Source organism: Prunus mume, linkage group LG3 (assembly GCF_029339155.1).
Source record: "Prunus mume cultivar Tortuosa linkage group LG3, ASM2933915v1, whole genome shotgun sequence".
NCBI lineage: Eukaryota > Viridiplantae > Streptophyta > Magnoliopsida > Rosales > Rosaceae > Prunus > Prunus mume.
Window position 1 is genome coordinate 11,325,517 of NC_142700.1, and position 110,786 is coordinate 11,436,302.

The 110,786-nt window shown below is 36.0% G+C and overlaps 13 protein-coding genes and 4 pseudogenes across 26 annotated transcripts; 9 read left to right on the forward strand and 8 right to left on the reverse strand.

Moving 5' to 3' along the window:
* Window positions 1–338: 338 nt before the first annotated feature.
* Window positions 339–1,427, reverse strand: LOC103325901 (F-box protein CPR1-like; annotated as a pseudogene).
* Window positions 1,428–4,354: 2,927 nt separating this feature from the next.
* On the reverse strand, window positions 4,355–5,641 carry LOC103325900 (F-box/kelch-repeat protein At3g23880-like; annotated as a pseudogene).
* A 6,715-nt stretch (window positions 5,642–12,356) lies between these two features.
* LOC103325898 (Tetratricopeptide repeat (TPR)-like superfamily protein) lies at window positions 12,357–15,154 on the reverse strand. Its single transcript, XM_008228087.2, has one exon. The coding sequence runs from the start codon at window positions 14,998–15,000 to the stop codon at window positions 12,856–12,858; it is 2,145 nt and encodes a 714-aa protein (XP_008226309.2). The 5' UTR covers window positions 15,001–15,154; the 3' UTR covers window positions 12,357–12,855.
* Window positions 15,155–26,606: 11,452 nt separating this feature from the next.
* LOC103325896 (F-box/FBD/LRR-repeat protein At4g00160-like) lies at window positions 26,607–28,455 on the reverse strand. The gene is given in 6 exon segments (XM_089048688.1): window positions 26,607–26,777; window positions 26,779–26,892; window positions 26,973–27,104; window positions 27,519–27,749; window positions 27,803–27,951; window positions 28,074–28,455. Coding segments are annotated over 6 exon segments (1,167 nt in total). The 5' UTR covers window positions 28,444–28,455.
* A 2,679-nt stretch (window positions 28,456–31,134) lies between these two features.
* Window positions 31,135–32,277, reverse strand: LOC107880112 (thiol protease SEN102-like). Its single transcript, XM_089047779.1, has 2 exons — window positions 31,848–32,277; window positions 31,135–31,742 (listed from the first exon to the last, which is right to left on the reverse strand). Exons 1-2 carry the CDS (start codon window positions 32,209–32,211, stop codon window positions 31,135–31,137), a joined length of 972 nt encoding a protein of 323 aa, XP_088903905.1. The 5' UTR covers window positions 32,212–32,277.
* Window positions 32,278–33,679: 1,402 nt separating this feature from the next.
* Window positions 33,680–34,649, forward strand: LOC103325895 (NAC domain-containing protein JA2-like). The gene has a single exon (XM_089049198.1). The coding sequence runs from the start codon at window positions 33,722–33,724 to the stop codon at window positions 34,607–34,609; it is 888 nt and encodes a 295-aa protein (XP_088905324.1). The 5' UTR covers window positions 33,680–33,721; the 3' UTR covers window positions 34,610–34,649.
* Window positions 34,650–35,164: 515 nt separating this feature from the next.
* LOC103325894 (thiol protease SEN102-like) lies at window positions 35,165–36,264 on the reverse strand (annotated as a pseudogene).
* A 2,325-nt stretch (window positions 36,265–38,589) lies between these two features.
* Window positions 38,590–39,427, forward strand: LOC103325892 (NAC domain-containing protein 66-like; annotated as a pseudogene).
* Window positions 39,428–42,758: 3,331 nt separating this feature from the next.
* GSL04 (glucan synthase-like 4) lies at window positions 42,759–58,790 on the forward strand. Of its 3 annotated transcripts, none has more exons than XM_008228002.2 (41): window positions 42,759–43,127; window positions 43,925–44,025; window positions 44,658–44,779; window positions 44,921–45,008; window positions 45,164–45,277; window positions 45,426–45,545; window positions 45,706–45,798; window positions 45,889–45,980; window positions 46,269–46,395; window positions 46,573–46,710; window positions 46,788–46,864; window positions 47,013–47,181; window positions 48,292–48,417; window positions 48,509–48,626; window positions 48,951–49,279; window positions 49,740–49,792; window positions 49,884–49,944; window positions 50,100–50,181; window positions 50,267–50,316; window positions 50,612–50,698; window positions 50,768–50,899; window positions 50,972–51,066; window positions 51,142–51,226; window positions 51,311–51,471; window positions 51,661–51,784; window positions 51,890–51,984; window positions 52,064–52,211; window positions 52,521–52,672; window positions 53,170–53,276; window positions 53,361–53,483; window positions 53,574–53,642; window positions 53,827–53,995; window positions 54,094–54,205; window positions 54,762–54,881; window positions 54,955–55,070; window positions 55,574–55,657; window positions 56,000–56,112; window positions 56,192–56,421; window positions 56,801–57,649; window positions 58,048–58,233; window positions 58,320–58,790. In XM_008228002.2, exons 1-41 carry the CDS (start codon window positions 42,905–42,907, stop codon window positions 58,551–58,553), a joined length of 5,874 nt encoding a protein of 1,957 aa, XP_008226224.3. In that variant the 5' UTR covers window positions 42,759–42,904; the 3' UTR covers window positions 58,554–58,790. The 3 variants fall into 3 exon arrangements, with proteins under 3 accessions (XP_008226224.3, XP_088904223.1, XP_088904222.1); XM_089048097.1 differs by having other exon boundaries at window positions 49,161–49,279; XM_089048096.1 differs by having other exon boundaries at window positions 47,013–47,175.
* Window positions 58,791–60,926, forward strand: LOC103325891 (Pentatricopeptide repeat (PPR) superfamily protein). Its single transcript, XM_008228082.3, has one exon. It carries the CDS (start codon window positions 59,169–59,171, stop codon window positions 60,351–60,353), a length of 1,185 nt encoding a protein of 394 aa, XP_008226304.1. The 5' UTR covers window positions 58,791–59,168; the 3' UTR covers window positions 60,354–60,926.
* A 12-nt stretch (window positions 60,927–60,938) lies between these two features.
* Window positions 60,939–66,990, reverse strand: NTMC2T6.2 (Calcium-dependent lipid-binding (CaLB domain) family protein). The gene is made up of 12 exons (XM_008228001.3): window positions 66,530–66,990; window positions 66,168–66,242; window positions 65,718–65,861; window positions 64,927–65,022; window positions 64,686–64,817; window positions 64,162–64,314; window positions 64,019–64,060; window positions 63,836–63,884; window positions 63,210–63,302; window positions 62,943–63,126; window positions 62,465–62,588; window positions 60,939–62,317 (listed from the first exon to the last, which is right to left on the reverse strand). Exons 1-12 carry the CDS (start codon window positions 66,653–66,655, stop codon window positions 61,571–61,573), a joined length of 1,965 nt encoding a protein of 654 aa, XP_008226223.2. The 5' UTR covers window positions 66,656–66,990; the 3' UTR covers window positions 60,939–61,570.
* Window positions 66,991–70,336: 3,346 nt separating this feature from the next.
* Window positions 70,337–76,567, reverse strand: LOC103325816 (C2 domain-containing protein At1g53590). The gene is given in 13 exon segments (XM_008228000.3): window positions 70,337–70,972; window positions 70,975–71,527; window positions 71,692–71,818; window positions 72,065–72,248; window positions 72,340–72,432; window positions 72,585–72,633; window positions 73,022–73,063; window positions 73,176–73,328; window positions 73,915–74,046; window positions 74,157–74,252; window positions 74,895–75,038; window positions 75,432–75,506; window positions 75,836–76,567. Coding segments are annotated over 13 exon segments (2,271 nt in total). The 5' UTR covers window positions 75,962–76,567; the 3' UTR covers window positions 70,337–70,475.
* Window positions 76,568–81,282: 4,715 nt separating this feature from the next.
* Window positions 81,283–83,502, forward strand: LOC103325813 (large ribosomal subunit protein eL20z). The gene is made up of 4 exons (XM_008227999.3): window positions 81,283–81,645; window positions 82,234–82,309; window positions 82,995–83,109; window positions 83,265–83,502. Exons 1-4 carry the CDS (start codon window positions 81,411–81,413, stop codon window positions 83,322–83,324), a joined length of 486 nt encoding a protein of 161 aa, XP_008226221.1. The 5' UTR covers window positions 81,283–81,410; the 3' UTR covers window positions 83,325–83,502.
* Window positions 83,503–85,564: 2,062 nt separating this feature from the next.
* EMF2 (VEFS-Box of polycomb protein) lies at window positions 85,565–96,283 on the forward strand. Of its 12 annotated transcripts, XR_016125369.1 has the most exons (23): window positions 85,565–86,209; window positions 86,345–86,492; window positions 86,640–86,695; window positions 86,787–86,901; window positions 87,070–87,229; window positions 87,317–87,385; window positions 88,071–88,210; window positions 88,430–88,492; window positions 88,663–88,784; window positions 89,443–89,507; window positions 89,808–89,860; window positions 90,235–90,288; window positions 90,372–90,431; window positions 90,905–90,951; window positions 91,072–91,193; window positions 91,620–91,750; window positions 92,151–92,189; window positions 92,263–92,401; window positions 93,172–93,220; window positions 93,949–94,032; window positions 94,196–94,275; window positions 95,053–95,142; window positions 95,935–96,283. XR_016125369.1 is itself a non-coding variant. In XM_089048881.1 (22 exons), exons 2-22 carry the CDS (start codon window positions 86,367–86,369, stop codon window positions 96,053–96,055), a joined length of 1,854 nt encoding a protein of 617 aa, XP_088905007.1. In that variant the 5' UTR covers window positions 85,584–86,209; window positions 86,286–86,366; the 3' UTR covers window positions 96,056–96,283. The 12 variants fall into 12 exon arrangements, 6 of the variants coding, with proteins under 6 accessions (XP_088905008.1, XP_088905007.1, XP_008226218.1 ...); XR_001677538.2 differs by lacking the exon at window positions 91,620–91,750 and having other exon boundaries at window positions 85,572–86,209; window positions 93,977–94,032; XM_089048881.1 differs by lacking the exon at window positions 91,620–91,750 and having other exon boundaries at window positions 85,584–86,209; window positions 86,286–86,492.
* Window positions 96,284–97,342: 1,059 nt separating this feature from the next.
* On the forward strand, window positions 97,343–99,650 carry LOC148918738 (cytochrome P450 CYP72A219-like). The gene is made up of 5 exons (XM_089048884.1): window positions 97,343–97,803; window positions 97,942–98,159; window positions 98,266–98,510; window positions 98,623–99,010; window positions 99,104–99,650. Exons 1-5 carry the CDS (start codon window positions 97,524–97,526, stop codon window positions 99,527–99,529), a joined length of 1,557 nt encoding a protein of 518 aa, XP_088905010.1. The 5' UTR covers window positions 97,343–97,523; the 3' UTR covers window positions 99,530–99,650.
* A 3,156-nt stretch (window positions 99,651–102,806) lies between these two features.
* Window positions 102,807–104,658, forward strand: LOC103325811 (cytochrome P450 CYP72A219-like). Its single transcript, XM_008227994.2, has 4 exons — window positions 102,807–102,980; window positions 103,100–103,344; window positions 103,484–103,871; window positions 104,041–104,658. The coding sequence occupies exons 2-4, from the start codon at window positions 103,103–103,105 to the stop codon at window positions 104,464–104,466; spliced, it is 1,056 nt and encodes a 351-aa protein (XP_008226216.2). The 5' UTR covers window positions 102,807–102,980; window positions 103,100–103,102; the 3' UTR covers window positions 104,467–104,658.
* A 960-nt stretch (window positions 104,659–105,618) lies between these two features.
* LOC103325810 (cytochrome P450 CYP72A219-like) lies at window positions 105,619–108,152 on the forward strand. Its single transcript, XM_008227991.2, has 5 exons — window positions 105,619–106,015; window positions 106,358–106,575; window positions 106,730–106,974; window positions 107,074–107,461; window positions 107,561–108,152. The coding sequence occupies exons 1-5, from the start codon at window positions 105,727–105,729 to the stop codon at window positions 107,984–107,986; spliced, it is 1,566 nt and encodes a 521-aa protein (XP_008226213.2). The 5' UTR covers window positions 105,619–105,726; the 3' UTR covers window positions 107,987–108,152.
* Window positions 108,153–110,786: the final 2,634 nt, after the last annotated feature.

The window sequence follows — 110,786 nt, forward strand, 5'->3', positions numbered from 1 at the left end:
TCTCTGGTTGATCTGGTGGTTTACGAATTGGAAAAGCTTTCCCGGGAACAATTTATGCGGAAATTTCTTTTTATCGCCATAATGAAGTCTTATTTCTATTTTGACCCCTCTTTCTTCTGTAGCTTGTATATTTTGCCGAACTTTTCATTTATACTTTTCACAAATTTTGCCTAATAAAACACGTAGAAATTTCATTCGTACTTTTTCATGCATTGCCCTCTTGTAGCTTCTGTTTGGCGCTGTGTTGAGAATTATTGGCCAAGGAGGTTCTTTTTAGGATTGCTTAATGAATTGTTTAACTAACTACAATGCTCATATCACAGTTTCTGTATCAACTACTATTCGAGGAGATCTCGTGGCCAAGCTACTCCAATTAGATGGCTTCCGCCCAAGCCCTCATTTCTCAAGATGAACTTTGATGGCTCTGTTAAAGCTTCTTCTTCGTCTGCTGCAGTTTTTGTTATTAGAGATGCAGGAGAAACACAACCAAGATTGCTCCATGTGCCTGTGGCTAGGGAATAAACCTCAGCTAGAGTTGTAGTTGGCTGCTCATCTTCCTCCAATAAAGTCACAACTCGCACAACCTTATAGTCATTGGTCATAGCATCAAAACCAAACCCAAGAGAAGCATTGTTCATACCATGCGACCGAAAGGTAATACTAGGCCTGGGAAGGGTCACCAACTTTCTAATGGTTGGGTTCCATATAAAGAAGTTGTAAGCATAAGAGGGGATATCATCTGCAAGGAAAATTAGCCCATCACAAGTGCCAACCACGCAAAGATGTGAATTCCCAAAGTTTTTCTTTGCGGCAATTGGAAATTCGATCTTGGCATACACATCACACGCCTGGTTATCATGATGCACAGAGTAAACCTCGTCTTTTACCTTGTGAATGACCTTGTTTTGGTAGTAGGTGAGGCTACAGCTACCAGAAATTATGTGGAGTAGGAGGAGGTGAATGCCATTCTGGTTAGCAAAGTCCACTGTTGGGCTGAGGTGGGCTTGAATAAAGCTTCGGTTTATGATCATGGACTCCATGTCCTGCAGACTGAAGTACATTTGATCAGAGATTTAATGGGTAGCCTAATTAGGATCTCTTGTATGGTTTCCTGAGGAAAAGAGCATGCGATCGCTTCGATTTTCAATTTGATCCCTTGTCTGACATTTTTTATGTTATCAATGTCTTGCACATTCAAATAGTACCAACTGAGAAAAGCAATGGAGACAAAACTCTGCTATAATTGAGAAAACAAAATATCAAGGGAGTTGTTCTTATAGCAGAGTAACGTTCATATACAATTTTTAGTCGAAAAATTAAAAGTACTAAAATCCAATCCAAATCCATCAGAAAGGAGAAAAAAAAGTTACAAATTGCCTCTCAATGTACCAAATAGCTAGCTTATTCTTCCTCCAGTATATCATCATGCTGGTAAAACTGTTAAGAGAAATGAAACTAGATTATATGCTTGGACGTTGTTCATATATAGTGAAACGACCTGACCCAAATTTCACTTTGGAATCCGGGCCGAACCTTATTTAAAAATGACACTTGGTGGGTGTGGATCACAAATGACCAAAATGCCTTGAAAAACAATAACACAAACTCTAAGGCCTTAACTTGTGGCTGCACCTGCTAATTGTAGGCTGCCTACGTACCCTTATTGAGGGATCAAGCCACACATAGTTTCTTCCTCTGTTCATGATATGCAACTGGTTTGTTTACTATAAATCTCGCTCTAGGGCTGAAATTCCTGGAGTATTCGGGACTCCATTTTACGATCTATAAAATATTATACAATCCTGAAATTACTTAGATCAACATACTTGAACATGATTATGATCCAACGGCTCAAACCTGCTAAACCTGGAAATCACACACTAGGCAAGATCGTTCGAGGTTCAGACGTTATTCGAATTAAGATCAGAGAAATCCTATGCGCTCGTGAGGACTAAGGGGTTATTCTAGAAATTATTGTGGTCCCCACCCTACTGCCCACGCGCCACCACACGCGCCGGCAGAGCGTGGTGCCTAAAGCGATAATGCTTCACCAGAAAAACTCCAAATCACGGCTCAAGACTCCTACCCTAGGTGTAACACCCTATTTGGAACCACTTTTGTTCTTGAACCTACCCCAAAAACTGGCTGAAAGTGGCCGGAATCTCAACCCAAAATCTAGCTGAACTTTGGATCCAAGATCGAGTTATCTACACTAGAAATTTCTGAAATCCTACCCAACCAGCAACTAGGGCTAGAGAAAAAGATGAGTTTTCATACCGGATCACTGGAAATAGTGGTCGGATGACGGAAACGAGCGTAAAGTTTACGAAAAGCCCAACACCGCTTTGTTTCTTGGTGTTTTTACGGCGGTGGATCGGGCCATAAAGAGTGGAAGAGGGAAATCGTGGTTTTAACGGATGGTTTTGCTCGAATTGGGGTCGGAGTTGAGAGAAAACATCTCAAGTCGGCTGCTCGAGCCCCCAAAATGCAGAAATTCTGGGTTTAAAACTAACTGAACTTCGAAATATTTACGGTTATGCCACTGAACTTCTTTTGATCACCGTTTCTTCTTTACAACTCCGATTTGAGTCCACTACATGTCTACAGACTCGTCTCGCTACGCTCTATGCAGGTATAACTGAAATCCCCAACTTCCTTCCCGAATAAAAAGTTAACTTTTAAACCATTAAAATATTCTAGGAGTATAGTGGTCTTTTACTGGAATAAATTAATATTAACTATTAATTTAGGATCGGGTTGTTACATATAGTGTGCATCTAGTAGTGTCACTAGTGGTGGTGGTTGTTGAGGTGGTTGCGGAGGTGGATGTGGAGGTTAATAGGGATTTTTGTACTTAATCGGCTTGTTGTATTGTAGTTATGGGTCTAATTCCTCCGTCATACAATTAGTACTTAGTTTTGAAGTTCGAATAAACCTTTGATATAGGTTAGCATTTGGTATATTATTACATGCTTGATGTTGCCTTGTTTTGACTATAGTTTCAAGCATATGGTATCCAGTTGATTTCCACTCCTAATTAAATCCCTATAGGAAAATCATTCAATAAAAAACTGTAAAAGAGATTTCAACTCCTAATTAAAATGTTCTTACAGCAGACTAGTTCTTAATTCAAATGCTGAAACAGCTCTAGCCTCTGAAACAAGGTGCTTTGTCCGAGCTTCTGGGAATTTTAATGAAATTTAAAAATCCTTATTATTGAGTCGAATGTTGAATGGGGGTTGAGTTTAGTGTTGCAAAAATGGTCTTCAAACGAATGCAATTGCAAAAATAGACAACCATCATATGTTGCAGGCATGCAGTTGACTAGAGCAGGGTACAATTTCAAATCACATTCATTACTTAATTAAAAGTGAATTCTGCTGTAAAGTGTTCAGCTCAGGGAAAACTATGCAATAAAAATGGAAAAGAAAATTGCGAAAGCATTTCACGGGAACTGGTGCAGAGAACTGCAAAGGCAAATGAAATTTGTAACTAGACACTTCCATTAAAGCTTCCCAAAAGCTGAAGAATAAATAGGGCAAGAACTACTAGATAACAAGTTCCATGCCAAGTAAATACACAGAAACATCAGGCACCTCAGGCATAGGACGCTACTGGCCTACAAATCGGCAAAAAAATGAACAAGAAAACAAAAATAAATCAGCAAGATAGATAGCAAGAAACGGACGTTGACGCACATCAGGTATCAGGCACGTCAGGCACCTTCGGCAAACAATGTTACTGCACTACAAATCTGCAACAAAAGAAAACAAGAAAAGTGCTGCGTTAATCAATTGTTATGCATTAGAGTTGACATCACTTGTCATGAAAACTTTTCCCAGTACTTCTTCAGGAGTGCAAATCAAACTTCCTCTTCATGCTTACACAAATGAAAGCTAAATTGGAAAAGAAACTAATGTAAAAATGAAAACATTGGAAAAGGGATTAAAGCAGCAAACAAAACCATGCAAACTAAATACACAGACTTCACTACAGAAGCAGCAATCAGTCCAATGTCTAAAGTCATACCAAGTTGACTAAGACTAATAGTACATAAAAGACCAGTCTAATCGTGTTTATATGAGATCTTAGTCGATGTTATTAAAAATTATAATTATACTGTTTTTAACTTTTTGATATCCAAATTGAGTCTTTATGAGAGCTGTGTTGACTTTAGTCACAAGTTGTGTTCTACCAACAGAAGCGAGAAAGACAATCAGCTAAAAGAAAGAACCCACAAGAAGTCTGACATAAGAAATATCCCACAGCAATTTTGTCATCAATCATGCTTTTAATGAAAATAACTAAAGAATTGAAATGTTCTGCTCTTAGCACAATAATCACATTACCTGTTCTTTCTCTTAGTATGACTCTGCATCGCTCTTGTCGAGTAAGAGGAGGCTCTCTTTATAAAAATGACAAGTACAATATTTATATCCAGAAATCCCAATAAGTTTAAGCTATTTCCTCACAAGGTCTAGTGATACCAGTTCCTGCCTCTCTTTTTCTTTGAGCAGTAACAGTAATTCCCCACTCTTCCTAAAACATAAGGCGCTGAGGAAAATTGTTTCTGGACCATGTGGATTGAGAGTAATCAATTTGGTCTATGATTCCTCTCTCTCATACTCTTTCATCACCCATATATCAAGAACAGAATCTTTACGCCCATAATCCCTATAGAAATCTTCACGATTGTTGGGCCTCATGAACAAAGCAATAGATTTTTTGTTATCTGAAACAGACAATTGCAATCCTGAATTGAAATCCCATTGAATAATCTTCGGCATGGGTATCTGACTAAACACCTCCTTGCCCAGATCAAATGTCAATATAATATAGTAAGAATCAACATCTGTTTGACAGACTACAAGCCAATGAAGAACCCCATTAACAAAAGCATTGGATGCAGCCATTTCTATTCGACATGTAGGAGAAACACAAGCAGGACTGCTCCATGTGCCCGTGGCCAGGGAATAAACCTCAGCTAGAGTTGGCGTCTCATCATCTTCATCCAATAAAGTCACAACTCGCACAACCTTATAGTCATTGGTTGTAGCATCAAAACCGAACCCAATAGAAGCATCGTACCCACCATGCGTCTGAAAGGTAATACCAGGCATGGGAAGGGTCACTGACTTTTTAATGGTTGGGTTCCATATAATGAAGTTGTAAGCATAAGAGGGGACATCATCCGCAAGGCAAATTAGCCCATCACAAGTGCCAACCACACGAAGATGTGAATTGCCGTAGTTTTTCTTTGCGGCAATTGGAAATTCGATCTTGGAGTACACATCAAACGCCTGGTTATCATGATGCACAAAGTGAACCTCGTCTTTCACCTTGTGAACGACCGTGTTTTGGTGGTAGTTGAGGCTATTGCTACCAGAAATTCTGTGGAGCAGGAGGAGGTCAATGTCATTCTGGTTAGCAAAGTCCACTGTTGGGTTGAGGTGGGCATGAATAAAGCTTTGGTTTATGATCATGGACCTCCATGCCTTGCAGACTGAAGTGCATTTGATCAGAGATTTAACGGATACCTAATTAGGATCTCTTGTATGATTTCCTCAGGAAAAGAATGTGCCATCGCTTCAAATTTCAATTCGTGTATCCCTTGTGTGATATCTTGTATGTTATCCATGTCTTGCAACTGAGAAAAGCAATAGAGACAAAACTCAGCACTAATTGAGAAAAAAAAAACAGGGGAGCTGTTCTTAAAGCAGAGTACTAAAAAGAACAGAGCAAAAAGAACCCTAAACGTCATATTATTCATACCAAACCCAAAAAAACAAATCAAAACCCATCAGGGAAAAAAAAAATACTAAAGCCAAACCCATAATTTTTAGCTGACAAAAAAGCTCTAAAAAAATTCCCAGAAGAAGGAAAGAGAAAGTTTAGGAACTTACAAATTTTGGTCCTGATGGGCAGAGCCGAAGTAATGTAGCTGAAGAAGAAAAGCTTCTAGGAATTTCCTTTCCGTACCCTACTGATTGGAAAAGGTTCTCTATTTATATGCTCTGTTACTGCAAAAGCTTTCCTGTTTTTTTTTCTGGGTCAAACTTCAAAAGCTTTCCTATTTGTTTTTGAAGAAATCAAACGTCACAAGTTTCTTAGAATAAGTTGTTTGGAATATATATCTGTAAAATGAAGTGTAAATAAAAATAAAGTATTTCACATTAAACCATTGCAAGAGCAAAAACAACATTCCCAATTTTTTAAAAGGAAGAATCAACTCTTTGGTATCTGAATGTGTAGTTTAAGGCTTTTTGGTGCATTAAGGTTCAAGGTCCTGAGATTTTGAGGGCCTTATGTAAAATTTAAACTAGAGCCCTTATATAATATAATATGAAAATACTAAATAAATTTAAAAAATTATGACTTAATGTTAATAAACCAATTTTTTTAATTAAAATTCATCATCAATTAGCGTATAATAACAATCACAAATCAAATTCATAAATTTTTTAATGTTTTCATTTGATAAAGTTAAATATTAGTATGTTCGGTTAAAAAAAGGAGTTTAAGAGAAAGAAGAAGACATGAATATTTTCTTTTTTGGTTTTGTTTTGAGTGGAAGAAAGCTTTTAGACTCAAACCTAAGCCTTGTACCAAGGGATATGCACTAAAAACCAGCTTCATTAAATACACTTTTGTGTCAATGTGCTGCACGCTGTAGTATATATACAGTTTTTATAATATTATATATAATATAAAGTAAAAAAAATTTGGGAGCCCTGTGCGGTGGCGCCACTTGTACCATGCCAAGGCCACCCCTGGTTACAAATTCCTTTTCAATGCACCAAAAAGCCAACTTACTCTTATAGAAGAAATTTCACGCATTCTTCCTCAAGTTTAATAATAATTAATTTATCATCACGCTGGTAAATTTTGAAGAGAAATGAAAGTAGAATATGCTTGGAAGTTGTTCAAAGTGTGCGGCTTTATAATTGCTAGAGTCACGTATGTGTGCAGCCTTTGTGACAAACACAAGAGAAAGAATAAAAAGCAAAGCAAACGAGCGATTAAGGACGGTGGGATGGTTATTATGGCAGGAGCTGGTGTTGTTTTGGCCATGGCAGCCACGGCAGGCACAACAGCTAGTGGTGATGTTCCTCATGGGGTAGTCTAACTCCTTATAAGCCCTTACAAGGTATTCTAACTTTCCAATGCGAGACATTTTTACTTTCACATTCTCATAAGTGGGACGGATATTTTGATAGGAGCCGGTGTTGTTTGGGGTACTCCAGCTGTTGTAGTCACCATAACTAGTGATTTTGGCGGTGGCAGGGGTTGGGTGGAGGCGGTGGGGGTGGGTAGAGGAGGATGTTGATGTTGCATTTTTTTTTTTTTTTATACAAATGATTTGGGTAGGCCTAGGGTAATCAAACATTAAATATCTCCGTACTAACAATGGATTTGAGACATTAAAATGGATTAAGAGTTTATTCATTTGTATAAAATTTTTCTTGGCCCTCACACTATCAATTATTGTAAAACTTACACTAAACCTGGTCCTCGTCTCCAACCTTGTTAACTGCTCCTCTCAACAAACCCTTATCCACAACTGTTTTAATGGAGTCAAAGACTTTTTGTAGGGACCTTTTGGTACTTCTAGGCGCAAGCCTGCTTGCTTCCCATTATACAATCCAAATGAAGGGATAAAACTGTAATATACTGAAGTTTTTTTCTATATGGTCCAATATAAAATCATCAGCGTGGGGCTTATTATAGCTCCAATATTAATTTGTTTTTTCAAATCTTCAATAGTGTTCAGCATCCATTGTCGGAGACTCTAATCTTGACATTCCTTCCCTGAACAAAAACAAAAACAAGTGTTAGTAAAGAATGCCAACTTGTAAGCTTCCGCACAAAAACGCTGAAGCATGGTTTCCAACTTCCAACCCCAAGCTTACAAAATATGTAGATATAAAGAGTGTGCTATAAACTCCCTTCTTCCATATGTAAAAAATAAATCATGAAGCCATATGCTATAACCCTCATAGCCTTCGGGGCTGCCGTTGCCGCTGCTGCCGTTATATGTCTGTGTTTTGTTTGCATCGGAGGCAACAAGAAGAAGCAAATGACTAGAAGGTCATCCACCGTCATGCAAAGCATAACGCCGCCTCCGGCTCAACGAGGTCACGGCGATGTTGAAGGAGGTGAAGCTGTTCATCGCCAAAGCAGGACTAATGGAACAAAAGATGGTGGCATGGTGATTTTGGTAGGGGCCGGTGCCGCTTTTGCTACTGCCGCTGTTACAGCCGCCGTAACTAGTGAGGCTAACGGAGGTAGTTGTGGTGGCTGTGACGGTGAGGGCGGTGCTTGCGGGGGCTGTGGCGGAGGTTGTGGAGCTGATTAGATGTTGTACACTAATTTTCTATTTTTTTTTAAAATTTTATTGTTATTTGGGGAATAAAATCAACGAGCGATTTCAGAAACTTGGCTTGTTTTCTTATGGTTTGTTTGTCACACAACTTGCATATCAGTTGATCCATCACAGATCAAGCATGTGCTTTTTTGATTTTGAAGTTTAAATAAACGTATTATAGTACAACGTTTTGTATCATTAAATGTTTTGCTGTCTCCTAATTGCCATTTAAATATTACACACTTGATATTTTCTGATTCTATTATGATAATCACAACTCGATCTCCTCCAATTTGTGAAATTTACATAAAGGGAAGGTTATTGATATGTTACAATTAGAAAGTTTAAGGGAAAATCTGGGATGAAAAAGAAACCCTTCGATTTCTAAGAAACTATTAAAAGGTGCTCTCAGCTCCTCCTAGCAACCCCAGAACTGGGAGAAATGCCTGATCTCTTCTCTTGACAAGCCCCCACATCTATTTACGAGATGCCAAAGATATCACAATCCTTGAGGCACTAAAACTAAGTACTAATTGAATTGGATTCCGACAACCCCATAATAACTGTGAACCAAACTCTAGTTGGATTACAACGTTATTACAACATGCAACATCCTGTGTATAGGACAAAAAAAAAGGAGCATTTTTTATCATCACTTTAACCACCCTTCTTATAACTTGACACATTTCCATACTTATCTATATATATATATAAAGCAGAAAGCATAGAATAGTGAAACATTCAAAATACCAGAAAATGCCTTTAGTTAATCCAAACATTAAGAATTAAAATTATTAATTAAATGAGGATAAAATGGTAAATTCACACTTTTTCATATTTAAAAAAATTAAATTAAAAGAATAATCAGATAATGAATCCTATATTTATAGAATGCAACTATCTATTATATTTTTTAATTCTAAAATAAATTTAGAATTTATTTTAAAAAAAGGCTCTAGGGGCAGAAGCGCGTGTGGAGAAGCTAGTAACCATAACTAACTCTTTAATTTTAAATTTGTTAAGTATTTAAAATTAAAAATTAAAGTAAAATAATACTTAAATAACATTAAAATAAAAATAAAAAACTTTCTCTCATTCTCTCTCTCCCCTCCCCTTTCTTCTCCAAGTGGCTATACTATTTATTGAAAAACTATTCTTTTTTTTTTTAATTAAAAAAACCCCGGTGGAGCCGAGCAGCTATACTCTTCTTTTATTAAAAAAAATCCAGAGTAGCCGTGCGGCTATACTATTTATATATATATTTTTTTAAAGCTAGCACCTAGCGCCCACTTGTAAAAACAGTATATATAATATAAAAAATTAGTAGTATAGCCGCGCGGCTATACTATTTACTAAAAACAATTTTTTTAAAAAAGGATCCTTCTAGTTGCATTAGTTTATACTTTATAGGTATTAATTTGCTAGTTTCGATATATATACTTTATAGATTTAAATTTGTTAAAATATATTATTTTTATTCAATATTATGAGAAAATTATGTGTGTATTATTGAAAGTTTTGTAAAAAAACCAAGTGTATTATACATGAAATATACATATGTATGTGTACAATACAAGTAGTAAATGTGAAAATGTTAAATTCTTTATTTGGATAATAACTCTGGAAAAGTAAAAACTAAAAATGGGACAATAGAGACTCGGGTAATGGCCTAATAGTAATGGATAATGTTCTAAATTATCGATAAACAAAAATCGGAGAAAAAAATTTTTTTTTTATAAAAAAGGATAGTATCTATGTAAAAAGGATAGCCGAGCAATTATACTACTTATAAAATAAAATAAAAAAATTTAAAAAGACGACATAATTTCCCAAATATGGGTTCATGAACCACTCAGATTTACGATTTCAAATAAGAAAATTGAGTGCAAAAGTGAAGAGGAGCAAGAAACTGAGCTTGGTGGTGGGAGCCTTGAAGTTCAATCGTCGCCATGGGAGGAAAAAAAAAACACTTTCAAAGATTTTGGGGTTAGAACGTGTTTTACTGTGGGACTCTTTTGTTTAACTTTTTTTTTTTGTGTTCAAGTTAAATTAATATGTCATTAGTAAAAGTAAAAGAAAATTTAAACTAGCATTTTATGAACCCTTAGATTAGTTCTAAGGGTGAGTGACCACGACAGTCCAAGAGAACAAGACTGCTAATTTGATGACCTCTAGTACTTGTTTTTATTATCTTTTAAAACAAAATGTCCTCTTTTCTTCAATCATCAACGTCGAAGCTCTCTAAGCAGTAAGCCTCTCCATCACTCTTGTGTTTGGCAAGGGGGTGGAAATAGAAAAGGGGTTGAAATAGGAACACTCTAGATAATAATTAAATTTGGTGTCTTATCTATCTTAATCAGGTAAACCTAAAACCCAAACTTCACAATATTCTCCAGTGTGGAATGTCTATGAGGAGGTTTCAAATAAGTTGCCCACTAGGTTTTCTATGAAAATAATAATAATAATAATGTGAACCTTCGTGCATAATTCTTATAATAACTCTGTGCTTGCATGATAGATGCCAAGAAATTTCTATGCACCCAAAAGTCAAGTATTCATTATCTTCCGCACAAAATGCGTCCGGAAAACGTCTAAAGTTCAACCAATTAAGATGATGCAATATGTGGATATAAATAGTGCGCCACTTACCGTTTTTCTATGTGTAAAACTTGTGAAAAAAATGAAAGCGGATGCTATAGCACTAGTGGCCTGTGGCTCTGCGATTGGGGTTGTTATTTGTTTCACGTGTGTTGGTTTTTGCTGCGGAACAAGAACAAGAACAAGAACAAGAACAAGAACAACCAAACAAGACGAGCCACCATGGTGCCTCCTTCTGCTCAACCAGCTAACCACGGCGACGTTGAAAGAGGCGGAGTTACTAATCAAAGCAGTAGCAGAACCAAGGATGGTGGCATGGTTATTTTGGCTGGAGCTGGTGTTGCTGTGGCTACTACAGCTGTCGTAACTAGTGGTGGCGGTGGAGGTTGTGGCGGTGGCGGTTGTGGGGGTGGAGGTTGTGGCGGTGGCGGTTGTGGGGGTGGAGGTTGTGGTGGTGGTGGGTGTGGAGGGGGTTGTGGGGGCTAGTTGTTGAAGGTAAATGATAATTTCTTATTACAATCCTTAAGGCACCAAAACTAGTACTAATTGAATTTTAGTCTTACTTGGATTCTGACAACTGTGAACCAAACCCTAGTTGGATAAGAACGTTATTACAACATGCAACATATGTATATATGAAGAGTTCGCGACATACCCTTTTTCTATATGTAAATTTGTCGAGAGACGATGGAATCAGTTGTTGTCTTAGCCGTTATGTCTGTTGTTGTGTGTTTACTATGTATTTTGGCCAGCTGCCTTACTGCCAACAAGAAACAAACCGTCACGCCTCCATTGGGTCAAGGAGCTGACCACAGCAATGTTGGCCTGGCAACTACAGTTATCCTAATTAGTGCCGGTGCCGGTTTTGGGGGTGGTGGGTGTGGAGGAGGACGTGGTGGGTGTGGAGGCGGAGGGGGCTGTTGATCAGGGATATAGTAATATTTTTCCTTTTGCTATTTTGTTAGAGGTTTATATTTTACAAGCTTGTATAGATTAGGTTGATCAACAAAATTATATATCTAGTTGGTTACGGTTTTCTATAAAAATTTCTTCTTACTTGTTGTTCATATCGCATATTAGAAGAAAGTTGATCTTGTTGGAGAAAACAAAAATAATAAAATAAAAAGTAATTTATTGTGATGTGGGGAAATTTTAAGAGAATGTGATGCTCTCCTTTTTTTTTTTTTTTTTGGTGTCGAATATGATGGCCTTTTACAATTGGAGGGAGAGTATATTTCTTTGGTAGAAAAAGAAAATAAGAAGGGAAAGCTTTTCTGGTGTTTGAAAAACGCTTCTGCAATTGACTCTTCTAGCAGACCAAGAAATTGGCTACTCCAGGGGTATTTTTTTCCCATGATAGTTTTATGAAATAGACAACATGTTAATATACAACTTAGCGCTTGAGCCTGCTTTGTATATATAATTTATAAACGAAAAAAGCCTCATAGCAAAAAGAAAGAAAGAAATCATTTGATAAGTTTTAATTATCAAAATGAAAACATTACTCATATCTTTCTTAGAGAACGCAGCAAGCAATGGTTGTGTTAGTGTTGGCTCTTATTTGCCTTTGCTATTGTGGACGCAGAAGAAGAGATATCTTGCCAAAAAAACCATACCAGAATATCCCCCTCACCCAACCGTCTAGGAAAGCAGATCATTTTCATTCTAACAAGATATAATAATCTCTTTTACTTCTCCTTTTTTTTTGTGTTCATTTTCTCCAAGTCTCCAATTCCTAAAACAAGCAAAGGCAAAGCTCCGACAAACCCCGGTTTCCCTCCAAACAAGGCCTCACAGTTCCAATTTACTGAGCATAAGAGCTGAGGGAAACCCCTGATGGTTGATAAGATGGATAATATTACTATCTGTACTGTGAACATTTGAAAGGATCATCATCTATCCAGCGGTCCGATTTCCATCGTTATGATCCAGAGCATTACTTTGATCTCTTGTAAGTCCGGATGGGATTGATCTCCTGCAAGAAACAAATGAACCTTGTCCTTCACTATGATCCAGCTGCAGCCTGGACTCTTCCTTATCCCCTTTGATTTTTTGGTCATCATCACTTGGTTTCCATCCTTCATTTTCCCCAGAGTAGAATATAAGTTGGACAAGACCACATAAGGGGTTGCATCATCAGGATCCAATTGAATTAGGTGCTGAGTTGCAAGCTGGGCAAGATCAAGACATAAATGAGTCCTGCTAGCGCTAAGAAGAGCTCCCCAAACCCCAGCATGGGGATCAAATGGCATTGAATGAATCAAATCGACAGCTTCATCTAGCAAACCAGCCCGACCAAGGAGATCAACCATGCAAGCATAGTGATCAGGTCCTGGTTCTAAATCGTGTAATGATTTCATTGAATTAAAAAACTGCCATCCTTCTTCTACTAGGCCCACATGGACACATGCTGAAAGAACACCTAGAAAGGTGATTTGGTTTGCCTTGCAACCTTCATTCTGCATGCTCCTAAATAAGTTAAGCGCCTCTTCCCCAAACCCATTTTGTGCATACCCAGTAATCATTGAGTTGAATGAAACAGTGTTGGGAGTAGAGATATTTGTAAAGATCCAATAGGCATCAGTAACATTCCCACACTTCGAATACATAGATACCAGAGAATTTTGAACAGATAAATCAAATTCCATATTCATCTTCAATAAAAGAGCATGGATCTGTATCCCCTCATTTAGACTGGCCAAACTGGCTGAAGCACTGAGCACACTGCTTAAAGTTAGAGGATTGATCCTGATTTCCTTTTGAAGCATCTCAATAAACCAATGGAGAGCCTCCTCATAATCCCCATTATTTACAAAACCCGAAATTACAGCAGTCCAAGCAACATCATCCTTCTCAGGCATCATTCTGAACAATTGGACGGCTTTCTCAGTCATCCCTTTGCTAGAGAATCCTGACATCATGGTCGTCCATGAGACTACATCCTTTGCAGGCATAATCTCAAACAGCCTAAAAGCTTTTTCTGTTTCACCACATTGAACATAACCAGCAATTAAGGAATTCCAGGAAACAATGTCTTTCTTGCTTATCATATTAAATATCTTAGAAGCTTCATCTATACATCCATATCTACTATACATAATGATACAAGAATTTCCTAAAAACACATCATAGTAAAATCCCATACAAGAAACTAACCCGTGCATCTGAATCCCTTCTCCATATCTACCGAAACTACCACAAGCTTCCAACAGTACAGCCATGGTAGTGCTATTGACCTCCACTAGCCCTTCCCTTCTCATTTTCAAAAACAATTCAAACCCTGCTTTGAAATTCCCCATCTTCATATACCCATCAATCATTGCCGTCCAAGTAACCACATTCCTCTCCAGCATCCTATCAAACATACATCTAGCATCAACAATCCTTCCCATTTTGCAATACCCATCAACCATACAACTCTGAGAAACCACATTGCTATCGACCATTCCCTCAAAAACTCGAACTGCTTCTTCAAATTTTCCCGCCTTCAAATACCCATTTATCAAAACATTTGAACAAACCGGTTCGCGCCACTTAACTGGCATATCACAGTAAAGCTTCTCAGCCTTGTCAAACATCCCCGCCTTTACAAAACCCGTGATCATGGCACCATAAGACACCTCATTACGCTCGGGCATCCTAGAAAACAACTCAAAACCTTCACCTACCATACACTGGTCCCTAATATAAGCTGTGATCATCGCATTATATGACGCTACGTTTCGTTCGGGAATTTCATCGAACAGTTTACGTGCCTTGGTAGTTTGGCCATTTTCAGCATATGCAGTGAGCATAGCAGTCCAGGAAATAGTATTCTTTTTCGGCATACGATTGAATACTGACTCTGCTTGTTTGATATCACCATTTCTTCCACTTTGAGTGATTTGGGAATTGCAGTAAACAAGAAAGCTGCTGGCTTTTCTGGTTTTGGACACGTTTTGGGGTTTAAAACCTGCTTCAGTAGACAAGTACGAGCAGTGAATCTTATTAGGCAAGCGGTTATAGAAAAGGGTAGTTGGTTTGAGTTTTGTTGGCATGTTTTAGTTTGACATCTCTCAATTAGCAAACTTGTATCAATCAGACGGGCAGAAGTAGAGTTCATACTAATCAAATTGAACTAGACGACTTGCCCAAAATGCCCAACCCCTTTGTTTCCATGGGTCTGCAGCACCCAGGAATTTGAATGGGCTTAAAAATTCTGACCCAATTAATATCAGAGTTTGGGTTAAAACTTAATAAAATAGGTTATTTACTCAAATGATCCTCAAATTTATACCCGAGTTGCATTTTGGTCCCTCAATTAAATTATTCATTCAAATGGTCCACCAACTTTTAATTATTTGATGAATTGGTCCACCGTTACATTTTATGTGAGTTTTAGTCATGTGAACTGCACATGAGGAGAATAGGAAGGATAAATGCGACTTTTTCGTAGTGGAGTTTTCGTTTCCTTTCTTCTTCTTCTTTTTCTCCTTCTTCCCTCCTTGTACAACCAAGTGACAGCGACATCGGAAGACAACTAGTCAGCGTGGGAGAGATGACAACGATGACAACTTCGTTCAAACATGACTTCTCCGACTTCGATGGCCAAGGTGGCGGCACGTGTTAAGCTTCTTGACAGGTTACAATGGTGGAGTTGGCTTTTCTCCATGATGAGAGAAGAGAAGAAGGCAGAGCGACCCCCACCACCAGCCCCAGCCCACACCCACTGCCCACCCTCTCTGCATCCTCCCCTATCTATGTTTTAATTAATTAATTAATGTTTTGGTATAGATTGACGATTTTAACTCTTAAATTAAAGCCAATATTGATGGAGTATAACAGTATGACCAATGCACCGATTAATAAAGAGTTGGTAGATCATTTGAACAAATAATTTAATTGAGGGACCAAAATGGAACTCGAGTATTAATTTAAGGACCATTTGAGTAAATAACTCTAATAAAATAATTAATTTTTCTTTTTGTTGAAAATTTCCAAATGTAAATACATCCCACCAGGCCATCTTCTTTATATATCAACATATTTTTGGACCGCATGCATGCATTGCACAGGATAGAACATGTGCATACATAAGATCTGGTTGCTTATCTAATCAATTAGTGATGTTTTTTAGGTGGGTTAGTCCAATGATTTTAATTACCCCAATGTTTGATTTATTATATTTCTACTACTATCCATTCCTATGTCCTTCGTTGAGTTTGTCAATAAAAGAGTATTAGTCACATCACATGTTGAATAAAACAAATCCGAATGAGCTGCGAAAACGTGTAACTTCAATGGTAGAACACTTTGGTAACATAACGAAGATATGTAAGGTACTCATTATTTGCTTGCTTTAGCATCAAATTTCAATTCTGGCAGACTAAACCCTTCAACCATAAATTAGAACTTTCTTGATTTAGAGGAGTAGGTGGATGGATGGCAAATCAAGATTACGAATAATTGAGCTGCTTAATAATAATATTGGTTAAATTAATCAGAATGATTAGGCTTTATTGGGCTGGTGCCTTGTGTTGGTGTCTTGTCGGGAAGCATATCGCTTTGGGTGGGGATTCATTCACAACCCACTAATGGAGGATGAGGGGATTTGGGGATCTAAATCCCACCTAAAGTGATGTGGTGGCGCCACGTGCACCTTAGCGTATTGGATGGTCAATCATATTTTACTAATCTAGCTAATTGGGATCCTAATCCATGCCTTCTTCAGCATCTTCCTACAACCAAATCTTTGACTAATAGCCCTCGAGTGTGCTTGAGATAATCGTTTCTCTTATCTAAGTGGGATAAATTAAAATAATTAAAATAAACAATAATGAGTTCTAATATATAAATCAAATAGGATAGTTGGGTTGACAAGATAAGTAAAATTTCTCACTCTACGGTATCTTTCTCAAAAAATCATTGAATTTGACCGTGATACCACCACATAAAGTTGTTAGTTCACATGTTATAATATGGGTCAAAGATTAATATCACAAAACAAAACATGAGTTACGATGATATGTGTAAAATGGTAATATCACGTGGCGATGTTACTGTCACACCAAAAGTAACGTTTTTTTGTTTGTTTGTTAAAAACTCATAAAAGAATTTTATTAAAGATGTACGTGTGCTTTTTTAGGTTCCTAGTAAGCGCTTTCCAAAGAATCACTACAAAAGTGTTTCTCTAACCTAATAAACATCACTTATTATATTAAGTCAGCAAAAATACTATAGACAATACTATCTAGAACTTTATTTTATGTTTCAAAGTCCCTCCAACACACCAAGGTTTTAAATTAAAATGAAGGCATATATCTTTTATAAAGAAGATAAGTGATGGTGGGTCTATTTTATGATAAATTGTCTTCCTTGGAATATGCCACATAACACGACTCTTCTACTTATATAAGGCCCCTGACTCGTTTAATTATACCACACCACCACTTGCAAAGCCATTTAGGCGTAATAGCTTCTGAGTCCTACACTTGCAGTTTGCATTTCCTCAGTTCTTTCTTTTCTAATCAATTTGAATATCTCTCTTGTCCAAATGGCTTCTTTGCTAGCTGAAAACTGGTCATGCAGGAACAACAACATGGACATGAATGATCACTTTCCCGGAGCAGCTGGAGCTGGAACCTCATCAAACATGAGCAATGCCCTGCTCATGTCCTTGTTGGAAGAAACACAAGGCGATCAGGATCACGACGAAGAGCGATTGCGCAGCCTAATCCGTGCTCTAGAAGTAGAACTGGACCTACTACTAGTGAAGATCATGAAATTTTCATGGAAAATCCTCATCAATTTGGTGGCATTAGTCAAGAGGATTTTCAGCCATTGGATGTGGGATATGTGAGCGGTGGTGATTTCCCTGGAACAGATGCAGCTGGGTTCGGTTGGATTGATATGGAAATAGGGTCTTCTTCTCAGGAGGGTACTGGTGAATCAGTTGACTGGTACATGGATTCTTGTCTTGATGATGAGATCGATTGCTCGTCTAGTAATTTTGGAGGGTCTACGACCACTCCCTTTGAGGAAAATGGGTTTCAGAATTTGTGGCAGGAAACATATATTAATACAAGGATGAATGTATAGTTGAGGCTTTATATATTAGTTAGCACGTAACATTTTATTTGCAAACTCTACAAAGTTGTTCGTCTCAAAATTAAGCTCTTAATTTTCATTATAAATAAATTTCAAAAAAAAGAAAAAAAGAAGAAGCTCTTAATTACAAGTTGAGATCATCAAGAGATAATTAATCGATCGATATCTTTATTTGAAAGAAAGCACAATTGGCCTTGCCAAATCCCTAACAACTAATATTAAATACGAAAAAGTTTTACTTGTGGATTTACCCAAGAAAACGTAACTTTAATCAAGAATAAGATGCTTTGAGATGACAGAATGCAATCTCAACAATACCTTTAACACAACCCAGTTTGAAATTTAATTTTGTCTAATTCGTTTTTATCCAACTTGCCCTACTTTTTCTTTAATTTTTTGGATACATATGCATCATGTCGTGTGTGTGACCCAAAGGTTAAGCAAATTGCTAGCCAATATCTTTAATCACACTTTAGGAATAGCTGTTGAACAATGTCGTTCATGAGATTTTGAGGGACATGTGGGAAACTTAAACAGGAAAATACTTTTTAAAAAAATTCATAAATTAATATCTTAATTCGTCATAAATTAGCATGTATTGACAATCAGAAATCAGAAATCAAATTCAAAAATAAAATAAAAATGGTTATATATCCCCAAAACGATCGTATATAATAATTATAATGAAACTCGAAGCAAAGCCCTTGTATCTAGTGACATGAGCTAGAAAGCTAGCTCCGCTACAAACGCTTTTCTGTCAATATGTAGCACGCTAGAGTATATATGATTGTTATCATATTAATATTATATAAGACAAAGAAAACAAAACTTCGGAAGCCCTATGCCGTGGCACCACTTGCACCACTCCAGGACTGCCCCTACAATAGAAGGAAGATGGAATATTAGACTAGAAAGCACATCGAAAATGGATCACAGATGATTTGACGCTGGTACTAACAAAGGTCACAATGTTTTCATGGTAAGCAAATTGCAAGCCAATATCTTTAATCACACTTTAGGAATAACTGTTGAACATGGCCGTTTCTGAGATTTTAAGGGACCTATGCGAAACTTAAACAAGAAAATACTTTTTAAAAAAAATCATAACTTAATGTCATAATTCGTCATAAATTAGCATGTATTGACAATCAGAAATCAGAAATTAAATTCAAATTCAAATATTTAAAAAAAAAAAAAGATTGTTATATATCCCCAAAACGATCGTATATAATAATTATAACGAGACTCGAAGGAGTGCCCTTGTATCTAGTGACATGAGCTAGAAAGCTAGCTCCACTACAAACGCTTTTCTATCAATATGTAGCACGCTAGAGTATATATATGATTGTTATCATATTAATATTATATAATACAAAGAAAACAAAATTTCAGGAGCCCTATGCGGTGACACCACTTACCCCACTCCAGGACCTTCCCTACTATAGAAGGAAGTTGGAATATTAGTACTAGAAAGCACATCGAAAATGGATCACAGATGATTTGACGCTGGTACTGACAAAGGTCACAGTGTTTTCATGGTAAAGTCGCCACAAATAAGTATATATCACGTCATTGTGTTCTATTTTTCACACTACAAACATAATATGTGGCCAAAATTAATCGTGCTTGTGTGTGGTTTAAGGAAATTTGGCCGTTTGTGTGAGCAATGACAACAGTAATTGGAAAAGTAGTATTCAGGTAAAAATTATTAAAGAATTCAGGAAAAAAAAATGTAGCTTGAATTATGATTTTTTCTGGCTAAAAAGGGATGTGAACAACTCGCCCTCAATGTATTAAAAAAATATATATTTCTTTTCAAAACTAAGTTGATATGAAAGAGGGAAATCGAAAATATATGACTTCAGATGTATAGATGAATGTTTTTAATCATTTAGTTAGAACTTGAAACCTCGTGTCCTAATAGTTTCTTTTTTTTTATTGTTTAGTTTATACAATGCACGTATAATGGAGGATTACAAGAGATTGCGAGTATTATAATTTTTGAGTGAAACAAGAAAACCTAATTCATTACATTATTGTAGTTTCATGTATTGGCACACTTTGTACTCCTGTCATGAAAGGAAGGCGCATGCGTTGCTTACAATTAATTCCAACTCTTATTCACATACCACAGAAAAGATGAATGGAAATCGATAGGGGATCTCAAAAAAGTTGGTCCATTATAATTTGGTGGACAAAGGACATAACCACATGGTGTGAGGATCATTCACCCACCCTCCATTTTATAATTTACAAGTACTAGTATAAACATTGGGATCTAAATCTCTCTCAACACCACCAAACATGTTGTGGTGGCACCATGTGCTGCAAAGCAAGATTTGTAAGAAAAAAAGCAAAATGGGCATGCATCAACCCCTCATTATTATTTTTGTCGAAGCCACTTGTTCATCACTCATCCAATGTTTGTCAAAAGAAAACCCAACATCAACACGTGATGGAGATGTTAAATGTTCAATATCAAATGTTCGATGCCCCACTACGAAAGATTCTTGATTAAAATTAGTAACATCTATCAATTATGTATAGTTGCTATAGATGAATTATTCAAGTGGAAATTGAAACATCAAGAGTCTCTCAAACCTCACATCACTAAAGCAACGAATCGAAAATAATGTATCCCCTCGTGTAAGCATTTTGGTATGGTGCAAGTCACAGCTCTGACCAACCTTATTGCTTTATTATTGTTCTTTGGTGATCCGTCAGTGAAGATATGTTCTGACGTTCTGTGCCTTGTTTGGGCCATATTCAATGCATGTATTATTATTATTATAGCTATGGATATCGCATTTTTGTGGTTGCTTTGAAAGCTGGAAAGGGCTAAGACTCGACAATGGGACATTTTTTAGTGGTACAAATTTGGAAGTGGTCCACTCTATATTATGCATCTTACGTTATATTATATTGTCAGATTGTTAATATATTTTAACGAAAAATCATATAATGCTAATATATCAATGGTTTAGATTGATAGTTTGATCACATAACGTGCTAATTTTAATCTATACATAACATGTTATATTATTAAACTGTCAATTCGAATCACAACTTCAAGTATTATAATCTGCATAATTAAATTAAACAATTATAATAACATGTTAAGAGTCTGGCAAATATTAACATGAAAATGCTTTGGTAAGAAAACAATTATTATTTATTTGCTCATATGCACATGATTGGCTGGTCCACAATGGAAGGTCATCCTAGTGGTGAGATGCCTATATTTAAAGGCCTAGTTCTCTTCGAGAGAGTCATATAGCAATATACAATCTTTAAGGAGTACTTTCACTTCTTCAGCAACTGGCTTTTTCCTTCAAGCCTTTCTTTGCTTCAATTGTTTCCTCTCTACAAAGACAACAAAGACTTGTTTTGTGAAAATGGGTTCTAGCACCGCACTGATCAGAAACTATGCAAGCATGAACGACCATGATCATGATGATGATTTGGGAGTTGATGAACTCATGGGATACAACGGTGCCATTCTCATGTCCTTATTGGAAGAACTTCAAGAGGAAGATCGAGATGAGGAGAGGTTGAATATTGTGATTCAATCTCTGGAGGCAGAATTAGTCAACATTCCAAGCACAATGGACTCCAAAGTCGACAGTCCAAGATGTGGAAGATGGTAACTTGTGGAACGTTGTAGGAGGCTTGGACGGTCAGGATTGCTCAGTGTCATCATCAGTTGATTTTGATCGGGTGGGATGGTTTGATGTGGATCAGGTGGCTTGCTCACCAAGCGATGACATGAATTGGTATATGGATTCTTGTTGTTGTGAGTATGAGAGGGATTGTCCAGCTGCTGATTCTGAATGGATTGATGACTATTATTGTCATGTTAGTTATGGAGTTGGGTTAGAGGAGCTTGCGTACAGCTCTTTATGGCAGGAAAATGCATATGATTCAATCATGTATGACTGAGCAAAGGACAACGTTAGCCCCAAGAAAAGAAAATTTCTCAAGGCATTGTTGTTTTTTAAGTGCAAGAAGGTCAAAGCATTTTAGCCCATCTGTACATTTGAATTCGAAAGCATTACAAATTTTCCATTATTCTATATTTTTTTTGTTGCCAACTAATGTGGTTTTCTTATTTGTAACTCTTTATAAATAAATAAAAAATAGTGGTCCAAATTTTTTTTGGGTCACCCTAATCACTAAGTAGTAATATTCTATTTTGAAAAATAATGTTTCTATGAGAGAGTGGGTTACCCATCATATAAAAAAGGATCAAAGGAATTTTATTTTCATTTTCTTAAAAACGGTAAAATTTTAGGCATGCCAAAAATATCAGAAGTGCACTCCCTCTCATCTAGTGTATGCCAAAAATAACTTGCATAATAGCAGCGTTGCTGGACAAAGCACCTAATTTGGAAGATCTTTACTTATTGGAAGATGTAAGTAAGATGTGTACACACTTGAGCTAAGTTAATTATACCAACAAGACATTCTCATAATTTCATTAAATCTTTTATTGTCAGGGAATCTTTCAATTGAATGAAGAAGATGAAGAGCTTCAATGGGATCCACCAAAAGCTGTGCCAAATTATTTGTCGGCATAAGTGAAAAAAGTAGAATATTCATCCCCAAATTAATTGACAATGAGTTGAGAGGCCCCATAACATAATAATGCGAAAACGAAGAAAGGAATAATTCCAGGGAATTGAGACTTGGAAAACACCCTGAAGCAGGAGGAGCATTTTTTTATATATGTACAACTTGAACCACCCAGTTTCAAAACCTTGAGTGTTTTGCAGCTAAAAACGCTATTCTAGGCAATGAAAAAGTGCGTCAACTGTTAATAGTTCATACTATCACTGTAAGCTGAGCCCCTTGGAAGACACCTCTTATATACCGAGCTGATCATGTATGACACCATCTACGACAAACAAGGAACTCAGGAAGAATGTGACAGATTGGAGTGAGATAGGAAAGGAAAGGTCGGTTCGTGCGCATCCCATCACTGCAACACCATGCCTTAGCTAGAGATGCATTAAATGAAAACAGCCTGGCAGACAGGAAAGGTCGGTTCGTGCGCATCCCATCCTAAAACAGGTGTCGCTTTACCCTTCAATCTATGAGAAAACAAGTTGGTGATGGAAAGGGAACATTTAATACACCTCTCATCCTTGTTCACATGTCACTTCGCCACCTGACCTCTGTCATTAAGTAAGGTGATTAGAAATAGAGCATTAAATGTGATTCAACCTTAGGGGGATAAAGAAAAGATCTCTCACATAAAAATATCTGGATCCCTCCTTCTTCCCCCTTATAAAACCTCACATATCTCTGGACAAATGTAATAAATATTCTCACTGTGGAACCCCTACATCCTTCTTTCTCTAGCTAAAATTAGTTTCTGACTTAACCATCCGAGGGGGCTTAGCTGGGATCAACCTCAGTCCGCCCTTATTCTGATATTGTTCCAAGTGTGCAGATCTTCCCTTAGAGATTATTCTTCAGCGTGGTTAAGTACGAGCTCAGGCCCCTACATAGGGCCCCGGTTATCTATACAAGAAGGATACGTGGTTCACAACATCCTTTATCACTGATAGCATTATAAATGGTTAGATCAAGTTCAACTACATTACGCCTAATGGCACTGCAAATACAATCCTCAATGCGAGCAAAGTCACTATTAAAACCATAAGCACTGAGACAAAAAAAATTTATGCCTGATGCGTCACCAGAGTGAAGTACACGCTCGATACGCATCTCAAAATGACTACGGCGGAGACAACAAAAATCTTCGGCGGCGAAGTCTAGATTGGAAACACAAGTCCATACATTGTTCAACCTTGTAGACAAAATGGTGGTCCTCACAGCCCACATTGTTGGAAGGAAGGAAAGAATGCGGCAAAGAAGAGCATCCGGCAATTCACTGATCCAATCTTGATCTCCCACCTGACTCTTTGACAGCCCACATGGAGGCTTGATCGGTTTCTGGGGAAAGCTTATCTGTTAATCAGGGTTTAGGGTGGAGGCTTTGCAGAGTTTTCCTTTGTTCTTAGTTTATATTGGCTAGGCCTGATATAGAGTTTTCTTTTGTTTCTTCGTAGTTTGTTGGCTAGTTGGGCTACAATTTTGGGCCTGATTATGGATGGGCTTAGCGTATGGTGCTGGTTTACAGCCTAGTTATATAATTGGTTCACATGTTACAATATGGTGGACAATAATATTGATATTTTCCACTTCTAGAATATATTGTCACACTTCAGTGGTACATTATAATTACTCGTACAGGGAGAACTATAGATTATCAAAATAGACAAAAAAGAGATTTACTAATTAGAATTCTAAAACAAGACAAATAATTACTAAGAAATAAAACAATTCAATGATTATCTTTGGAATTAAAAACTTTAAAATTAAAATGGAAGAACCTAACCCACACATTGATTTATTTTTCTTCGAATTTTTTAATTACAAACAGTAATCCTCCCAGTTCTACAATCAGGTGGCTTGGGGAGTAAGCGATGGCATGAAACTGCATATGATTCAATCATGTATGACTGAGCAAAGGACAATGCTAGCCCCGTTGAAAAGAAATTTCTAAAGGCATTGTTTGCCCATCTTGTACATTTTAATTGGAAAGCCTTACAAATTTTCCATTAATCTATATTATATTTACCAACTACATTAACGGAACGTGATTTTCTTATTTGTAAGTTTTATTTATTTTTATTTTTATTTTTTGTAATAGTGGTCCAAACAAAATTTACAAATTTATAAATAAACCCAATATTAGACATGTATTTATAAAAAAACCCAAGCACTATTTAAACATAGAAACACATCCAAAATCAACCCCAAAGTCAACTTTTTGGGTGTGTTTATAAATGGGTTTTGAGTGTGTAATGATGGGTTTTGGGTGTGTTTATATGTTTAAATAGTGCTTGGGTTTTTTTATAATTTCAACCCCCATTTTGGGTGTTTTAGTGAAACTCCCAACAAAATTTGGGTCACCCCAATTACCAAATAGATTTGGCCAAAAAAAGATATTTATAACAAACCCTATTTGTAGCATTAATTTTATATAAAAACACTACAACCTACAAATTAAAGAAAAAAACCAACTGCCCTATTTTTTAATTTAATGAGGTGTGAAATACCATTACTATCCTTGCAATATAGTTTTTAGATACACAAACTTCGGTGACAGTGTTATATTTTTTAGACTCTTTATGGCTTGTATGGTATATTTGATCTCATTGAAAAGTCAATTGAATTTTCCCCTAAAATTTAAGTATTATATGTGAAACTCTCAACAAAAAGAAAACATCAAATGCAAAGGACCCATTAATATAGTGGTTTGAGCAATTGCTCCCTTCCAGGAAAGGTCCTGGGTTCGAGTCCTGACATCTATTTAGTGTGTGTGAATTTAGTATACTATTGCCCCTCTCAATAAGAAAGGTCTTCACTAAAAAAAAAAAAAAAAAAAAAAACCTCCAAATAGTAATTTTGTTTTAAAAAATGTTTTTATGAAAAACAAATAAATTATATTTTATTCTTAAATACAAGAAGTAAAGGTAAAATTTTAGGTAGAAAAACAAAAGCAATATGAACTGGTAAAAAATAACTTCTTAAAACTTAGTTAGGCTTTATTACTTACGTGTTCACCATTAAGTAAGACTGAGTAACTGAAGGTTTGATGAAGAAGGTGATGAGGTTTATAGTTTGGTTTTTCTAACAATTTTTTTTTTTTTGTCATAGGTTTTTTTTTTAATACTTGGGTTCAATGGATTAAGAATTGTGTTACTACAATTTGTCATTCCATTTCATTAGAGAAACCAAACTTTTGTAAGCATAAAAACATATACTTTGAAAAATTAAAAAAAAATTGTAATCCTAGTCCAAGCATACACCAAACACAATATAAGTGTTATCGAACATAGGCCTGACTAAGCCAAGCCAAGTCAATAACTAAGCATAGTCTACACCAAGACAGTCTTGTGTAACAAACGAGGCCTAATAAGCTTTTTCCATATCTAATTTAATAGCCAGCCAGATTTTTAAAGTTCTTTTGGGGCAGAGTGGATAAGATTTCATTCGCTAAGAATGTTATCCAAAATTGACATTTGAGGAACCAAAGCAGCCTGATTTTGGATTGAGAAAAACAAGGTTGAGAATGGAAAATGATGGGACTGTGGTCAGAATTACAAATAGGTTAAATTTCCTCTATCCAATTTTGCCCATATTCTAGAATTTTCATTTTGATTATTATGCCAAGTGAAGAAAGCTCCTTTAGTTGGAATCTCTCCAAGACCATTACTGCACCAGCAGTATCAAGATTTGACATAGGTGAATGAACAAAAATATCATAAAAAGAGCACTCAAGTCGTGTTCAACAGTGATAGGAAAGAACTTCGCAGCAAACGACGCGGATATTCTAACTTGTAGGGAGACACAGATATAATGTTTGACCCTATGTAGATTAGAAAGATACAAGAAAAACAAAATAGTTCTATGCCTAACAGAGAAAGTGTGAAAATAAAAGCAGGATATAAATGCTATTACCCTTCTGCCTTATAATTCCTCATATCTACTTGTGTTCAACTTGACAAGTCATTGAAGCCCTTTGAAACACCTTTAGTTCCCTGTACAACCCCTCAAAATCTTCTGTACGCAAATTACCTGCATAAATTAGTGTCATCTTATCCAGAAGATGACCATACTTTAACAAATACTTAACCACTTCCATCTCAACCTTCCGTGCCCCAAATCTCAATATGGAAAATAGTCTTGAGGTGCGATGACAAACAATAAGGCACAACTTTTGGTGGATCCCATTGAAGCTCTGAATCTTTTCGATTGCATTTAGGGGTTCCCTGACAGTTAAAGATTTAATGAAATGAGAATGTCTTGTTGGTATAATTAACTTAACTCAAGTGTGTACAGATTTACTTACATAACCTGACAAGAAAATCACTTCCAAATTAGGTGATTTGTCCAGCAATACTCCTATTAAATCCCAATGATCGCGATGTCGAATAACCACCTCCAATCGGTTCAAATTAGGAAAAAAGGGGAGATACCCAGCCTTCATGAAGGACACAAGTATTCATCATTCAAAAATGCAAGCACAAAGTGCCAAAGGATGAAAAGACTAAAAAAAAATCAGAATATCCAACCCAAAACTAATCGGCAAGAGTTGAGAGGCACATAGCATAGTATTGTGAAAACAAAGAAAGCATAAACAAGAACAATAAACCTTCCTTAAGAAGAGGCAGGGGATCTCTCTTTCCCTTATATAATTGGAATACAAAGAAAGCATATGGGGAACAAAAGCCTTCCTTATTTACTTTTTTCCATTCATTCAATTTTTCTGACTTTTAAAGAGATTGAAACATTTCCTGCTCGAATAATTTCTTTCAATATTCTACATTAATTTTTTGTCTACAGTAAAATACAGTTTACTGTGTAAAGAAACAAGAGGGAGTATTTACTTAATTACCTCTAAATGAGAAGCTGAGAGTGACAGATTTTTAACATTGGAAATTTCTGCCAAAAGCGCAGTTGCATGTTTGGCAAAGGAAGCTCGGTTTACTTGAAAACGATTGTCCCGTAAATGAATATTGGCACTGATCAGGGATCTTGCATCCAAGGAAAAATTCAAGAGAGCACCTGTCTCCACATCAAGGCTTTCAAGTTTTGGAGCATCAATACAAACACTGTTCATAAAATACTGTTCATGCAAACTTATTCTCAACGTCTTCAGTTGAGGCGCAGAGCAGAGACCTGGATTTTATAAGCTACATCGTCTGCAAGAACCGCCTTAATAATCAAATGTTCAAGTACAGGACAGTTTGTAAAAAGCTTTTGCATTAAGCCCTTATCTGGATAAGGAACTCGAAGAACCTCCAGGGATTTGAGACTTGGGAAACACCCTGAAGCAGGAGGAGGAGCATAAGTTATTTAACTACAAAATGACCCACACAGTTTCAAAACCTGAAGGTTTTGCAGCTAAAAACGCTTATAGGCAACACAAAAGTGTGTTCTTTTTCATTGCCAGCATAAAGTTCAAGATCAAGTTCAACTACATTACGCCTAACGGCAGTGCAAATCCAACCCTCAAGGCGAGCAAAGTCTCTGACATAAGTCTTGAGACTAACCTCTTTGATGTCTGATGGATCAGTTAAGGAAAGTACACGCTCAACAAACATCTCAAAACGATAATAATCACAGCCATGGTTACACCAAAAATCTCTTTCGTCTTTAAAATCTAGATTGGTAACACAAGTCCATACGTTGTTCCACCTTCTAGACAAAACGGTGGTCCTCACGGCGCATGTCCTTGGAAGGAAAGAAAGTAAGTGGCAAACAAGTGCATCCGGTAATTCACTGATCCTATCTTTATCTCCCTCCAGACACTTTGACATCTGAACTTGAAGGCAGTCTTTGTATGGAGCCTTGATCGGTTTTTAGGGGAAACTTCTCTGCTAATTAGGGTTTTAGGGGTGGAGGCTTGGTAGAGGTTTCCCTTGTTTCTCAGTAGTTAATGTGCGCTACAGAGAAATAGTATAGCCGCCTGGCTATACCCTATGCGTATATCCGCACGGCTATACACCGGCTTTTTATTCGGCTATACAGTTTTGGACACGTGGGCGCTAGCGCTAGGCGGGCTCTCTGTTTTATTTTTATGTTAATAGTATAGCCGCGCGGCCATACCCCATTTGAATATAATATACCTATAGAGTATAGCCGCGCGTACTACGGGTTTTTATTATTTAAAAATAGTATAGCCGCGTGGCTATACTGTTTTAAAACTCAACCACTCAGTAATTATATCATTAGTCATTGATAAAACGACAACAGTTTACAACCAACAAGAAATATAATTCCTCGTATCTTGATCAATTGAACTTGACCAGTCATTGAAGCCAACCAACAAGAAAATCTTTAGTTCCCTGTATAACACCTCAGCTTCTTCTCTAGGAAAATAACCTGCATACATTATTATCATCTTATCGAGAAGTTGACCATTCTCCAACAAATACTTAACCACTTCCATCTGAACCTTCAAGTTCAGATGTCAAATAGTCTTGAGGTGCGACGACAAACAAGTAGGCACAAGTTTTGGTGGATCCCATACTGCAGCTCTGAATCTATTCGATTCCATTGAGATTGAGGGCTGCCCTGCCCCTGAGAATAAAAGATTTAATGAAATGAGAATGTCTTGTTGGTATAATTAACTTAGCTCAAGTGTGCAAGTATTCATCATTCAAAAACTCAAGCACAAATTAAGAATTTCCTTATGCATAATATATTATTTCATCAAATCATGAAGCGCCAAAGGATGAAAAGAAAACTAAGTATAAAGGAATTACAGTATCCAGCCCAAAACTAATTTGTAATGAGTTAAACCAAGGCTTAGCATTTTTGACGTGGGAAACTCATCTCGACAATAAACCAAAAAATAATAATAATAAACCTCTCGAACACACACTACGCATATTGATAGATTTTTTTTTTCCTTTATCATAGACACACCAAAAAAAATAAAAGATTCCCTTACCTATAATTTTGTTTTTTGGTTGTTCGGCAAATCAGAGTAGAGAATTTGCAATGAACAATAAAGTCCTTCAATACATAGATATCTAACCGATGAAAATCCACTTTTTCAACCAACAAAAAACATAAAGAATGAAAATAAACTTAATCATACCATGGAGGAACCAACTGGAAACCCCAAATAGATAGAAGGAACCGAGGAAATGAAGGGAAAATGTTATATACTGCAGTTTAGAGCGCTAAAATGTTATAATTTTGTAAACCTGAAGGACCATATTTGTGATTAAAATCCTTAATCTTTTTAATGTCAAAAACATAAAATATATCAAATTTCAAAACCTGAGTACAATCTTTTTATTTAATTTCATCCTTACTTTAAAGGGAAATATACAAATTTAATGGTAATCCTTCGTCAAGGCCAAATTGTTGTCCTATCCCATTTTGGTCCAACTCTTTAACGTATTTGATAAAATAAAATATAAAATTAAATTAAAAACTCTTTAACGTATGCAAAAGCGCGTTTGTTTTACTTTAGATTGCATGAATCCCTATAGCCATTACGCTGCATCTGCAACAAATTTTCCATTATTTATTTCTTCTTCTTTTTTTTTTCTTTTTTTTAGAATTCCAATGACATCTCCTTATATTTTTAGTATTTACATTTTTTCAAAATTTCTTAAGAATTTTTTCAGAATTTCTTTTTTCCAAAAATATCGTTTCCTCTCTTGCTATGCATGCCTCTCACTCTACAACAATTTCTTTAACTCAATAATTCGAGACAACGTTTGTCTGGGGACATCAAGGTTTTCAAGCTTCAATTCAGGCTAACAGACCTTGATCATATAAGCAACATCCTTTAGAAGAACAATAATCCCATCAATAGTCAAATGTTATTGGAAGGAAGGAAAGTATGCGGCAAAGAAATGCATCCGGTATTTACTGATCATATATATTATCTCCCACTTCACACTTTGACAGCAAAACCATTTGAACCCTGACTTGAACTGGAAGGCAACTTCGCATATGGAGGCTTGATCGGTTTTTGGGGAAACTTCTCTGCTAATTAGGCTTTTATTGTGGAGGCTTTGTAGAGTTTTACTTCTCTTGTTTTTTAGAAGTGTGTGTTTTTTAGGTCAAGTTTGTTTCTTCCTAGTTTATGTTATTATTTTGGGCCTGATTATGGATGGGGGGGTTGGTATTGAAACCACCTTCTCTTCAGTTTCTGCTTGTGTTGAAGAAAAGAAACAACAATTTGTGTTGAAGAGCCGTGCCACGTTATGTTATACAAATGTGAATGGGCAGGATTTGCACTTTCAGGGGTATGGAATAAATAATTATACATGTCGTGAGATGGGAAATCAAGCTATCAGTAATATATGTATGTAATGGAAAACTATCATTATTCTTAATAAAACCACAGAACTTTACAACTAACAAGAAACATAAAGAATAAATATGCTTAATCATACTATGCTTAATCATACTAAGTTATAGCTCTAAGATCCCATGATCATGTATGAATTTGCAGCTGCTAGCTGCTTCTAATTTCATTTGATAAGTCATGCGGTTGGATAAAAAGCTCCCATAGCAATGCCACAGAGTCCTTCCCTGGCATCAATGTCTCTTTGAATCCTCATGTATCCATTTTCCCCCCATTCTTCTCCCCAAGAATTTTTGACCAGCCAATACTTAGTCCCATCATCCTCAGTGGTATCATATCCAACTATAGTAACAGCATGGGTCAAGGTTGTACCACATGGTCCAGTATACACACCACCCGAATAATGTTTGAACTCTTCTGCTTCTGCATCAATATAAACGGAAACTGGTTGGTTGGCAACAGCGTGCAACAAAGCACTTTCGTTGTTTTGAGGCACTTGCTCGTACCCGGTTATAGTTATGGAACCGGAGGGGGCGTTATAGAAGTCAGCCAAGCAAACGGGTTCATCTATGGCCAGGTAAGGGTAGTCATCTTCAGTTACCAGGCTCTTGTTGCGTGGGATCATGTATTCGAAGGCTTTCTCCACAAAACCACCATGGCAGCCATCTTCGTCTAAACTAGTTGAACAATCGATAACCTCTTGTTCTGATAGCGAAATTAAGTTTCCTGTTATAATAGAGTTAAGCCCTTCTACGACTGCCACTGTTGCGAACGCCCAACAACTCCCTATAACATCATGATAAATAAGTACAATTGCTTAAATGTGTGATTCAACATAATAGTTTAATGACATAATGAACTTATAGATTAAAATTAAACATGCATGCTTACCACAATCATATCCTTGGTCCTTAACCGGGGTTACAGCACTTGTAGTCCAATCACAGGAAGGTGGCACCTCGGTTACATTTTCATATTTGAAAAAAGTGTTTCGAGTTCCTTTCATGGAGTTGGACGCTTTTTTGGAGAGATGTTGCCTCACATTGTATCCATTACGCATTGATCGAAGTTCCTCATTCTTGCGATCCGCAAACTTATTGATGCTTAGTGTGTACTTCCTTTGGTCCTTGTTCTCGTTAAAAGCCTCTATAAATTCCACATTGGACTTGAAAATGTCGTAGCGCAGCTCCTTCTCCTGTGCATCCTTATACACTCGTCCATGTTTAGCCATCCACTCCTCAAACCTCTGGAGCATGATTTTGTCTTCACCATAAAGTTGGCGACTACAAGATGCTTGAGAGGAGCAGAAGGCCAAAATGAGCACAAGAAAAAAGGCCAAGCAGATGGATTGGCCTTGGTTTGTGATGAGCAGAGCCATGATTAAGTGGTAAACACCTACTTAGAGTCGAGAGGTATCTTAGTGTGTGTACTAACAGAATAGAATATGATTATGATTGGCATAAAACATGCAAAATGGTCATGGGATTTTATACACAAAGACTTGTACGCGTGTAATAACTCCCATGGCCAGAATAAATCTTTTTAATGTCAACAAATGTCTGGTTACAATCTTTTTTATTTAATTTCAAATCCTTTTAAGGATATAAACAAATTAAATGGTAATCCTTCATCATGCCCCAAAACTAGTCTTTCCGATTTACGCGTGTAAATTTCATTGGGCTTAATTATACAAAAAACGCGTGTTCTTACTTCAAAGAAATGTTGGCTCGTTTTTCACCTCATCATACGTGTGGTTTGTCTCTATTCTCTTGATTAGAATGCCTGAATGCTAATGGCCATTGGATTGAATCTATACCCATTGGATCGCCACTCTAATCAACTACAATTTGTATCCTAGGGTAGTTTTTTTACCTTTTCTTTTTCTTTTTTGCCAAACCAAAAAAAAAAAAAATTATTTACAAACTAAAAGAAGAAGAAATATTTAGATCGGGAGCAAGAACTTGTACCCAAGTTCGAGTCCCCTCATCCGTATATTAGATTAATTAATAGTAGTTTAGGTCATCACTTGTATCAAGAGAAAGATTATATATACTTATGGTTTTTCAAGTTCATTTCAAATTGAAAAGATTAAACATTTTTCTCTTGGATTAGGTTGGATTTGTTCCATCGTGCATCTATATATCTATACGATATCCTTATGGCTAAATTAATTTTCAAATAATTTAAAATTGTATCTTTAATTATCTATGGAAAAAATTTCAAAACACAACTAATTCGTATTAAATATATAAATATAAAAAATAATAGTCCACAAAATTGCAAATAAGAATAAAAACAAAAAGAAAGTAAGAGTTCATGTTCACCAAAAATTCTCTATGGATAAGGATAAAATAAAAGTTTCGGAACAAAAAGCCCTTGTTTTCGTTCCTTATTTCAAGTAGCAAAGCAACAAAAACAAAATCAAAAAATTATAATTTGTCCAATGATAAACAACACAAAAGGGTAATTAAGACCATAATTTTGTAGTTCTTTATTATCAAGGATTTAGGTTATTCTCCTTGGCATAATTATCTGCAACAAAATACACCCCGGTATATATGCTCATTTATCTCAATCCACCTTACATGTCAAGCCCTGATTAGTCCATAAAATAATTACCCAAATAATTCGGAACCTGAACTTGGGTTACAAGAAATTCAACCACTATAAATACACCCCAAATAATTAGTTGCTCCATCACTTGCAGCAGTTGGTTCTTCTCTTACTGCGCATCATTAATTAGAAACCCTAGTTAAGAAATAAGTATGGGTGGCTATCAAGTTCCAGTTGGGTACAGGTTCACGCCTTCAGAAGAAGAACTACTTCTTCACTACCTTCTCCCCAGAGTGAATGGAAACGACTATCCTAAAGGTGTTGTTCCTGACTGCGATCTCTACGGTACAAAGGAACCGTGGGAGATATGGAGAGATTTCCACCACTCATCACCAGATGATCAAGAAGACATCTACGTCTTCACCACACTCAAGAAGAAGACTCCAAATGGCTCGCGGTTTTGCAGAACAGTTGGCGCCGCCGGTACCGGTGTTTGGAAAGGAGAAGACTCCGGCAAGAAAATACGTGCTTGTGGGAATGATATTGGCATCAGAAAACGATTTCGGTATATGAACCCTGGCTCGCCCCATGATGACCGTTGGATCATGCTTGAGTTTCAGCTTGATGAATCTCTCGTGCGGGTGCGAAACAAAGAGACAATTGTTCTTTGTCTTGTTAGAAAGAAAGAAACATCGGGCAAAAGCAAATTAGAAGAACGACAAACTCATGAGGTAGACATGCCTTCCCGTGGAGAAATCCAAGCCCAGCATGTGCATGATGATCAGCAGCAGCATATTGATGCAAGTACTTATGATCAACTTAGGGTTCTCGAGGATTTCCATATGAACGATGTCGAGGGTGAGCAGGACACCATGGTTAATCCAACTTTGCTTGCACAGTACGGTCAACAGGACATGATTGGCACAAGTACTGAAGATCAACTTAGGGTTGTCGAGGATTTCCTTATGAACGATGTCGAGGGTGAAGAGGATATCGTGGTTAATCCAGCTTTGCTTGCACAGTACGGTCAGCAGGGCACAAGTATTGAAGATCAACTTAAGTTTCTCGAGGATTACCTGATGAGCGATATTGAGGGTTAATCCAACTTTGCTTGCACAGTAGGAGCAAAATTAATTCCTCTTTTTGTAATTTCTCTGTTCTTAATACGACACTATAAGTATATACATGTAGCTTGCTTAGTAAAAAAGGTTCCAAATTTAATACACAAAAGGATTTATTGGAGTACTTATATGGCGAAGAATTTCATAAGTCGTATATACGAACAAAATAATAAAACATATATTCAATATAATACTGCTTTATTTAAGACAAAGTTGTGCAAGGAAGTGAAAATATTGTGAAGTTATTATTATTGTTTGTAGGAGAAAACCACAAACAACAGTTAACTAGCGTTGTCAGGTTTTTTCAATTTCAACCCTGTGAAGTATAAGATTGGAGCTATCAAAATAAAGTGCAACGTAACCTAGGGTTTGATAAAAACTAAGTACAACAAACAAGGTGCACAACATCTCATGATCATGATTAGCACTTTACAATCAACAAGAAACAAATTAAAAGAAAAATAATAAACTTAATCATACTAAGCTATTGCTCCAAGCATCTCATGATCATGAATTAGCAGCTGCTTTGAAATCTCATGCGGTTGGATAATAAGCTCCCATTGCAATGCCACATAGTCCTTCTTGAGCATCAATGTCCCTTTGAATCCTCATGTATCCATTCTCCCCCCATTGGTCTCCCCAAGAATTTTTGTCTAGCCAATACTTAGTCCCATCATCCCGAGTAGTATTATATCCGACTATAGTAAGAGCATGAGTTAAGTTTGTACCACATGGTCCAGTGTACAAACCGCCAGAATAATATTTGAATTCTTCTGCTTCTGCATCAATATAAACTGAAACTGGCTGGTTCGCAACAGCCTTCAATAGAGCACTTTCGTTGTTTTGAGGCACTTGCTCGTATCCAGTTACAATTATAACACCGGTAGAAGCATTCAAGTCAGCCATGCAAATTCCATTATCTACGGCCTTGTAAGGGTAGCCATCTTCAGTTGCTAGGGTCCTATTGTGTTGGATCATGTATTCAAGGGCTTTGTCCACATAACCACCACGACAGCCATTAACTTCAGTACTAGTTCCACAATCGATAAGCTCTTGTTCTGATAGCGAAATTAAGTTTCCTGTTTTAAGATAGTTAAGGCCTTCTACTGTTGCCACTGTTGCGAACGCCCAACAACTCGCTATATATAATTAATATCATGATATTGAGTCAACATCATCATTGGATAGAGAAAAGTAGTGTATGCACACACACACAAAAAAAAAAATTACACTGTATAGATTAAAATTAAAAATGCATGCTTACCACAATAATATCCTTGGTTCTTGATCGGGGTTACAGCAGTTGTAGTCCAATCACAGGAAGGTGGCACCTCGGTTACATTTTCATATCTGAAAAAAGTATTTGGACTTATTTTCTTGGAGTTGGAGGTGATCGCTTCTTTGGAGAGATGTTGCCTCACATTGTAGCCATTACGCATTGCTTGAAGTTCCTCATTGGTGCGATCCGCAAGCTTATTGATGCTTAGGGTGTACTTTCTTTGGTCCTTGTTCTTGTTAAAAGCGTCAATGAATTCCACATTGGACTTGAATATTTTGTAGCGCAACTCCTTCTCTTGTGCATCCTCATAAACTCGTCCGTTTTGAGCCCTCCACTCCTCAAATCTCTAGAGCATGATTTTGTCTTCACCATAAAGTTGGCGACTACAAGATGCTTGAGAGGAGCAGAAGGCTAAACTGAACACAAGAAAAAAGGCCAAGCAGATGGATTGGCCTTGGTTTGCGATGAGCATAGCCATGAGCAATTGGCTTTAGTGTCTGTGTAGTAATGAAAATAGAAATCTGATTGGCACAAGGCATGCAAAATGGGATCGGATTTTATACACAAAGACTTGTCTTCCCTTCTACGCGTGTAATAACTCCCCAAATTAATCATTTTAATGTAAAAAACACGGTCAAAATAAAAGATAAAATTTCAAAACCTGGTATTACAATCCTTTTATACAAATTTATAAATAAACCAAATCCTAGACATGTATTTATAAAAAAAACTTAAACACTATTTAAACATAGAAACACACCCAAAATCAACCCCAAAATCAACAATTGTATATTTTTTGGGTGTGTTTATAAATGAGTTTTGAGTGTGTGTAATGATGGGTTTTGGGTGTGTTTATAAAGTGTTTTGGGTGTTGGGTTTTTTTATAATTTCAGCCCCCATTTTTGGTGTTTTAGTGAAACTCCCATCTTTTTATTTAAATTCAGATCCTTCCTTTCAAGGAAATAAATAAATAAAATAGCCATCCATGTTTGGTATTTCCGATTTTGTTCCAAATCTTTGACCCAAATTGAAATGATCAATGGACTTAATTATAAAAAACGCGACTTTACAAAAGATATTTCCTTCCTTCTTTGTTGGACTCGTTTTTCACTTGATCATGGAATATTTGGTTGTGTCTATACACACCTTAATAGCCATTAGATGGAATCTGTAATGTTTTGGATTGCCACTCTGATCACTTATCCCACATTGAAAAACTCCACTTATCCCATATGCACATTGAAAAACTAGTAAACTTGTTTGTCTTTTTTGTTTTCCTTTCAGAAATTCTAGAATTGCATTTATAATTCAATTAAAAAAGCTATTACTAGCCACAAAATGCCATTATAATATAACAGAGCGATCTAATTAACATCAAAACTTGTCAGCAACAGTGTTAGGGCCAGTCCTAAGTTTTCTAAAGCCTAGGAGTTTCCTAAAGCCCATTGCGAGGAGAAAGACTTCTATGAAAATGAGATAGCATTTTGCTATCCCATCTAATAACGGTATGACACACGTGATAACATTTACACTTTCACGTGTCATGCATAAACATTATTATTGTATGAGAATAGTGTGCTATATCCCGTTGCAACTAAGTTTTCTCCACAAAATGGGGCTAAATTGTACCCCTTTCTAAACGCTTTAACCACCATTCCCTCACAAATGTATATGCAACTTCTTTCTTTCCTTACATATAACTAGATACTCAACATATATATATGTTGGTTTTTCCCACCAACTAATATCTTTCGATATCTATATGGTTGTAATTCCTCTCAAGTTGAAAAGATTAAAATAAATTTGGATAAAGTTCTCGGTAAAATTAAAGAAAATTTGAACAACTCCGCAAAAATAGACAAAAAAATTTCTCATTTTTGTGCACATGATCATTTCAGCCATCAAAAGCTGAACAACTCATGAAAAATGTAGGCAATAGATAATATATTATTTTATGTTTTATTAATTTAGAGTAAAAACACACCAAAAAATGAAATATCTTTTTCCATTAAAAACATTACAAAGTAGGAATCTTTGTTCCTGCTTGATTTTGATAACAATTCCCAATTGAATTAGGATTCTAGTTTGACTTGGTTCGTCGTTATGGCTGAATTTTTGAACAATCTAAAATTTTATCTTCATCTAACCAAAATTTTATCTTTATCTAAGACATTAAAATGCAAATAATTATTAAAAAAACAAAAAAATTATTTTCTATGGATAAAGATAAAATAAAAGTTCTAACAAAGAAGCCCTTGTTTTCCTTCCATAAATAAAAGTTCTGCAACTCTCAACTGTGAGTTCTAAATATTTATCAAAATTCCAACAACAACAACAAAATATTTACCAAAATTAAAACCATGCATATACATAATTGGTGAAAAATGGAAACTTATATTTTATTTTTGGTGGAAATAGTTTCCATATTTCAAGGAAAATATATAATATGGCGGTAGCTATTTATTCTCGCTGGGCTTAATTATCTGCAACAAAAGGCATCTGCGCTTAATTATCTCAATCCATGTTACATGTCAAGCCATGATTGGTTCATAAAATCATTACCCAAATAATTCGGGTACTGATGAGCTTGGATTGCAAGAAATTCAACCCTAATGACCACTATAAATACACCCCAACACTTGATCACCATATTCACAATCATTACTTTCTCTATCATCACTCTACAACAAGTATGGGCGGCTATTATCAAGTTCCAGTGGGCTACAAGTTCAGGCCTTCAGAAGAAGAACTATTTCTTCACTACCTTCTCCCCAGACTCAACGGAGAGGACTATCCCAAAGGTGTTGTTCCTGACTGCGATCTCTACGGTACAAAAGAACCATGGGAGATATGGAGAGATTTCCACCACTCATCACCAGATGATCAAGAAGACATCTACGTCTTCACCACACTCAAGAAGAAGACTCCAAATGGCTCGCGGTTTTGCAGAACAGTTGGCGCCGCCGGTACCGGAGTTTGGAAAGGAGAAGACTCCGGCAAGAAAATACGTGCCTGTGGGAGTAATATTGGCATCAGAAAACGATTTCGGTACATGAACCCTGGCTCGCCCCATGATGACCGTTGGATCATGCATGAGTTCCAGCTTGATGAATCTCTACTACGAGTGCGAAACAAAGAGACAATTGTTCTTTGTCTTGTTAGAAAGAAAGAAACACCAGGCAAAAGAAAGTTTGAAGAACTACAAAATCATGAAGACGTGCCTCCCGTGGAGAAATCCAAGCCCAACATGTTCATGATGATCAGCAGCACCATATTGGCCCAAGTACTTATGATGAACTTAGGGTTTTGGACCTTATGAACTATGTGGAGGGTGAAGACAACATGGTTAATCCTACTTTGCTTGCACAGTACGATCAGCAGGAGCATCTTGGCACAAGTACTGATGATCAACTTATTAGGTTTTTAGAGGATTACCTTGTGGATGTCGAGCAAAATTAATTCCTTTTTTGTAATTCCTCCTTATTTGGAATGTTTGTGCAAATTGTTGACAATTTTTTTTGTTAGAAAAGTTTATAGTTGAACGTGCATACATGTCCATAAATAATTAATATTATTTAGAGGATTTTATGCAATTTATTTTTCTTACTTTCCAAGTACTATATTCACCTGAGCGTGCGTATTGGTTCTTTTAATTAATGTCTTTTTATATAGTAGTTAGGTTAAGCAATTCTCTCTCTCTCTCTCTCTCTCTCTCTCTCTCTCTCTCTCTCTCTCTCTCTATATATATATATATATATATATATATATATAATTGATTGGGAACAATGATACAAGTTTGCATGAATACCACGTAACTAGGCAGCCTGATGCAATATGGGTTGGAATATAATATTTCTTAACGAAAACAAAATGAATGATGGACCAAATTATTAGAAAGAAGATTATGAAGAGAACGCAGCTGACATTAATGGTACAACTTACTTGTCATGTTTGGTAGTGCAAAAGTGGCTGGAAATTGTCCTATTGAGATTGTATGATTGAGCTTGAAGCATCCTTAGGAAGTATAGTATAAGGTTTGGTATAGATGGATAGGCCATTGGTTTTTGAGATCTTGGAAAAACCAGCCACTAGTTGTTTTTATAGGAATATGCGGTGCAATTTGGTTCTACATACAGAAGAAAAACATTGGGTATTCACATGTGGGCTTGAGTTATGAAACTGCCATTGCAGGGCACCACTGGATGGAGGATTATAACTTCAGCTTTTTCTAATATATGCATTCTTCATCTCGTTTTCAATATGAGTGCACTTTGGAGTCCTGGGGTAGTAGAAAAGTTGGGGCCTATAGGTCTCGGGGTGGAATATTATTTGCAGTACACACTTGTCTTGGTTGTACTATTCGGAGTGCTAGTTAAAACGATGTGATCCTTTCAAATCTTATAAATCCTATGATATGAATCCCTTAAAATTCATAGTAAAAAATCTTGATTATAAAAATTTCTTAAATAAAAATCTTGATCTTATATAGATTATTCGGATAGATCGATAAATAATTTGTTACACTTGAATTATTAAGAGTTCATTTGATAATCATTTTGTTTTCATTTTACAATTTATATGTGTGTGCGCTTTTTACAAAAATTCTGAATTTTTCTTCTTTGCTGATGCCAAACCACTGATCCAGCAACATGTGATTTTGGGTCTATTTCCTTCTCTCTGTGCCACCCATCAGTTTCCTCGGCCAACTATCTTTTCCTACTGATCTCATCTAAGATCTAGATAATATAGATACACATATGGTGCACCATATATGCAATGGACACCAAAATTGGGAGGTCTTATATATATATATATATATATATATCGATTATATTGCTTCCTAACATCACTTACTGCAATGCTTTACATTACAGTTCAAGAGATTTTAACATTCTTTTTTTTTTTTTCTAATAAAAAATATTTAAACATTCACCATACACAAATTATGCATCGGCTTAATTCATCTCAATAGCACAAGATATGTTAAGTTAAATCGAAGACGAATGATTTCATTATTTCTCTCCTTTTCCCATAAGTCATGAAATCTTTCTAAAGCTTGAAGTTATCTAATATAAATAATAAAAAATGAAATGATTTCCATTTCTAAGTCCCCTTTCCGCGAATCAACCAAAAGCCTCATTTTCAATCCCGCATATCTAAAAGATCGTATTGTTTTGTATATAAATACAGTATCAAGATGGAAAATATAACTAAAGAATGGATCATAAGTTGCCAAAGTTGGAAGTACATATCATATGGTGTCCAATCAAGGGTAGAATAACAATGCCTACCAACCGCGAACATGGCCATATAGGCCATCCAATGACAAAGTGATTGTAGAAGCTTTGCTCTCTTTAAAGGTTTTGCCTTTTGACCATCAAATTATAGCCACTGTTTTCATAACATTACTTCATGCCTTTGCCTTCCACATTAGCACTAGAGCTTTATTTAGGGAGCTTTATGGGAATAGGTTGTCTCTTTGTCTTGTTTTGGGTTTGCTTAGCCTTCTCGTCGGCCGTGTTGGAAGACAACTAATAATACTAGAGATAAAAACAATGTTATGTGAACTGATGACTTCCAGCAATTATTTGGGACGTAAAGCAAAGTTGCAGCACTCACAATTATGCATCAAGCTCAACTGCTTTTTAGTTTTAAAATAAAATATATGTACTGCTTTTGAAGGATGCTTTAAAGTGAACAGAGTAATTATTTGCAACTTGATTTTGATTGGGATGGAATCTACCCGTAAATACGATTTTTATATTACCTTATGTTAAGATTTTAGAGAGACGAATCTTTGACCCACTACTAGCAATATTGATATTGTCTCCAACTTAACTACATGTTTAGCAGGTGTGAGATTTTATCCAAAATGCATCGGTATTATTAGGAGAATGAAACCATTTATCATATGAGACTTTTTAATTATTTAAGTTTATGACGTGGAACTCTATGTATTCTTTAACACCTTCTACTAGAGGACTTGAGGTGCGATTGCTTATTGAGTAACGCTAGAAAACCAACGTTGAGACAATAATAATATAGCTCACCTTAATGTAATGTCGCAGTTGTTATGTTTGATTAAACTATAATAATTGATGTAAAAATTAATAATAATCACACGTTCACCATCATACAATGGGATAAGGAAACGGAAATGTGTCTTCTTTTTTCAGTGGGTGGTTCTAGTGTCGGACAGTGATTTGTGTGCGAGAAAAAATAAGTCACTACGTATAAGATTATTCATGTCAAGTGAAAATGTAGAGTACTAATGAGGTATTGGTGGTTGGATTGGCCTAAGTCTTTGGTGTGTCCAAGTAGTCTTGAGTTCAAGTTTCTATCGTATTCTGTGTGTGTGAGTTTTCCTCCTTCCTTTTCTAACTTTGGCAACAACAAAAAAAGGCAATATAAAATGGTAAAGCAGTATAATTAAAAGATAACATGTTTTTTAGATATAAAAACTAATTATCAAATTTAAACAAATGTAATCTTTTAATCGGATTGTTCTACAACATGTGTAGCAAAATCAGTCCCGCACAATTTTTTTCATTACTCATTCGTTAATAAGAATATTCATTTGCAATAGTATTAAGAATATTCATTTGAAGAATAATTAATAATAAAAACGTTTGGATTCATTTACTCGCGCGAAATAAGAAAACACGTGTAATCAAGAGTTTCGCGAACATTTTAACAAAAGAAAAGAAAAAGAACATAGTTTCAAACGAAATTCATAGAACTCCCTCCCTGCCTTCTCACTTGGGTCACTTTCTACTCTCTCAGAACAGAGGGAAAGCAAAACACAGCTTCAAAAGCAAAAGCAAAAAGATCACAAATCCTCTTTGCAAACGACACTTTAGAAAGCAAAAAAGCATACCCATAACCAAAGCTGACCACATTAAGCAACTCATGGCGAAGATCCCACATATATACTCTGAACCCATGTCATATTCTCCCTTGTTCACAATCCCATCATTCCTTTTGAGCTCAGAACAATGTCTGAGATTGTGGTTGCAGAGCCTATCTATGAAGATGACCCACCAGAGCCGGAAAGACCCATTACAAGGTCCATTACCATGGGCACTGGAAGTGAACACAATCATGTTCCTGAGCCATTTGAGAGCGAAAGATTGCCTGCCTCTTTGGCTTCTGAAATCCAGAGGTTTCTTCGTGTTGCAAATTTGATCGAAAGCGACGAGCCTCGTATTGCTTACCTGTGTAAGTTGTTAAAGTTGAGTTTTTGTTGAATTGGGTTTGTTTTACAAGGTGTGAATTTTAAAGGGGTGAGCTTGTTTCTGATAAAGTTGGAGGTTTCTAGTCTTAACTAGCTAGTCAGTCAAATGGCTTTAATTGTGAACTATAGGATGAAGGTTTCATGTTAGATAAGTCCATTGAGTGCTCATATTTTGGCTGATATGCACAATGGAGATGTTGATTGCAATTTTCCAGCACCATGTCCAGAGATGAAAGTTTTCTTTGAACTAATCTTCTGTTTTGCCACTTAGAGAACTGATACAAATTAAACTTTTGATTCTTTTGTTTTCCAAAAGGGAAATTTTGATTCTAACAACCAAAATGTGAAGCTGGGCCAAAATTTTTTGTAACAGAACGTTGAGTAGTACTTCTGTTCTTTTGGGTGTTAAAAGATTTATACTTTGGTTGCAGAAATTCAGTTTATTTAATTACCTTACCATCCTGAACAGTTAAAGAAGGTATAGCCATTCATCTCAATTTACAGGGTTAAATCAACAGTTTCTTAGGAAGTTGGAATTTCCAGAGATGATAGGAAAAATGGTTGAAGGAAATGATCTTGTTGGTTTAAATTTCGAGTAGTAATAAAGGTTTGCACTCATTTTGAAATGAAACTTCTTTCCCTTTTCTTTTCCTTTAATTTCCAATTCAAACACATCTTTTCTCAAAGATTGCAGAACCCAATGCTGTACAAATGTGATTCATTGTGAGTTCAAATGAATGCATGAGCCATTAACATTGTCTAAGTGAATCTTATTGAGCAGGCCGCTTTCATGCCTTTGAAATAGCACATAATATGGACCGCAATTCGAGTGGCCGGGGTGTTCGACAATTCAAAACTTCTCTTCTCCAGCGACTTGAACAGGTGGTTTCACACGTTGTAGTATACTACACAAAAATATGCAGTTGCTAACAGGGTAATTGCATAACTTGCATGTATGTAGTAGGATTAAGTTAAAGACTCAAATTAGCAGTCAGAGCCTTAGGCTAGACAACGTTAAACAGATACGGTGCACATGTCTATTAAGTGATTGTCTGAAAAGTTGATTGGAACTTGTTTCAACAATATATAAAATTTAACATACAATAACGTTGTTCGTGTGCTACAATAGGTGATATGAAGTTTTTATTCCTGGCTCAAAACCTGTGATTACCAGCTGATTTGAAATCACTATGATGTGCAATGTATTTAGAAACCTATTTAAATAAATTTTTTCTTCGTTAAATATTCTATCTTTTTTTGTATGTTTCCATGGATTCTATGATTAAGTTCTCTCTCAATATCATCATTACCTGTAGTTTATGTTTTCCAATTTTGATAATTCCTTTCTCTCATATATCTGTGTTAATCTGATGTGTACCTTATTTTTCCCATGTCTGTTAACTGTTTTTTTTATCCTAGCAGTATTTGTGGAAGCAAAAAGTTGATTTCTTAAGGTGTGGAATAATGATTTCTTACCATTCTTGAAATGTTCTCTCTTTTTCAATGGGTTATAGGATGAAGAAACTACAATAACGAAACGAAAGGAAATGAGTGATATACGTGAACTGAGGCGTGTTTATCATGCTTACAAAGAGTACATCATTAAACATGATGGAGCATTTCATTTAGAAAATAGGTAAATACATCCATATGTACACACACACACACACACACACACACATATATATCGGGATATGCATTTGGTTTCTAATGCATTAAAGTGTTTAATAGATTTGTCTGCTAAGCACAACTAATTTGAGGCAATTGATCTGAATAGTCACAGGGAGAAGTTGATAGACGCACGTAGAATTGGTTCTGTGTTGTTTGAAGTTCTAAAGACAGTTTCAAATACAACCGGTCCTCAGGTATTTTCTCATTTCTGTTTAAAATTTTAAGCATTCTTAATTTTCCCACATCTTTTATGATGATAAAATCAGTGCTTTTGTCTCTTTTTTTTTTTAATATCCCAAAATGCTTTTTTTTTCTTATTTATCATATTTATTGGTTATGTGTCCCACAGGCGCTTGCTAATAGAGGTGGCGTCCAGACAAAATCTAATGATCTCTTTGTGCCATATAATATTCTACCACTTGGCCCTGGAGATAGTCGGCAAGCAATCATGCAACTACCTGAGGTCTGTGCTGTTAAAGTGTTCTTGTTTCTTTGTAATTTATACTTATATGTGATGATCCAAGTGGTCATATCAGTACATGATAGTGCAGAAAGCCTGCGGAATTGTAAAATATGGATGAGAATGCTAATAATCTAATGAAATGATACAGATTAAAGCTGCAGTAGCAGCTATTCGCAATATTCGTGGTATACCTTCGGCCAATGATTTTCAAAAACATGGGGACTTTATTGATTTGTTTGATTTTCTTCAGTACTGCTTTGGATTTCAGGTAATCTATTCCAAAATTTTACTTTAATTTACTTCCCCTCCTACAATAAGTTGTATGGTGTGACATAACATCTGTACTAGCAGTTGGCCAATTAGACATGTACTGCTGCGATCTGTGTTTCTTACTTTCAGAATTTGATTCATATGATGTCTTATGTCAGGAGGGAAATGTAGCCAATCAGAGGGAACATCTACTTCTACTCCTTGCTAACATTCACATAAGGAAAACCCATAAGCAGACATCAGTCTTAAAGGTTTTTATGTTGCTGGAGTTTATACGTTTTGGTTTTATACTATATTCTTTTTCACTTTTGTACTAATATTTCTTATTCTTATGATGCCAGTTAGGAGATGGTTCAGTGGATGAGTTATTACGGAAATTTTTTAAAAATTATACAAACTGGTGCAAATTTTTGGGTAGGAAAAGCAACATCTGGTAAGATTAAATGATCTGGTTTCCACTTATCATCAACAAACCGATGAAATATTCTTTCTTTTTTTTCTCTTTCTACTGATGATTACTATTCTGACCCAATGTCTGCTATCTGATTCATTTCTAACTTAAATCTTCTGCTTTTACTCTTCCATTCTTCGTCTGATTGTATGTTACTATAATTGCATTTTTGTCTGTTTTTCATTTGTGACAGCTTCTATTTCACCAATTCTAGTTACCTAAACTATGTTGATTAACCCCTTACTATAATTCCATTATTTACATTTGCAGGTTGCCTTATGTGAAACAAGAAGCCCAACAGTATAAACTTTTGTATCTAGGGCTTTACCTTCTTATATGGGGGGAGGCTGCAAATTTGCGATTCATGCCTGAGTGTCTGTGTTATATATTTCACCATGTAAGTTTACAGTCTCTTGCTATTATTTAGTAGCTCCATAAGACTGATTTAGGCTTCATGTTCATATAGCCCATTCAAAAACATCTTAACATATATTTCACATTATGAGTTATTTTCTGTAATATATGCATGATCTTTTTTTTTATTAATATTACTAATTTTATTGTTTTCTTGAAGATGGCATATGAATTACATGGTATGCTAACTGGCGCTGTTAGCTTGACAACATGGGAGAAAGTCATGCCAGCATATGGAGGCCAGTCTGAGTCTTTCCTTAACAATGTGGTTACCCCTATATACACGGTTATAAAAGAGGTACTGTGTGAATGCACCCTATGGTTTCAGTTGAGCCAGTTTTGTAGCTAATCTGTTACTTATTAATGAAATTGAAGGAAGCCAAGAAAAGCAAAAGTGGGACAGCTGACCATTCCACATGGAGAAACTATGATGATCTGAATGAGTATTTTTGGTCAGAATTCAACTTGGTCTATCTATCTGTCTATCTCTGTGTGTGCGTGTGTGTGTGTGTGTGTGTGTGTATACATTGCTGCATGTGATCTAAGTTTGGCTTCCAATGAGTTAGGATCATGAGGCTGTAAATCAACTATCTTTTGCAGGTCTCCTGATTGTTTCCAAATAGGTTGGCCCATGCGTCTAGACCATGATTTTTTCTACATACCATCTTCAAAGAAACCTTCAAAGAAACCCAAGGCTAAGAAGGCTTCAGCATCCACTGGTTCTGTAGAAGAAAGAAGGAAGGAAGATGGGGAGGAAGATGAAGTAGGGGTATATATCATATTGCAATCATATTACTGAAATAGCACTTTTGTTCCACGATTGCATTTAATGAATAATGAATTTCATGGACATCAAATGAATTTGCTAAGAAGTATTCATGTGTATAGCTATCCAATGTTTCTTTCTAGTTGAAGAAACTATGGACCATGTTTTCCTCTAAGAGGTCTTGCACAGGTATCTATAAACCTGGTCTTTTTCTTTTTGTATACAAATTCAAAATCTACTTTAGAGTGCTTTGTTATTTCATAGTAAGATCCAATCAGACACAAGTGGCTTTTAGGTAACACTTGTTAGCCTGATTTACATTGTTTGCTCACTCTAATAGCTTAAGTTTATGGGTCCAGCGGTTGTTTAGTATAGATCAAGCTCTAGTCCTAGGAGGAGGTCCTATGTTTAACCGTTCATTCCCATTCCCCACTTATTTGTTAATTTGCAAGGTCAAGATGAGGCTGCCTATATGTGTCTCTGCCTGCCTTTCCGTGTGCAGGATGGGGCTGCATGTGATGGGAGATATTAACGTTTTAGCTTGATGTGCATTGTTGGTCCATTCCCTAACGGTTTCAAACCGAATTTCGAAGTCTAGTGTTTCTAGTTGTTGAAGAGAATGGATATTACATAAACAGATTATCTCTCTCATACGATGCGCTAATTTGACTTAGAATATTGTCTGATATAATTACTATAACTTTAGTATGACAACAGAGGCTATTTGTTTTGTACTGAATTTCATCAAATTTTCTGCTCATATTTGTAAATGGACCATTCACACATGGGAGTTAACATTAATGTTGCTTCTTGGACTTTATATGCTACTCTGACTACTTTGAAATTGTTGTTCTTTGGTGGATACAATTTAATGGAATGTTGGTGCATGGAAAAATAAGGGCTAACAATCTATTTTTGCACTTGGCTTGTGTACTATTGAGTGCCAGAAATGGACAAGCAATTAGGCAATTTTCTTGGGTTCTGTCTTCACTTTTCTGTTTTCCTAGCATTGCGAAATTGTAAACTGATTTTTAAAGTTTACAATCCTGTGAGTTAACAAATCCATATTTTGATTCTTTTTCATGTTTCTCTCATGTTTTTCTTTTATACCAGGCAACTAAAGAAGAAGATCGTGAACCAAAATGGTTAGGGAAAACAAATTTTGTAGAAGTCCGTTCGTTTTGGCAAATTTTCAGAAGCTTTGACAGAATGTGGAGCTTTTTTATTCTTTCACTTCAGGTGCACTTAAAATCTAGAATGAATTCTTTACCAACTGCTTCCTTCTTACGATGATTTCTTGTGTTGCTTATTATTTTCTTTTGCTTTGTAGGCATTGATCATTATGGCATGCCATGAATTGGAATCTCCACTTCAACTGTTTGACAAGGTTATATTTGAGGACGTCATGAGTGTATTCATTACATCTGCATTTCTTAAACTCATACGAGGTATGATTTTATCTTGTTACTGTTACAGCATTGAAAAAATATCTTAAAGTAGAATCACTAGAGCCATATCATGTTTTCAACATAGTCTTGTTATGATTTGTTAGGTTTTTGGTCAGAATAAAGCTTTAGTTTGTGTTACCTTGTTTATCAGTCCTTTGGTTTTAGTCTCGTTAGAAGTTTTAATGGAGATATCTATGTTGTCGATGTCTTTTATGTACTTGTTATTTTCCCTTTCGTTTTCGGGTATTTATTAACTGAATATTATTGTTTTTAAGTTCTTTTATAAATGCATAATGGAAACCTAATAGAGGGTTGGGATTGCAGCAATACTCGACATTGGCTTTACATGGAAAGCCAGACAAACGATGGAGTTCTCTGAAAAATTAAAACATGTTATGAAGCTGGTTGTTGCAGTAATATGGACTATAATTCTTCCTGTATACTATGCTAATTCTAGAAGAAAATATACCTGTTATCCCACACGATATGAAAGCTGGCTTCAAGAGTGGTGTTTCTCTTCCTATATGGTTGCAGTTGCAATTTATTTGACGACTAATGCAGTTGAGATGGTGTTATTTTTGGTTCCTTCTATTCGCAAATACATCGAGATCTCAAATCACCGGATATGCACCATTTTGTCTTGGTGGACACAGGTAGGTTTATCATGTAGTTTTCCACTTGATTTTACTTCTGGATCAGTCTTTGAAGAAAGTTTTGATGATTTTGAATCTGATCTTGCAATGAATACTTCTAACGTAGAATCTTTATCAGTCATACTGTTTTTTTTTTCTTCAGTTCTCTGTAATAAGTTAATAACACTACTGGTTATGAACTGATGACATTAAAGACAACAATCCGAGTTGACTTATTTTCTTCTTGAACATATGAAAGTTACAAGCTTCAAAGAGGGGCATAGTCAAAATTATATGCCATAAATGTATTCTAAAAGATTTGTTTTGGGGGTAAATACCGTGCTCATGATCAACGAAGAACTGTTGCTATATATGCCTAAGTTTGGGTTGACTAGATATGGTTTATCTTATGTATCTGCAAATTCACTTTTGGTTTTGGACATTGTGGATATATTGATTTTTTTTTTTCCTGATCACATAGCCTGGATTATATATTGGGCGTGGGATGCAAGAAAGCCAACTTTCAGTGTTGAAGTATGTATACCAAACCCTATTATAAATTCTTATCAGGTACCTTGTTCCTTTATTTATTGTGCCCTAATGTAATTTCTTTCTTACTACATAGGTATACATTGTTTTGGGTACTTGTACTACTGAGCAAATTTTCTTTCAGCTACTACTTTGAGGTGGGTACTAACTCCACTGGATTCTAGAGTTTGCTTGATGATGAAAATAGAAGGGTTGTAGAAGAAATAATGTTCACACAACTTTGAATGTGAAATATGTTTTAAAATAATTTTCTTAATGTTTATTGTTTACCATGGCCTATGGAAAATTGCAGATAAAACCACTCATAGAACCAACAAAACAGATCATGAAAATTGGTGTGAAAAAATATGAGTGGCATGAGGTTTTTCCAAAAGGTATTTACCATCTTTTTGTACATCATCAATACAGGGAGTTGAAAATTTTCCATTATATTTATGTAAAAAAATTGTTCTCTTGCAGTTCAGAGTAATGCTGGTGCAATTGTTGCTGTGTGGGCTCCAATAATAGTTGTAAGTTTTCTGTAAAGTATTTAAAGTAGTTCTTTTTGATGTTCAACATTCTGTTTTTTCAGATGGATAGAAGTAAATTTTAATAGGTTGGTCACTAACATCATAAATCCATGCTTAGAAATGAAATCAAGCTGAGATTAAAAATATCGTTCAATAAGAAAGTAAAGATGAACATAATGGAATTTTAATTTTTATTGTAACATAACTGTAGGAGAAGTTTTACTTTCATTTGTATACTTGTTGAACTTGATACCATACACTCACGTGCAATTTTTCTTTTTTTTCTATCATTTAGGTGTATTTTATGGACACTCAGATATGGTATTCTGTTTTCTGCACAATCTTTGGTGGAGTCTATGGCATATTGCATCACCTTGGTGAGGTAAGTTGTGCTTCTTTTTTTCCCTGAAAGGCATTTTGGTACCTGTCTTACTCCTCTTCTGTACTTTAGATTCGGACTTTGGGAATGTTGAGAAGTCGGTTTCACAGTTTGCCTTCTGCATTCAATATTTCTCTTATCCCACCCTCATCAAGAAATGATCAAAAGAGAAAAACAGGCTTCTTTCACAGTAAATTCATAAAGGTATGAGGCTTTATTTTTTTCATTAAATCGAATTCCATGAAGAATCTCTTGCTAAATCTCATATTTTCTCAGGTGTCAAAGACTGAAAAAAATGGTGTTGCCAAGTTTGTATTAGTGTGGAACCAAATTATCAATAATTTCCGAATGGAGGACTTGATAAACAACAGGTGATCTAAATTGGTACTGATGTGTTTTTCAGCAAAGCTTTAAGAAATACCTTACAGGATTATTTTCTTAAATAGGGAGTTGGATTTGATGACAATGCCTATGTCATCAGAATTATTTTCTGGCATAGTCCGTTGGCCTGTTTTCCTTCTTGCGAATAAGGTATCTTCTATATTCAAAATCTTTCATATTTTCAGTTTGTTTTCTTTTTGGTTCATGTCTAAACATGTCTCCTCTGCATACTAGTTTTCAACAGCATTGAGTATTGCAAAGGATTTCGTGGGGAAGGATGAGATTCTTGTCAGAAAAATTAAAAAAGATGAGTACATGTACTGTGCTGTGAAGGAGTGCTACGAATCATTGAAGTACATCCTTGAAATCCTCGTTGTTGGTGATCTTGAAAAAAGGTAGGGACATATCACAAATATATGTATGTGTGTGTGCTTGGGTGTGCCTGTATGCAGTGTGTGTTTTGTCTTTTTAACTGCCGGTAGGAAATTGTAATGGAGGGTCATAAGCATTCTGATCCCACTTCTAATGTATATCATTGTCGTAAATTGAATATTTTCTTTTTCTTTTTCTTTTTCTGGAATCAGGATTGTATCTGCCATGTTTACTGAAATTGAAGAAAGCATCGCAAGATCAACTCTTCTTCAGGATTTTAGGATGATTGAACTTCCACTTCTTCTAGCCAAATGTATTGAGTTAATTGAACTTCTGGTGACTATTCCACTTCCTGCAAAGTCATTGTGTTATTGTTGATCACATACTTTATAAAAATCAGTACTTTAAGCCATCCTGATCTTTTGTATGAAATGTTGTAAGGTTGAGGGAAATGAAGACCATCATGGTAAAGTTGTCAAAATTCTCCAAGATATATTTGAGCTTGTAACCAATGATATGATGGCTAGTGGCTTCAGGTTCGGTGTATTCAAACTTTATTCCTGGAATAGATAAATTCATTTGGTGCACATCACAACTATTCATGTATTCAAGCAGGATATTGGAGTTGCTATACTCATTTCAACAGATCGACATGGACTTTGTTGATTTTAATAGAAGCATTGAACCAGAACTATTTGGGTCTGCTGATAGCAAGAGTTCCATCCATTTCCCTTTGCCAGACAGTGCTGCTTTGAATGAGCAGGTGATATTCATTACCCTCTTTTCACTTTTATTGATGTTTTCCTACCATTCTCTCTGTTAAGTTTCGTTAGTTTACCATGGTCCACAAAAGTTTTAGCTATTAGAATGTGAACGATTTATTTATTTCAACACTCCATCAGTTTTAAGGTTCAATAATCAACATGATTCCCATATTTAACTTGCAAACATGTCTGAGCTTAATATTTCTACACAGAAGCAACTGGGTAAGTATATATAAACAATATGAAACACACACCTGGATTTGCATGTAAGCACTGGACCTATAATAACTAAACTGTTTCAATTGCAGATCAAGCGTTTTCATCTATTGCTTACTGTCAAAGATACAGCAATGGACATTCCAACGAACTTAGAGGCTCGGAGACGCATATCATTTTTCGCCACTTCTCTCTTTATGAATATGCCCAGTGCACCCAAAGTGTGCAATATGCTGCCATTCTGGTCTTGCTTCTTCTCTCGATGGAATTTCTATTCATTTTTGCTTCTGTTCAGCCATATGTTTAGTTCATCTGTTAAATTTTTTGGTCATTGAAGTCAATAGACAGTTTCCAAATTGCCTTAGAAGTTCATAGATTTAAAGGGATTAAATGAGTGAGTCTTTGATTGATAGGGGTGGCTTCTCCTCTTTACATACCTTTACTTCAAGCTATATAACTTGTTTTGTCCTTCTCGTTTGTTTTAGTTGAATGAATCTATTATGATATTATTCATCAGGAGAAAAATAAATATTATGTTTTATATGATAAAATTTAAATAACTCTATCATCATATTATATTCCTCATTAGTTTATGAAATTATGATAGCCACTGATCATAGGAACATCGTGATGGTGACAATAACATTAACAAACAATTGGAGGTGAATGGAAATCATACAAACTTTAGAATCTTCTAAACAATCCCATCATTTGTATCTGATTAACTTTTTGTTGATATAGTGTTATGACACCACACTACATGGAGGATATTAATTTTTCAATGAAGGAGCTTCATTCAAGCCAACGAGAGGTCTCCATCATCTTTTACATGCAGAAAATATTTCCAGGTTACTACTTTAGTGAATGTTTTAGTTACATTGTGGTCTATCTGTTTGGTTTATCTTATAGCAGTTGACCCTCATATTTCTTAGATGAGTGGAAAAACTTTTTGGAGCGCATGGGTTGTGAAAACTTGGATGGATTGAAAGATAAAGGCAAGGAGGAAGATCTTAGAAATTGGGCTTCTTACCGGGGCCAAACGCTAAGCAGAACAGGTGCTTCATAAGATTTGTGATTAATCTAAACCCAGTAGATCAGTTGGTCATTTTAATAACCTCCAGTTTTCGTGTATATGGTTGTAACAGTTAGAGGAATGATGTACTATAGAGAAGCCTTAAAATTACAAGCATTCCTTGATGTGGCTGAAGATGAAGGTTTGTATTCTTGAATCTGGAAAATGGGTATTCTCATTTGATGTTTACTATACCACTTCGAAATTCTATGCCATATATTTTCTTTAATTATTGTCCATTCTGATGCCAAATGACATTGATGAAGTTTTTAGTCAGAAGTTTTGAGTAGCATTTATATGCCATGTGGCTTATTCTGTTGATCCAGATATTCTTGAAGGTTATGATGCTGTTGAAAGTAGAAATCGTGTGTTATCTGCTCAGCTAGATGCAATAGCAGACATGAAATTTACATATGTACTTTCTTGTCAATTGTTTGGATCACAAAAAGCTTCTGGAGATCCACATGCACAAGACATTATTGACTTGATGATAAGGTATTCTTCTACCAGGAAAGAAAAGAATTATTGCAGAAATACATAACTTTTAAAATATAATTTAGAAGTCCTATGACTCTAGAATTTATTGCTTGAAGATACCCATCTCTGCGTGTTGCTTACGTTGAGGAGAAAGAAGAGATGGTGGAAAACAAGCCTCGCAAAGTTTACTCTTCTGTATTGGTTAAAGCTGTCAATGGTTTTGATCAGGTAAGGACTAACTTATGATATGTAATTGGAAAGTGTTAGAAATGTGGTACTATTAATTTATGTAGCTAGCTTGCGTATCTATTTTTCATAGAGCAATGTGTAGTACTGTTCTATAATGTCTATTAATATAACTTCCTTTGACAAACTAACAAAGTGATTGAATGAGTTTAATGTGCCAGTGAATAGAAATTATTGAACACTTGGGACTGGATAGTCCATTTTTTGGGCTAGGAAGGAGTTAGCATTCAAAAATACAGAAGTTACTATACAAACCTGCTTTGCCAAAACAGGAAATTTCTATGTTGTTTATAATCGTTTCCAATTGCTTTTTTTCAACATATGTATCAAGGAAATTCATTACAATATCCTATCAAAAGAAGAGTAGTTTGGAACCTCTTTGCCTAAACACACAAGTTTATATTGTTTATAATTGGATTTGCATTTCTATTAATGGAAATGTGTTTATTATATCAAATACTCAATGCAGCCGCCATCATTTCTTATAATTTTTTATTCAACTAATAAAGTACATCATCTGCTTTGCTGTTATTCATAGGAAATATATCGCATAAAGCTTCCTGGTCCACCAACTATTGGAGAAGGGAAGCCTGAAAACCAGAATCATGGAATAATCTTCACTCGTGGTGAAGCTCTCCAAACCATTGATATGAATCAAGTAGGCTACTTGTCCAGTATCTAAAGATTAGTCACTTTCATATTTGTTTCTCTTACAGTATCTGGATTTATAGGATAGTTATTTGGAAGAAGCACTCAAAATGAGAAATCTTCTGCAAGAATTTCTTCAGAACCAAGGACGGAGACCTCCTGCACTACTTGGTTTGAGGGAACACGTATTTACAGGAAGGTTAGGTCCTCTAATCCTATAAACTCTGATTAGCACATTATGTCAGATGTGACTCAATGAGTGCATGCCTTATGATAGGAAATCTGATTTGGCATTTGTTCAGTTACATAAGCTACACTGGGAAGTATTATGCTTTGAAAAAGATTAAAAGATAGGTATTATGCTTCGAGATGTACTCCCTGCAGATGTTTTACTACAATAAATAAATAAACACATAAGTCCGTTCTTCTACTTCTTTTATTGTTTCTTCCATACATGAGCAATCTTGGCTTCAAAGTAACGATCCATAGACTAGGAAAACTTTATTTCTGATGTCATATGACACCGCAGTCGATGCTATTGGTGAAGAACGAAATGTTTGAAACTACTAAAGTATCACTAGCTCATTTATTTCACTTGAGTGTCCATATACTAGCAAGTTATTCTAGCATTCACCTATGAGAAGTCAAATCAGTGATTTTTTAACTTTTAAGCTGATTCTTCTATTTTCCCGCACATTGCAGTGTTTCTTCTCTTGCATGGTTCATGTCTTATCAAGAGACCAGCTTCGTCACCATTGGTCAAAGGCTTCTTGCTAATCCACTCAGGTAATAATACCTTGTTTCCAGAGCTCATTTTTCAATCACATTGAGGGCATCCTGTATGTATGAACACATGTGCACTTGCTTATCTATCTGTTGTGTGAAATTTAGTTTGTTTTGCGTAACTTTTCCCAGTTTAACCAATGTAGGGCCCACAAAAAATTTCGCTTGGTAACTCATGCTAGTTGTACTTGTATGCAGTCAGTTAGTTGTGTGTTTACAAACCACCAGAGTGCTATTTTAGAGTATTTTGTTGTATCTGGTCCTTTGACAACATTTTGTTGTCCAACAGATCTTAGTGCTCATAATTATACATTCTCATTCGTATTATTTATTCTTAATAAATAGGGTACGGTTCCATTATGGACATCCGGATGTATTTGACAGGCTATTTCACATCACAAGAGGTGGCATAAGCAAAGCATCAAAAACAATTAACCTGAGCGAGGATGTTTTTGCTGGTAAGATTTGTTTATGTTAGAAATCATATTCCTATATTTTCAATATTTATTCAAACTGCTTACATCAGATATGATGTAGGATTTAACTGTACCTTACGACGGGGATGTATAACTTATCATGAGTACATGCAAGTTGGCAAGGGGCGTGACGTAAGTCTAAACCAGATATCAAAGTTTGAAGCTAAAGTTGCTAATGGAAACAGTGAACAAACTCTAAGCCGTGATATATACCACCTTGGACGTCAGTTTGACTTCTTCCGGATGCTATCTTGTTATTTCACAACCATTGGGTTTTACTTTAGTAGCCTGGTAATTTGTTTGAACCCTAAACAAATTTATGTTGCTATTAGGATAAATTTCTCTGGTTTTAGGCATAGTGTCATATCAGTTACTGACAATGATCATTTGAAAATTGCAAGATGAAAATTCTTTTGTTTATCTTATAAAATTTTTGGGTCAACAACTACAAATTCTATGGAGTAAATTAATAAAACATATTCTTTCATGTACAATGTCAATCTGTATTTCTGGAGTCATACATATATGGTAGATATTCTTTGTAGTCTTATTATCACATATGTCTTGTTACATCTATTTATTGCTGTTTCCTCTATTCTGAATGCTCTATTTTGAAGTTCTTGCTACTCAACTAACATGGGGTGTGATTGATCTGAAATTCTGCCATCAGATGTCAATTATTGGAATCTACGTGTTCCTCTACGGACAGTTATACCTTGTCCTTAGTGGCTTGGAAAAAGCGCTTATAATTGAAGCTAGACTGCAGAACATACAACCCTTGGAAACAGCTCTTGCCTCACAGTCATTTATACAGCTTGGACTACTAACAGGATTACCAATGGTGATGGAAATTGGACTTGAGAAGGGGTTCCTTAATGCACTTAAAGATTTTGTCCTGATGCAATTGCAGCTGGCTTCTGTTTTCTTCACTTTCTCCTTTGGCACAAAAATTCATTATTATGGCCGAACAATTCTGCATGGGGGTGCTAAATACAGACCCACTGGGCGTAAGGTCGTTGTGTTTCATGCTAGCTTCACTGAGAACTACAGGTTATATTCAAGAAGCCACTTTGTGAAAGGATTCGAATTATTGCTCCTGTTGACTGTTTATCACTTGTTTAGGCGGTCCTATCAGAGCAACATGGCATATGTATTGATCACTTATTCAATTTGGTTCATGTCAATCACTTGGTTGTTCGCTCCATTTCTTTTTAATCCCTCTGGATTCAGTTGGGAGAAGATAGTAGATGACTGGAAAGATTGGAACAAGTGGATCAGACAACAGGGTGGCATTGGAGTTCAACAAGATAAAAGTTGGCAGTCTTGGTGGATAGATGAGCAAGCCCATCTTCGTCGTTCAGGGATGACTTCTAGGGTGTTTGAAATTCTCCTTTCCGTTCGATTTTTCCTATATCAGTATGGTCTGGTCTACCACCTTGACATCTCCCAAAACAGCAGGAATTTTCTGGTTTATTTGCTTTCATGGATAGTGATCCTCGCAGTTTTCCTTATAGTAAAGGTAAACCTCACAATTGGCTTCTATTAGAAATTATGTCCATATTTAAGATGCCTTTAGGGAGAACATATCTGCCTTTTCTTTCCTCTTCGTTTTTGCTTTTAAAAATCTGGTTTGTTGTTAGGGAGCTGATTTTCCCACTCCTCTTTTGTCCACTTACACTCCCTTTGCTAGAAATTGTGTGCTCCCACTCGTTTTTTGTCCATGTACACTCTTTTTTTTTTTTTTGGGTTATAGTAAAAACTATTAAAAAAACAAAAGGGAGTGTAAGTGGACAAAAAGGGAGTGGGAAAATCATCACCCTATTGTTAATATGGTCTGGATTTTGGAAGGTATTTTCCTTTGAGATTACTCAACTTATCTACTTGGCTTCACTCACATGAACTCGCCATCCTTTGCAGGCAGTGAACCTTGGAAGGCAACAGTTCAGTGCTAGATATCACCTAGTGTTTAGGCTATTTAAAGCCTTCCTCTTCTTGGGTGTTCTTTCTGTCATACTTGCTCTCTATTTCGTATGTAAACTATCCTGGAAGGACATACTTGTCTGCTCTCTAGCATTTTTCCCAACAGGGTGGGGTTTGATATTGGTAAGTTTATGACAACAGAGATCTTTTTTCTTTCAGGCTGCATTTTTTTCCTGCTTATTCTTTCACTGATAACTTTGTTGGTTCAGTTTGCACAAGCTGTGAGGCCCCTGATAGAGAGTACTGGATTGTGGGAATTCACCAGAGTACTTGCTAAAACATACGATTACGGAATGGGAGTTGCTCTCTTTGCACCTATTGCTGTCTTTTCCTGGCTTCCGATTTTATCAGCATTCCAGACTCGTTTCCTGTTCAATGAGGCCTTCAATAGGCACTTACAAATCCAACCAATTCTTGCAGGGAAGAAGAAGAAGAACAGATGATTTTATTGGCCCTGAATGATTCTTAGTATATATTCTGTACAGTCAAATTATATTGACAAATCTTTATAGGTTTTGGAATTGTTATACATATGCAGCAGATATCAGTAGATCATGCAATCACCGGCATAAAAGATATAGTTTCATTTGTTAAGAAAAGAAAGATAATAGGGTCCATTGAGACAATGTTGTATATCTAATATTGAAATCAATAAAATTATTGGTGACAGATTCAGAAGAGTTCGGAGTCTTTTTCTAGTTTTACAGCAAACTTGTTTATCAATATTAATACCAATATATATGGCACATGACAACCTAGGTGGATCGATTCCTTTGACCTATCCTAATCTAACCCATTTCCCCAACTTCCCTCACCACGTGAGCTAACCCGCATGAAGCTTTCTTGAATGCAACACGTTTTTAATTCCTTCATTCTCCATCACCATAACCTCAGACAACCGAAAACCCCAACCGACACAACAGCACGACTCTCTCCAACAAGCCCCATGAGTATTTTACCCACCTGAACAGTCATGCCCTCCAATAAAACTTTTAGACCTAGGCCAAAGAAGTTGGAAGATTTCACACTGTAATTAGTCTTAACATTTTAGAAAGAACATGATTTCACGATCTACAAAAACACTTAAAAATCCAATCTTTTTTCGCTTAACTCATTCCACCACCATCAAAAACCCATCTTTCTCCACACTCCCATCATCTTCCTCATCTGATATCCCAAAAAGGCTGCACCACAAAGACTGGTTAGCCCCAAATGAAGTCTTGGAAGTCTTCACATCCCTCAGAGACCCCAACTCTGTCCGCACAGCCTTGGACCACTACTCCAAGCGCAAAGACTACAAACCCAATGAAGCTCTTTACACTTTGGTCGTCAACAAGCTTGCCCAAGCCCGCCTCTTCGACGCCATTGACAATGTCATGGCCAGGATCAAATCCGAAAGCAAATGCCGTTTGTCTGACAACTTCTTTCGCACTGTTATTAAGGCTTATGGCAATGTGGGTGGTCTTATAAGCAAGGCCATCGAGACCCTTTATGATATGCCCAACTATGGTTGCTGGCCTTCTGTGAAAACATTCAACTTTGTGCTGCATTTGCTCGTTTCGACCAAGATGTTTGATGTTGTTCATGAGGTGTACTTGGAGGCTCCCAAGCTGGGTATTGAGATTGATGCTTGTTGCCTTAATATACTCATCAAGGGACTATGCGAATATGGGAAATTGGATGCTGCACTTAAGGTGCTCGATGAATTTCCTAAGCAAAGATGTATGCCAAATGCGCTAACTTTTTCAACACTTATGCATGGTTTGTGTGTCAATGGGAAGGTGGATGAAGCTTTTGGGATGTTAAAGAGGATGGAAAATGAGGGGATCGATCCGGATGCCATCACGTTTAATATATTGATAGCGGGGCTCAGGAAACAGGGGAGATCTGAAGAGGGGATTAAGCTTTTGGAGGAAATGAGGGGCAAGGGGTGTGATCCAAATGCAGGGTCTTATCAGGAGGTTTTGTATTGTTTTCTTGATGCACAGAGGTTTGTTGAGGCCAAAGAGTTTATGAGTTGGATGATCTCTAAGGGCATTGGCCCGAGTTTTGTATCGTACAAGGCGTTGATTCATGGACTGTGCAAAGAAAATCTGGTGCAGGATGTGGATTGGGTTTTAAAGCAGATGATAAGACAAGGCTTTCTTCCGAAGATGGGGATGTGGAGGCAGATCCTCAAAAGCATGTTTTCAGAGAAGAGCAGCCATTGTTGTATTTCCTATGAAGAAATTGTAGATAATTAAATCACATAAAGTGGATGACTGTGTGGTGACGTTGCTTATGGGTTCTTCAAACGATTTTGAAGTCATGTAAATTGAAAATCACTTTGCTATCAGTCCTGCTTGAGAGTCAAAATTACGGTATGGAAAAGGCTGAAGAGTGTTTCATCTCATAACATATTGAAATTAAAGGAAATAGGTTCAGAATTATTGTCCTTTAATGTCACAGAAATGAATTATGAATGTTAATACTTTCTGGGAAATGAGTTGGAACTACAGATTTCCTTGCTTCCAGTAGCAAAGACATGGTTGCAAGGTTGCTTCATTATCGCTTCAGCTGATGGGGATCAACTTGAGGATATCCTTTGGCTTGATGAGAGCATGTAAATTAGACTTGTTAATGGCTTCTTTTCTAATGTTAATAGATTGCTTAAACCCTATTTTAGGTGTCCGTTTTCTCTCTTCCACTCTGAGCTGCTTCTTTTGCAGCAGTGCTATATTGTTCGGAGATGTGTTTGCTGTCCTGTTTTGTGGTATGCTTTGTTTTATTTTGTCTAATCCTACCGGCAACTACAAAAAGATCATCATTGTTCTTGGTTCATCACCATCTCAAAAATGAAACTATATACTTTTGCATGTTCAATAATGAAGAATTTTCCATACAAGATTTTCCTTCTTTACAGAAAAAACAAAACAAACCAATGTTGCGAATAATTTCATAGCATTTCCAAATCAACATAACAAAACTAGGAATGCTAAAAGATTGACAGGACAAGCATATGAAGGTCTAGGTCTGTAGAGTGTCAAAAAGCCAAATCCCCTCTACCCAAAAAGAATTTTGATAAAAACAGTCCTCCAATATGACCCTGATCCGGTATCTTGAAATTTTTCCACAGTTTCACCTTCACGGTTTTTCTTTCTTGGGTATAGAGGCATCACTCCATGCTGCTGTTTTTCTTCATCGGATATGATAGAATGTACACCAAAAGAAGCATTGGTGAAATAGAACAGAATCAACCTCACAAAAGGCAAGGGAAGGCTACCTATGAAAACAAATGGGAATCTCTTACAGCTTGCAACAGTACCTTGTCAACTGCACAATTAGCAAGTCCGAAATTACAGAGCTAAGAAAGGACGAGAATGCGACAAGCAACAGTGCTACAACAGTGCTTAAGAACCAGAGGTGACGCATGCTCCTTTGAGTTAAATTAATCATTGCTTGAGCCACAATGTATTTCCAATCAGAAAGATTTCAATACAACCTTCTTCTTTTGGCCTTCAGCATCTACTGCAGTTTCTCTTAGAACAATTTGTTTGGGAAGAGGATCATCATCAGAGGAGTTAAAATCTTCTAAAAATTTTCCTTCCTTGACTGCAGAAGAACCAGTTTGAGACTTTCCAGAATCTTTCCCTGTAGAATGCTTTATGTTCCGAGTAGATTTTTCACCATGCTTACTAGAAAGAGGTCCAGAAAGGTCGTCTTCCACAATAAATTTTACCCCAATCTCCTTCTCATGAACTGCCCTAAGATTAATATGTGCAGAACGAACAGACTCTTTAAAGCTATCTGAACTTAAGTCCTTTTTGGAACTCCTGTGGAACACTGAACAGATCCTATTTAGACCCTTGCAAACTGATTTCATTCGCCGTTTCTCCCCAGGATTTCTATCTGTGCCACTGTCATCATTATTTTGGGTTGCAGATATGACTGAATTATAGCTGCCGGCATTATTTTGAATCTCGTTACCAAGGAGTCGGCTCTTTCCTTTTCTACTCTCCCAAGTTTGTGAAACTTCACTTCCTGGGTGATGGACCCATATACCAGTCTCTTTTTGGCCTTCAACATCAATTGGCTCAAAATTGTCTGCCACCCTATGGGACTTCTCTGATGATGCAGATGAGAAGCTACTCTTATTAGCATCACTGGCAAAGGAATTTCTTTTATCTTCCACATCTACCTTTTCCTGGACAACTGGATGATCATCCCCCTAAATATGTAAGTGGCTCAAGTCAACTCTTGAATGCACACTTGAGCATCTGTGGAAAGCATTGCCTATACCGCAACTAGAACTACGAATCTATTTGCTTTCATTTCGTAATGAGTAAACCACAGTTGAGAGAGAGTAAAAAGGTACCTTCACATTGTCTTCAATAACAGTTACTGCAAGATGTAGCCTCCCTGTTTTAATGTTCTCAAGAGGCAACCACATGTCATGTCTCTGGCCATCCCTAAGATCAGCAATGTTAATGAAGCATTCACTGGATATAGAATAAGAGGTAAGTTAGTCCTGCAATTAAAACAGCACTTACAGAACAGTTCAATAGGATATTAAGGGCCAAAAAGCTAATAAACAAAACTCAAAGTAAGCAGACACCAGAAACAAAAATACTAACATTGGTTGACAAGATAATCAGAGATTCAAAAAAAAAAAAAAAAAAGTGACATGGAAAATTTTGTAGTAGCAGCAAGGTCAGCAACTAAAATTACAAAGTCATTCATTTCGTGTTGTGTGACAATTTATCAATTAATAAATATAACAGTACTTTGTCCAAGGATTAAAATCAACCTAGCACACAAAAAAGCATAATACATTCAAAAGTTCAGAAACAAACCCAAGGGCATCATCAACAAATCGGTCCTTGTCACGAACTTCAATAGCCAGTATATTAGGTGACTCCCATGTAATAATGGGGATCTTAAATTCCTCGCGCCATTTTGGAGCCAGCGTTTTCTTTTGTATCTTAGTCCTGAACCGATAAAGGCCTAATTGACCCTTCACATATGGGTCAGAGAATCCTGACAGAATAGGTCTATTCATTAAATATAAAATTTTAAACAGACTATGATGTGAGTACCAGCAAACAAAGAAAAGAACAAACCATTTAGATCAGAAGCTTTCATATCAGATGCTTCAATAACCTCTACTTTGGCGTGAGCAAGAGGCTCCTTCTCATTCACAGAGAACCAACTTTCTGTCAATCAAATGAACACTATTATTAATTCAAACATTTGGGAAACACATTTTCTGTGAGAGACAGACAGAGTATGATGATTACAGAAGTTAAAATGAACAACTGTAGTAAGGAATTAGAGGAGCTTTTATCAAGAGACTAGATGAAAGGGAAGTAGAAGGTAACAATAATCTCCTTACATCACATGACATTTGTCATTCCAAAAGGAAGATATTCTGCATACAATTCGAAGTTTTAAAAACCAATTATTACTGCTGTGGTATTTAAGCTGCTCAAAGGGAAAAAGGGAAAAAGAACCTTAGTTCTTAAAATGCAAAACTAACTACTTTAGAGTGACAAAGCTACTACGCCAAAATAATAAACTTCCCCAGCGATGGTTGAGGTGTTGAAACTTGAAAGCACTACAATTTAGGCCCAACAGGTTAAAGTTTGTTCTTCATGAAAAACTAATGTGAGGAAAGATTTATACAAGGTTCTAATCAAAATACATAAATACATGCATGTTTCCATATGTATAATATATCCATAATTACCTGACTTCGGTGAAACGAATTTCTCCATGTCAACAACCAGCATATTAGGCTGCAAAGATAATGAAAAATTAGATTTACAATACTCTAACAAAAGTGTTGCCAACATATGAAAGACTGTTTACAGCATAGCCCATTGGATATCAGAGAATTACATAAAGGAGGGTCAAAGTCCAACATCCATACCTCAACAAGTGTCTGCTCAAAGGCAATGGAAAGAAGCTTCTCCTGGGAAATAGAATAAAGAAAAGAGCAAATCAGAGAGACACACAGAATCAGAGAGGGAGAAATCAAGGGAGTTCAAATTTATCAGTGTCAATAAAAGATACCAGCCATCCAGCAATCCCTGGGAGTACTGTAACATCAAGGCCATGAGTAAAAATAGGCTTCACAGTCATTTGAAAATATGGAGGCTCAACAAAGCATAACCGCACACGGCCAAGGAAAGGCCACCCGCGAAGAAACTTCACTCCAATCAAGACCTACAAAAGAAAAAGAAAAACACAGCTTGTTCAGAACATACAAGTCATTTTTGCAAGCCATTCCAGACATTCTATTTTCCATAAAATGTTTTCACTATTGTTTAAACACTCGGACATCTTCTAACATATATATCTTACATATTTCCAGATTACAGGTAGTTACACTACCTAATCAGAACTCAGGGGTTGCAACGATCAATCAAAAATTTAGTTTATATGGAGGCACCGTATAAAGAACATTATGCATATCTTCAATCTATATTTCATGCTTAGCAAAAGATTACTTGCATGAGATATTGCCTGGCCCAACTCACTCAAATTTCAAATGACTTGAGATCACATCTTAACCTACATTTAGTCAAAGTCCATACCTTCCCTTCAATATGCATGCCTGTAATATGCAACTTTGCCCACATCCCAAAACCCAGTCTTTTCCTCAACTTCACGGCAAGTATTGCAATCATATCATCAGCTGTCAGAAAATTCAATCCCAACTCCAGAACCTGCATTTATTTACAATGTAGTACTTTCGTTTATCTGATTCTAGAAATGCAGCTGAGAAGAGCACATAAAAATGATTGATCCAAAATTTCCCGAGAAAGTAAAGAATACCAGGTGGTCATCATCAGTAGACTGGCGAACCACTCTCATGTCTGTGAGCATTGGTGCATTTCTTCCCAAGTAAAGGTGCTGAACTACTGCTTGCTTCTGCAAACATATATTCACCATTAATAACTCAAAATGTGTATCAAAATATAACCACCAGATATCAAGTATAAGTAGTTTCCCACACATACATGCAGCTGAAATGAACCATCTACTCGGGAGAATGATCAAAATGACACTACGGTATACACACAAAAAAGAAAAACCTCTAGTCTACAATCCAAACCTAGTCATACTTATATCAAAAATTTTGAATGCTCATATGAGATGCGGATGCAACATAAACAGTTTTTGCCACTTACATAGTAATTGAAATACAAAAATATAAAGATCACTCAACTAAGAGCTAACAAAGCATTACATTCATTGATGGTTCAAGATCACTCAACAATCTCGTTCAATCACGATACATATAAGCTAATAAGGTAACCACCATACCAGAAAATACAACAATGCAAACATAAAAAACGAAAGGTGGTTCCCACTTCAATAACAATCAAAATTAAAGATGATTAGCTCTGGATGTTCACATGCCAAAAGTTAAGAAGTAAAGCTTTAAAGATCATTCAGCTAAAATTTGCACCAAAAGAGTACATCAATTTGAAATAAATACACAATATAAAAAAAAATCCAAGAGTCTTCAGAATAGAGCACTTTGCACCAAGTCATTATCCAAATGAACAGAACGATCAAAACCATTGTATTGGATTTAAATAAGTTAGAAGTTAAAGTCATACGGCAGTCCATGGTTTGTACTTCTCCAAAAACCAAGGTATGATGGGGAGAAGAATCTTCTGTGAAGCAATCTGTTCCATACATATAGGCCATATCTTTTCAATTGCGTGGTTCAACCACCGCAGTGTTTCAGAATCAGAAAGTACCTAAAGTATTGGAAAAAGAAATTCAAGTTAAATAGAGTATTGTAGTGCCATGCAAATTCACTAATAAATTCTAAAAACCCTCGCCTTATTTTCACATAAGTAACAATGAATACTAACCAACAAAAAGTCACAAATATAGATGCTCAAATTAAGGCTTCAATTTCAGTCATATCCAAGAACATTTCTGGGAATGGCTATAAAGATTCAACATAGACTCTTTTACTCGAAGTTCCCTCCCACCTGGAGGACTAATAAATGAAAAATATTAACGACAACCAGACACACAATAGAAAAAGTGAAGATTACCCGTTTCTGATTAGCCTGTTTCCGTTCCTCAAATTGTAGTTTCTTCCGCAATCTCATAACATACTCGTCGTGAACCTTTCAAAAGTAGAGAAAAGTTCATATTAAGGACTGTAATTGCACATCCCTTTCAGCAACTTACCAAATTAAATTACATATCGTAAATGATCACATCCCTTAATTAGCAACTTACCAAATTAAATCAACAAGCAAAATCCCATACTCTCTAAGCAGACAAATCTAGCAAACTATAATGTACATGATTCTAATTCCCTACCTAAAGAAAAAGGCTTAATTACTTTCAAGATGTAGTCTTCAAGAGCAAATTTTGATGAAAACAAAAATGTAAGAGAAGTGATCCTTACCAGGTAGAGATAAATCAGAGAGGCAAAGTAGGCAACTGGGTGGCAGCAATTGAAGTGAGAAAGCAACCAAAGCACAGATAACACAATCCCCACATGGTGTATTATTGAAACCTCTGTTATGTCCATATCTTCTTCTTCAATCCAAAAGGCACCACTTTGCAGTTTATCTTTTCTGCTGGGTTCTCTAATTTACACTTCACAATAACACCTAACCCCCCTCATCCCCCCACAGAAACATAAAGAACCAAACTTTCTTCCAATGGCTTAAGAAAAAAGTCACAGATTAAGAGAATTTAGAAAAAGGAAAATCCCAATATTGAAACTTGAACTGAAGAAATCATCAAACGCCATAAATGAACCAAACCCGGAAAAGGAAAATCAACAATGAGACATTCACACCCTTCAAATATTTAACAAGAAAACAGAGAAGGTTAACCAAATCAAAGAAAACCCAGAAAGACAAAATCGGGAAAGCAAAAAAAGAGAGAGATAGAAACCAATGTGCAAAAAGGGAAGCAACCCTTTCAGACTGTGATTACTTTTCCTTCCAACCCCTGAAACGGTGTCGTAGGGGTGACCGTTAAAGTAACCGGAGGGAAGTAACGCAAAAGAGAAGTGAGAGAGAATCACAGAAAGGTGATGGGACAACACGAAGCCCAGATGATATGAACGAACATGAAACGTTGGGACATGCCATGAAGAGCGTTTGCGTTTTTTAAGCAGTTGGCACTTTTAAACTCATTTTTAGGCGCCACGTGTAGAAGACCCGCCAAGTACGCGTGTAAATAATAAAAAGAGAGAAAAAACAAAGTTTACGAGGTAATTTCTCTATGTTTGTCTTTCTATTTTTGTATACAAATTGGCATGCCATGAGGATTTTCTAATATGATATCCCGTGAATTTTTGTGGGTTTGTTTTTTTATTCCATCGAGTTCAAGCCAACATTTGTCCATTACATGGATTTGGATTGTTGGAATATAATTTTTGGAGAAAGCCTAGATGCTCTACCTTGGCCGGATTGAAGAAGCTATTGGTCACCTCCATTAAGCCTAAATTACCTCCATCAACATCCATCAAGCCATGACTTTTTCCATTGATTAGAAATTTGCATAAATACCATGTGAACTTTTAGGTATGTGTGTCATTACTACCTGAATTTTGTAAAGTGTTGCAATTCACCACCTATGTTTAACTTCGTTAAAATTTTTATTTAGTTTATGCACATTTTCGTCAAGAGTAATGCTATTTGGACACACAAGATTGACCATATTAGCTGACCACCTTATATAGCAGTTGATGTATATATGCCACGTCACTTAAATGTGGCCAACTGTGTTTTTATTTTTTCCTTTTTAAATTGCGTAATTTATATTTTTCAACTTTTCTTCTTCTTCGTTGTATCCCTTTGGCTGCCTTCTCCTTCCCCTTTGGCCTTTGCTCATCCTCCTGCAATCTCTCTCCAAAAAGAAAACCAATTCTTTGATTCAACAAACTCAACTCTGCAAATCAACTAATCTAGAAAATCCAACTCAAAAATCTTAATGCCTATTTCACTAGCTATCTAGAAAATCCGAATTGATTTTGAGATCTCATATTCTCTGGTCATGTATATAAGAATTAAAAAGAATTTTAAAGCTTTAGTATGTTGTTAGGAATGGAGTATTAGCTTTCCAATCAAATGGGCGGTCTTGTGAACAATCGAAGTCGAACAATTCCCAAAATATGAACTATTTTTATTTTAAATATGAATGTTCTTCCAAGATGGATTGATGTGATATGTCAGGTTTCTCGCGCGGCTTGGCGATGTTACTGGGTAAGGGTAGATTTGATGGAGGAAGGGAGTGTTGAGTAGAGAACGAAGCTGCAGCCTGCTACAGCATACAGATGCTAGGGTTAATTAATAATTAATTATAATTTTGTTGTTTTTAAGGATTATTAAAAAAAAAGTAAATAAAAATAAAATGTACATGGCAGTATTCATTAATTGACATGGCATGACCACATCAGCTGCCACATAAGGTGGTCAGCTAATGTGGTCAATTTTGTGTGTCCAAATAGCATTACTCTTTCGTCAATTAACTGCTATAACTAAGAATAATGATTTTTTTTTAAACATAATTTAAATATATAAATAAACCTAATTACAACGCCTTCCCCCTACCACTACTACTTTTCCAACCCTACTCTATATTCATCTTTCTCCCTTGGAATCTCTTGTGTGGGTTGTTGAAATTGAATAGCAAATTGAAGACTGAAGTGAGTGATATGGACAATAACTTCATATACGCTGGGGACCCAATTAGGTTACTACATAATATGTTTTGTTTAAATTTCTTACTTTTAAGTACAAGTGATGGTCTAAACTAGAAGTTGAGGGTTTAAATTTGTTCATTAATGAATGAATATTGAAATTATCATTTTCTTCCAATTATCTTTCTAGCACGTGGTGCTTTGATTCTTAATTTAGTTTGAGTTGTGCCTTTGTTTCTCATTAACAATTTTTACTTCGGTTAATTATGCTAATTTCACAATTTAGGTCACTGCCGACTTGGGACTCTGCCATTTCTGTCCATGTATACTCTTTACCTTGTTTTTTCTACTATTTAGGTTGAAAAATAATAAGGGGCATCAAAAGCTCCTCTCCCTATGGTGGTTGGAGAAATTCATGTGCAGCTATGCCTAAGCACTGCTGGTTCCTCTTGCCATTGAGAGTTTTTTCCAGTGATTCGCCTGAAGAGCTCGTTGAGAGGAGTTTAGCCGTGCGGCTATACTCTACAAATAGAATATTTCAATAGTATCGCCGAGCGGCTATACTCTATAAATAGAAAATTTCAACAGTCTAGCCGCGCGGCTAAACACTATAAATAGAAAATTTCAATAGTATAGCCGCGCGGCTAGACACCCCATTTCAACTGTATAGCCGCACGGCTATACTGTGTAAATTGAATATTTCAACAGTACATCCGCCCGGCTATACACTATAAATATCATAATTTGGTTTTCTCTTTTTAATTGCTTTAATTAGTAGTTATGTTTTAATTATTATTTACCTAGTAGTTAAATATTTTATTAAAGAAAAAATTAAAAAAAATTAAATACTATTTATTAAGTAATATAATTTGCGAAGTTAATTAAAATATTGAATCCTAATTATTCACTAAAAAAATATTAATTAAAACATAATAACTAATGAAAGTAATTAAAAAGAGAATAGAATATTTCAAACATATAGCCGCCCGGCTATATCCTACAAATAGAATATTTCAACAGTATAGCCGACCGGCCATACTCTATAAATAGAAAAATTCCGAAAGGCTATACTGCGTGAACAGAAATTTCAACTGTATAGCCGGCTATACTCTGTAAATTGAATATTTCAAAAGTATAGCCGCACGGATATACATCTTGCTACCACGCGACATTCATATACAGGGCTCGTGCAGATGAGTTTAATACAATTGAAGGAGTCTTCTCCTTTTCAAAAAAGCTTATGATGGCTTGTGACTCCTTCAGCCCATTATTAAATTTGGAATTTAATAACAAAACAATTCCTTCGTGTGTATAAAACAACATTTTCAACTCAAAACTTTACATATTTCCCAACATAATTACAAATAATACAGCCTAATAAATGAAACAAATAATACAGCCTAATAATAGCTGCACCACATTTCGCCCCAACTGGGTAGAGAAGTTTCTTTTCAGGGTGGAAAAGAGGTAGAAATATAATGTTGCATGATTCACCAAACCCTAAAACCAAAGTATCTGTTTGGGGTGAGTGTTTCATTCAAGAACTGTACAACATCATCAACATGTGACTTGGACATGCAAGCCATACTCTCAAACTTCAAATACTTCATGCTAATTCAGCCACAAGTGGAATAGTATGAGCTCTCTTTCATAACAGTCTGCGATAGTTTTGCATGCCTTTCTCTTCAGATATGCATCAGCTAGCTTCAACTTTTAACGGCTCATGCAATCCTTCGCCATTTCTTCCAGGGCTGTCCACCTCCTCATGCACCTTTTCGACTTCTTCAACCTTCTCCTTTGGGCGTTCGAGTTCTTCAAGTTCAACCTTCTCTGTTGGGTGCACGAGTTCTTCATGTTCAACCTTCTCTGTTGGGCCTTCAGCGTCCACTGCCGTGACAATTACCGGCTGAACCACATCCTCCTCTGGTTTACTTGAATCATTGACGGAGCCACAAGGTATATCCCTGGAGGGGACAGGTATCATTTCAACAAATGGGGGGGAAGGAAGAGATTCGTCATCAGAAGAGTTGGAACCTGCTAAAATTTCTCTTTCACTCACTGCACATGAATCAGCTTGAGACTTTCTAGAACTTTTCTTTGAAAGTGCACGCTTTACGGATTTTTCGGCATTTCTAAAGAAACTCTTCACCTTACCCTTTCCTGGGCTATCTGAACCACTCTCTCCAGAACTTAAAGCCCTTCTTTTGAAACCTTACCAGAAGGAGGGACCGATACGTTGTCTTCCACAACAAACTTTACACCAGCCTCCTTTTCATTAATTGCCCTTAGATTAACACGAGGGGTTTGAACAGCCTCTGTAAAGCTGCTTGAATTATCCTCCTTGGAATGCCTATGGAATATCTTATGCAGACCCCGGCGAAATGATGCCATTGGATGTCTATCCTCAGGATTCTCATCAGTATTTCTGCCATCATTTACTTGGGTTCCAGATGTCACTGAACTACGACCGTCAGTACCATTAGCCTCCCCTTGAATCCGGGTATTAAGTCTTCGACTCTTTCCTTTTCTAGTCTCCCAAGTTTGTGAAACTTCACTTCCTGGATGATGGACCCATATACCTGTTTCCTTTTGCCCTTCTATATCAATAGGCTCAAAATGATCTGCCACTCTAGGAGATTTCTCCGATGATACAGATGAGAAGGAACTTTTATGAGCAGTCTCATTGGCAAAGGAATTTCTTTTATCTTCCACATCTAGCATTTCCTGAACATCTGGACAATCATCCCCCTGTGTATGAAAGAAGCTCAAGTCAAACTCTCGAGTGCACACTTGAGCATCCTGTGGAAGCACTGCATTCTAATTTATGAAGCAACTAGAACTATCGATCTCTTCGCTTTCATTTCCTAATGGGCCTAATCAGTAGAACTAGTCGATAAGAAGTGAAAAGGTACCTTCCCATTATCTTCTACTACAGTTACTGCAATATGCAGCCTCCCTGCTGTTTTAATGTTTTGAAGAGGCAACCACATGTCATGCCTCCCGCCATCTCTAAGATCACTGATTTTAATGGAACAGTCTCTGGATACAGAAGAAGAGTCTGTTAATCGTATAAATTAAACAGCACTTACAGAATAATTGAATAGAAAAACTGAAGCACAACAAGGTGAAAAGCTTCCAAAGTCCTTTAATTCGTGCTTTTGTGATCAACTAATCTCTTAGTCGGTATTCCTTTAATAGATTCTACAGCGATTTTATTTGCAAAGGCTTTGCAGAGACCTGGGCACACTACAAAACATAATACATTAAACAAGTTCAGAAACAAACCCAAGGGTGTCATCAACAAATATGTCCTTGTCATGAACTTCAATAGCTAGCACATTAGGTGAATCCCATGTAATAATGGGGATCTTAAATTCCTCGTGCCATTTTGGAGTCAGCGTTTTCTTTTGTATCTTCGTTTTGAATTGGTAAACGCCCATTTGACCCTTCACATAAGGGTCAGCGAATCCTGAAAATACCGAATTATCCGTTAAAGATCTTCATTTAACGCCTATGTGTTGGTAAAACAACCTTGCTGTACTAGAAAACCAAGAACAAACCATTTAGATCGGAGGGTTTCATGTCTGATGCTTCGATGACTTCTATTCTGACATGAGCAACAGGCTCCTTCTCATCCACAGAGAACCAATTTTCTGTCACATGAGCACGTATTTTTAATTGAAATACACAGAGAGAGAGAGAGAGAGAGTGTGTGTGTGTGTGTGTAATTTTCCCCTCCACACCACATGAAATTTGATTAACATAAGTTTTGTGAAATATTGAAAATTATTTCTGTGGTCCTTGCCTGGCTCTGGTGAAGTAAATTTCTCCATGTCAACAACCAGCATATTAGGCTGCAGAGATATATAAATAATTAGATTTGCACCATTTTCAGAATCATCTTGCTCACATATGAAGCTTTGAAAGCCAAAAAAGTCCCATTATTTGCTCATTCTTCATCAAACCATATGAACAAGCTTATATTTTGTTTACTAGATCACATGGAACTTTCCTCTTGGAAGGTATGAAACACCAACGGAAGGAGAAATAACTGAAATATTTTTATCAAAGTTGAAAATTGCAACAGATGCAAATGGAAATCTTAGGCCAGTAGCCCTTTGGCCTAACGACAAAGGTCCAAAGTCTTGCTTTCAATGCCAGGTAATATGTAAGGCTGTGTAACGCAAAGCCATTAGATGGCAATGAATCGTACATGTGGAGTGTCAAAAATTCAAATAATACCTGAACAAGTGTCTGCTCAAAGGCAATGGCGAGAAGCTTATCCTGGGAGACAGAATAAACAAATAAGGAAGTCAGGGATAAATAGACACACAGAGAGTGACATATGAAACTGGAGAGTTAAGAATTTATCTGCAAGATATATGATAAAATTTACCAGCCATCCGTCAATCCCAGGAACTTCTGTAACATCAAGCCCTCGAGTAAAAATAGGCTTGACAGTCATTTGAAAATATGGAGGCTCCACAAAGCATAATCGCACACGGCCAAGGAAAGGCCACTTGCGAAGGAACTTCACCCCAATCAGGACCTACAAAAGAATAAGAAAATCACAGCTTTATCAGAAAATCACATGTGTTGTGCATGCATTATCAACATTTATTTCCAAAAGGTTGTTCATTATGCCACCAATGGGCATAGACCAATCCTTTTAAGCACTCTTAGTTCACACTAACTGAACCAACTCGACAAGACAACATGAAACATGTAATATAAGTTTTTAGCTTTTTTCGCCTGAGATGATACTTCAGATTTAATATCTCACATGCTATTTCAGAAAAGCAAAACAGATTAGGCAAAACCAACAAGACATACATGTCAGAGTTCTAACAAGAATGTAAAAAGGAAAAGTTTTCACCAATGTTTAACGTTCAAAGTTCTACTAACATATATTATACATAGAGCAGTGTTTATAAGTAGTTCTGCTAAATAATCAGAACTCAGGAGTTGCAATGATCAATCAAATTGATTCTCATGGCGGCACCACATAAAAGTATACTGCATATGCTTCTATGCCTGTCATGTATAGCTAACATGAGCTTTTCCTGGACAAAACTTGCTCAATTTTAAAAGGACTTAATATCACATCTTGAATTACAAGTTAGACAAATTCATACCTTTCCTTCAACATGCATGCCTGTAATATGCAACTTTGTCCAGATTCCAAAACCTAGTCTTTTCCTCAGCTTCACAGCCAGAATTCCAAGCATATCATCAGCTGTCAGAAAATTCATTCCCAACTCCAGAACCTGAATTTATTACAAGTGTATTTACTTCATCTTGGCTGAATTCTAAAACCTCAGACAGAAAGAGCAGACAAAAACTATTGGTTCAACATGCAGGAGAAAGTAACTCATACCAAGTGGTCATCATCAGTAGATTCGCGAAGAACTCTCATCTCTGTGAACATAGGTGGGTTTCTTCCTAAGTAGAGATGTTGAACTACAGCCTTGCCCTGTAATAAATCATCATCAATAAGTCAAAATTTTATTAAAACAAAACTACCAAAAAAATAGTTATAAGTAGTTTCCCACACATACAAAGCAGCTGAAGCCATCAAAACACACTATTGTACTCACAAACAATCTCTATTCTGTGTCACTAAGATTTTACAACCAAAAGATAGTGACATGTATGACATTGAATATATCTCGCCTATTCAATCAATACTGTATATATAATCCAAACCTAATCAGAATTCTATCCAAATAATTCAAAGCTCTTATGCAATGAGGATGTAACATTGAACAAAGTTATTGCCACTTGGATATCAGTAAAATTAATGATGAGTTGCTCTAGCTGTTCACATGTCACAAATTTAAATAAAAAAACTCTAAAGATCACTCAACAAAATATGATGAATAACAATCAAAATTAAAATGAGAAGCTCTAGTTATTTACATGCCAAATTAAGAAGTAAAGCATTGTAAAGATCACTCTGCTAATAGTTGCACCCCAGGAGTAAAGTACATCAATATATGACCAAAATACTATGAAAAACCCACGTCTTCAAAAATGAGAGCATTTTGGACTAAATGACCAACCCAAATCAACTGGAGCAATCAATATATGAATAAATCAGAAGGTAAAGTCATACAACAGTCCACGGTTTGTACTTCTCCAAAAACCAAGGTATGATAGGTAGGAGAATTTTCTGTGAAGCAATCTGTTCCATACATATAGGCCATATCTTTTCAACTGCATGGTTCAACCACCGCACGGTCTCGGAATCAGAAAGCACCTGAAATATTGGACCAGACAATAAAAAAATGAAATGAGATATTTCACAACCATACTAATTCAATACTACATTCAAGAACCCGAATTCAATTTTCAAATAAGTAACAATGAAAATTTACCAACAAAAGTGCAAAGCATAGATGCTCAATCAAAAGAATTTAATTTGACTTTATATACAAGATCCTTTCTTAGGGTGGGCCGTCTTTCTTCCTATCACTTTTTATTTCGAACAATTAGTAAAGGCAATACAGATCAACAAAGACTCTTATCCTCAAATAGGTACTTTGACCTGACAGCTTTATCGTTCTTAGCTTCTGATGGGATTTCAATGTACTAGATGACAATAAACAAAAAAATACTGATAAAGCAATCAATCACAAATGGAAAAAATTACCCTTCTCTGATTAGCCTGCTTTCTTTCATCAAATTGTAATTTCCTCCGCAATCTCATAACATACCGCTCATGAACCTGTCAAAAGTACAAGCAAAAGTGAATATTAAGTACTGCAATTGCACATCCAGATTAGGACATACCAATTTATCAAATTACATTACACATCATTAACACAAATAACGGATGATAAACAAGAAACTTTATAGAAGGTGCCACAAAAGAAAATTCCGTACTTACTAATTACCAAATCTAGCAAACTACACCGAATTTGATTCTAATTCTTTGCATAAAGAAAAAAAAATTCCTTATTTACTTTTCTTGCTTTAATCTTTTAGAAAATTCAATAAAAAATATGAATGAAGAAAAAAGCTAAAACATGACTAAGGAAGAGCAGTGATCCATACCAGGTAGAGATAAATCAGAGAGAAAAAGTAGGCAAAGGGGTGGCAGCAATTGAAGTGAGAAAGAAACCAAAGCATCATTAACACAATGCCCACATGGTGTATCACTGTAACCTCTGTTACATCCATATCTTCTTCTTCTTCTTCTTCTTCTTCTTCTTCTTCTTCTTTATAGTTTACACACACAACCAACTTGTCTCTCTTGCTTTTGTTTCAATTTTCTAACTTTACTCTCACCCACTAAACCCCTCTCTCCCAATCCAACAAAATCACAAATTCAAAGTCAAACCCAAAGGATTTAGAAAAAGGAAAATCCCAACATCAAAACTTAAAAATGAAGAATTCAAGAGAAGCCATAAAAAAAATAACCAAAACCCAGAAGAGCAAAATCAGCAGTATATACAGTAAGTCATTGAAGATTTATAGTTACACACAATAACATGAACAACCATAGATTATCTCGGAAGAAAAAATACAGATACAATGAAAACCAGAAGCTTCACAGAAAATACCCAATGAAACAAAAAGAGATGAAAGAACCAAAGTAGAATAGGGAAGCAAAGAGGAATGTTTTGGAGGCTTTTGACTTTTGAGGGTGTAAATTAGTTTGGAGCAGTTGAAAAGGGAACCGTAGAGTGGAAGTAACCGGCGGGAGGGAAGGTAGACACAGAGAGAGAGAGAGAGAGAGAGAACCAATACGAATTACGAAGAAGGAAGCAGAGGATTTATTTAGGCGTTTAGCAGGAAGGCGCATGTGGAGCTTTTGACTGGCTGTTGGGGGCCACGTCTCAAAACCACGTCAACTACGTGTGTCGGTAATTGGATAGACCACCATATCTCTACAGTTGCCTTATTTGGACAAAGGGAGATCGCATCACTTGCCTCGCTCCCGTTGTAATTTTTCTTCAACGCCGGTTCTCAGTCGTCGGATATCTAACATCACCAATCCTGTGGGTATGATTATGATCGAAATTGTTTTAATAACAAGTGATTCAAATTCAGATACTTAAGGCGGACACACTATCTTGATTAATTAATATTTTTTAATATATAACGATTAATTATTAAACTAAATCCTATTAACGATTAACTAACTTAATTCACGTCTATAAATACACCTATGTTTTTAAGTCTTTTGATGACCCGGACCTCGTGCTTGGGGTATCATATGATATACTCACATGGCACTGCTTTCGCATGATTTCCAGGAGCTTTTCCTCATGTGCATGTAGACAAGTTTAGCTGTTGGTTTAATTAGCAATACTTTTATTTGCTTTTTCAATTCATTTTTCACCAATGGAAGTAAGATCAATGCTTACTGCGGGGGATACATTATTAGTTGTTGGGGTGGTCCCGAGGTTTAGATGTCTTCAACCACCTTCACCAATGGAAGTAAGGCGTCCGGTCTTCATTCGATAGGTTTGTTTTGTTCAAGTCCAACAGTTGTCGGCAGATGGAAAATATTGAATTGAATACTGCTTCCCTCTTTCACTAGACTGAGATATTATTATTTTCTGCAAATTACAATTTGATATATATAAGAGCAATCATAATGGGCTCCCTAAATCACATTTTAAGACAAATTTTAGGGAGGAATGGTAAAAATGCAACTCCAACAACGCTCCTTATCCACCTCCTAAAATATGGAGTTTTCTAGAGCTCTAAATCTGAGGAGAGAGAAAGGACTCCTAGTGGCTCCCTATAATTTAATGTTGCTTTATTTAATGAGTATTTCAAACCTTTATTTAATGCTAACTATTTTTATTTTATTTTTTAATAGAGATGGGCCAATTAAAAAAGAGTTATAGCATTTATGACCCTCTAAATTATGGAATATGGTTGAAGTTAAAATTTTTTAGAAAGCTCCTAAAATAGCTTTCTTATATTCTTAGCCAAATTTTAGCTAAGAAATAGAGAGCATCATTGTGGATGCTCTAATTGACAGAAAAATACAAGTTTCTACTTCCAAAAAAAAATAGGCAAATATTTTCCTATTGGATTTGGTGTCCATTGTAAAAAAGTCTGTCACTTTCCACGACATTTTGAAAAAATCTAGCCCGCAGACAATCATCTCATATTCTAACACGTGGCGCATAAATGGAGCGTCTACGCGGTTTTTCTTTTCTTTATGCAAATTCAACCCAAATAATTCTTTCTAATATATTAATGTGAAGTTTTTGTCATAGTCATTGAATGAATGTGATATGATGTTGCTTTCTCCCCACAGCTAGGAAGGAGGGGAGAGGAATAATCTCACACACACGTTGTTCTATGGAGGATTGAACCGCAAACTACTAACCGACATGCTAATAATTCTACCACTAATTAAGACTCCATTAGCGAATGAATGTGATGTTCGCACACGTATTATGATATTTTAATTTTTTGTTATAGGTTTTTTTTAAAAGGAAAAAGACCTCCATTTGTTAGCGGTTGAATGCAATTTGTTTGTTTTCGAAGATCTGATGGGACCCAATTGGAGAAGATAAACTTACCGGTGGATGAATTGGCTAGCTTTTTTTATGAAAGACTTGGCTAGCCATATTCAAAGGAATTAAAACGAAAGTACATTCATACCCAATAGTGGTTAGTAGAACGGTCAAAACTGATGCAATCTCCAAATTCATATCTATATATCCATTTGGTGGGATTGGACCCTGGTCATATCACCTGGAGTCGGAATACGGAAGGGCGGAGCCAGGATTTTATTGGAGGGATGGGCTATCATTGGCATTAAAAAATATATATACTAATACAACATGCAACTAAGTTTTTGGTCTTAATTAACAAATAAAATAAGTTTATGGTTTTAAGTAACCGAGAAAATAAGTTTGCATTTTTGGACTTTTTTCGCTTATTAACGGGTGAACTGTGTTTTACATGGGCTGAACTAGAGTAGGCTATATGTGAAAAAATATAAATTTATTAAGGACAAATTGCTTTGCACCAAACTTTGCAGAGCCCACACGTGGTTACGCGCTTCAATGAAGAATACTTATCATTTTCAATTTAATTTTAGTCACCAAACATGAGTACTTGAATAATGTTAAGTGCTCATTTGGTATTGCTTAGTTGGAAGTGATTTTTAATAAAATTTAAGAAGCACAACCCGTTTCATAAATTATGAGAAAATCATTTATTGTTAAAAATTGATGTGAGAGAAAGTTATAAGAGAAAACAGTTAATAAAGTACCTTCATTTTCGATTATGCAGAATCGTTTCAAAGAGGCGCTGGATTTAATGATTATGTGGCAATTATTTTCTAATTATGCGGGAATTAGTACCAACAACACTTTTAACAAAAAGTTTACCAAACGCCGAACTGCTTTCTCTCACAGAAATCGATAACGATTATTTTCATAAACAATGTCAAACTGACCCTAAATCTTAGTCTTTACATTTTGTGCTTTTGCTATATTCTATGCTTCAGCTTTTTTTTTAGCACAACATGTTGATTCAATGCCCTCATGATTCTCTTCTCCTCCCTTTCAAGCTAGCTGCATTTTCATTATTGTCTCAGCCCTCTTTGTCAATAGCCTTTAAGTATTCTTCAATGGCACTGTGACAACATGAGTTAACTCAGACCAATTAATTCAGTATTTTACATCACAAGGATCAGTGTCTTTGTAAAATTACATCACAATGAAGCCTCCACAACTAGGGTTATTTTGGTTTTTTTTTTAATTTTTTTAATTTTTAAATAACCAGGTTCACTAATTGTTTTGGCCTGGTTATCTATTCACTAAGGTGATTTGTGCATTTTCCATCAAAATTAAAATATTTTAAAATTAATTATTCAAGCTTATAATTATTTAGCCTTTTTCCGAACTCTAGCCCCTCCTCCCCCTCTTATCTTCTCGTCTTTTCCTTTTAGGTTAGTGAATAAGTCTATTATGGTGGTTTGAATAAAAAGCCTCTTGTGGTAGTTTCTTCTGGAAATGCTATAATGAGGGCTTAAAATGATGAGGTTATTTGAGGAGGTCAAATCTCACCATCAACAAATGTAAAGAAATCATGAGACTTAAATATTTTAAATGTTTTGATGGTCGGATCGGTCTCCTCAAATAACCTCCTCACTTTAACTCCTCATTGTAGAAGCTCCCTAGTTTCTTCTAAGCCATGGTTAGATTGAAGTTCCTCATCACTCCTTTTAGTCTATGTTCTCAATCAAATCCTACTCTCTAATGCCGTTTATGTTCTTTAAATTTGATTTTACATCATCTTTGACGGAGGTTTTTGCAAATTACTCAATTATTTTTCGGCAAGGTTATTGTTTTCGTTTATTTGTTCGCTCTTATGCGCAAGTAGATCATTGGAAATCATATTTTTCCCAGATTTGTTACAGATGCGGTGGTAAGTGTGGTTGTGATGACGTTTCTTTAGGTGGTGGTGGTAGGGTTTGTTTAGACTCATGGGTTGATTTAGGGTTTTGGTTATGTTGGGTTTCTGGGCTTTATTTGGGTTTATGGCTAATTATGGTAATGTAGACTAGTAGTTTTTGTGCGGCTTTTGTCCGGGTTAGTTTTGCTTTTAACAAGTTAGTTTGTTGCTCTCTTGAGATTGATATTTTAGATGTCTTGTTAATGTATTTGATTGTACCATTAAAGTTTATCTAATAAAGTTTCTATTTGATTAAAAAAAAAACTTATAATTATTTGTATTACCAAAAAAAACTTTTAATTATTTAATTATATGATATTTTCCTCAAATTTTCATTAGATATGAGCACGTGACTTGCATGAAAGGATCTACAAAAGGGCGAGTAAAGGAACTTGCCTTCTGGTTCAACCAAAAAAAAAAAAAAATGGAACTTGCCTCCACTCATCTAATTTCTTGTCTACTTCCTAACCTAACAATAATGTGAGTAAATGAAAACTAGGCAGTCACATTCTAAATAAATAAATAAATAAATTTTTTTATTAAGGTCACATTCTAAATATTAATTTCCCCAATAAACTCAAGTTCTTAACTTTTTTGGTTAATGAATTTAAAATCTTTTTCTATTTTTGGTGAAAAGCTTTTTTGAGTACAAACGATAGTTTAACCTATAAGGAGAGAGAATTTTTCACACATACTACTAATGTGCCATGCGATTCGAACCTAAATCACTGATCTGTAAAAGTCATTTTCTACTAGTTAGACCTTGTTGGTATTTATGGTGGGAAACTTAATCTACTAATTTGAACTATAGTGACAAGCAACCAACAAATTTATCAGGTTGTTGGTGACTTGGCAAGACATAAGTGGATAATCTATATCATCTTTAGAGCAAGTGGGACCTAATTAAAATGACACCTCAAAAAAGGAAAAATAAAACAAATAATGCAGTGAATCTGAATAACATGCCCAAATTGCACTTGCCCTCTCTTCTTACCATACGCAGAAAAAACGCAACAAAACAAAATAAATTAAATCTGTTGACTTATTGACTTTTTCAGACAGCTCCCAACTTCCCCATCGTGCAATTTCTCCCAGTCTTAACTCCTAAGAAACGTTTCTCAAACTCCCCAAATCACAACACAAACAAAATATCTCAAAAAAAAAGAAGGAAAAGAAAGAACAGTTAGAAGTAAAAACGATGGGCGTAGATGAAAAGAAGAAAGGAGCAGCAAGTGATCATCAGCAGTATCCGCATCCACCTGAGTATGGAACGTTCCAAGGCGTAGCCAACTATCCGCCGCCGCCGCCGCCTCATCAGCCACCGCCACCGCCACCGCCGACCGGATTCCCTCAGCCGGTTCCGCCGCCTGGAGCCGCCGACCCTCCTGCTCCTCATCCTCAGTACTACACTCAGGGATATCAAACTGTTCAAGGTATGGCATCACTTTGTTTTGTTTAGCACAAAGGACTTAGTTTGTTGATATTTTTGGGTTTCTTTTTCTTGTTTAGTGGAGCAAGTGCATAGTGTGAATGAGATTAAAAATGGGTTTTTTGTGTATGTTGTGATGGGATTGGATGATGCAAGAATGGATCAAATTCTAATTTGTCTTTCTGGGTTGGAATTGGTTTGACTTATTTAATCATTTGTATGGATAGAAATAAAGACCATACTTTTGAGCTTCAACCAACCTCAATTTTTGGCTATGGCAAGTATCCCCTTTTCATTTGCAGAGCTTGTCACTGTTTGATTTGCTGCTAGTGACTAGATCAGCTCTATGGTGGTTGTAAAGGGTTCTTTTTTTTTTTTTTTTTGTGTTTGGAATTTTGTGATTTTTTTGTGTTTGGAATTTTGTGAGTGAATGACTTGGGTATGTGTGTTTGATGCTTGCATTCCACTTTGTGTTTTGGGGATTAACTGGATCTTCATTCTTTACCACTCTTCTTGATGAATGATAAATAGTTGTTGTCATAGATGCTTTATTCTATATGATAAAATGGCTTTGCTGTTGTTGTTGTTGTAGGCTATGCAGTTGCTGAAGGAAGACCAGTAAGAGAGCGCCGCCTTCCTTGCTGTGGTATTGGCTGTGGCTGGTTCCTGTAAGTTATACTGTTTTGTATTTGAAATAGCTTTCCATAAGATATGAGTCATATGACATTGTTCTGTAGTTATTTCCAGTGTGTTTGGTTCTTATGTCCTTCAATATGAAATTTCTGAATAGAATGTAAAAAACAGAAAAAAGGAAGGTTCCAAACTAACTTCCAATCTCGATTTATTGGTTAAGGATTTAAATGGCACTGAGCTGATATTTTCAACTAGCATGGTTAGGATGATCTTTAAGTACTGGAAACCTTTAATCAATACATGGCAAGCAAAGTTTGATCAAGGCTTCTTAATGTTCTTAGTTTTATTGAGCAAAATGGTTTTCTATTGTGGAAATGGTCAAAATAGCATAGCTTGAACTTTCTCTTGTCCACGTACTGGCGGGCCGTGGACACAATTGTAGTACAAAAGTTAACCTTTCTTATGTTCAAAGGTGTGAAGGAATTGAGACGTGCAGAAATCCAATAAGCCGGAGAGATTGTTTGGGGCTTGAATCAAAACATAGTGTTTTCATTAGGACTCTTCTCTCATCATACCGACTATGCTTTCTTTTATTTTCCATAGAAGAATAATAGGATCTGTCTTCCATGCTTTGTGCTCTTCTATCTCTCTGTTATCTTAACTTCAATATAAATGTGTTAAGTTTCTAATTATAAAGGATCTATGCTCTTTATTTTGAAGGTTTATTATTGGTTTCGTCCTTGCTACCATCCCCTGGTATATTGGTGCATTGATCATGCTATGTGCCAGGATAGACCACCGAGAGAAACCAGGATATATCGCTTGTGTAGTTGGTGTGAGTAACGATTATTTCCTTTCATTTAGATTTTTGGAAGGATCTGTTTACACGTTATGTACCTCCAAGTTTTTTATATTAGTCAAGAACTTACCTCATGTCCATTCTAAAGTTTTGCCTCTCTGATACTTTATTTAATACCGCTCTATGTGCAGGCTGTTCTTGCTACAATTGCTATCATCCTCGGTGCAACAAAGGGAGGTAATGCCTGGTAATCTCAGAGGGAGGAATTGTATAGCTTGCAAGATTGATAAATACACGAGTCCAGATTCTTGAAAGGCTATATGTGGATGTCAATCTGCTTATGAGTTATATTATACTGTTTGAACTTGTGAAAGTCAGTATGATATCTTTGATGGTTTATATTTGATGATGCTATCTATTTGTCAGTGATCCAAAGCTCCAAGTGTGAACAATAATAATCGAAATTTGTTTGGTTTAAAATTCGGAGGCCAGAGATGTTACCTCATTAAGTTTCCCTCCGATCCTAATCAAGAGGCCTTTCTTTTGAGTCAACGGGGAGGGAGATTTGAACTTGAGACGTCTTTCTGTATTGGGGAAAGAAATATCACAATATCAGCAGTTTGTTGATGAGAGACTCGTATCAAAAAATATAAAGAAACCATAGAGCCTACTGATAAGCAGTGGTCGGTGTTTGGGCTTATGTGTACTAACAATCTCGTCAACCGATGTACCAATGTGTAGGATTTGTAGGAGAGTTGTGTGCCAGTTTATAAAAACTTTTGAAGATCATGTATGAACTTGGAAAATGATCAAAAGTTTGGGGACATGAGCTGTATGTAGTTGACTCGACCTTAATCTTAATCTATGATGTTTCCTTCCCAACAGGAATTAACATTGCAAATTGCGAAACCTAAAGGCGGGTGGCATGTTGATTTGATTGCTATAACTAACTTGGACTCGAGTACCTTTGAAAGCATTGTTTTTTTAGTTGAGTGATATGACTAAAATCTTAAGTTTGTACAACGAATGACAAATGATCTTCTCATGTATGCACGCATTTGGCTCCAATTGTATCATAAAAACAATGCAAATCCTCCAGCTCTGCCTGGTTGTTTCATGTCTATTTATAATTCCAAAGCTGTATCTATCCATCCACGGACTTATATTCTAAGCCAGTGGAAACTAGTGATCTCAAGGTCGAACCCAATAATACCTTAGTAGTATGTGTGAGAAACCCCATCCCCTCTCCTTTATGGACTTGCGTTTCCAATCTAGACTTTGACTGCGGAGATTTTGATTCTTGCCATGGCTATGATTTTGATCGTTTTCACATGTTTGTTGAGCGTGTACTTTCCTTGACTGATTCATCAGACCTAAAAAAGGTTAGTCTCAAAACTGAGGTTACGGACTTTGCTCGCGTTGAGGGTTTGGATTTGCACTGTAGTTAGGCGTAATGTGGTTGAACTTGATCTTTTCCTTTAGGCTGACAATGAAAAAGAATACACTTTTGTGTTGCTTAGAAGCGTTTTTAGCTGCAAAACCCTCAAGGGTCGCTTTGTATTTCTGTTCCTTATGCTCCTACTGCTTCACAGTGTTTTCCAAGTCTCAAGTCCCTCCATGTTTCAGATGCTTTTCCTTGTTTATCTAATCTCCAAATTCATTAACGTTTTATTTTAACTGAAATATTTGATCCACATTCATCAGATTCTTATCTAGTTTGTTGGATTTATGAGTTCCCTCAACGTCGTATTCAAAATACTTCGGACTTTGTTTTTCTCAATCCAAAGTCAGGCCGCTTTGGTTGCTGATTGGTTAATTTTCCAAAGTCAGCGCTGCTTTGGTTCCTCATAGGTTAATTATGGATAACATTTCTATTTGGGCATGCAATCTTATCCACTCTGCCCCAAAAGAACTTTAAAAATCTCGCCTGGCTATTAAATTAGATATGAAAAAAGCTTATTATAGAATTAGAAGTCCTGATCTCTTGGACCATAGGGGATCAAGAGATTGTGGTCACACATTGTTGGATTAATACCAAAATTTCATCCAAATCGGATTGTACAAAATTAGTTGGGATTATTTATTTTTGTGCACACAAAAGTTTAGTTTCTCTGAAGAAATGGAATAGTCACGATTTCTGTCAAGAGATTTCATCTAAGAAATTATAGTAACACAATTCTTAATCCATTGAACCCAAGTATTAAAAAAACCTATCACAAAAATAAAATCAAATATATATTAGAAAAACCGAACTATAAACCTCATCACCTTCTTCATCAAATCTTCAATTACTCACTCTTACTTGACAATGGGGAACACTTAAAAGTAATAAAACCTAAGTTTAAGAAGTTATTTTGACTAATGGGTTAAATCGTGGTTTGGAAGCCTCTAAATAAGGTATCAATTGACATTATTTCAATTTATTTTTGAAGTTTTACGAATTTCGCGAATTAGTGGTGTGGTTTTATTCCCTAAGCTAGTATCGAATAGATATAAATCTTTCAATGGTCACCAAAACTATCATCAAAGGTTTGGTGGCTTCCCATCAAACGAATTTTGACTCCAAAATGAAAATGAAATCTTCAATGGGTGGGAGGTATCAGAACATTCATTTCGTTTTTTCATAAACTAGATCGGAACAAAAACCTGAAAATTCCGCCATATTAAAAAAAAAAACTCACAACTTCATCAGAAAAGCAAATCCTAAAGCCTTACAAACATACGCTAAAGAAACACAAAATTGAAAAATAAAAATAAAAATCATCAATCTAAAGCAAGTCATTCGCAATACAAAATATGAATTAGGTTCGGTGTGTGTAGTGGAAATTTCCCAATTATCTCTTTTGGCAGTTTCTTTGTTACCTTAGATTTCTCTTCTGCTTGCTTTGTTCACTCTTCGAAAAGACGAAATAACACACCCAGGCTTAAGCTGCCAAGGAAAGCAAAGAAGAAAAAACCAGCTAAGAATGATGTCAGCGTAACGCCACAAGCAGTGAGACTCTGAGGGAGTCTGAGAGAAGCGGAGGCATCGTGATTTTCGATGAAGAATAAAGCACAGAAAACCCAAAGGGCAGAAGCGAAAACCCCAAACCACTCAATCTCTTCATCTTCAGCTTCAATTCAACCACCTGGCTCCGTATGTTCTCTTCACTCGTATCTTTTTCTTATTTTCTCATCTGGGTTTCTCTCGCTTCTCACCAACCACTCTTTAGCTGCGGCTGTTCTTCTAGCGCGGCTAAAACAATTGAAAAAAATCGAATCTTTGTTGCAGGTACGCGAGAAGCAGCGGTGATATGTGCCGACAAGACTCGCGTGTGCGAATGTCGGCGGAGGAAGAAATGGCTGCGGAGGAGAGCCTCTCTATCTATTGCAAGCCTGTTGAATTTTACAACATTCTTCAACGCCGCGCTATAAGAAATGTAGTACCTTTAAAAAAAAAAAATTCCTTTCTCTATATATATATATATATATATATATATATATCAGAAGAAAATCAAAATGTTTTCTTTGTTTCTGAATCTTTGGTTGCCAATTTGTAATGGGTTGTGTGCATTTTTGGTGTGCAGCCTTCTTTTCTCCAAAGATGTTTGAGCTACAAAATAGAGGCCAAGCACAAAAGGAGGTAATGATAACAATAAAAATTTCAACTTCTGTACATGTATAATTCGTATATGCTAGATTTTACTGATTGGGTTGTGTTGGCTGAACTTTAGAATACAAATGACAGTTTCCATTTCGAGGAATGAGAAGGAAGGTGTACAAACCCAGAATCTCTTTCCTTTGTACGTGTTTTTGGCCAGATTAGTTCCTGATGTTGCAGTTCCAGAGGTATTTGTATGCAAATTTTTAAGTTCTTATTTGATGATCCGTGTGTTGCTTAGTGCATCATGTTATGCCTTTGCTAATGACATTTGGCAGCAATTTTTGGCGCTTTAGTTTACGGTTTTATCTACATATATCTGATATGAGTTCTGTCTTTTTGAATGTATAAACAAGTATTCTGCTACATATCGATTCAGTCGAGCTTGCATGTTAAGCAATTCCACTGGGGTTGATGGGAGCAGTCAACTTCAAGCTAATTTTATTCTGCCTGACATTAATAAGCTAGCATTGGAGGCTAAATCTGGCTCACTTGCCATCTTGTTTGTCAGCTTTGGTATGCATTCGTGAAACTTTGATAATATGGAAGCAGATTTTATGTGGATGTCATTGCAATCTTTGGGCTCATATATTATCCTTGCAGTGGGAGCACAGAATCCATTTCGTGGAATCAATTTATCCAAGGGTCCTGTGGATATGGCTTCTTTTCCCTGTAAGTTAAGCCTTACTTGCTAAGCTTTGCCACATATTCGAATTTTGATTTCATTTTGACATGTTGTTTAACAGATTAAACGTTATTGGCTAACTTAAGTTAGGAGTCATAACTCTGACAAGTCTGACATGTTTTGGCAATTTGGATTTATTCACTTAACTACATAACTTTAAGTTCTACATGACATAGGCACGTAGCACTATAGAGACCATATGTTTAACTGTTTGAGCCTTTTAGAACTTTATGGAATTATTGGAGTTAAGCATCTCTGATTTTAAAATTGAACTAGAGATAAACTGGAGATAAAGTTGTTGATACAATTCTGAAATAACTCAGAAATTTTATGCAAGGCGTAAGAAGAAGAAAGACGTCTCTTGTCAAGCTCAAATTTTATAATTTAGAACCATAAAAATAAAATCAGATCACCAATCACCCAGGGGACCAAGTCAAAACTTTAGAGTTTTGACATATTTTACCCAACAATAAAAAAAGATAAGACATGATGAGTAAGTTTCATGCCCTTTTCTAATCTCAAGCGATAATAAATGCTTTTTCACACCACGATATGTGGAGTGAAAGGTGAAGCATTCTTTTTTACTTGTAATATTGAGACTTATTTTCCAAGTTTATTCTTCTTATACTTACGAGATTGATTACGTAAATCAATATCAATTTTACTTGGCAGCAAATGCTGGAGGATATTGTCTGTGGAGCCAGATACCATTGGAATTACTGTATATCTCTTGGGAAAATTCTCCTAATTTTGGTTTAGGACAGAGAGCTGAGATGATCTCAACTATTGACATGCACTCTTGCTTCTTGAAGGTATGGCATCATCAGATGATTCTTGAATAATCATATGTCTTCTTCCTTGACAAAGAGGAACTGGTTAACAGTGCAGCTAAACCGAACTTGTAGTTGTAAAAAAAAATAAAAAAATCATTGTTCTCTATTTGAATCTCTTATTCATGATTGGACCAAAATAATAGGCCTTCTTTCTTCCACTCTCAGTTTGATTTACATGTTCCAATTTCCCTCTTGCAGTTGAGCTGTTTAAATGAGGATAAGTGCCTTATGATTGCAACTCCATATAATCCAGAAACTGTTGTATGTTATCTTCTCAGTGTTTTCTCCTTTAATTCAATAATGTTGATCTCTCTCTCTCTCTCTCTCTCTAGACACACACACACACATATACACACACTATCCAACATTTCTCTTCTAGGCAACTGTTGCTGATGAATATCTGTTACTTTTGGTTGTTTGGGCTTTCAAAGATCCTTTCCCAGCAACTCCAGGTCACCATTTCTGCAGAGGAGTTTGGTGCTAGGGAAAAATCTCTTTATAATACATACACACGTAGTGACATTCCTTCTACATTGTTATCCCATATCATTCGGTAATCATCATCTCTCATAAAGTAATTATATCTGTTCACACCATTCTGTTTATTGATTCTCATTCTCTGCTTCCCTTTAATTATCGTTGTTAGATATTTGTTTGATCATTAACTAAATGCTGTTTCAGCATGGTGGCTCTACAATTGAGTCTTTTGTAGCATAACTATTTGATTTCTTTGCGTCACTCAGAAAGTCAAAAGCATTAATATTCAAGGAAACATGCCAATTATGAGGCCAAATTTTGTGTCCTATTTTTCATTGTTTATTCCACATTAGTTTCTTCCAGATAGTACCCTCACAGTACAACATATTTGTTTGACTAATCTATATGTATTGCCTTTTCAAATATGTAACTTATACTTAGTGTTTGCATCTCAACTCGCATTTTATCAGTTTCCGGTTCAGTTTAAATTGAAGTGGTTAATCAATGGTCTCTTGGTATTTGTCCATAAGAATAGATTCCATGAACATAATTAGGGTATACTTCCAAATAACTTATTATAATTCATTTTCTTATATTCATGGAGAGGACAAAATCTGTGAGATCATAAGCTGATTGTTTATGATGCTTTGACTTTTAAGTCAGGATATAGATTTATTTTGTGTTTCAGCTCTTGACCGTATGCTTAAAAACTGCTTGTTACTTGTCTTGTCCAGGTTAAGGGCAGGAAATGTGATTTTTAATTATAGATACTACAACAATACATTGCAAAGGACAGAAGGTATTAATGATGTTTTATAATTCTTGGCGACTTCTACTTATCGTTTTTTCATTCTGTTACTAGTTTGAGATCTTAAAGTTAAAACATGAAAAATAGTAATGTTATCCCGTACTTCCATATCCTTGCCAATAAATATAGTAATATTTTAAAGTTGGACAGTAATATAGTTTTGTTTTTTCGAAGATTTTTTTTTCTCTTTCCCAAATTCTGTAACTGAGATTTTTTCACTTAAAATATCTTTTGTTCTTTTCACGAAATGCATTCCCTTGCTTGTGAAATAATACTTTGTTCATCTTGCAGTGACTGAAGATTTTTCCTGTCCATTTTGCTTGGTTAGGTGTGCAAGCTTTAAGGTTTGACTTTCTCCCACATTCTGTTCGTTATTGTTTATTATGAGATATTTTTGTTTTAAAGTGAATTAGTTCTTCACATCCAACAGCATAACACATTACCATGGTATCAAGCAAAGTTCCTGTGTTCAATTGTGACTCACTTCCTTCCAAATTTTTAAAAAATCTATGTGCCCACTCATGAGTTTGAAGTCTTGGCCCACAATCGAGGAGTGTTAAAGTGAATTGGATCTTTGAGTCCTAATAGCTTGAGCTTTTAGGATAAGTAGGAATTTAGCATTCTGGAAATGAACCAATAGCTATTGAATTTATGTCTTTTATTTTTAAAAATCAAGAATTTATATCGCTTATTTATATTTGTTCAATCTTTTTTATAGGGTCTGAGACATCATTTGTGCTCATCACATGATCTCTTCAACTTTGAATTTTGGGTTGGTAATCTTTGAGAATCTTAGTGGGAATTATACTCATTTAAATATGTTTCCGCGGCTACTAAACTGATGGGTATTGATAGGTAACTGAAGAGTATCAAGCTGTAAATGTCTCTGTGAAAATTGATAATTGGAGATCTGAGGTATGTATATTTTTATTTTTATTTTACACCTTTTTGCATGATAGAGCGAAAGTAACATGTCTCCATGATCAAGTTCTGCATTAACAACCATATCTCATATCCATTCAATCAGATTTAATGTACATTGCGTATATCAATCACCATCATTACCTGAGGAATTGCACAAATTCCATAAAAGGAAGCTGTCCCACTTGATTAATTTCTCCTAGAACCAGATTTAGGGGAATTCATTATGGTATATTTTTTCTCATTTCTTTAGAATACATGTGGAAATAAATAGTAAGATGATGTTGGCTGCTGAAGATGACAGATGAACCTGCATTCTTTTTTATCATCTTATCAAATGCTGACTGAACAGAAGATCAGTTTTGAGTTAATTTTTACGATATAATTCTCTTCACAAATGGACGTTCAAACAAAATACACAAATATCTTAATTACTAGCTATAGGAATTTAAATCTTTTCTCTTCAGATTGTTGCTGACGGTGTTGATCCTAAGCTACAAGTATTCTTTTCTTGGTAAGTTTTCGCCTATTTATTCGGCTGTAGTTGGGCCCGATAAGTTTCTTTTAAACTTATGTCATTTAGTTGAGATATATGAATGCCTTAAACTGAAACAAGTGCACATACATTGTCCAGTTCAAAGCCACTTAGACGCAGAAGACCCAAGAACCTATATCAAAGTTTAAAGCACGTGCATCCTCATGTCTTACAGTCTGACTTGCCCGCAGGACTCTGTGATCTTTCAGACAAGGCTGATGGTACACGTTCTTTTCTCATGTTCTCATGAACAATCTGAATTCACTCTCGGCTCAATTATTTTGAAAAGTTTGAAGATGATATAACATTTTGTTGTAGCTCTACCTTTTTTTATTTATATGTATTTATATATAAATCATATTTTGGGCGGTAGTGTGTTTGTTTTAAAATCGAAGAGGACTGTAAGACATACAAAAATGATGAAAAATATAGAATAATCAGGCCTTTTGAACTCTGCAATTCAATCTGTCTTTTAGTGAAGAATTATTTTCTCTTGAATTGTATGGAAAAGATATATCTTAGTACTGAACTGGAAATGAATAAGTTACTTGTGTATTAATCCCTTGAAAAATAAGTGCGTGGTGCATCAATTATGGATCAACCAATCCTGTTGCATGTCTTGATCTAGTTGGTTGGATTATTGTTAGGAACTCAAAGTGTTCCTGACATAGTGAATCTGAACATGTCCTGCAACATGAAATTTTCAGCTCCAGACTGCAGATGAGATATCATTGATATCCTGGAGCCTCCTGGAGACCTATGTAGTAACCTCCTTCAGGTGCCTACAAAGCATCCCTCAAGTACTATTTCTTTTACGAAAAATTCACTTAAAATTGGGCCTCGGTAGTTGAGGAATGTTTCTGTTAGATTTTCTTGGGAGTGAAAAGATAAATATTTATTATTTTTTCCATGATTTTGGATGTAGATGGAAAAGGTAGGACCAACCTTCATTCTTTCTAGGAATCCAATTAGAAATGACCCTAACAGATGTATTTAACACGTTTGATTAACATTTTATATTATTATATTTTGAGAACACATTGGATTCTAATTTTTTATTTATCCTGATCTTGAAAAGAAGTTTGGGGTATAGTATTCTTCTAAGCAGACTGAACTAATATCTCCTAATGTGCTCCTTTTCCGGATATTGTTGCCAAACACTCAACTTCTTTGCTCAGATGCTCATTCTAGTAAAGGTGATAAGGCTAGAATAACAGGTAGGAATGGTGTGCAGAATGATATGGTTGGTGCTGTGTCTGCAATTTGTTTCATCCAGCTTTAATGTTGCAGGGGTGTCAAGTTCCATACCACAATCATGTGCTGATCCTGGTTGTGTTCAATCAATATCTGGAAACAATTTTGCACCTCCTGCAATGCTGCTGTTCGCAAAGACAAGAAAGTTATCTGTTGAGCGTTCTGACCCTAGAAAGTATGTCTATCTCTCTCTCCTATATTCATGAAAAAAGCTAAATAGTTACTTATGTGGAGCTATCTCTTCCAAGTAAAATGTTTTGCCTATTTCATCAAAGTCAAATTTATTGCCTAGTTGAACTGTCTAAAGCTGCATGAAGTTTTACCTGGCCATGAGCTACCAGTCTAAGGCTGTGTGTGTTAAGATCCATCATCTGTTGCTTAGACACATGGCTACTTGTTCTTAATCTATCATGTGAACTTAGTTAACAACAATTCAGGTAGGGCTGTCCACCCTCCTGAAACCTAAACCAGCTGAAGCAACTGAGTTGAATGGACCTGGAATTGGCATTTTCAACTGGTTTTGCTTTGGTTCGGTTCCTAATTTTCTGAAACCAAGAGGCTCGGTTCAGGCATCAGGTTATGTAGTCTAAAACTCGATAGAACCAACTTGAACGGATGTGTATACATCTGTTTATGTTATGTGAAATATAGAAGGTTGTGCTGCTTTTGCATGCATGGGGCCTTAGTTGATGGATGTTAACTGTTGCTCCCAAGCTGCTCTAATGTTAACTTGTCAAATCTACACACATACGCACACAAATGAAACCATTCATGTGTTGACATGCTGTGTTTTGCCCTGCCAATCGATCAGCACTATTCATACTTTTACGTTAAATATGTTCACTGTGTTCTTTAAGCAAGTACTATGATATTTTTCATATATCCTTTTGTATGTGGATTATAATTCTTGCATGTTGCCCACATATGAATATTTTACATTTTCAGCTGTGCACTCCTTCGGAAGCGACAGTTCTTTCACTCACATAGAGCCCAGGTGACAATTACTTATGTTATGAATGATTTTGTGTTATCACCGAACACCAATTATGTTTTTTTTTGTTTTGTTTTTTTTTTTTGGAGTGAACTTTCAATATCATTTATAGTGCAGTTTCCATTTTTGGAAGCTTTTGTTGAGACTACTATGGTGTGACCAGCCATAAAATTATTTGTTTCCTTAGCACTTGAACTTGTATATCATTGTAATCAGATATCTGTAACTGTAATGGCATGACCATATACTTTTTGTAAATAGATCACGTATAACTCATAAAAGATACAGACCTCCAGGTCATGCTTTTTTTTAGGAGGAAAAAATGCTTAGTATAATGTCGCGTAAGTATAAAGCCGTAACGTTTTGTGGAAGAGAAAATGGAACAGCTGTTCAGATGGTTACATCTTGTAGTTCGATTTTCCACGTTTGGTATATACCAAACATTAGACTACGTTTTACAATCCTTGAAGTCAAGCACATTGACTAATCTCTTGCTTGAATAATTAGCAAACCTTCTTGTGAAACTCTAGTCTTAATGGTTATGAGAAATAGTGGTTGGTGGATTGACTATGCTAGCTACAGCTCTTCAGCTGCCCCAAAGGAATCTCTCTTTAAAATTTTTAAAAAATTAACAGTTGATTCTTTTTGGCCCATATTTTTAAATGACAATATTTTCTTAGAATATATGCAGCACTGTATTTTAATTTTTTTTTATTTTGTTATGCTTGAAGCCAATGACATTGGAACAAGTTTTGTCAGATCAGGATAGTGAGGATGAGGTTGATGATGATGTTGCTGATTTTGAGGATCGAAGGGTATAATAACCAAACCTCTCTCTCTCTCTCTCTCTCTCTCTCTCTCGTGCAATAGCATATTTTGCAATATGTTAGCAGTACAATACATTGACTTGGCACCTTGGTTTTGTGGGATTTTATATTGAAAGCATATGAATAAGTAATATTTTACTCTCTATTGTAGATGCTTGATGATTTCGTTGATGTGACTAAAGATGAGAAGCAAATGATGCATATGTGGAACTCCTTTGTGAGGAAGCAACAGTAATTTTCTCTCTTCATTTTGCTCATTTTTTTTATTTTTCCTTCTTTTGCTTTATAAGGTTCTTTATTTTTTTTTGTTTAGCACCTTGTATACCATCATATTTGATAACATTGCAAGTTAGATCAAGAAATAAGATACATTCATACTAAGTCCATAGGATGAGATCCTAGAGTATTTACCTCTGAAATTATGGTATAATCATATGCCTTAAAGAACAGTCTCCTATGGTTTGAGGCATTCCCATTAAGTGCGTATAGAGCATCCATCATGAGCCAAGTCTATAAGAACACTGTATTTCGAGGAGTATGGTTGTGGCGCTTGTAGGGATGCTGCCCCACTGTATGCTAATTGGCTCAATGCAAGAAAGCGTTGATGCTAATTATGGTCAGGGAAGCTACATGAATCTTTTAAAATTCTCTCCATCTGGAGCCATAAAATTGGCTATCATATTGTATGTCACTAACTTGACTGATGTAATACTAAGTTGAAACCTAGTTTGGAATTGGATTAAAACGTTCATGTGTCTAGTGCATAATTACTAATTAGAATCTAATGCGTTTTAGAGGCTACATTTTAAAACTCAACATATAGTAGACAAGGATGTTGTTGGATATCATTGCACTTTTGGCAGGTTTCTTCTTTTGCAATAAATATTTCTCAATGATGAGCAAGCTCCAGATACAAAAAATAGGGGACAAGTTCATCTTCTTGTGTGTGGAACTACATTAGTTCTCTCTCGATTTTTTTTCTGAAATATTTTGTTTTAATGATGGCAGGGTGCTGGCCGATGGTCATATTCCTTGGTCGTGCGAGGCATTTTCGAGATTGCACGGACATGACCTTGTCAGAGCTCCGGCCCTGATATGGTAATGGTTGTGCTCATTTGATTGTCAGTTGTGGTCATGCATATCACTCGTGGTGAAGTCTGCCTTGATAATCTGGTAGTTAAATGTCATAAAGTGATGACCTAAATAAAGCCCCACTCATGGACTAAAAAAGTTAAAATTAAAAATTAAAAAGCCCCATGCCTGATTTGGTGACTATCGAACATAGAAACTCCATTTTTTGTTGGTTATTCTTATTTGTTGCCGTTTGTAAAGTCTGGCATTTTGCATATTGATATTAGACCTTATCATGGCCCGGCCATGACTATATAATATGATGGTGGCTGTATATTTTCCGGTAACAAGATCATGACACTTTGGCACAATTCTTTGGACCTAGTTTAAGTATTTAATTACTTTTCTTTCTTTGGCTTGAAGTTTAAGGACTTGACTTTCAAATATGAAAATTTGAAATGCATAATGAGTGAGAGTCAGTGACATCCTTATATCTGGTTTTTTTAATCTATAAATTGAGTTTGCCCTTGCTCCCTCCCTCACCTATTCAAACGTTTAGTAAAAATAATTGGAAAAACACCTAGTATGCATTGGACTGTTGCACATAATCGATGGATGATTGATGCTTTGAGTATGGCTATGATATACAGTTATGTGGCATGACATGCAAGGAAGATACTTTTTCTCAGTAAAAATGAGCTTATATCTATTTCAGTTAAATGGTGCCTGTGTATGCTTGTGTTAGAAGAAAATGTAATATTTATCATGCTTTGCTTTTGATGAGAATGTGTGAATCTCAAATGACAAATCACTTGTCAGGTGTTGGAGATTATTCATGATCAAATTGTGGAATCATGGTCTTCTTGATGCACGCAGCATGAACAACTGTAACATTATTCTTGAACAGTGTCAAGGCCAGGCTTCAGATCCGAAAAGTTAAAAGATTATTTTTTTCATTAGATTCAGGCGCCTTCTTACTAATGTGCTGATCTCAGTGCCTGCATTTTGTATTATGTGCCTATTTTCATGGTTGGGCCGAAAGCTTTTTCCATGCCCGTTGTCCTGCTGTGATGAGCTGTATCCTATTTTTTCCAAACGAATGCAGAACTGTACTATCCGTCTCTCCTAACCTGAGAAATATATGCAAGTAGAATTATGAGCAACAAAATTTCTATATGTTATCTGTGATGTAGTGTTCAGACTACTTTTCCTTCACTTTTGTGTAACTTAATTTGATTATTATTTTAATAAAGCTAACGAAATTGATAATAAGTGAGAATAGTTGTATAATACTATATTCTCTACTGACGTCTGTAATAAAACAAAATTAAGTTACATATGTAGTATTAAGAAAAATGGTCCAATAATGCGCGCCACAATAATGGCAAGGAAAAAAAGGTTATAAAACATGTTTTGATCATGCATTATATTGAATTTAGGTCAAGCCTCTGGCCAGTAGGTATGTCTTTGAAATTGGTCAGTCCATGCCCTAAAAAACTAATGTTTATCCATGTTGAAGATTCGTTTTCACTCCTTTTGGGATTTGTCACTCCAACAAACTCTTAAAGCTTATCTCTCTGGTGCTTCAAATTTCTATAAAAAAGAAGGTAAAAAGACCGTGTGAGGCAGCATGCCGGCCACCTCTCAGACGCAGAGGCGGTGCTGTGATGCCGACGGCTTTTTACTAAACCACGGCTTTCTGAAAATTCACACATCAAATTGATTACTTCACTTCCAAAAATGATGCACCTCTTCCTTCTTCCTTCTATATTAGCTTTTGCTTGCTTTGCATGCCTAAAACTCCGCTCAATAAGATGTCACATTATTTCTTCTTCTAGCTAAGATAAGATGGCCCCGTTGAGTGGAGATTATTAAACCTACCTAGTCCTTTCTGCGCCAACTCTGAAAGCAAATATTTCTGGATTTGTGACAAGCAGTAAAAGGAATCATTCAAGTCTCTATCTCCACATCATCATCTATATATAAATCAATATAAATATGCAACATGCGTCACAGCCCACGCTGAACTCATTCCTCCTCCTTCTGGATAATTAAAAAGTTGCGTCTGTGATATGATTTAGCTCTTGTAATAGCAAGGCGGTGTAGGGTTTTGATGATCTACGAGGACAAAATTGTAATTTAAAGTAGAAAGACCACAGGCTAAAGTTGTGCAATACTTAATAGAATATGTGTATAAATAATGAAGTATACTTGGAAACTTGGACCAGGAGTTCCGCAGTTCAATTTCACAACTTTATTTTCAGTGATTTCTAATTTTTTGTATAAAATCATGTGTGCATCAATTTCCCTCCCTTCAAACTAATTCTTCTATAGAAACCCTTCTCTCTTTTTCTCTTTTTCTCTCAAAAAAATCTCAAGCACAAGTTTTAGCACTGAGGGAAGTATCAATGGCCAGTTGGGTTGCAGTGCTAAGTGTTGTTTGGGTGAGCATGGTAATTGCATGGGCATGGAGGGTGCTGAATTGGGTGTGGTTGAGGCCAAAGAAACTAGAAAGAAGCTTGAGGGAGCAAGGCCTTACAGGCAATTCCTACAAGCTTTTGTTTGGAGACACCAAAGAGAGCTCAATGATGCTGGACCAAGCACAATCCAAACCCATCAAACTCTCCACCTCCCATGATATAGCGCCACGTGTCATGCCATTTGTCCATCAAACTGTGAACACTTACGGTACGGTATGCATGCCAAATACTTGTTTACATTCATTCCTATATCACCTGTCTACCTATCCACGTATGTATCTGTGTAATCTTTATAAGTTTTGACTTGGAAAGTTTTTTTTTCATTTTAAAAACCAAAAAAATGTAGGTAAGAATTCTTTTGTTTGGATGGGTCCCATACCAAAGGTGAACATCATGAACCCTGAAGATTTGAAAGAAATCTTCAACAAAGATCAAAATTTTCGGAGGCCATCAGCAAACCCTATGATTGATTTGCTAGCACAAGGCCTTTTAGCCTTTGAAGATGGAAAATGGGCTAAACACAGAAAGATTATCCATCCAGCATTCCATTTAGAGAAGCTAAAGGTACTCGCCAACATTCATTTGTATTTCTAGAGATTTAATTAGCAATTATGTCCACTATTTATATAGATGTTGATAATTTTTTGTTTTTTTCCCTTGTTTGGTAAAGGGTATGTTACCAACATTTTACCAAAGCTGTAGCGAGATGATTAACGAGTGGGAGAGGTTGGTGTCCAAAGAAGGTTCATGTGAGTTGGATGTGTGGCCTTGTCTTCAAACTTTGTCCGCCGATATGATTTCTCGGGCTGCATTTGGAAGTAGCTATCAAGAGGGAAGGAAAATATTTCAGCTACTGAGAGAGCAAGAAAAATTTTACACAACAGCCATCCAAAGTGTTTACATTCCAGGTTCAAGGTAAAATTAAATAATCTTTCATTTAAATTACTTTGACATTAAAGCACTTGTACATGTCTTCACAAAACCATTGATCTCGTTGTCTCGTACGTACGGCTTTAACTTCGTGCAGGTTTCTACCAACCAAGCAGAACAAGAGGATGAAGAAAATATATGAAGAAATAAGTGTGCTGCTCAAGGGCATTATAAATAAAAGAGAAGAGGCAATGAAGTTGGGTGAAGCCAGTAAACATGACTTATTAGGTATACTTATGGAGTCCAACTTGAAGGAAATTCGAGAACATGGGAACCACAGAAACACTGGAATGAGTCTTGAAGATGTAATTGAGGAGTGTAAGCTGTTTTACTTGGCTGGCCAAGAGACCACTTCTCTGCTGCTTGTTTGGGCAATGGTTTTGCTAAGTCAAAACCAGAATTGGCAAGCTCGTGCAAGAGAAGAGGTCTCGCAAGTCTTTGAAAGCAACCCACCAACCTATGATACCCTAAGCCACCTAAAAGTTGTAAGTATCTTTACTTAAAATTAAAAATTAAAAAATAATTATATTCTCTTGCATAGTTTTAATTAGAAACCTTGACCATATAAAATGTCTCAGGTGACAATGGTTTTACTTGAAGTTCTTCGATTATACCCAGCAGCCGTTGAGCTTCTCCGAACCAGTCGTAAGAAAACACAGCTTGGAAAGTTCTCATTGCCGGCCGGAGTCGAGGTCTCCATACACATAATGCTTGCTCACCATGACAAAGAATTGTGGGGTGAAGATGCAGATGAGTTCAAGCCAGAGAGGTTTTCAGAAGGAGTTGCAAAGGCTACAAAGAACCAATTTGCATACTTCCCTTTTGGAGCAGGTCCACGGATTTGCATTGGACAAAACTTCGCTATGCTGGAAGCAAAATTGGCCTTGTCATTGATTTTGCAACACTTCACCTTTGAGCTTTCTCCATCCTATGCTCATGCTCCTTTGGCATTAATAACCCTTCAACCTCAATATGGTGCTCATATAATTTTAAGTAAACGTTGATTAGTTCTGAATGGTATGTATTAAGGACATCACATGGCTTAGCTAGCCATATTAACATGTATATTTTATAATATACAAATTTATAAATAAACCAAATCCTAGACATGTATTTATAAAAAAACCCAAGCACTATTTAAACATAGAAACACACCCAAAATCAACCCCAAAGTCAACTTTTTGGGTGTGTTTATAAATGTGTGTAATGATGGGTTTTGGGTGTGTTTATAAAGTGTTTTGGGTGTTGGGTTTTTTTATAATTTCAACCTCCATTTTGGGTGTTTTAGTGAAACTCCCTTATAATAATTCTAGTGAATTGTCCAAAATATATCTGCATTTCTGTCTTAAAAAATCACAGGTGATGCGTCAGCGTCTTTAATTTCATGCTCACAACCACTGGCGGATCTAGTAAGGCGCAAGGAGGTGCAGCTGCACCTCCCATTGCCGGAAAAATCATTGTAGGTGCTTCAAATTGCCCCTTTGCTCAAGTGGTGTACAGATTACCTTATTTCCATTTTCAACATTTAAGTAAATGTCTTTGTCCTTTTACTTTTATTTATTTTTATATTACTCCATTTACTTAAGTTTACAATGTAAATAAGGAAGTACCCCCCATTTGGATTCAAATAAAAATACTAGAAAATCAAATTCCCACCAAATCAAAATATGAAAATTAGGTTTTAGTGCAAAATACGATTTAGGCTAAAAATGATGGCTCATTAAGTCGATATATACTTCATACTAAAATCCCATAAAATCAAGTTTTCTTATTTGATGTGTAAGGAATAAAAGCCGCCAAAAATTATCTTGAGAAAATGATTATTCCGAAAAACCATTTTTCATACTTAGTCAATATTGCATCTCCACTAAAAAATTTATAGGTCCGCCAGTGCTCACAACGTCTTTAATTTCATGCTCCTAGTGCTCACAACGTCTTTAATTTCATGCTCCTAGACAGCTGATATGTCAACAACATAATCTTCCATATGCACTTGTCCCATGCAAGCGGGAGCATTTGCTCCCACCACCTTTAAAGGATGACACTTGTAGTTAACTTTTATGTGAGAATAAAATTAAAAATAAAAAAAATAAAAAAGAGCCCACATCTCGTTTCTCTCTTCGTTTATCCTTATCTCCCCTTCCTTTTATTTTATTTCTTTCCTCCTCTGTATCTGAAGCAAAGATGCTAAACCCAGATTCACTGTATCCTCCTGTAAAAAGCTAATAATAATAACATAAAACAATAGCAATATTGCCACACAGAGAGAGAGAGAGAGAGAGAGAGAGAGAGAGGGAGAAGACCAATGAAAAGATGTCATCTTTTTGCCCAAGCTGGTGACTTTAATGGTCCAAACCCAACTCACACACTACAGTCTATATATATATATATATATATATAGATTAGTTGTTGTTGATGGGTTTTGTTGGAAATTGATTGGAATTAGGGTTGGTGGTGGTGATGATCTAGTAGAGAAGTGTGACTGAAAGTTTGGCGCTTTGAGGTTTTTGGGGATTTACTCTTTTTAATTTTGGAGGTAGTTGTTTGGTGGGAAGCCAATGCCATTGAAGAAGGCTCTGTGGTTTGATTTTTCAGGTTCCCAATTCTCAGTAGGAGACAAGTTCCGAATCTGGGTTTAGTATCTTTGAGAGAGAAGGGGCGGGGGAGGAGAAGGAAAGAAAAAAAATAAAAACAAAAAGAAAAGCAAGGGGAAAGGAGGAAAAACGGAGAAAGAAACGAGATGTGCATGTGGGTCCTTTTTAATTTTAATTTTTATTCTCACATTTAAGTTAACTAAGGTAAATCATGTGAGAAGTGTCACCTTTTAAGGGTGATGGTGAGCATACACATTCGATTAATGTGATGAGTAAAAATGCTCCCCATACAAGTGAGAAAGTTTTTACTATGTAGTACTAACTGTGAATTACATGGAAATTTCAATTATACAAGTGTTATAAGTTAGATAAAATCTATAACTCTGTAGTCAATAATATTAAACTGAAAAATAAAAATAAATTTATAATATACTCTTATTATAACACGTAGATTAATAACACTATATGACAATATTCCGATTATACACTCCAATACCCGCTTCCATATTATTTTTTGTATTCGTTTGCGACTGTTTTAACTTTCTAATATTTCAATTTTCTACTAGAAGAAAGAAAAAAAAAACTGTATGCCTTGGTAAGGAGAGATTCTTCGGTGGCCTCAGTTTTGCTAATCCACAGCTTTCTACATCAAACTCGTCACTAGTCTTCCAGAAATGGTCTTATCTTTTCATTATTACTATATTTTGCATAGTTAACTTAAAAACGTCACCAAATACGGCACCTAGTGACTAGCAAGTGGAGATTATCACACGTCTCAACTTCATCCAATGTAAAAGCAAAATATTTGTGGAATATGATGACAGAAATCACTTAACTTCAATAACCATTAGTGTCGGACAATTTCGACATAAACTAGTACATTAAAGTAACAATAAAAAATTACTCACACGCGCGTCAGTAACTCAATTTAATAAAATTTCAATGTAATGTGGCATCATGTAGAACACAACATATAAAGACACATGCATCATGCGTCACAGCCTTGCATAAATTAAAGGATTGCGTCTGGGATATGATTCACCACTTACTATAGCAAGGCGGTGAAGGGTTTTGATTGACATGGACAAAAGTTATGCCATTGTATGAACTTTGGAGAGGAGTTTCATAATTAAATGTAACCCATTATTTATTTAAAGCCTTGCATCAATTCCTCCTTTCAAACAAGTTCTCTTCAGTAGAACCCATCTCTCTCTTTCTCTCACAAATCTCACACACAAATTAAGTATACTGATGGAAGCCTCTAGGCCTAGTTGTGTTGCACTAAGTGTTGTATTGGTTAGCATAGTAATCGCATGGGCATGGAGGGTGCTGAATTGGGTGTGGTTGAGGCCAAATAAATTAGAAAGATGCTTGAGAGAGCAAGGCCTCACAGGCAATTCTTACAGGCTTTTGTTCGGAGACACCAAGGAGATCTCAATGATGGTGGAACAAGCACAATCCAAACCCATCAAACTCTCCACTACCCATGATATAGCGCCACGTGTCATCCCATTTTCCCATCAAATTGTGTACACATATATGGTATTGCCAAATACTTGTTTAAATTCCTGGCTGTCACCAATTTATATGCATGCGTAATGTTCTTTATATGTAAGTTTTGTGACTTGGATAGCTTTAAAAAAAACAAAAAATTTGCAGGTAGGAATTCTTTTGTTTGGATGGGTCCCATCATGAATCCAGAAGATTTGAAAGATGCCTTCAATAAATCTGATGAATTTCAGAGGGCAATATCAAACCCTATTGTCAAGTCGATATCACAAGGCCTTTCAAGCCTTGAAGGTGAGAAATGGGCTAAACACAGAAAGATATAAATCCAGCATTCCATTTAGAGAAGCTAAAGGTATTGTATACTCTCGCCAACTTTTCATTTATATTTCTGGAGGTTTTGTGTCCACTATCTTTCGTTTTATCTTGATAACTTTTGGTGTTTCTGTTTTAATTGCTCCTTGCTTGCTATAGGGTATGTTACCAACATTTTACCAAAGTTGTAGCGAGATGATTAACAAGTGGGAGAGCTTGGTGTTCAAAGAGGGTTCACGTGAGATGGATGTGTGGCCTTATCTTGAAAATTTAACCAGCGACGTGATTTCTCGAGCTGCATTTGGAAGTAGCTACGAAGAGGGAAGGAAAATATTTCAACTACTCAGAGAGGAAGCAAAATTTTATACAATCGCCGCACGAAGTGTTTACATTCCAGGGTGGAGGTAAGAGACTAAATGTAAAAGTATTGAATCTTGATATTCATCATAGAAACACTATCCATATTAATCTTGCATGAAAGAAGTACTTGTACTTCTTCATGTCTTCACAAAACCATTGAAGTGCTGCCTTTTTTGTGTGCAGGTTTCTACCAACTAAGCAGAACAAGAGGATGAAGGAAATTCACAAGGAAGTCAGAGGCTTACTGAAGGGTATTATAAATAAAAGAGAAGACGCGATTAAGGCAGGTGAAGCCGCTAAAGGTGACTTATTAGGTATACTTATGGAGTCCAACTTCAGGGAAATTCAGGAACATGGGAACAACAAAAACGCTGGAATGAGTATTGAAGATGTAATTGGAGAGTGTAAGTTGTTTTACTTTGCTGGGCAAGAGACCACTTCTGTGCTGCTTGTTTGGACATTGGTTTTACTAAGCCAAAATCAGGATTGGCAAGCTCGTGCAAGAGAAGAGGTCTTGCAAGTTTTTGGAACCAACATCCCAACCTATGATCAGCTCAGTCACCTAAAAGTTGTAAGTACACAACTTTTAATTTGAAAGTTTTCTATCGATTACGTAAAATGACAAAAATTAATCAGACATTTGACATGTTAGCTCTTTCAGGCCTAATTAAACTTTTGAATGTCATCAAACAACTCATTTTGTTGGATTAGTGATCACTTGATGCTTTATGATGCCCCAGGTGACCATGATTTTACTTGAAGTTCTTCGATTATACCCAGCAGTTGTTGAGCTCCCACGAACTACTTACAAGAAAACACAGCTTGGAAAGTTCTCATTGCCGGCCGGAGTCGAAGTCTCCTTACACATAATGCTTGCTCACCATGATAAAGAATTGTGGGGTGAGGATGCAAAGGAGTTTAAGCCAGAGAGGTTTTCAGAAGGAGTTTCAAAGGCAACAAAGAACCAGTTTACATACTTCCCTTTCGGAGCTGGTCCACGGATTTGCATTGGACAGAACTTTGCTATGCTGGAAGCTAAATTGGCCTTGTCATTGATTCTACAACACTTTACCTTTGAGCTCTCTCCATCCTATGCTCATGCTCCGTCCGTAACTATAACCCTTCATCCACAATTTGGTGCTCATTTCATTTTACACAAACGTTGATTAGTGCTGAAGTATATCGATTGTTGGCAAAAAGTTTAATGATGAAGACACACCAAATAAAGATAGCCATAGTTTGAGCCATGTATATTTTCTCATAATTGTCGTTACTTGTAGCGAATGCACGAGATGAGTTTGTAAGAAAGAAAGAATTTGACTGATGGAAGGTTATGCGTCAGCTTCACTTTGCCACTATATTCGATCGATCTACTAACAGTGGCTTGCACATTATTAATATTTAAATAGTGAACCTGCAAACCACGATTCACTAGTGTAGTGGTTTGGAGTAATTACTCCTCCATAAAAGTTTATGAGTTCGAGTCTTAGCATTCGTGTAGTGTGCGTGAGTTTAGTAATGCTATCACCCCCTTCAATATTACCTTAAGTGTTATAAAACTAAGAGAATTATGGAGATAGAAATGTTCTTCTGATATTTTCATTGAGCCTTGCTCTCTCAATTACAAATGAGAATGAAGCCATGTTTGTAGGCAAAGCCTTAGCTAACAATTAGGTAAAAAGAAAGCTTCTGGAAGTTGTACCAATTTACTCATGTTATAAGCACATGTATTTTTATTAATTGTTTTAAATGAGATAGTATAAATTATTCATTTAACCTCGTTACAATTAACACGTGTATCGAGTTTAATTTCAATCATACACTCTCCCACACTTTATGTCAACTATTAATGTTTCAATTTTCTACTAAGAAGAAGGGACCACGGCTTTCTAAAGAGGTCACACTCCAAACTCATTACTTTTCTTCTAGAAACGGTCTCTTTTCGTTATCTACGCCACCAAATATCCAACGTTATTTCTAGAAGCTAGAAGAAGATAGGCCTAGTAGCGAATCGAGATAAGATGCGCCAACTTCATCCAATGTGAAAGCAAAATATTTTTGAATTGTGAAAAGCAGAGATCATCATATCAATAAAATGAGATATGTTACACTTAATTCCACGCAATTTTCGACCTATCACTTTTTTGATGATATTGTACAAGATTGCGTCTGGGATATGATTTGGCTGTTAGTAGCAAGTCGGTGAAGGGTTTTGATTGGACAAAAGTTTGTGCAATGATTATATTGCGTATCAAGTTCCGTGGTTAAATTTCAGGCATTGTTTTAGATTTAACATGTATAAAACCTTGCATCATCATATCCTTCCCCTCCAAACAACTTCTCTTCAGTAGAACAGAATCCATCTCTCTCTCTCTCTCTCTCTCTCTCTCTCTCTCTCACAAATCTCACACACAAATTAAGTATAGATGGAAGCATCAAGGGCTAGTTGTGTTGCGCTGTGTGTTGTTTGGGTGAGCATAGTAATTACATGGGCATGGAGGGTGCTGAATTGGGTGTGGTTGAGGCCAAAGAAACTAGAAAAATGCTTGAGGGAGCAAGGCCTTGCAGGCAATTCTTACAGGCTCTTGTTTGGAGACACCAAGGATCTCTCGAAGATGCTGGAACAAACACAATCCAAACCCATCAAACTCTCCACCTCCCATGATATAGCGCCACATGCCACCCCATTTTTCCATCAAACTGTGAACTCTTATGGTATGCCAAATATTTATTTACATTCACATATCCATTGTTAGAATTTAGGAGGTGTGTGATGAGCGAGAAGAATAAATTACAACATAACAAAGAGGTTTTTAACTTCTTATAAATTACAAAATTGTCATTAATTTCTTAAAACAAGTCCAATCCGAAAACCTCATAAAAAATAACCAAAACACTCAATAGAGCATCAAAGTAATTTAATAATTAAAATTAAATTCAATAAAGTCACCTGTTATTTTTTGGGTTTGTTTATAAAAATTAAATGGTATCTGATTTATTTATATTATTAATGCTAAGAATGAGTATACGACTAAATATCTCAAATAAAAATTGCAGGCAAGAATTCTTTTGTTTGGATGGGCCCCATACCAAGAGTGCACATCATGAATCCAGAAGATTTGAAAGATACCTTCAACAGACATGATGATTTTCATAAGGTAGTAAAAAATCCTATCATGAAGTCTCTACCACAGGGCATTGTAGGCATTGAAGGTGAGCAATGGGCTAAACACAGAAAGATTATCAACCCAGCATTCCATTTAGAGAAGCTAAAGGTATTGTAAGCTCTCGCCAACATCCATCTATATTTCAGGAGATTTGATTAACGAAGTAAGAAGTAGAACCCAAAGAAAAAAAGCTATGTTTTATACACATCCACACGTATATGTTGAAAATTTTGGTTTATTTAATTTTCCTTGTTTGCTATAGGGTATGGTACCAATATTTTACCGAAGTTGTAGCGAGATGATTAACAAATGGGAGAGCTTGGTGTCCAAAGAGAGTTCATGTGAGTTGGATGTGTGGCCTTATCTTGAAAATTTTACCAGCGATGTGATTTCCCGAGCTGCATTTGGAAGTAGCTATGAAGAGGGAAGGAAAATATTTCAACTACTAAGAGAGGAAGCAAAAATTTATACGGTAGCTATGCGAAGTGTGTACATTCCAGGATGGAGGTAAAAATGAAAGAAAAGAATAATCATCTGAGACTGGGAGAGTACTTGGTACTTCTTCACGTCTTCGCGAGGCCATTGAAGAGCTGCTTTTTTGTGCAGGTTTCTACCAACCAAGCAGAACAAGAAGGCGAAGGAAATTCACAATGAAATTAAAGGCTTGCTTAAGGGCATTATAAATAAAAGGGAAGAGGCGATGAAGGCAGGGGAAGCCACTAAAGATGACTTATTAGGTATACTTATGGAGTCCAACTTCAGGGAAATTCAGGAACATGGGAACAACAAAAATGCTGGAATGAGTATTGAAGATGTAATTGGAGAGTGTAAGTTGTTTTACTTTGCTGGGCAAGAGACCACTTCGGTGTTGCTTGTTTGGACAATGGTTTTACTGAGCCAAAATCAGGATTGGCAAGCTCGTGCAAGAGAAGAGGTCTTGCAAGTCTTTGGAAGCAACATCCCAACCTATGAAGAGCTAAGTCACCTAAAAGTTGTAAGTGTGGATTTGCTTCTCTAAACTTTTGAATTTCGTTAAACAACTTTCATCTCATTTTGTTGGATTAGTCTCACTTGATGCTTTATGATGCCCCAGGTGAACATGATTTTACTTGAAGTTCTTCGATTATACCCATCAGTCGTTGCGCTTCCTCGAACCACTCACAAGAAAACACAACTTGGAAAATTATCATTACCAGCTGGAGTGGAAGTCTCCTTGCCCATACTGCTTGTTCATCATGACAAAGAGTTGTGGGGTGAGGATGCAAATGAGTTCAAGCCAGAGAGGTTTTCAGAGGGAGTTTCAAAGGCAACAAAGAACCAATTTACATACTTCCCTTTCGGAGGGGGTCCAAGGATTTGCATTGGACAAAACTTTGCTATGATGGAAGCTAAATTGGCCTTGTCATTGATTTTACGACACTTTGCCTTGGAGCTTTCTCCACTATATGCCCATGCTCCATCCGTAACTATAACCCTTCAACCCCAATATGGTGCTCATATTATTTTACATAAACGTTGATTAGTGCTGAATTATATCTGTCATTAATGTTAATGATAAAGACACATCAAGATAGCTATGGTTTGAACCGTAATTTTCTTTACATACTGTGTCGTTTGTCCTTGTGGGATAATTGGAAGAGTTATTGTACTACCTTTCTTGTTGATATTTTAATTGTTTTGGTTAATGGCCCTTTTTGCTTTCTAATGTTTAAATTTCTTAATTAGGAAAACTTAAGTAAATGTCAAGCTGCTTAGTATAAGGTCAAAATACGTATAAGGACATTTCTGTAATTTTGTCCAAAAATAATACACATATGAAATAAAGTTCTACAATAAAGATGATTGCAGTGGGATATAGCTCAGTTGGTTGAGCTTTTTGACATCAAGCTCCAGTCTTACCGGATATGAGAAAATAACACATGCTTAACACATGATATTTTTTAACAGTAAATTAGATGGAATGTGAAGAACGGACCACAGAAGGTTAGGCCATCTCCAGCTATGAGATATATCCCAAATATAGCCCTAAATTAATGCAAAACCCATCTCCAGCCATGGGCTAAATAAAATTTTGGTCAAATTTGGAGGCCACATTTGGTCTTTTAGCCCTCCAACCGGGCCAAATGTAGCCTAGCTTTGGCCTAGGCCAAATTTATAGTGGGCCTCATCTATGTGCTTTTCAACAACCTATCATTAAAGCACTTCCAACTCCCCTTTTCAAAATAATAAAATATGAAGGACCCTAAAATATAGCCCTGCATGGCTGGAGATGGAAAAATTTAGCCCTACACTATTCTTTTAAAAATTAATATTTTAAAGGGCTAAATTTTTAGATCTGAACTACATTTAGTCTTATGACTGGAGATGACCTTACTAACCTGGGCTATAGCCCAGGCGACTTTTAATTTTTTGTCAGCCCAAAATACATAGAGCACAGCACATCACCAATTAAAAAATATATTTAAGAAAAACTCAATTATACCCTTTCCTAACCTACTCTCTCTCTTCTACCGAACAACCCACTCAAGTGAAAATATTTTTTATTTCCTTCTTTTGGCATTATGGATGCCAAAGCTCAAACCTAGGTTGAACGTGCATTGGGCTTATTAAAAAAAATAAAATAAAATTCTTAACACTCATTGGTAATGAAGTTTTTTGTTCAGTTGAAGTGAATGTTTCACTCGTAGCTAGGCATATATTTTTTATTTTTATAAATGATTCACTTATACAGTTGAGTTTTCAATTTTTTTTGGTAGATTTGTACATTAGGTAAATTTAGCCCACCTTATGTTGAAATTCCAGATCGGTCCATGAAGAAAAGTAATTGTAAGGGGAAAATTGGCTAAAAATAATAATTCGGATCCTAAATCTAAAAAATAGAAAAAAAAAGTATGGGCTAAATTCAAAATTAGGTATAAGTTCACAGGGCACATCAACATTTTGGCCTTTGTGGATTATTAGAAGTGTGCAAGAAATATTTAAAATTTCTTGAAGTCAAATGGTAATTAGGTGGCCATGAGATGAAAGTACGTGTGATTACTATGTAATATTTTTCAAGAAAATTTTCAGAGCTCAAATGAATTTTTGGTGGAATTGTGTAAGATATAAGAAAGAGTACACATGACATCGCGATTTATTAGACGTCACTGACAGGTGGAATCAATTGGGAGCGCCAGCTATGACATGTGTTGTGCCATCTCAACAACATATAGTGATATGGTGAAAGGTTATTGGACCGCAACAAAGTAATAAAAAAAAAAAAAAAAAAAAACTGAAAGAGTTAAGTTGGGACACACTACTCTCTGTGAAACTTTCTTGTTTCAACTTAAAGATTTCAATTAGATGTAGGAGTTGAAGTATATCTGTCTAGTTGACTTGCTTCTTCATCTCCGAACTCCATGAAAATCTGATATGATGAAGTTTTATATGTATAGTTATGATACATATTTATAAAAAAATAAAAAATAAAAACCTTATTCTTTTTTTTTTTTTGTAAATAATGTACCTATTTTTAATTTATAAAAACATTTACAGAAATTTCAATTACAAAGTAACGGATCCTTTATTAAATAAATAAATAAATAAACTACCATATTATATACATATTTATAAATTTTTTTATTTATTGGATTCGTAATTTAGGGATTTTTTGTTTGTTTGTTTATTTTAGTGATTGGCGATGTGTAGAGGGATGCCAACCAAAATAAATGGGGTGATTGATATGCTATTAATAGGGAGTATTAATTATAATTAAAGTAGTTAATGACATACTTGAAATAAATTATAAATTAAATATGAAGGGAGGTGGCATATAATGTAATTTCATTTATAATATTAGGACAAATCTATCTCACATGGAAACCTATTTTAAATTTGGGGTTTCAATAAAAATTTAAAGGTAGGTGGGTATATAACTAGGATATAAGGGTCTATATCGGAAGAGCTCTGGATTATATACATGAAGAAGTTCGTGCATTTGGAATAAATGCTTTATTCATCCAGTTGGGATTAACTAGGTTCGTGATTTAATTTTCCATTCATGCATTTGGAATAAATGCTTGTTCATGCATTTGGAATAAATGCTTATTCATGCATTTGGGATTATCCAGGTTTCATGATTAAGAGCATCTTCAAAAGAGTCTCCAAATTTTAACTAAAATAGCTAGAAAGATATTATAGCAAACTATCTAACAAGGAATTCCTCCATCAACGTTCTCTATTACGGCTAATTTTAAATATTTTATATCTCTTTTGAAAGAGGAAACGATATAATATTTTATTATTTCTTTTGAATTTGGATTTTTTTCCATTTGCAAGGA

What these genes read in the sequence shown, in the direction of transcription:
- NTMC2T6.2 (XM_008228001.3), bottom strand. Translation starts at nt 66,655, where the DNA reads ATGGACATAACAGAGGTTTCAATAATACACCATGTGGGGATTGTGTTA. An exon ending in AGTACAAACCATGGACTGCC is followed by an intron (nt 65,023 to 65,717) that starts GTATGACTTTAA and finishes ATATGTTTGCAG; the next exon opens with AAGCAAGCAGTAGTTCAGCA. An exon ending in ATTCGTTTCACCGAAGTCAG is followed by an intron (nt 63,303 to 63,835) that starts GTAATTATGGAT and finishes TTTGATTGACAG; the next exon opens with AAAGTTGGTTCTCTGTGAAT.
- GSL04 (XM_008228002.2), top strand. Translation starts at nt 42,905, where the DNA reads ATGTCTGAGATTGTGGTTGCAGAGCCTATCTATGAAGATGACCCACCA. An exon ending in GATCTGAATGAGTATTTTTG is followed by an intron (nt 46,865 to 47,012) that starts GTCAGAATTCAA and finishes TATCTTTTGCAG; the next exon opens with GTCTCCTGATTGTTTCCAAA. An exon ending in GGTTTTACTTTAGTAGCCTG is followed by an intron (nt 56,422 to 56,800) that starts GTAATTTGTTTG and finishes TTCTGCCATCAG; the next exon opens with ATGTCAATTATTGGAATCTA.
- LOC103325895 (XM_089049198.1), top strand. Translation starts at nt 33,722, where the DNA reads ATGGGTGGCTATCAAGTTCCAGTTGGGTACAGGTTCACGCCTTCAGAA.
- LOC148918738 (XM_089048884.1), top strand. Translation starts at nt 97,524, where the DNA reads ATGGCCAGTTGGGTTGCAGTGCTAAGTGTTGTTTGGGTGAGCATGGTA. An exon ending in TCAAACTGTGAACACTTACG is followed by an intron (nt 97,804 to 97,941) that starts GTACGGTATGCA and finishes AAAAAAATGTAG; the next exon opens with GTAAGAATTCTTTTGTTTGG. An exon ending in CCCTAAGCCACCTAAAAGTT is followed by an intron (nt 99,011 to 99,103) that starts GTAAGTATCTTT and finishes AAAATGTCTCAG; the next exon opens with GTGACAATGGTTTTACTTGA.
- LOC107880112 (XM_089047779.1), bottom strand. Translation starts at nt 32,211, where the DNA reads ATGCTCCAGAGGTTTGAGGAGTGGATGGCTAAACATGGACGAGTGTAT. An exon ending in GGACCAAGGATATGATTGTG is followed by an intron (nt 31,743 to 31,847) that starts GTAAGCATGCAT and finishes ATGATGTTATAG; the next exon opens with GGAGTTGTTGGGCGTTCGCA.
- LOC103325891 (XM_008228082.3), top strand. Translation starts at nt 59,169, where the DNA reads ATGATTTCACGATCTACAAAAACACTTAAAAATCCAATCTTTTTTCGC.
- LOC103325898 (XM_008228087.2), bottom strand. Translation starts at nt 15,000, where the DNA reads ATGCCAACAAAACTCAAACCAACTACCCTTTTCTATAACCGCTTGCCT.
- EMF2 (XM_089048881.1), top strand. Translation starts at nt 86,367, where the DNA reads ATGTGCCGACAAGACTCGCGTGTGCGAATGTCGGCGGAGGAAGAAATG. An exon ending in AACGCCGCGCTATAAGAAAT is followed by an intron (nt 86,493 to 86,639) that starts GTAGTACCTTTA and finishes TTTGGTGTGCAG; the next exon opens with CCTTCTTTTCTCCAAAGATG. An exon ending in GAGCGTTCTGACCCTAGAAA is followed by an intron (nt 92,402 to 93,171) that starts GTATGTCTATCT and finishes TTACATTTTCAG; the next exon opens with CTGTGCACTCCTTCGGAAGC.
- LOC103325811 (XM_008227994.2), top strand. Translation starts at nt 103,103, where the DNA reads ATGTTACCAACATTTTACCAAAGTTGTAGCGAGATGATTAACAAGTGG. An exon ending in GTTTACATTCCAGGGTGGAG is followed by an intron (nt 103,345 to 103,483) that starts GTAAGAGACTAA and finishes TTTTGTGTGCAG; the next exon opens with GTTTCTACCAACTAAGCAGA. An exon ending in AGCTCAGTCACCTAAAAGTT is followed by an intron (nt 103,872 to 104,040) that starts GTAAGTACACAA and finishes ATGATGCCCCAG; the next exon opens with GTGACCATGATTTTACTTGA.
- LOC103325810 (XM_008227991.2), top strand. Translation starts at nt 105,727, where the DNA reads ATGGAAGCATCAAGGGCTAGTTGTGTTGCGCTGTGTGTTGTTTGGGTG. An exon ending in GTGTACATTCCAGGATGGAG is followed by an intron (nt 106,975 to 107,073) that starts GTAAAAATGAAA and finishes TTTTTTGTGCAG; the next exon opens with GTTTCTACCAACCAAGCAGA. An exon ending in AGCTAAGTCACCTAAAAGTT is followed by an intron (nt 107,462 to 107,560) that starts GTAAGTGTGGAT and finishes ATGATGCCCCAG; the next exon opens with GTGAACATGATTTTACTTGA.
- LOC103325813 (XM_008227999.3), top strand. Translation starts at nt 81,411, where the DNA reads ATGGGCGTAGATGAAAAGAAGAAAGGAGCAGCAAGTGATCATCAGCAG. An exon ending in GGGATATCAAACTGTTCAAG is followed by an intron (nt 81,646 to 82,233) that starts GTATGGCATCAC and finishes TTGTTGTTGTAG; the next exon opens with GCTATGCAGTTGCTGAAGGA. An exon ending in ATTGGCTGTGGCTGGTTCCT is followed by an intron (nt 82,310 to 82,994) that starts GTAAGTTATACT and finishes TTTATTTTGAAG; the next exon opens with GTTTATTATTGGTTTCGTCC.